The 144,179-nt window shown below is 40.6% G+C and overlaps 1 protein-coding gene and 1 non-coding gene across 2 annotated transcripts; both read right to left on the reverse strand.

The window, feature by feature from the left end:
* Window positions 1-8,096: 8,096 nt before the first annotated feature.
* kctd3 (potassium channel tetramerization domain containing 3) lies at window positions 8,097-110,021 on the reverse strand. The gene is made up of 18 exons (XM_059985847.1): window positions 109,793-110,021; window positions 73,906-73,959; window positions 60,630-60,675; window positions 50,493-50,566; window positions 47,077-47,135; window positions 40,609-40,689; window positions 37,047-37,196; window positions 34,393-34,483; window positions 31,145-31,335; window positions 24,914-25,029; window positions 17,566-17,653; window positions 16,673-16,789; window positions 16,233-16,403; window positions 15,492-15,647; window positions 14,716-14,812; window positions 14,449-14,633; window positions 13,559-13,697; window positions 8,097-10,626 (listed from the first exon to the last, which is right to left on the reverse strand). Exons 1-18 carry the CDS (start codon window positions 109,864-109,866, stop codon window positions 10,044-10,046), a joined length of 2,472 nt encoding a protein of 823 aa, XP_059841830.1. The 5' UTR covers window positions 109,867-110,021; the 3' UTR covers window positions 8,097-10,043.
* Window positions 72,640-72,766, reverse strand: LOC132403348 (U6atac minor spliceosomal RNA). Its single transcript, XR_009515254.1, has one exon. It is a non-coding gene; the product is annotated as a U6atac minor spliceosomal RNA (small nuclear RNA).
* Window positions 110,022-144,179: the final 34,158 nt, after the last annotated feature.

Here is a 144,179-nt window from a genome sequence, read left to right on the forward strand (position 1 = left end):
TCTCAAACTGAATAAGAGATTTATTTAGGTTTGGCCTCTATAAAGCCATCTCGCATGGGAAGTGGCAATTCCAGACTAAACTTGAATTGCAGAAGGCTGCACTACAGCTGAGGCAGGCCTTGAATGCTATCACCTCTTACTAAGTAAAAACCAAGTGACATGTATACCAACAAGGTTTCAATCTCAGATGAGTTCAATGCCTTTTATGCTTGCTTTGACCGACAAAACATGCAGGGATCTCCCACAGGCTCTAATGACACTCTGATTTCAGTCTCAGAGGCTAAAATGAGAGCTTCCTTCTGAAGGGTGAAGCCAAGGAAAGCATCCTGCCTACATGTGGTACCTGGCCAAGTACTGAAGACCTGTGCAAATCAACTGGCTGGAGTGCTCACTGATGTCTTTAACTTCTCACTTTGGCATTCTGAAGTGCCCACTTGCTTCAATTATTCTGGTTTCCAAGAAGAACAGTTAACCTGTGCCAATGACTACCATCCAGCAGAACCTAATCCACTTTGCTGAAGTGCTTGAAGCAATTGGTGATGAAACATAACAACTCCAACCCCAGAAGCAACTTTGATCCATTCCAATTTGCCTAGCATCTCAATAGGTCTGCAGCAGATGTCATTTCTTTGTCTCCTCACACAACCCTGGAACATCTGGACAGTGAGGATACATACATACATCAGGATGCTCTTCATTGACTACAGCTTGGCATTCAATACTACCATTCCCTCAAAATTAATCAATAAGCTCCAAGAACTAGTCCTCACTACCTCCTCGTACAACTGGATCCTTGGTTTCCTCACTTGTAGACTCCAGTCATTTTGGATTGGCAAACGATATCTCCTCCGTAATCTCCATCAGCACAGGAGCACCACAAGGCTGTGTGCTTAGCCCCCTGATCCACACACTTTACACTTATGACTGTGTGGCTAAGCACAGCTCCAATGCCAATTATGTTGGCCACATCAAGTGAGGTAATGAACCACAATATAGGAGAATGAAAATCTGGCTGAATGGTGCCACAATAACAACCCCTCATTCAAAGTCAACGAAACAAAAGAGCTGTTTATTAACTAATGGATGTAGAAACCAGATCTGCATGAGCCAGACCTCATCAAAGGATCAGAGTTGGAGAGGGTCAGCAACTTTAAATTCCTTGGTGTTATCTTTTCTGAGGATTTGTTCTGTATCCAGCATTGAGCCATTACAAAGAAGGCATGACAGTGCTTTCACTTTATAGAAGTTTCCAAAGATTCAACATGTTATCTAAAACTTTGGCAAACTTCTTTAGATGCGCAAAGAAGTAAAAATCTTTGCCGTCATTGATCAAATCTGCGAGGTGCATTGTCACAGGAAAGCAGCATCCATCATCCAGCCGTGCTCTCTCCCCTTTTCTGCCTTCAGGAAGGAGGTACAACAGTCTCAGGTTCCACACCACCAGCTTCAGGAACAGTTAACCATTGTGGTCTTGAACCAGAGGGGATAACTTCACTCACCACAACACTAATCACACAACAAACGGACTCCCTTTCAAGAACTCGACTCGTGTTCTCCATTTATTGTTTATTTATTTTTGTGTTTGCAGCTTCTTTCTCTTTTGCACATTGGTTGTCCATCTTTCTGTGTGGATTTTCATTGATATTAGCATGTTTCTTTTTATTTACTATGAATGTCAACAAGAAAATGAATTTCACAGTAGTAAATGTGCTTTGGTTCCTTAAGATTGTTATAGCTGGGGGTGGTAGTTGGGATAAGCTCCTACTATCTATTAAATTCTCCCAATGGCATGCGTCTCAAATAGCTTCTGACAATTAAGTCCAACTCCAGGCCTTCACGTGTGGGTTAGCTACTAAGACCAGTGGAATTGTTTCTACTGACAGGAGAACAGGCAAGGGCAGGTTACTGTTGCCTTAAAACCAGTCTTATTGGGGTAGATGGGGCTCATCACCTGTGATTGGCAGATCATCTAAGAGAAGGAGAACTCTGATTTTTAACCTCCATTTCCTTGTGGTTATATGCACACACGGGGAAGGCTTTAGAAGTAAACCCCGAAGGAAAAATCTTGAGCTGGAATCCTGAGGCAGTTCTATGTAGTGTTCAACACTGACTGAAGACTCTTGTGATGCCATGGGTGCCAAACTGTATTGATCTCTGCCATTCCTCTGTATGCATCAGTTGCATGGAGGAGGGTAACCTGTTACCTGGGTAACATCTTGCACTCCATATCATACTGCCTTGGTTTGTATATCACGTAGACAGCTGGGACACAACGTCCATGGTTAATGCCAACCAATGGAGGGCCTTGTATGTGCTTTGATAACAAATTTACTTTGAACCTTTCAAAGCCCAAGGAACTCTGCATTATTGTATACCGTGGGCATGAGAAGGCCTTGGCAAGTAGGGGAAAGGAAAACCCCAAGGCATTCTTCAATTATGTGAAGAACAAAAGGTTGACAGGAGTGACGATAGGACTGATTAGTGATAAAGGTGAGAAGATGTGCCTGGAGGCTGTCGAAGTGAGTGAGGTCCTCAATGAATACTTCTCTTCAGTATTCACCAATGAGAGGGAATTTGATGATGGTGAGGACAATATGAGTGAGGTTGATGTTCTGGAGCATGTTGATATTAAGGCAGAAGAGGTGTTGGAGTTGCTAAAATACATTAGGATGGAGAAGTCCCTGGGGCCTGATGGAATATTCCCCAGGCTGCTCCATGAGGCGAGGGGGGAAGAGATTGCTGAGCCTCTGGCTAGGATCTTTATGTCATCGTTGTCCACGGGAATGGTATTGGAGGATTGGAGGGAGGTGAATGTTGTCCCCTTGTTCAAAAAAGGTAATAGGGATAGTCTGGGTAATTATAGATCAGTGAGCCTTACATCTGTGGTGGGAAAGCTGTTGGAAAAGATTCTTAGAGGTAGGATCTATGGGCATCTAGAGAATCATGGTCTGATCAGGGACAGTCAGCATGGCTTTGTGAAGGGCAGATCATGTCTAACAAGCCTGAAAGAGTTCTTTGAGGAGGTGACCAGGCATGTTGATGAGGATAGTGCAGTGGATGTGATCTACATGGATTTTAGTAGGCATTTGACAAGGTACCATACAGTAGGCTTATTCAGAAAGTCAGCAGGCATGGGATGCAGGGAAGTTTGGCCAGGTGGATTCAGAATTGGGTTGCCTGCAGAAAGCAGAAGGTTGTGGTGGAGGGAGTACATTCAGATTGGAGGGTTGTGACTAATGGTGTCCCACAAGGATCGGTTCTGGGACCTCTACTTTTCGTGATTTTTATTAACGACCTGGATGTGGGGGTAGAAGGGTGGGTTGACAAGTTTGCAGACACAAAAGTTGGTGTTATGGATAGTGTTGAGGATTGTTGAAGATTGCAGAGAGACATTGATAGGATGCAGAAGTGGGCTGAGAAGTGGCGGATGGAGTTCAACCCAGAGAAGTGTGAGGTGGTACACTTTGGAAGGACAAACTCCAAGGCAGAGTACAAAGTAAATGGCAGGATACTTGGTAGTGTGGAGGAGCAGAGGGATCTGGGGGTACCTGTCCACAGATCCCTGAAAGTTGCCTCACAGGTAGATAGGGTAGTTAAGAAAGCTTATGGAGTGTTAGCTTTCATAGGTCGAGGGATAGAGTTTAAAAGTCAGGGGGTAATGATGCAGCTCTATAAAACTCTAGTTAGGCCACACTTGGAGTACTCCATCCAATTCTGGTCACCTCACTATAGGAAGGATGTGGAAGCATTGGAAAGGGTACAGAGGAGATTTACCAGGATGCTGCCTGGTTTAGTGAGTATGCATTATGATCAGAGATTAAGGGAGCTAGGGCTTTACTCTTTGGAGAGAAGGAGGATGAGAGGAGACATGATAGAGGTGTACAAGACATTAAGAGGAATAGATATAGGACAGTCAGCGCCTCTTCCCCAGGGCACCACTGCTCAATACAAGAGGGCATGGCTTTACGGTAAGGGGTGGGAAGTTCAAGGGGATATTAGAGGAAGGTTTTTTACTCAAAGTGGTTGGTGCGTGGAATGCACTGCCTGAGTCAGTGGTGGAGGCAGATACACTACTGAAATTTAAGACTACTAGACAGGTATATGGAGGAATTTAAGGTGAGGGGTTATATGGGAGGCAGGGTTTAAGGGTTGGCACAACAGTGTGGACTGAAGGGCCTGTATTGTGCTGTACTGTTCTATGTGATGCTTATTAAGATATAGACCACTGGCCTGAGAAGAGTACTGAAACCTTATTTTCAGAAAATTAATGAGTTCTTCCATGTTTGAGGTGTTTGCTTGCCTCTCACTGTATCAGCATTCAGCAGCTGAGAAAGATCTGTGAATTGAAGAGTGGAGCTGTGGAACAGACTCTGGCCCTTAAGATCTATCCCTCGATATAAATTATCTGGCTGAATCTGTCTTCTTGATGTTGAATGCACTGTGTGCATTTTAACACTGGACCAGTAATTCAAATGCCTTAACTAATATGCCAGTGATGTGGGCTACACAGGCTGAACCAGCAATTAATTGACCATGCCTAATTGCCCTTAAGAGGGTAATATCCAATCCTGAGAATTTATGACAGTTGTGGAGTTTAAACTAGATTATCAATTCTCAGTAATAGTCATATAGCAGTACAGCAGATACAGGCCTTTTGGCTCAATAACTCTATGCTGATAATCTGTCTGCCAACCTAATTCCAATATTCTGTGTTCTCCAGGCACCTTCCCTCCAGGTGATTAAATGTTCAATATACTTAATATCTTCTCCATGGAAAGTTGCCCTTAGGTCACTTTAAAATTTTTCTCTCTCACCCTAAATCTATGCTTTCTAGTTTTAGACTTCCCTGCCTTAGTGGGGAAAGATTGTTACCAGTCACTTTATCTATGTCTCTAATAACTATAAGGTTACCACCAATTCTCTTATATTCCAAGGAATAATGATAGCCTGGCCAACTTCTCCCCATAACTCTTGTCCGCTACACCTGGCAACATGCCGGAGCCATCATACATTAACTTTCATTTCTAGGGTCATTTTCGTAAACTTTCTCTGGACCCTCTGCAATGCCAGAATATCCTTCCTTAAACAAAGGCCGCAAAACTGCTCATAATACACCAAATATGGTCTGACTTGTGCTGTATAAAGCCTCAGCTTATCCTTGGTTTTATATTCTAGTCTTCTTGAAATGAATGATAACATTGTATTTGCCTTCCATGCTATGATTCAACCTACAAGTTAACTTTTAGGGAATCCTGCACTGGGATTCTATTTATGCCTCTGATTTCTGAACTCACTCCTCATGTATAAATTAGTCTATGCCTTTATTCCTTCTACCGAAGTGCCTGACCGAACACTATCATACACTGAATTCCATGTGCCACTTCTTGGCTCATTCACTTAATCTGTTCAAGTTCTTCTGCAGACTCCCAGTTTCTTCAACACTACCTGCCACTCTTTCTATCTTTGTATCATTTGCATTCTTGGCTACAAAGCCATCAATGTTGTATTGATTGATAATAATGCAAAAAGTAGCATACCAAACATGGACCGCTGTGAAACACTAACCAACCAGACAACTAAATAAAGCCCCCTTTATTCTCACTCTTTGCCTTACAGTCAGCTAGTCTCCTAACTAAAACCTTTCCTGTACTAATACAATGGGCTCTTAAGTTGATTAGCAGTCTCGTATATGGATTTTGTCAAAGGCCTTTCGAAAATCCAAGTAAACAACATCCACTTATTCTCCTTTATCTTGCCTGTTATTTCCTCAAAGAATTCCAACAGATTTACAGGCCAGTTAACTTCACTTCAGCGGTTGGCAAGATGGAGTCGATTATTAAGGATGTGGGTTCAAGGTACTTGGAGGCACACAATAAGCCAACGTTAGCATGGTTTGTTAAGATTAATAATGGGATCCATCTTGCCAACACTGAAGTGAGGTTAACTGGCCTTTAACTTCCTGCCTTTTACCTTCCACCCTTCTTAAAGTCTGGAGTAATTTGTGATTGGTATTTGTGATTTTTCCAGTCCTCCGGAACAATTCCAGTATCCAGTAATTCTTTAAAGATCATGACTAATGCCTCCACAATCACTTCAACTATCTCTTTCAGAACACTGGGTGTCATCCGTTTAATCCAAGTGACTTCAGACCTTTCAGCATCCCAACCATCTTTTTCTTGGTAGAAAGTTACTCACTTCAGATCCCTGAACCCTTTAATTTTATATGCTGCAAGAATCTCCCAGTTAAGACACAAAATACTTAATTCAGTTGCTCTCCTATTTTTTCATTCCCCATTACTCTGATGTCATTTTCCAGTGATCCAATAGCTACTTTTCCTTCTCTTTTACTCATATCTTAATTTTTTTTTGGATCCTTTCATATTATTAGCTAACTTATCTTCACATATTTCATTTTTTGGGTATATGTTTTTTATGTGTTGCCTTCTGTTGGCTTTTCAAAGCTTCTCAATCCTCTAGCTTCCAATTAACTTTACTGCTTTTGACTTCCTGTGTCAGCCTCAGTTGCCTCATCCTCCCTTTAGAATGCTTTTTTTGGGATGAATTACTCCTGTGCCCAATTACCCCCCAAAACTCCAGCTTTTGCTGTTCTGCTGCCATTCTGTCTAGTGTCCCCTTTCAGTCAACTTTAGCCAGCTCCTCTCATGCCTCTGTAATTCCCTTTACTTCACTGGAATACTGATACATCTGATTTAGCTTCTCCCTCTCAAACTGCAGGGTGACTTCCATCATATTATAATCACTGACTCCTAAGAACCCCTTTACGTTAAGCTCTCTTTAGAAATGAGCCAAAAACAGCAATGAAGTGATGGATCATAAATGGATTACAGAGGTGCTCTCAAGGCAAATTAATGTGGATAAATTCCCAGGGCATGAGAAAGTGGTAGGCTTTGGACCTTTTGGTAGGCTAGTGCAGAAATTACAGGAGCTCTAACAGAGGTAGTTGACATCTTTAGCCACAGATAAAGGATTAGAGAATTGGAGAATAGCTAATATTGTTTAGGAAAGGTCTAAGAATAAGCTGGCAAATTATAGGCCCATGAGCCTGATATTAGTAGTGGGTAAGTTATTCTCAGGGGCTGGATATATAAGTATTGCAATAGACAGGGCCTGATTAGGAATAGTCAACATTGACTGTACTCTTTTCCATAGATGCTGCCTAGCCTGCTGAGTTCCTCCAGCATTTTGTGTGTGTTGAATGAAAGGCAGTGAATGTTTTCTACATAAACTTTAGCAAAACCATTGACATGGGAGGCTGGTCAAGGTGGTTCATTTGTTTGGCATTCAGAATGAGGTAATAAATGGGTTGCAAGATCGGCTTCATGGGAGAAGCCTGAGTGGTAGTAGATGGTTGCCTTTCTGACTGGAAGTCTGTGAATAGCAGTGTGCTATTGGTGTTGGGTCCATTGTTTGTCATCTATTATCAATGATCTGGATGATAATGTAGTAAACCGGTGAGGCACTGAGGAGTGAAGTAGAACAGGGACCTGGGAATACAGGTATATAATTCCTTGAAAGTGATGTCACAGGTAGATAGGGTCATAAAGAGATCTTTTGGCATAATGGCCTTCATAAATCAAAAGTATTAAGTATAGGAATTAGGATGTTATGTTGAAATTGTACAAAATATTGATGAGGCCTAATTTGGAATATTATCTGTAGCTCTGGGGACCTACCAACGAGAAAGATAACAACAGGACTGAAAAAGTACACAAATTTACAAGATTTCTGCGACTTGAGGACCTGAATTATACGGAAAGGTTAAATAGGTTAGGACTTTACTCACTGGGGTACTTCAATCAGAAGGTGGTGCGAATGTGGAATGAGATGCCAGTGGAAATGAGTTCGACTTCAATGTTCAAGAGAAAACCACGTAAGTACGTAGATGGGAGGAGTAAGGAGGGCTATGATCCAAGTGTGACTTACCCAGATAAGATTAGGCAGAATAACAGTTCAGCTGGACTAGATAGATTGAAGAACTGGTTTCTGTTATTAAAAACCAATCTGTCTCACTAGTGTCTTTCAAAGGATCAAACTTGTATAGCTCCATATTGAGAAATGAATACAAGACACTCTAATGTTTAAGAAGCTGTGTTTTTAATTTATTATTTCCCTTACCATGGAACATAACATGGAGTGCAAAGGTTACAAAATTCTAGTCAGACAACTTTACATGTACTTATTACATTTCAGCTTGGTCTTATAATAGAAAAAAATTCAAATCCCTCCTGTTTCTGAGAGATTCTGCTAAAGTCAAAGGTCAAAAACCTGATGGTACCAATGTCAAGGAAATCTTTTATATAAAAGAAAACTTTTTTGCAGAATTAGAAATTTGTAATACATTAATTGTAATTTACTTTTATGATATTTTTCCCATTAAATTTTATTTTACTACAAATACTGAGTTGTTTGCAGTAGAGCTATCCAATCTACTTCCAAAAAACTGTTGAAATGGTTTAGGGACTGTAATGCAACAATCTGTGATACATAAATTTTAAAAGGCCTTTTGAAGTTAGAACTCATGAAATAAATCAACAAGTGTATTCATCTGAGAATTTCTTGTAACCAGCATTTTATCCGCCTCTTTGACAATGATACCATGTTGTTTTTGAGAAATGATACCTTTCCCTGTTCTTGTGACCATGTAATGTAAGCACAATGCTGATATGCCTTTAAAAATAAGACCACCGTAAGAGGAAGAATTGGTCCAAAGGATTTTGAAATGGGTCAAAATCATCGACTTTGGTAAGGTACAAACTAGAAGTTCTCAATACAAAAATTTGGTGGCTTATTGTGAACTATAGTGATGCAAGTGCTGTGTTACAACATAATAGCTCCACGACAGTTTCTTCAGGGGTTTGTACAATATTTTAAGTTTTTACATAATATGGTTTATTGTTTGACAACAGACATGTTTCACTTTAAGGATCAAATTGCTGCCTGGTGGAACTCAATCACTAAACCTCTATCACATTAAAAAGAAACTTAGAAGGCCTCATTCTGCTTTGTGCCAGTAATTTGTCCTGCCTCGTCCTTCCAAGGACTTGGAGATTGCATAGAATTTAGATAAGCAGAAGAACTGGCTTTCAATTGAACTATTGAGTACAAGGCCTTCATTACATTATGTTTTAAAAATAGACTAGCCCAATCAACTTATTTGGGAAGAGAGTAATTAAAGATTATGGCTCATTCTAATAACCTGTTCCCTTTCCCATAAATCAGAATAATGTTATTTATGTTGTCAAATGGAAGATTATTTCATTAAGATTTCAGACTGACTGGTTTCTTCATCTGCTTTCTGACTACACAACACAATGTGGTTCTTAAACTTCTACAACCACAATTTTCCTTTTGTCTTCTGGCGTTATTGCTAACTTTAGTCAGGGTGTCAAATGAAAATGTGCTCAGATGTGTCAAATTATGTAACTAGCTGTAGTACCCATGTTCCATGTAAAAATTAAATATAGTTCATAATATAAACAATGTTTTAGTAATCTTCCTTCTATGTAATATATTTTCAAAATCTGCAGCATGTTTGACGGGAAATAATCTAAAGAATGTAAATTAATGCATATATACTCACAAGCTGATATCAGCAGCACCCTTGACCTATGTTTGCTCTTGATCTTTAAAATAAATGTAATCTGAAACAACTCAGAACCAAGAATACATAGACAGGAATGGTTTTTGCATCACTTCAATATACCTTTTTAAGAGCAGACACTTGGTGCAAAAGGTTATATATAAATTAGAGCAGTTTACAATAGAACTCAGCCAACTGAAGGCCCTAACAAGTATACAACAGGCTCGGAGTTGAGGGAGGGAAATCTGTCAGTTTTTGTAACAATGCTAATGCTAGAATTTAGTGTGCACTCATACAACCATAAACAAGTAATACTGCCAAGAAATAAAATAAAATCTTTAAACTTAATAGTATTTAGTGTACAATTTTGGTGCAAGAGAATACTGTAGCAATAAATGCTCTTGTTAGTTAAAATCTAAACTTCCATTGTAGTGATGATAACTCACAAACTTTGATCCTGACACAAAGCCTCAGTTTTCTTGTGGCGTGGAGATGTGGCCACTTTTGTTGGAGACTGCGAGGCTGTGGTTTGGGGCTCACTTCCTGCTTCAGCACCAACAGAGCATGATGCTAACTGCTGGACTGCAACAGTTTTTTTTCTGCTTAAAAATCCTCCTTCAAATGTACACTTTTTCTTGTTTTCAAACTTATCAATTTCTTCATCCTGCATCTTTTTCCTGAATTCAGTCACACCTTCACCTGCTTTTGGAGTGTCTAGCATCCCATCCAGGCTCCTGCTTCCCCAAGTCTCATTCCCTTGGCTCTTTCGCTCACTAATGATATAGTCTCCAGTTCCAGGTTTCCTTAATTTTGGCTCCCCCTCCAGCTGTATCGAAGACTCACTTTCAGAACCAGTACTCCCTTTATCTAATATATTTTTATTGAATGTGAAAGGTTGGAAGTCTCGGTAGCTATGAAAGCTTTCCGTTCGCCTTGCTCTTGCTAGCAGCGGACTCTCCCTGTATGGCCTCACAGAACCATAAGTTGCTGTCTCATGAAATACCTCTGAAGTCTGGAGCTGAAGACTGAGGGATAAAAATTTCAAACAAATCAAATTACTTCACAAAAGCAAAATTACTAAGTATTTCACAAATATTACAGAATGTTACAACATCCAACAAAATACTGTTTAATTGACCGTTAAAATTCAATTTTTGCATGATTCCTCTGGTCTAACTTTGACTGCTCCAACAAAGATAAATTTAAATTTGTGAAATTCGTATGTTACCCTAAGTAAATACGGTTAAGAGAACAAAAGTAAATATGGACATGTTTATGATTGGTCCGCAATACACTGAAAACTCCAGTTGAGGTATAAAGACATCAATGTCCAAGGTTGTATTTGCTTTGAGTTTAATCTTATTCCTCCTTTTTATAGTTGGCAAAAACAAGAGCATTTCTATTTTCATCAGTGGGTTTGTGCTTTATCATGCAAAATCAATAAATACTTGGAAAATTGGACTCAAGTTAGTTTGAAGTAGAATGAGGATTGAGGTTACAGTTGGAGAACTATGTATTGTTCTGGTCCCAAGACTATAAGAAAGGTGTGATTATACAAGATGGGGTGCAGAAAAGAGTCACCAGTACAGTAGCAGGCATGCAGTGTTTCAGTTACAAGAGAGGATTGATTAGACTTGTTTGTCCTGGAGTGGCCTGACTGAAATGAATGGTGTGTGTAAGGTAGGTAGTAAGGACCATTTCTACAGCAATGCGCAACACAAGAAGGACAAAAATTTAAAGAGGTAGGAGATTGAATGGTAAACTGAGAATTTTATTTTGCACCCTGGTCGTGGTACAGACAGGTACACTCACAATATTTAAGTGAACACCTGGAATGTTGGGACTGAAAAAGCTATGAGCTACATACAAGAAGTTGGGATGATGCCAAAGGCCTCTTTCCTTGTTGTATGACTCTAGTTGAAAGACATTAGAAAATGTTCTGAAGTTGGATCTACTGAAAAGGCAAATAGCAGATGAAACAAGAAAACAATGATAGAGAGAAGGTCTTTAAGTATTCTGATGAAGGGCCTCGTTCCAAAATGTCAACTCTTTATTACTCTCTCGAGATGCTACCTGACTAGCTGTGTGTGTGGCATTTCAGTGGGGGGGGGGGGGGAGTTGAGCATGAGGTGATGTACAAAGGAAATAGATTAATTCAATCATATGACCTTTCACTTTATGAAAAAAGTGCTGTGTGTGTATATAATGCACAGCTCAGAAAATAAAAAAAAAATAGATTTGCTATTACTGTGACTCTTTGGCTTCTGTTTAAACCAGGGTTTCTCAACTGGGGTTCTGTGAGGGATCATGATTTAAAAAAAAAACATTGTTTTTTGAACTTCGCCTGACATGTGATGCTAGTGCTCGCAGTGATGGGCAGTGACCGAATAGCCCAGTTAGCAATCTCGTTCAAGGTTTTTCAGCCCAGTACTGCAGTGCACAGTTGCACCATGTTTATTTGCTTGAGTCCATTCTCAGTTTTTGATGTGAGATAGGGGAGGCCATGGATAACTGGTGAAGTGCTGTATTGGGTGGAGGGGAGGATGGTAGGCTGATGAGGAGCACTGAATGGGCTCACCCAACTTGGGTTGTGACATTAGCCCTTCCCTCTCAAATGACCTCCTCCCAACTTCTCCAAGGAAGTGAACAAACCCTACCCCACGTAGTAGAAAATTGGAGGAAAATTTTCATTCTAAAGGAATTTTTATATGCTGCGACTCAGTCGCTGGCCTGCTGCTTTGCCTTTGTTGGAAATGCTGTGAAAAGTGGAGTATGTAGGTTATTGTGGTTTTCATTTTTTTTGTGGTTTTTTTTCTTATTTGTTTATTATGCTGCTCCTTTTTAACATTTTATAAAATTGTGTCTAGGGCTGCATTTTTATTCGTATTGCTTTAGCATATGGTTTTTAGTATCTTTCCTATTCAAAATTGTCAATAAATTTTCATGTTGTAAATAGCATTAATCAAAATCAATTGACAACCTTTATTTAAATTAAATCCAATTTTGGCTCAAGCAAGTTATTTAACAGAAATTTATTATATTTGCCTTAAGAGTTTTTAAAATTTATGAGAGGGAAATAACAAGATTAATTTCTAGAAAGGTAAGTTAAGCTTAACTTATCCATTTTTTCGAGAAAGGTTGACAATTATATTTGGATTATTATATCTACAACTTATGGATCACACTAGCATGAGCTGGTTTAAACTATCAACTCCAAATGGAATTCTAAAAATCAAAGTAATTACAGATGCTAATTAATCCTAGCTGTAGAGAGAAGTAATTAACATTTCAGGTCAGTGACCCTTCAATAAATTAAGACCGTTGTCCTGAAATATTAACCATCTCTCCACAGCTACTACTTGGTGTGTATTTCCATTATTGTGTGTTATTTTATTGTTCAACAATTCAACATTAATGAAGCTGCGGTTAGGGTAGAAGTTAAATTTCATTTTTGCCTTGAAAACACATTTTCCACTGCATTAAAATTAACTCAAGATCAAAACGATTTGCAGTTTAGAGAAAAAAAATACAGGTTTAAGTGTTAGTAAGCTGATTTGGATTTCATTCAAAAAGAACTTACATTCGCCCACAGTATCCCTAACTATGACAAATTTCAATGAGTCAGGGTTATATGCAATTTATTTTTCCACCCCTGAATACTCCCCAACTCAAACTTTGTGGTGCTTCTAAAAGGTCTATGGAAAATATATAGGTAATAAGTCTAAACTCAATTATTATTATAAAGCGTATATAATGAGAAGGGGAGCAAACCATTGTACAAGAATGTTTCAAAGCCTTTAGCAGAATTGCTGCAGCAGTTTTTTTATGACCCTCAAAATTAAAATCAGAGAAAAAAAACACATTTCTAATGCTCGTTGGAAGTGTCTGTTTTCTTAGAAGAATCGGCTCCTGCTGCTAAAAGCTAGTAAATAAAATAATCTGCTTGATAACTATTACCTTGAGCTTGACTCCTGCAGTTTGGTCTGTTGTACTAGAGAGGCAGCTGGACTGATGTTGGGAGTAACACAGCGGGATGTGCTTAGATCACACTGATCCAGCAACTTCAACAACTCTTCTTCTGTGGGGCCTCCAACATCTACAATGAAGGATTGATTTTATGAATTTCACTGCAGTTATAAAAAATATATTGACTATCTATAATATTATTTAATTGTAGCCTTGCAATACAATCTGCTATGACAATTTCAGCTATACTCATGAAAAATTATAGCATTTCAGCAGCACCGATTCTGAGACCATTATTTATAGAAAATCTTGTACTGTACTGCTGCCACAAAAGATTTCTCAACATGTCTGACAATAAACCTAATTCTGATTCTAGTGACAAAATAATAATATGCTTTTTAAAATAATGGCTATTTATCTGTTACAGATTTCATTAATGGATAAATGACCTAACTACATTGTTTAAATGATAACTAGCAAGTATACAGTTCAAGAAAGTTCAACAACCTCTTGTCTCTAATACAGTATTGAACTACTATCATAAATAGCACATGGGAATTTATTTTTATCAAGCAACATCATACTCCAACTATAGAAGCTAACAAGGTTCTGCAACTTCAATGAAAGGCTTGATTTTTGAAAACAAAATAATTCAAAATCCGTTTATCAGGAATCGCTGGTTGTGATGTTAAATTTTGATGGAACTTTCCAATTCCACACTTATCCACTTTTCTCAAGAATGTTGTTTGTTGCCGGTATCTGTAAAGACTAATTTAATTGTTTAAGCAGAGGATTCTAATCTCTGCAGCCAGTATCAACAAATAAGAATTAATCTGCATTCCAAATCTGCACTGACTTTTTTGCAACAGCTTTCATCTTACCTCTCTCTTCCCCTTTGTTAACCATGTCCATGGCAGTTGTCAGGTCCCACATCTGAATACTTCCATTACCATGGCCTGTGAAGAGATACCGCCTTGGTCGAGAACCCATCCGACTAGAACCTTCACATTCTCTCACAGTAAATGCGGTTATTGTCATGCCATCCACTGCCTGGATCTCACAAATCCTGGAACCAAAATAACATTAAGATTTAAAATAGAAATCATTCTCCAAAATATAACAAGAAGTTTATTTTGCTAATGGATTACCTTTTCCCTGTGGAAGATAAACGAACAAACAGCTTATTTGTGACTGGAACAACTTTTTGAATGAAAACTTGTTGATCATCCCTCTCCCCAAAGGGTCCTAAAAACAGTAAAAAAGAATATGAAGCCAAGAAGTTTTGCTGCAATAGAAATTTAGAATTTATGTCAGCAGCCTAGAACTACCAGTGTTGAAATAAGTAGCAGTACCAGACTTCCTCCACCATGAGTTGATAATAACTCTGCTCCTTGTTCCTGAAAATCAGACCTGAGCTATGATCTGACACTTCGTAAATTTACAAACAAGAAAAAAGTACAATCGATGTTTTGGGCCAAAGGTATTTTGTGTACGTTGCTTTGTTAATTTGAATGGGAATTGCAGGACATGATCAAAATGAATTATAATATATATTTGCTACAATCCTAATAATTTTCAAATATCATCAAAGTTAATTAAAGATCTCTTGAAATATTTGTTGATGGTGAAGTTGGAAAGTGTGAACTTTAATGGCAATAGTTTGATCTAACTAGCACTTCATCTGTGCTCAACTATTCAGGAAACACCCTTCCAGTCCATCAATGCACATTTAATACAAGACAGGCTTTTGACTGTACAGGTGACAATACTAAACTAATTCTTTTAGGCTAAAGATGCAAATAACAGGCAGAGGTAGAAAAACATTGATAGAACTTGCATTTCGAAGCAACATTTAATATTTAGAGATCCTCAACAATGTTTTTATTTTAGTGTCAATGGATCTATCTCTGATCCAGATATTTACCGATATCATTACCAGCAGCATAACTCCCATGGCTCTCAGTTTCCTCCAGTGAAAGTATTTTGAATGATGCCAGTGGAGTGGACCCTGGTTGTGTGGAAATCATTCCTCTGAATCGAGTGACTGTCCAAGTCCTCACGTGGTTGTTATCAGCACATACTGCAAAACCAAGTCCATTTAATAATAAATCACTTTTACCAACAGAAGCAAAATAAAGGATGAATTAAAAGTTAAACTGCCAATGAGCACACTAAATCAAGTACAAGGTCAAAATACCTATATCCCTTCACATTAACAACTAGAGAACTGCAAATCCAATGTAGAGAATAAAATTTCTTACTAAAATTCAATTTTTCTTAAATACATTAAAGGCTTTGACATACACTATTGAAGAAGTATTTGTAATTGAGATGATCCTGTTTGATAATGGAGACATTTACATATATACTATGTTCATCAATAAAACAAAGTTGTTGAACTTTATGCTGGAGATTTGTTACATTTTATATGAATGTATACAGTTGCATTTTTAAACTGAATGCACTGTTAAAATAGGAATCAGATTTGAAAAATCAGTCTCTTTATATTTGACATTGCCAAAGGGGAGGAACTTTCTGGAGATAAAAAAAGCTGTTTTCTTAAAATAAAGGAATACTGTGTTCTGTTCTCTATCTTTAGGAAATTAATGTACAAATTATTAGAAATACAGATGTAAACCCCCTCAAATCCAAATAATAAGTTTACCTGAAACCAGATACTTTTCAGACAGCATGATTTTAGTCACTGGGCTACGATGAACTGTGAATGTCTGGAAGAGTTGGGGGCCTGACCCGACAGTTTCAGGATGCTGGACTATTACACGTACTGCTCCAGAACTAGTTCCATAAGCAATCTCAATCCAATTTCCACTGACGCCTTTAAGTAAAGTAAAATGCATATGATGACCATGTACTGGATTCAACTCACTTACATCCAAAGCGTAAGTGGAACAATATGCAGTCAGAACAATAGATTTCTCTTTTCCCTCTCTTCAATAAAAAATAATCATCTCAGGAAAGCAGATTGCTCAAGCAGCTTCTTAAAAAGAAACATATTTTTTTACCTCTCATTCTGTGAAAAATACTTGATCACATCACACTATAAACAGTAAAACACAATGGATTGGACACCCGTAACATACATACTTGTTTTGGGAGTGAGGTATACACTTAGTGCAGTTATGGCATCATTGGATGGATCGTGATAAAGTTCAGTAACTAGAAGATCATTATCCTTCATCCTCAGAGGGAATTTTTGCATATCTGCAATGTTGAGAGGAGTTAATAGCATTATTAATGAATAACAATTTAAATGAAAGGTTGGATCAATCAAGGGGTACTTTAATACTCACTGTTCTAGGCAATAGAAATGCCATATTATCCCAATCAGAGTACAAACAAAACCTGTCAGACAACCATTACAATGCTTTATCTCTAATGATCAAATCCTATGGACTTGAACCCCAAGATCCCTCTGACCCTCCACACTGCCAAGAGTCTTGTCATTAATACTATATTCTGCCATCATATTTGACCTACCAAGATGAACCACCTCACACTTATCTGGGTTGAACATCTGCCACTTCTCAGCCCAATTTTTCAACCTATCAATGCCCTGCTGTAACCACTGACAGCCCTCCACACTATCCACAACACCCCCAACCTTTGTGTTATCAGTAAATTTACTAACCCAGCCCTCCACTTCCTCATCCAGGTCATTAATAAAAATCACAAGGAGTAGGGGTCCCAGAACAGATCCCTGAGGCCCACCATTGGTCACCAAGCTCCATGCAGAATATGACCCATCTAAAACCACTCTTTGCCTTCTGTGGGCAAGCCAGTTCTGGATCCACAAAGCAATATCCCCTTAGATCCCATGCCTCCTTACTTTCTCAATAAGGATTGCATGGAGTACCTTAACAAATGCCTTAATAAAATTAATTACTCATTATTGAGAGACTGTGCTGTCATCTAATCAAGCAAGTTACCCAGCAGTGGGGTTAAGTAACAGAAGAATTTAAATACATAAGATTTCCTACCTATGTAATATATTGATCCATTATTACAGCCCAACAGAAGGAATGTTCCTGCTGTGTCACAGCTTGTGATAGGGACAACTTCCTGTACCTGCAAGTTTGAACAGTGAAGTTCAGGTGAAAATTGGATCATAATCTTTTCATCTGGCAAATTTAACTCAAACAAACAATAAATTAAAATGTTTTTGATTTATCTAGAGAAAGATAGTATACTTGGTTAGAAAAACCAACCAGAACTAAAGAAAATTAAATTTTGAAGTTACACTACCCAGTGAGCATGCTACCAAACTTCAGAACAAAATCTGTATTTTAATCATGCCGCTTCTCTGGTGGTATTTCACTAGGATACATAATACTTCACATCTGCAGAGCATATGCCTCAATCATTGTGAAAAAATTAAGACTAGCCTCTCCCACAGCATCATTGTCCTGTGGTCCACACAGTGAGCATATAGCAACTGCTCATCTGAAAACTGCATTTACCTGGCACTTAAGCATTTGACCAACTTATAATTAACTTATTATGAAACAGGTCCATGTTGCAAAGGAACCCCACTCTCCCTCTCCTTACTTCCCCACAGCCCAGTAATTTATTTTCTCTTGCATTCTCATTGTCTCTACTTTAGTTCTTTTGTCACTTGCAAAGAGCAATATTCAATAATCAATTAAATAACTAGCCTGACTTTGACTCTATGGATTTTAGCTTCTTCCCACAACACAGAAACATGAAAAATCCACAGAGACTGCATCTGAGATCATGACTGAACCTGGGTTACTGAAGCGTGAGGAAGTAGCACAAACTGCTGCATCATTCTGCCAATTTCCACCCTTTTTTTTTCTTTACCTAAAGAAAACAATCCAGTCTAATCAATCCTTTCACTTACAACTGAAACATCCCAGTAAATTCTCCAATCTTAACATTATGCTCAAATCTTCTCTGAACCTTCTCTGGTGCCATCATACCCTTCCTGTATTATATGACTCAGATTGCTAGGTGACACAAGAGGCTTCAGTTGCTAGGTGTTAGTCTAATTATTTCTATACTTCTACCATGATCTCCTTTCTCTATCACCCTGTGTACCAGCTGCAGGGTGTGTATCCATACACAAATCTCTACACTCCTCTGTAAATCACAGCGCTCATTTTTGTATTCCCTTATATTATTTGTCCTCCAAAATCCATCACTTACATCTGACTGTTTTTGTGTCCCTTCTAAACTTCTCAATCACTGCCCTTGCACTTAATTTTGTACTATTAATACGTGACATAAGTGAGTGAGAAACATGCACTAGAAGCCACACAAAACACTAAACTTCCAGTCACTGAAACAGCCCATGACTATTTCCCCTTGTGTGAAGCAATCTTATTAACTTTGGATGGAATCATTTAGCTAATTTCCTTTGAATCACTAAGGTTTTTATGATTCCGTTCTGTCTGTCATGTGATATTTTGTTAAATCAAACCTCCTGATTTCCTCAAAATTCATTTCTTCTTAACAAATTTCTGTCTGTAAAACTTATCAATCTATGATATGCTGACCAGCCCTTAAGTTACCATTTTCTTCTTTAAATTACACAATGTTGAACCCATCTACAATTTGTGGCAGGGAAAGGTAACCTGGTGTCATTCAGGGCTGAACTGAAATATATTTCTCAAATAGATTCACATTTTATTATCCTTCAAACTGATTTTTTCACTAGCCTCACAAACTTAACTTTAGATTGAGTTCCCCTTCACCAAATTCACTCTCAACTATTATCTCCTAATGTCAAATTAGACTCAGCTTGCTAATGACTGAAAACATTTCTGTCCACATTTAATTAATTAATTTAGAGATGCACATGTAAGCAGACCATCAAATCTAGACAAGCTGGGACTCTTCAAAAGTTAGCATTGCCATTCACCCCTCACATCATATATCCTGCATATTCTCTTGTGAAGCCACTGTCTAATCTGATTTACTACCTCATCTTGAAAGTCCATGTAGACATTTACTGCCCTGCTTTTATCAACTTTCCTGGTAACTTCCTCCAAGATCAGTTAGATATGGCCTACCACGCACAAAGCCATACTGACCGTCCCTAATCAGTCCCTGTCTATCCAAATACCTTAGAATACCTTCCAATAACTTACCGACTACTGATGTCAGACTCACCGGGGCGATAATTCTCTAGCTTATTCTTGGCTATCCTCACTGGCTATCCTCCAATTCTTCGGCACTCACTCGTGGACAAGGACATTTTAAATACCCCTTCTAGGACCCCTGCAATTTCTGCACTAACCTCCCACAGGATTCGAAAAAAACTCTTCGTCAGGTCCTGGGGATTTATCCTCCCTAATTTTCCTCAAGACAGCAAACACCTCCTCCTCTGTAATCTGTATATATCCTCTGTATATGTTTGCCTTACTTCTACAGATTCTGTGCCCATCTCCTGAGTAAACAGATGCAAAAAATCTATTTAAGACTTCCCCTCATCTCTTTTGGCTCCATGCATTGAACTTTCAGAAGACCAATTTTGTCTGGTTCTATTCCTTCTGCTCTTAATACATCCCTTAGGATTCGCCTTTACCTTTCTGCTAGAGCAACCCATGCCTACTATTAGCCCTCCGGATTTCTTATACTCCAGCACCTCTTTTTTCTTAGCCAGGGCCTCAATATCTCTCAAAAACCCAAGTTATCATTGCCTTTTATTTGGACAGGAACATATAAACTCTGTACTCTCAAAATTTCACTTTTGAAGGCCTTCCACTAACTAAGTACATCTTTGCCAGGAAACAACCTGTTCAAATCCACCTTTGACAAATCGTTTCTGATACCATCAAAATTGTCTTTTCTCCAATAAGACCCTCAACCAAAGGACCAGACCAATCCTTCTCCATAATTATCTTGAAAGTAATGGCATTATGACCAGCATAGAAACACAGAAAACCTACAGCACATTACAGGCCATCTGGCCCACAAAATTGTGTCGAACAAGTCCCTTTACTAGGCTTACCTATAGCCCTCTATTTTTCTAAGCTCTATGTACCTATACAAAAGTTTCTTAAAAGACCCTATCGTATCCGCCTCCATCACTGTTGCCGGCAGCCCATTCCACGCACTCACCACATTCTGAGTAAAAAACTTAAACCTGACATCTCCTCTGTACCTACTTCCCAGCACCTTAAACCTGTGTCCTCTTGTTGCAACCACTTCAGCCCTGGGGAATAGCTTCAGACTATCCACATGCCTCTCATCATCTTATACACCTCTATCAAGTCACCTCTCTTCCTCCGTCACTCCAAGGAGAAAAGGCCAAGTTCACTCAACCTATTCTCATAAGGCATGCTCCCCAATCCAGGCAACATCCTTGTAAATCTCCTCTTCACCCTTTCTATGGCTTCCACATCCTTCCTGTAGTGAGGCAACTAGAATTCTAACCAGGGTCCTATATAGCTGCAATATTACCTCTCGGCTCCTAAATTCAATTCCATGATTGATGAAGGCCAATACACTGTATGCATTCTTAACCACAGAGTCAACCTGCACAGCTGCTTTGAGAGTCCTATGGACTTGGACCCCAAGATCCCTCTGATCCTCCACACTACCAAGAGTCTTACTATTAATACTATATTCTACCATCATATTTGACCTACCAAAATGAACCACTTCACACTTACCTCAGTTGAACTCCATCTGCCACTTCTCAGCCCAGTTTTGCATCCTATCAAAGTAACCTCTGACAGCCCTCCACACTATCCACACCTCCAACCTTTGTGTCATCAGCAAACTTACTAACCCATCCCTCCACTTCCTCATCCAGATCATTTATAAAGATCAGGAACAGTAAGGGTCCCAGAACAGATCCCTGAGGCACTCTACTGGTGACCAACCTCCATGTAGAATATGATCCGTCTACAGCCACTCTTAGTCTTTTGTGGACAAGCCAGTTCTTGATCCACAAAGCAATGTCCCCTTGGATACCATGCTTCGTTACTTTCTCAGTAAACCTTGCATGGGGTACCTTATCAAATGCCTTGCAGAAATCCATATACACTACATCTACTGCTCTTCCTTCATCAATGTGTTTAGTCACATCCTCAAAAAATTCAATCAGGCTCGTAAGACATGACCTGCTCTTGACAAAGTCATGCTGACTGCTCCTAATCATATTATAACTCTCCAAATGTTCATAAATCCTGCTTCTCAGGATCTTCTCCATCAACTTACCAACCACTGAGTTAAGACTCACTGGTCTATAATTTTGTGGGCTATCTTTTCTTCCTTGCTTGAATAAAGGAACAACATCTTCAACCCTCCAATCCTCCGGAACCTCTCCAGTCCCCATTGATGATGCAAAGATCATCACCAGAGGCTTAGCAATTTCCTCCCTCACCTCCCACAGTAGCCTGGAGTACATCTCATCCAACTTGATGCTTTCCAAAAGCTCCAGCACATTCTCTTTTTTAATATCTACATACTCAAGCTTTTCAGCTTGTTGCAAGTCATCACTACAACCACCAAGATACTTTTCCATAGTGAATACTGAAGTAAAGTATTCATTAAGTACCTCTATTTCCTCCAGTTCCATACATACCTTCCCACTGTCACACTTGATAGGTCCTATTCTTTCACGTCTTATCCTGTTGATCTTCACATACTTGTAGAATGCCTTGGGGTATTCCTTAATCCTGCCTGCCAAGGCCTTCTCATGGCCCATTCTGGCTCTCCTAATTTCCTTCTTAAGCTCCTTCCTGTTAGCCTTATAATCTTCTAGATCTCTAACGTTACCTAGCTCTCTGAACCTTTTGTAAGCTTTTCTCTTCTTCTTGACTAGATTTATTAAAGCCTTTGTACACCAAGGTTCCTGTACCCTACCATAACTTCCGTCTCATTGGAATAGACCAATGCAGAACTCCAATATCCCCTGAACATTTGCCACATTTTTTCCAGACTTTTCCGAGAACATCTGTTTCCAATTTAAGCTTCCAATTTCCTGCCTGACAGCTTCATAATTCCCCTTTCTCCAATTAAATGCTTTTCTAACTTGTCTGTTCCTATCTCTCTCCAATGCTATTGTAAAGGAGATAGAATTATGATCACCATCTCCAAAATGCACTTCCACTGAGAGATCTGACACCTGACCAGGTTCATTTCCCAAAACCAAATCAAATATAGCCGCTCCTCTTGTAGGCTTATCTACACATTGTGTCAAGAAACCTTCCTGAACATACCTAACAAATTCCACCCCATTTAAACCCCTTGCTCTAGGGAGATGCCAATCGATATTTGAGAAATTAAAATCTCCCATCACAACAACTCTATTACTATTACACCTTTCCAGGATCTGTTTCCCTATCTGCTCCTTGATATCCCTATTACTATTGGGCGGCCTATAAAAAATACCCAGTAAAGTTATTGACCCCTTCCTGTTCCTAACTTCCACCCAAAGAGACTCCGTAGACAATCCCTCCATAGCGTCCATCTTTTCTGCAGCTGTGACACTATCTCTGATCAACAGTGCCACGCCCCCAACTCTTTTGCCTCCCTCCCTGTCTTTTCTGAAACATCTAAAACCCAGCACTTGAAGTAACCATTCCTGTCCGAGCCATCCAAGTCTCTGTAATGGCCACCACATCATATCTCGAAGTACTGATCCATGCTCTGAGCTCATCCACTTTGTTCACAATGCTTCTTGCGTTAAAATAGACGCATCTCAAACCTTCAGTCTGAGTGCGTCACTTGTCTATCACCTGCCTATCCTCCCTCTCGCACTGTCTACAAGCTTTCTCTATTTGTGAACCAATCTCCTCTTCCCCAGTCTCTTCAGTTCAGTTTCCACCCCCCAACAATTCTAGTTTAAACTCTCCGCAGTAGCCTTAGCAAACCTCCCCGCCAGGATAGTGGTCCCCTGGGATTCAAGTGCAACCCGTCCTTTTTGTACAGGTCACACCTGCCCCAAAAGAGGTCCCAATGATCCAGAAATCTGAATCCCTGTTCCCTACTCCAATCTTTCAGCCACGCATTTATCCTCCACCTCATTCTATTCCCATTCTCACTGTTGCGTGGCACAAGCAGTAAATCCGAGATTGCTACCTTTGTGGTCCTGCTTCTCAACTTCCTTCCTAACTCCCTGCACTCTTTTTTTCAGGACCTCTTCCCTGTTCCTACCTATGTCATTGGTACCAATATGTACCACAACCTCTGGCTGTTCTTCTTCCCACTGCAGGATATCTTACACGCGGGCTGAAACATCCTGGACCCTGGCACCTGGGAGGCAAACTACCATCTGAGTTTCTTTCCTGCGTCCACAGGATCGCCTGTCTGACCCCCTAACTATAGAATCCCCTATTACTACTGCCTTCCTCTTCCTTTCCCTACCCTTCTGAGCCACAGGGCCAGACTCTGTGCCAGAGGCACAGCCACTGTCACTTCCCCCAGGTAGGCTGTAACCCCCCCCCAGCAGTACTCAAACAGGAGCTCTTATTGTCAAGGAGTACAGCCACAGGCGTACTCTCAAGTACCTGACTATTCCCCTTTCCCCTCCTGACTGTCACCCACTCGTCTGTCTCCCATGGCCCCGGTGTGACCACCTGCCTATAACTCCTTTTTATCACCTCTTTGCTCTCCCTGACTAGGTGAAGGTCATCAATCTGCATCTCCAGTTCCCTAACTTGGTGCCTTAGAGCTGCAATGTGTTCCCTTACACAAACCTCTGTCAACTGCCCTGTCTCTTTTCCTAAAGGAAGTCTAATATCGTACTTTCTGTAGCTGGGACCTCCAACTTCCCTTAACACTTTTAACAATCTCTATTCCATCCAGCACTTTTAGAGTATGGGGGAATCCCAGTCACTATGTGGAAATTTACAGTCACCTTCCGTCACAACCTTGTGTTTCTTGCACTGGTCTGTGATCTCTCTACAAATTTGCTCCCCTAAATCCTGCTGACTATTGGGTGGTCTATAATATAATGCCATTAATGTGGTCATCTCTTTCTCATTCCACAGTTCCACCCATAAAATCTCAATAGATGAGCTCTCCAGTTTGTCCATTCTGAGCCTGCCATGACATTTTCCCTAACTAGTAATACCATCCCTGACTAGTTTGTTGGACATGACAGGAGAACTTGGCAAACATCTGACCATGTGATGTAAATTTCTGCATGAATCTCTAGAAAATGCTTTCAAAAATGTGAATGAGCCAGAAAGTGAAAACTTTTCACTCAATGCCTTGCTGCATTTAAAATACCTGAATGTCAGGAAGCCATAAAATGAACATAATTATCATATCTTACAATCCTAACTGATGATGACGGCAATAGATTGAAAATAGGAAATAAATATACAAAATTCTGTTAGAAATGCAGCTCACCTGCCAGTGTTGGGTAACTGCATTCCACACACCAACTTTCCCTGTGTGACTGGTTGCGACTAGCTGATTACCAATGAAGAAGAGTGCATCCACTGGAACTCCAAGACTAAACACACCTACAAAACAGTAAAAGCAAACATGTACATTACTACATCTCAAAACTTTATTCTGGAATTAACAGTTGTACTAATGGATCTATTTTATATTTTTATTTGATCTACTAACTGATGAGGTGAGATTATGGTTGTCTATACTAAGAACCGTTTCTCATATGCAGACCACTTCTCTTATTAACCTCCAATGCCCCGCAATCCTTTGCTTTAGCAATCATCTCACTGCTTAAATATGTAATTAATTTATGTAACAACTGTATTCAGGTTAAAACCTGAAATTTTTGATTTGGCTTGCTTCTCTACAAATATCTACTATTTTAAGATAGTTCATACCATTACTGTTCAATTGATCTACAATCATAGGAAGATGCTTCCCTAGGTGTGCAGCTATTTATACCATCTGATGTATTCAGAGCTCTAAACGGACCTGGATGTTTGCTGCTCAAGGACCAAGATAATGCATAGATACACTTCATGTTCATAACACCTAATTCCTATGAGCCACATAGTATTTTCTGCAGGTATTTAATAGCCAATGACATAAAATTTAATCCAGAGGCATTCATTGTGCTGGTCGCATTGATCAATGAAAATATAAATATAACTGTTATGTTGGGTCATTCTTTCTGCCAATGACATTTTTAAAAAAGCCTGCTAAATCATGATCTTCAAGCAAGGGACAGATTCTTTCAATGTCTCCACATGAATGTACGATCTGGCTAAGGCACTTGATAGCACCTCAAACATTTAGTGCTTTATTGTGCAAAAGTCTAGAACAGGGGTCGGCAACATTTACCACTGAAAGAGCCAATATGGACCCATTTCCCACAGAAAAGAAAACACTGGGAGCCACAAAACCCGTTTGACATTTAAAATGAAATAACACTGCATACAATGGTTTTTTTTGCCTTTATGCTATGTATAAACAAACTATAATGTGTTGCATTTATGAAATTGATGAACTCCTGCAGAGAAAATGAAATTACATTTCTGCATGCAACAAAAACATTTTGAACTCCGAAAAAAAGACGTTGGGTTGAAGGTTACTCCATAGGTAGCCTACCTTGGATCGAAGAATAAAAGAAAGCGCGCACTGACGGGTGTCAGGCATTGGCAGTGGTGATGTATATTAATAGCGATAAAAAACACGTTGTAGCGGTGTAGCGCTACACGCAGCGCTAAAATAAAGACACTGCGGTCAAAGGCATCTTTATTCGAACTAAACAGCCTTGATTTAAAGCCTCCCTCAACCCGTCCCCATGGGCGCGGATGCTCCAAAAGACACGTACTCACAAACCCCCGTAGGCTATCTCCCTCAGCCGGAACGGTGGCTAATTGTGAGCTGGTTCGGATATGCCAGGAAATGGGGTCTCCACAACGTTTTTAGATTGTACAAGATCACCATAATCTTCAAATTTCGAATTACATTTCAAAAACTAACAAACTACAGGGAGCCGCAGCACAGAGATCAAAGGGCCGCATGCGGCTCCGGAGCTGCGGGTTGCCGACCCTTGGTCTAGAACATACGTAAAACAAAAATCTATAATATGAAGATACTTTAAAAAATGAAAAGTTCCTAGGTAAAAAAAATACTATAAAGAGCAATAAACAATAAAACAAACTAAATCAAATATTTGATTTTCAAACTGCATCAATTCTCTTAGGTACACCGTTGTGTCGTTTTGTAAGAAAATCAGCTGTAGGCTGGTATCTTGGAAAACTTGCCACAGTACTTCTGTAAACTTTGTCTGCCTCGCTTGCTTCTATTACTGTCTAAGTAATCCCAGACAGCCCCTACGATGTTGAGATCATGGCTCTCTGGAGGCCATAGGATCCGAAGTCATATAAAAACTCTAGCGTGTCTAAGACTTTTGCACAATACTGCAGAAATGTATCAAGAGCAGAGACGTGATAGCAGTTACTATTACCGAAAGGTGTAATATTGGATAAAAAAAATTAAATTATCAATGGTGGCTGGTTAGATAATAAATGATCAGACACAATGGGTACATCTGCAGCGTAACCTGGGTAAACATGAAAAACACAGTGAAGAGGTTGGATTAAACCATAAATCAGGATGCAGTGAAACATGCCAGTGTATTCACTTAAGAAAGAAACATAAGAAATAGAGCAGGAGTAGGCCATCTGGCCCGTCGAGCCTGCTCCGCCATTCAATAAGATCATGCCTGATGTAATAAAATTCACTGATCTAATTATTTGCTATATTGAATAAATGCAAAAACCAGGGATCATATTCCTGCTGTTCACACAGACTGATCTCCATCCCCACCTTCTTGATAATCAGCAAAGGACAATTCTACCATTTGTACAGAATCATCATCTCCCTATACACCTGCAGTGAAACATTTTGCGAGGCTTCAGTGTCTCTGAAGTATCCTTGGGGCATTCAGTGTCCTTTTACCACTATTTATTTGCATTTCAGGTAATTCAAGGGTGTTAAAATGTAATGTCTGAGCTGTGTCTTTAACTATTCAAACTGAAATCAACCTAGTAGACTGATTTACCTAGTCCATGAACCCAGAAATTACACAATATTGGTGCAGATAACTAAAAACTACAATAATCATACTGCCCAAAGTAAACACTGCCACCTCCTGCATATCCACCCTCAGTGCCCACCATCTCAAGACTCAAAAATTAATTCAATGTTTTAGCTACAGCATAACACAACAAAATTAAAACAAGAACAAAATCTTTATCACATATAATGGGGTCTCTGGTTTTAAGATTTTTATACAATTAGCGATCAACAATATCATCTGATGATATTGAATACATTATTCAGAAACTTCTCTTATCCGCTATCAATGTTTAACACTAAGCAGTGCTTTCTGAGGAGGTGACTTAAGCTAAATCAGCAGAACTTTTAAACTTGTAAGTAGTTAATTGAGTTAAGTAGTTGGTCTATGTGTAACTGGAATTGTGGTGATGACATGGTTAGCACCAGTGCTGACCATCCATGAAAGTGGAGTGTGCTAGAAACAATGTAAATAAAGTATTAGTTATGCATTATAAAACATGAAAGAATGTCTTAGACTCCCAGCTAAACCAAGTAGCACACAAATGTAGTGGATGGTTCTGAAGTATTTTTTTCTTCTTTGTACATTCATGAAAACATTTCAACACAGGGCAATTCCTCCTTCATATTAACTATACAGTACATTGTATCTAGACCTCTATTGTGGTTTATAGTTCAGCAGATTTTCCAAACTCATACTGAAGTGTAGCACCTATTTGAAGTTTCAGATTAGGGTGTATAATTAAAAAATAAACATCAACACTTAAAAGTTTTGAAAGCCTAGATAGTGTTTCCCCTCACTTTTGTCAGTGAAAGTCAATGTCATTGTCACGGTATTTGACATTTTAGTACTTGCAACTGGAATACACCTCTTCTTAAATCCATGAAACATTTTTTCTCTATAATGTACTTCTTAAAATCATGAACCTCACTTTCAATGTGGATCAATCTCTTCTGAGTAAAACTGTGAAGATATTTTCAATATTCCTGCAGGAACATCCACCATGTTTATTTCCACTTTCAGCCTCGTGCACGTCAAGTGTCATAAATATTCATGCCAATTAAATAATGCTACAATTTGCATGAACATCTGTTATGCATATTAAGCCTCCTTTTGCCAACTATATGTTGACAACTGGTAACTTGTATTAAATTCACCTGGGGAGAGCAACCATTTCCCAAGCCCAGCAAAGGAATGACAACCTTACAGGCAGGCACAGTAATGGTGATCACTTACTTTAATTTATTTTCAAAATATGCATTAGAAGCTATTCTGAAATAAATTTGTGTTGACACCTAAATCTGCTTATTTGGTGAATTTGTCCCCAAAGAGATCTCTAATGCAGTTCATTGCAAAGAAACAATAGATGTGAAAAATGCAGAATCAGGAATTTTCAGAAACTTATTCCTCTTTCAGAATCTTAAATTTAAGACAGAAATAAATAGCTACAAAATTCACAAATGCAAAATGCAACAGACCTGGAAATATAAATTATAAACATAAAATAATAAAGCAAAGAGCTTGATTTATGTACTTGTCCTGAAGATGGTGAGTTAGCAAACTGTTTTTATAGATGGAAGCTCACTGGTTCCTGTCAAGTCAACATTTTTATCATGTGACTTTGTAGAGTTTGCAATAGTTAGTGCGTTACAATTATGCCAATACCTGATCTTATAAAATGTACAAATTACAGCACACATTATCACTGGATAGCTTTAGAACAAGCTAACCTTTCCTTCCATCCACCAGGGCTGTGGTCAATTGCTTCACTTATGCAGCTAACAGAAATATAAACTAATCTGAATCACAGAAAAAAAATCAGAGCTTAAGTCTCCAAAGCTACAGCCTCAGTAAACAATTCTCTTAGATTATCAGAACACTCCCATTCAAAAAATATTTAATTATTAGTGCACAATTATTCTTATTCTAAATATCACAAATGTGGGCACAACTCTAACAAAGCATACCTATTTGTTCTACCACAACAAAATGGCAAATGACAAACTTAATTTGCTGTATAAATTGCAACAAACTAATATGCTAAAAAGATCTATCACAATTGAAAGGCAAGTGTGGTGGTATAAAGCAGGAGGTGGTTTACAAAAAGACCATCAGACATAGGAGCAGAATTAGGCCATTCAGCATATCAAGTCTGTTCTGTCATTCCATCTTGGCTAATTATTATCCCTCTCAACCCCATTCTCCTGCCTTTCTCCCATAACCTTTGACAGTCTTATGAATCAAGACCCTATCAAGCTCCGCTTTAAATATACCCAATAACTTGACCTCCACATCTGTCGGTGGCAATGAATTCCTCAGATTCACCCACCCTCTGGCTGAAGAAATTCCTCCTCATTTCTGATCTAAATGAACATCCCTCTATTCTGAGGCTATGCCCTCTAGTCCTAGACTCACTCACGATAGGAAACATCCTTTCCACATCCACTCTACCTAGGCCTTTCAACATTTGACAAGTTTCAATGAGATTCTCCCTCGTTCTTCTAAACTCAGCAAGTAGAGCCTCATATGTTTACCCTTTTGAGTCTATCGCTATGATGGCTATTGGTTTTATTTTAAACACTGCAGTCAACAGATATCATTATTGTTCAGGCAGCCGGGTTCATGAAGATAAATATAAAATGCTAATTAGTGAAAATGTAAAAGCAGGACTCAGATATCGAGAATTTTGTACAGTAGGAGAAAGGATCAAAGAAAGACTGCCAGATATCTTTCAGAATTTAAAATTAAATTTCATATACTTGGTTTACATTCTCTTGAATTTAGAAAACTAAGTTGTTTGCTAAGTGAGGTATTTAAAGAGAGATATTCCATAAGCTATGAACAGAAAGACTTATTCCTCTTTCACTGGATCCTTAACACTTAAGTTTAAGAGACTGGCCTTTGAGAAGGGAAATTAAAATTTGCTTGCTTTGCATAAAAGGTAATGAGAACTCAGAACTCTTTTCCAAATGTATCTAAGTACTAGAAAATTAAAACTAAAATTCTCAGGTCATCTTGATCAAACTTTGTAAGGAAATATATATTCAGGGATATGCAAGTAATGCTAGTTAAATGGTGCATGTCAGTCAGTCATCTAACTGACTGGTAGACCAGATTTCATAGGATTAAAAGCCCATGTCTCATCCCTTTTCCCAGTGATCTGAGTGACAATGGAAGTACAGACAACAAAATATACAATCCACACAGTTATGGATGGAATGGAACTAGTGCAAGGAGGCTGATAAAATAACAGTGCTTCAAATGATAAAAAATGGTTAATACTCCAATAGTTGTAAGACATTTTCTCAATTCAGGCTCAGATCACCAACAAGTACATTCCACTTAATTCATGAATAATTTTAGTTATTCATAATGGACTTGCGCTATGTTCGGGATCCAGTGAATGACAATATTAATCATCTGGATCGTTCTCTCGGTACACGCCAGGATGAAAGGTGTGAAAACAGAAGGGATTCATTTGTTCATTTCTGAAAACTGAAAATCAAACGTGTAAACTGTTGCAACCCCAAACTAATGAAACCACATTATGTATTCTCTCACAGGTTTATAGCACCTACCGATTTCATTGCCACGGCCTCCATCCTGAATACTCCACAGAATTATACTGCTATCGGATGCCACCGCTACCATCTTGTCTTTATCACCAAGTGGTCCACCAACAACCTTAGCATTTACAGCAACTCGCTCTATTGTCCAGTCAAGGTAAGGGCTTGTAAATACCTGCTGCCAACCAGAAGACTCCTTAATTCTAGAAATAAATAAAAAACATTATTCAGTAAGGATTCCAACATATGTTTCCATAAACAGGGAGCTGGTGACATGGAATAATTTTTTGTCACAAAGGTCTTGGAGCAGAGTTTCCCAACCTGGGGTCCATGGCATAAAAAAGTCTGGAAACCCCTGCCTTCGAGTGATTCCATATATCAAGAAATGAATGACATAAGAAATTATGGAAACTTGCTATAGTTTCGAAAACTTAAAGTTGAACTGAAAATTTCAAAACTAAGAGATTTAATAAAACTGATGGATTACCATTGTTGCAAGTTCAAATATCAGAGAATATAAATAAAAAAAAAGAAAGTTTGAACAATTAGGGAAGTGAAATTGTGATTAAAATTGTTACATGGAATAAAAAACATTAAAGATCTATAAGCAGCAATACATTTTTGGCAAAGTAGTGACTAAATGTCTTTGCAAATATAGCCAGTTTATAGAAATTCATATGTTAAAATTCCAATAGAGCCGACTGCAGTCCCAGATCCTATATAAAGTATTGCATTGCACAACCATTAGTCTGAAGTTTCTGTCTGAAATTTTATTATGCATTACTGATCTGTTAGTAGTGACAATGGTTTTCAACACCCAACAGTGCAATCAGCTTTCATTGGGATCCAATGAAAATACATTATTGGAAACAGGCAGAAAAAGTTGTATTTATTAGCTATTCTTTCTTTTGTGGTGTATCTAAACATTGATGGTTAAATCTTTTAATTTTATTCCAGTTACCCATTACTAGATGAAGCCTGTCTCACCCATAAACTTTTTAAAACATTCCTACAAGATTTTTAATACATTTACCAAATTGCAGCAGCAATATATGAATGGCTAGAATCCCTTTAGCAAGTAGTCCATTGGCTGGAGAAAACAAACTTAAAATTTTAGACAAAAAGTATAAGAGCAATGTGAGTGAGATCTTAAATATTGGCTGTGATTTGGAATTTAGGCTGTTGGAAACAGAATTAATTAGCACATCAGTTACTACATTACATTTGTTTTTAGCCAAAAGGGACATTAAAAGAAATTTGGATAGCAAAACACAAAACAAATTTGCCAGTATGTAAGACAACAGCAGGGGAAGTGGGTTGCTCTATTAAAAGGTTGCATCAGTTTGATGGGCTGTATAACTTTCCCTGTACCTTAATTCTACCAAACATTACTTAGCCTTTGAGAAATGTCTCAGTATATCATGCAAAGAAGAATATACAATATCCTTCACATGTTCACAATATTTACAATATTGTTTTAATCCTGTATCATTACTTTGATTCAATTTCCCTGGACATCCCGCAAAATTTAATTCACTTCTGGAATCTTTAATTTACAGAAAAATAGCCACATTTTAGAAATATATGGGCTAAGGATTGTGGGTGTTGACTTTAATAGTGTAAGAGAAATTCAACTGCCAGTAGGATTAAAATAAAAGAGCCATGAAAACAACTGAAGATGAAGATAAGGTAAATAGTTTTTTTTTCTGATGGCAAGGATGTCAAAACTAGACAGCATAGGTTTAAGATGAGAAGACGGAGTTGATATCTGGGATGTGCTATTAGTGGAGATGGATAAATCAGATACAATTACTATATTTAAGAGGCATTAAGACGGACACTTAAATTGGCAAAATGATTGACACGAGAGTCCTTTGCTATGCTGTACAACTCTATTACTTCTATTTTCTACCTCAATGTATATTGTGACCAGACAGAAAGCAAAACTAAACATTTCTAAAAAAGGAAAATAGAGCATCCTAATGAATTCACTTTTTCTTTTAACACTTTATGGACTAATTCACTGTATTTTTGTTATGTCTACATATTATCCTTTTTATTTACTGGCAACCCCCAATCACTTTGAACTGAAATGTTTGCTAGATAATTTTAGAAGGCAGTTAAGGATCACAAATAACCCTACTAGACAAGAATAGCAAATCTTCTTCCCTGAAGTTTTTAATAGTAATAAAAATGGTTGTATTTAAATGCCTCGGCTGCTCCAATTGAATCTAAACTCAAAAATCATTGGACTCTGTTGGATTACGGGATATTAGCCCAGAAACATAATCATCACAATACAACACCCACTTAACATACCTGTGAATATAGATCATAAAACAGAGAACAGTACAGTACAAGCCCATTCGGTTGTGCTGATATTTTATCCAATGCCAAGATCAGTCTCACCCTTCCCTCCATTTTCCTTTCATCAATGTGCCTGTCTAAGAGTCTCTTAAATATCCTTGATGTATCTGGCTCTATTACCACTCCTAGCAGTGTGTATCATGTACTTACTATTCTCTGTTTTAACATTCAACCTTTGACATTCCAATTCTTATACTTTCCTCCAGACATCTTAGAAGTATGTAATCTCTTATTAGCCATTGCCACCTGAGGAAAAAGGCACTGGCTGTCTGCTTACCTATACCTTTTATCATCATTACACTTATACTCTGATGCTGAATTGGGAACATTACTGAAAGCAAAGTGAAAGAGGTATACATGAAGAAGCCTATGAAACACCTGGAGTTAGGGAGTGATTTTAGATTTACCAAATGTTCGTATGAGTTGCCTGCAACACTCAAGAGATGCTAGCTTAATTCTCAAAGTACTTCTGATGTGCAGAGCTTTAAGAAGGCCAAGTGCACGAGGCGCTAATTCTGGTTGGATGAAACCAGAACTGAAACTTTCAACTGTGCAGATTGCGAATGATGTAGCCTTGACTAGACCAGAGATTAAGAACAAAAATTCTTGGTACAGAATGAAATAGAGATGCCTGCTGCCTAGACCTTCAATATTGTTCCTGTGTTCTGGTGTTTATGCTGTATCATTACAATTTCATAGAGTTTTTAAATACACAAAAGATCATTTAGATTCTGCATCAAGAAACTCCAAATGCAGTCTCAACTGTTGGCCACAAGTGGACCATTTTTAAAACAGCACCATCAGGTTTACACTGAAAACAGCAAACCTTTAATGTATTTTAGTAAATTATACCTTTTATTCACAGATTGATAATTGCATTGACTTTCAATTACCTGTAACAGACTACGAAGTGTGCATAAGCTACTACAATCCAATTGTGATGACCAGCAACTATCAGAACCTTCCGGGGATCAACCACTGTGCCTGCCGAAAACAATAAACAATAGAAAGAAACATCAGAGCTTGACATCTAACATTCCCTTTCAATATCGCCTGGAGCAAGTATAATAAAATACTTCCATATTGCAATAAAAACAACTTTCAAAATTTATGGGCCATAATACAGTAGAAGGGAGAAGGGGACTGATAAGATTTTCTCTGCTTCTGTATTGTAATTAATAAGTTAACTGATTTAGTCAATTGAACATCATTATTGAAATGGCTCTATTACCACCCCCAGCACGGTTAGCCCAAGAGTGAGCAATGGGATGGCAGTGAAAATTAGCCCTTGATAAAACTGGCTCTCAAACTGAACTGCTATACTTGGTCTATCACTATTCTTCAGTATTAAAGTAAATTGCCTGGTGATTCAGAACAGTTAAATACACCCCATAGATTAGAAATAAAAGCAGGACTCAAACATTTTTTCCTCAGTTCTATCACTATATCCTTTAAATCTTTCAACATTCCAAGAAGATGAACAATATAAATTTGTACTTCAAATTTTAATTCTTTCTCAAGCTAATATAATTTCAACTAATGTTAAATTAAAAAAGAACAATACTAAAACATTAGGTTGTTATGCATAATTCATTTTGAAAACCAGCTACACATTTTTTGAGCTTTTCATGGGAAAGAACCATTGCAATAGTTGAAAAATGCACAAAAATCCTTCAAGCATTAATGGACTTTTTGATATTTCTATGTAAAATGGCCGAATTAAAAGCTCAGATTTGTAATGTTATTGTTTTTATTTATTTACTTATTGAGATACAGCACAGAATAGGCCCTTCCATGGAGCCTTTCGAGCTGCACTGGACAGCAATCCACCGATTTAAACCTAGCCTAATCAGAGGACAATTTGCAATGCCCAAATTAACCACCAAATGGTAAGTCTTTGGACTGTGCGAGGAAACCCATGCTGTCACAGAGAGAATATACAAACTCCTTACAGGTATTGGCAGGAATTGAAGTGAAGGAATTCAACTGAAGGAATTGAAATGACCTGTTCAGGTTCTACCCTAAAATTTTCATATTGTAACCTTTGGATTGGGGAAATAAGTTTCAGCCTACATATTTAAAATATAACTGTATACACTCAATGGAACTTTCCTTCAAACCAGAAATAGATTCCACGCATATTTTCATAAGCATTGAAATCTAGATATATTGAGCAATTTTTCTACTTTAACTTAATTTTCCCAAATAATTCTGCATGCTTCCATCATTTCCTTCTCACATCAATGTTGCCAGTTATAGCTTGGTCCCATACCGCTCTGTGGTGACATTACATGGTCAGTTCATGTATCTGCATGCATATTAGCCGGTGACATTGTAATACAGAATATTATCCTTTGTTTTAGCAGCAAATTTACACATTCACTTTGAATTCCTCTATCACATTGCTACCTACAGCAGAATCTTATCAATGAAGTTATTAACTACAATTCATAAACTTTGAGTTTATTTCAAAATTTCTTTGGAGAAAGTCCTCCGAAGTTACTTTTAGCTTCGTGTTAGTTCATAAGTAGGGAAATGATGTAATTCTTAATTGCTTGGTACTCAATTAAAAGATTGTATGATAATTCTGTAATTTAACATCAATAAAAAGTAAATGTAATCACAAATTGTTTCTAAATCTGAATTATTAAGTTCAAGTATATGTAATATGCTTGATTTAAAGAAAGTTAAAATAAACAAATCTAAAATTTTATTTAAGTCTAAATACATATTTTATATTATTGTATCTATAATTTAATACTAACTATATCCACAGTCTTAAGAGTTGAAAAGTATAGAAACAAATTCTGCTGCTCACAGCTATGCAGATCATTATACCAATCTATAGGAATCCCATTTTCTTGCATTAATTCCATATCCTTCTATGCCTTGTTCATTGAAATCCCTATCGAGATGCATCTTATATGTTGTTATTGTTCCAGACTCTACTATCTCCATCTGGCAGCTCATTTGGACAAACCTAACAATGTATACAGACACTGATCATCTATCTTATCAAAGCCTCTCAACTCTACATACCTCTATAATGTCATCTCTCAGTGCCCTTTGCTCCATGGAAAATACACTCACCTATCCAATCTTTCCTTATCTCAAATCCTTCAATCCAGGTCACTGGTACTGTAAAGAGTCGTGCTTACCAGTACACTACTGTGCTGATCTCTGCAGATTTACACCTGGTGCACATATTAATCAACTTATTTGGTCAAACCCCATTGCATTTCAAATCACACTAGAATAATCTAGAACCTTGATAATGTACTGAATCAACGATACGGGATAAAGTGTCCAAGTGCACATCACTATCATCTGCTCCATTCACAGTAATCTGCATCACAAAAATATAATGAGCAGATGGCTACACGAGATATATTCATGCAATTCTTTATAATTTTTATCAGTACATTTATTAATATCAAGGTTCAATTCAAAGTAAAACAAAACTGCCACTAATACTAAAAGGAGATTGGTGGAATAATGCAACTCTTATATGTTATTATGCATATAGACAAAAGAAAATCATTCTTACCCAATCTAGCAGACCCTTCAGATGAGATGACTCCAGTTGCCACAGATGGAACTGAATTTGGATGGACTACCCCTTCTGCCATGCTTGGTCCAGATTTACTGTCCTGCAAGGTTCCAGCACCCCCAATGCTTCCTTTTCTACTGGGAATAGCTAGCAGAGTTAAACATATCAATCTTTAATATTTTTAAAAGAAAAATGCAAAACCTAGAAGTATTTCTGCTTATTCATAAAATCTTTATATGCCATATGAAGTTACATTTAAAGAATCCATTTCTACAGTTTATCTCTCCTGCACCCTTAATTCATGAGAGTTATCATCTTTTTGTTAGATAGACAACGTCTCTTCCCATTTGATTTGGATCTCAGTACTGAGGTAAATTCTGTGGAAGATGGGCAACTAAATTTGAAAGAATGTACATGCATATTACTGGATTGGATCTTGGCAGTTAATTGTTATGTGGTTTTATTTTTAAATAAAGTTAGTTGACAAAATGAGGACAAATAATCATTGCCTTATTTCTTATATTCCAGACAGCAACTCAACTGTTGTTGGAAAGCATATAAAACTGCAGATACTGGAATCTAAAACAAAAATAGAAATGCTGGAAGAGTCGGCTAGTCAGATAACACCTGTGGAATGAGAAACCAATTAGCAAGGGTTGTCATTCTGGGGTCCATGACATTAAAAAAGGTTGGGAACCCCTAGTATAGAGAAAGAAAGCAAGTTGTCCAAATAGTAGAGAAAGTGGGTTAAGCACTATGTAGAACAACGGTCTTGTCTCAACAGGGTGAAATGATGGTTATTCATTGAATGGACAGTTATTGTCTTTTGCCTATGTAATGTTTTGCTCATTTTATGAAGTCTGGGTGATACCTACAGGGATACCTGAGCATACTAGAATATCCAAATTAGAGATAAAGAACAGAAGAATCACAACTAAAAATGGCCAGTCCTCACACAAAATGAATGAATACTATTAGTTATCTTTGAAGTTCAATATTTAGTGTAAAATGTATAAATTAAAAATGAGATGTTGTTCCTCCAACAAATGCTGGGCCTCATTACTGTAGTGCAGAACTCAAAACTGAATTCTCCAACTTCAAAGTTAACTTGTTCACTCTGTTTGCATCAAGGCTTGCCACCTGTACCCACAATTTCTTGCCTTTTATTTAAATCTCTTATTTGTATATTCTGAACCTGCCCAGTAGACCAAACTATATATCATCCCAACTTCACAAGATCAGCAGCACATTACACAGACATCACTGTCCATCGTTTCACCCTCTTATAAACACTTCCTTTGTTTCACCCACTGCCCTTCCCCATATTTTCTTCTTCGAAAACCAACTTCTCTTTCTCAATTTTGACGAAGGGTTTTTGACCCAAAATGTCAAATAGCTTCTCTTTCTGCAGATGCTGTTTGAAAGGCCAGTTAATTTATCTTTTTTTTCCTGTATGTTCTTTACTGTCCCTCTTTCTCCTTCTGCTAAAGCCTGAAGTGGATAATTTCAGGACCTGTTCAGGTTCTACCCTAAAAGGTTTCATATTGTAACCTTTGGATTGGGGAAGTAAGTTTCAGCCTACATATTTAAAATATAACTGTATATACTCAATGGAACTTTCTTTTAAACCAGAAATAGATTCCACACATATTTCCATAAGCATTGAAATCTAGACATATTGAGCAATTTTTCTACTTTAACTTAATTTTCCCAAATAATTCTGCATGCTTCCATCATTTCCTTCTCACATCAATGTTTCCAGTTATAGCTTGGTCTCATACCGCTCTATGGTGACATTACATGGTCAGTTCATGTATCTGCATGCATATTAACTGGTGACATTGTAATACAGAATATTATCCTTTGTTTTAGCAGCAAATTTACACATTCACTTTGAATTCCTCTATCACATTGCTACCTACAGCAGAATCTTATCAATGAAGTTATTAACTACAATTCATAAACTTTGAGTTTATTTCAAAATTTCTTTGGAGAAGGTCCTCCAAAGTTACTTTTAGCTTCGTGTTAGTTCATAAGTAGGGAAATGATGTAATTCTTAATTGCTTGGTACTCAATTAAAAGATTGTATGATAATTCTGCAATTTAGCATCAATAAAAAGTAAATGTAATCATAAATTGTTTCTAAATCTGAATTATTAAGTTCAAGTACATGTAATTTGCTTGATTTAAAGGAAGTTAAAATAAATAAATCTAAAATTCAAGTTAAGTCTGAATACATATTTTATATTATCGTATCTGATAATTTAATACTAACTATATCCACAGCCTTAAGAGTTGAAAAGTACAGAAGCAAATTCTGCTGCTCACAGCTATGCAGATCATTATACCCATCTATAGGAATCCCACTTTCTTGCATTAATTCCATATCCTTCTATGCCTTGTTCATTGAAATCCCTATCGAGATGCATCTTATATGTTGTTATTGTTCCAGACACTACTATCTCCATCTGGCAGCTCATTTGGACAAATCTAACAACGGATACAGACACTGACCATCTATCTTATCAAAGCCTCTCAACTCTACATACCTCTATAACATCACCTCTCAGTGCCCTTTGCTCCATGGAAAATACACTCACCTATCCAACCTTTCCTTATCTCAAATCCTCCAATCCAGGCAACATCTTTCTAAATCTTTTCTGCAATCATATGATTACATACATGTTATAACTTAGTGAGTAGTACTGCACAGAATATCCAAAGTATGGGCTAACTGACCTTTTCAACAATTGTAACGTGAAGTCTCAGAATCAGGTTTACTATCACAGTAAACCATATTGTGGTATTTGTTGTAATGCAACAGCAGTATATTGCAATACATAATAATAAAAAACTAAAGTATGCATATAATAAAATAAAAATCTTAACATGAAGTCTCAAAACCTCGGCTGATAAAGACAGGCACACTAAACATCTTCCACACCGCTATCAATCTGTGGTATCACTTTCAGAGAATTTTTGAACATAAATGGAGGCAATATCACTGAAGGATTTAAAAATATAACCGGGAATCAGAATTTTAATATGAAGCCACAGGCAAGACAAAATTGAGACCACAAAATTGGTCTTGTGGTTTTTAAAATAATGCACACTGGAATACCAGTTCTCAAACAGTATCACCTTCTTTGTTTGACAAGGGTGTGTTACCTAGGGCTTTTAGTCTGATTGGTGTATGAATTTTCTCTCAGGTTAATTGCAGAACATTAGTTGGGGGAAGGCAATGAGATGTAATTACATGCATATTCATCCCAAATGACAAAATGGATCCCTTCCAGGCGATGCAGAGCAAATCGCCTGTAGAGAAATTTGTAGTCTTGATATTATTTGTTCACAACAAAGCAAGTAGCAGTGTATTTAGAGAATGAACAAAAATGAAACCCAAATAAAGCTCTAATGGTAATAAAACATTAGTTGTTAGTAGGTTGCATATAGGTGACACAAAGATACAACTTTATCAACAGCTGTCGTGTCTTGTGTCAAGAAATACCAGTCACCTGTGGAAATACTCAGCTGCAGTTTAAACTAAAGTCAAAATTACCTGGAGGGGGCAGATACCCATGGAAGAGAACACTACCACATGACGATCGTTCAAGTTCTTCACATAGCAATAGGCGGCGAACTAAATAAGAATACAAAATCAAATAGAAAGAAAATGGCTTCATTTCATTACCTCTTGCAAGGTCTACTATGTCCAACTATCTGCTACACTCCCAATTGATAACAAATCTCTGACATTCTTCAATACAAAAATCTGTGGTAGATGGATCACATAAACACTAAATAACCCTCTCCAATCTCAGTAAGTCTCAAAAGGCAGAATATGGTTTTTCATTAAGTGATGATAGAAAGATGATAAAAAATTTAGAAGCAATTTTAAGTTTCTTGTGGTTCTTGTAACCACATCACCCCTTAATATGAGTAGCAGTTGCAGAATAATAATCAGCCTGAAACCTTTACATTCTGCGAAATGATCAATAACGGTTTAAAAGCCATGCTTTAATTGTTTAAAAGAAAAACACAATCTTAACATTATTAAAGTTAGTGGAAAAATTAAGGCTAAATAGTAAAACACTAACAGGTTCAAAGAAGGGGCCCAAATCCAGGTTATATTTAGATAATAAGAGAAAGTAAAGGCATTTGGAAATAAGACATCCCAAAATTATGGTTTGAGGATTGTTTTAACTTTGAAGGGTTCAGCCAAGAAAGGCATTGATTTTTGATTTCCATAAAGAACAAGCAATCCTGTAAAACAAATTGATAATAACATATTGCCACATCACACATATACATGAACAAATTTTGGGTGATTCATAGCATGTCCACTTGTCAATTAGGTTTTCATAAACTTAAACATTGAAGAATTGGTAAAGTATATTTCAATCATTTCTCAGGAGTTCGTTGGTTGAACAAAAGAGCAAGTGCACTGAACTACACTTGTGTGTACATTTGTATTCAACGAAAAAGCAATATTGTTTCTCTCCACCCCCACTCTTCACACACATTTGATTTTTGATTTGCAGCTTTAATTTTATACTTTCTACCTACCAATTTACAATGCATAGCCAGCTGAACTGAAATGAACAACAGTAATAATACCATTGAAATTTTAAAGAAGTTTGGCACAGAGACAAGAACCAGTAACGGTTCAACATATCCTTATATAAAATGAGTAATACATTTCCTGATTCTCTTCTTCTCTTGAGCTACTGCCTCATTTGCCTTCAAGATTTCTCGATTTCTAATAATATCCAACAAAGAATTCTAGGGGGACGTCACATGATGACATAGGATCGAGACGTGGAAATCCAGCTCTCCCATAAAAAATAATAAATTAGTGTTCAAGTGAAGAAAAGTTAGTAAATATTTTCTAAAAGCTACATCTAAATTACTCAGGATATTCCTTAGATATGCCTCCTAACAGACAAAGAAGAAAACTTCTACTTTGCAGACAGTACAAGCTGGGCCGGCCATCATGAAGAAGCCTCGGACAAGTGCATCTTACCTCCGGCGATATAGAACAGGAATCGGCCGCAACATCAACAGTTTCCAAGAAGGAACAACAGGAACTGCACATGCGTGCAGGAAAGGGCATGCGTAAACATGAGCAATTTGAACTACAAATCCCAGCTACGATTGGAAGCAGAAGTGAAAGTGAACCCAAAGAGGATTCAGATTCTCCGGAACAAACAGATGAAGATGAGGAGGTAAAAGAAGAACAACAGGAAAAGGTTGGAGGTGGAAGATATTCTGGAGACATAAGAAAAGCTTTGGCGCAAATAATGCACGAAATAAAAGAATTAAAAACATTAAAAATAAGATCCTGAAGGTGGCTGCCCAATGTGCCAGAAAGAGAAATGAGCCATTGATGATAGAAGGGAAAGCAGTTCTTTTCTATCCTGATATAAGTTATGACCTTTTGAAGAGAAAGAAGGAATTTAACCCAGCGAAAAAAGTTTTATGGGAAAAGGGTTATAAATTTATATTGTGCCACCTGGCAACGCTGATAATTTTTTTGGATGACAGAAAAAGATTTTTTACTGATCATCGGGATGCAGAGGCGTTTGCACAAGAACCAAATATTCACTAGACACAGTAAAGACTTAAAAATGAAAGATTAAAGATGAAGATGGGGACTCTGAAGTGAGTTGATGGACATTAAGGACAGAAGAAAATTTAAATATACTTTTAATTATATGATACAGGGGGAGAAAGGTAAAAATTTGAGAAATATTAATCGAGAGTAGTGATATTATTTTTTCTTCCCATATATACTTTTTTCATGTTACGGGGGGGCTGGGGAAACTTCGGATCGATCGCTATGGGATTCACGTGTGCAATCATGGCGTTTGCCATGATCCGCACAATGGAGGGGGGTAATGTTGTGTTTTTTTTTTCATTCACAGCATTAGCGGTGGGGGGGGGGGTTTCTTTATTATCTATTTTTCTTTTATTTTTCTTTCTTTGCCTGGATGATTGGAGGGGAGACACATAGCAACATGGAGAATTTTAAAATAATTCCCCAAGATACTATGAGAGTTGAAATATTATATATTATTATAGACTGGAGTAACCCCGTTAAAAATAATGACTAATTTACTGAATTTTTTAAGTTTTAATGTTAATGGGCTTAATGGACCGGTGAAAAGAAAAAGAACTTTAACATACATTAAGGAAATGAAAATAGATATAACTTTTATACAAGAAACACATTTAACAGAGATAGGACATCAGAAATTAAAGAGAGATTGGGTCAGAAATGGTATAGCAGCTTCACTTAATTCAAAAGCGAGGGGAGTTGCAAGTTTGATCAACAAAACTTTACCAATTAAAATACAAAATGTATTGATTCTGCGGGGAGATATGTAATTATACATTGTCAAATCTTTTCAGAACTATGGACTCTTATGAATATTTATGCACCAAATGAAAATGATGTAAAATTTATACAAGAGGCCTTTTTGAATTTGGCTGACGCATATGATAAAATATTAATAGGTGGAGACTTTAATTTTTGTCCAGACCCAGTTTTAGATAGGTCAACAAAGGTTGTTACAAAACCGAAAGTAGCAAAATTAACTTTATCATTGATGAAAGATTTAAATTTGATTAATATATGGAGAAGAATTAACCCAAGAGAAAGAGATTATTCATTTTATTCAAATAGACGTAAAACTTATTCAAGGATAAATTTTTTCCTACTATCAGCGAATATTCAAGACAATAAATAAAATTACTTATAAACCTTTAGAAATCAATGAAACTTTAAAATTTGTTTATTGTGAACTGTAACAATCAGAATCACAAAATGATATTGTTGAGATAGAAAGGTTTTTATCACAAATAACTCTCCCAAAATTGAATTCGGAAGAACAGAAGGGATTAGATGTGCCTTTTACATTAAAAGAGGTCGAAGAAGCTCTAGGATCACTTAAGAGTAATAAATCTCCAGCAGAAGATGGGTTTTCACCTGAATTTTACAAAAAGTTTAAAGATTTATTAATTCCTCCTTTTATGGAGCTAATACACCAAGCGGAAAGATCGCATAAACTTCCAGAATCTTTTTCAACAGCTATTTTAATAGTATTGCAAAAAAAAGACAGAGATCTTTTAAAGCCAACATCATATAGACCTATTTCTTTGTTGAATACGGACTATAAAATAATAGCAAAGATTTTATCTAATAGATTATCTAAATACTTACCAAAATTAATACACATGGACCAAACAGGATTTATTAAAAATAGACAATCGGCAGATAATGTAAATCAGTAATTTAGCATAATTTATTTGGCACAAAAGAGGGAAGCAATGAGTGTGGCAGTTGCTTTAGATGCAGAAAAAGCTTTTGATAGATTGGAATGGGATTTTTTATTTAAGGTATTGGAAAAATATGGATTAGGAGTATCTTTTATAAAATGGATTAAAACCTTAAATACTAACCCCAAAGCTAAAGTGGTGACAAATGGCCAAATTTCAACATCATTTCAGTTAAAAAGGTCAACTAGACAAGGTTGTCCATTATCACCTGCTTTATTTGTGTTGGCGATAGAACCATTAGCTGAATTAATTGGAACTGACTCAGATATTATGGGTTTCAGAGTTAATCAGAAGGAATATAAGATTAACTTATTTGCTGATGATATTCTGATTTATCTAACTAACCCATTGCATTCATTGCGTAAATTATCTTCTAGATTGGAAGAATATGGGAAAATATCAGGGTATAAAATAAATTGGGATAAAAGTGAAATTCTATCCGTTACTAAAGGAGATTATAGCCAATGTCGATTAATAACTCAATTTAGATGGCCGATAAATGGTATAAAGTGTTTAGGTATAAGAGTTGATAATGATATAAAGAATTTATATAAATTAAATTATTTGCCATTATTGAAAAAAATTCAAGAGGATCTTGATAAATGGATGATGTTACCAATAACATTAATAGGTAGAGTCAATGCTGTAAAAATGAATATATTGTCTAGATTACAATATTTATTTCAAACACTACCAATACAATTACCGCAGAAGTTTTTTCAAGAGTTAAATAAATGTGCGAGGAAATTCCTTTGGAAAGGTAAGATGTCAAGAATATCGTTGGAAAAATTGACATGGAAATTTGACCTAGGAGGACAAATTACCAAATTTTAAGAATTATTACAAAGCAAATCAACTTAGATTTATTGCATCTTTATTTGATGAAGATAAACCGGCATGGATTAGAATAGAATTAGATAAAATAGGAGAAAATATACCAGAAGATTTTATATATAAATGGGAATCTAAATGGATACGGGAAAAGAAAGAATCTCCTATACTAAAACATTTAATTGATTTATGTTAAGATAAATGTTGATGATGAGATAAAGAAATCTTTATTAGCAAAGAGACCTTTAATTCAAAATAAACATCCCTTTTACAATGGATAATCAACTTTTATATAACTGGTTTCACAAAGGGATTAGATATATAAGAGATTGTTTTGAAGGAGGTATATTAATGTCATTTGACCAATTAAAGAATAAATATAAAATATCAAATAACACTCTTTTCTGTTATTTCCAATTAAGGGCTTATTTAAGAGATAAACTGGGTCAAACAATGTTATTGCCAAAACCTAATGAATTTTAATTCATAAAGGAAAAATTTAAAAATTTATTTCTGATATGTATAATTTGATTCAAAAACAAGCAATTAAACAAGCACATAAGTCAAGACAAAAATGGAAAACTGATTTGAATATTAAAATTGATGAAACAAGTTGTTCAAGATTATGTCTTGACAGTATGACAAATACAATAAATGTTCGACTAAGATCAGTACAATATTACTTTTTACATCAAATATATATTACACCACAAAAAATAAATAGATTAAACTCAAATTTATCTGATCAATGTTTTCGATGTAATCAAGAAATTGGTACTTTTTTACACTACTCTACTTGGTCTTGTTTTAAAATTCAACCTTTTTGGACAAATTTAAGAGTTTTACTGGAACAAATTATTGGAATACAACTTCCACATAATCCAACATTATTTTTACTAGGCGATATTGAAGAGATAAAATTGAAATCCAAATTGAATAAATATCAGAAAGAATTCATAAAATTTGCTTTGGCAGTAGCTAAAAAGGCTATTGCAGTTACTCAGAAATCGGCTTCATACTTAAGTACAGATCGTTGGAAGAATGGATTTTTTAGCTGCATTCCACTTGAAAAAATTACTTATAATTTAAGAGATAAATATGAAATATTTCTGAAAATTTGGCGCCCTTATTTACAAAAAATAGGATTAAATATATAGGTGCTCCGAAGATAAAATTATTGGTTATCCGGGGAAAGAAATAAATATACATATTAAAGCTATTATGAACTCCGTGGAGCATGTGGGGATCTTACGAAATCTAGGCATTCTTTCTTTCTTTCTTTCTTTCTTTCTTTTTCTTTCTTTCTTTCTTTTCTCTTCTCTTTTTTTAATAGGGATATGTTAGGGGGAGGGGTTAAGGGGAGGGGGGAAGGGTTGATAATTTTGTTTCTTTCTGTAACCTATTTGAAAATTCAATAAAAAATTTAAAAAAACAAAGAATTCTAAAATTAATCATCTTCCAAGCTGTCATATTTATGTCTTGCTTTGGTAGACATTGTATGCATATCTATTAATGATTTTAATTTTCTCCATGTTTGTAGAATAGTGCATATAAAATACCAATGGAGAGGATTTACAATGAAACAGTATAATTAATGTGTTCTTATCTTTTATTGACTAAAATGCTGGGGAAATAATACACTGCAAAACTGTTATTCTCATAGGACTGAATGAGAATAATGTAGGTGCAGCATTGTGAAAGTCTGAAAACAATAAACCGATAATAAAAATATTTCAGTAATAAAACTTCCTTTTAATGTGAACACCTGTTCATGAGTAATAAGTAGCTTAAAATTAACTGCACATCTTGTAAATTATTTTTCCTCATACTTCAATAACAAAAAAATGATACATCATACCTAGAGGAGTAATTCCATAAAATTCAGCTTCATGTCTTAGAACATTGATGTTTACCCCCCTGCAAGAAAAGGGAAATGTATGAGCCACTGCTTTTAATCAGCATCTCAAAATATGGTACAATCAAAATCAAAGACAACTTAAATTATCTATTGTAATGTCTTCAGAACATCTTCAACCATTTCCATGGGAAGAAACGTGGTAGGTGTAGTAATACATTGATCCATATGAAGTTATCTATTTCAGATGAAAAAACAAAAACAAGCAGCATATGATTTCAGTTTTGTTCGACTGGAAAGCATCATTCAGAATATCAGTAACTCTTTTGCTAGATGTTGTGATATGTAGTTGTTATATAGCTAAGGTCAGCATGGGAATGCCCTTAAAAATGCTAAAACTGAACAAGAGTTAGCTCTCACAAAGTTAAATTCACAGTCCAACAACTAATAATTTCCACAGATGGATCATGTGAACAAGATCTAAAAATGATTTAAAAATGTAAGAACAGTCAGGGACTGTTCATCCATAAGAGTCTTATGAAAAGAAAGCTCACTTAGCAAGCTTCAGATGACAGAAGTGATTCCATAACTATACCAATTAAACCAAACCTGGGTCTTGGATTTAGATCTTTGATCATTCCAATTGTTTTAGTACGAAGAAAAATAGATTTAATTGAGCAATTACTCAGCAACTAACACTGGCAAATTAAATAGTACAGGGAGAAGTTTATGGGGAGAAGGCAGGAGAATGGGTTGTGAGGGATAATAAATCAGCAATGATAGAATGGCAGAGCACACTCGATGGGCCAAATAGCCAAATTCTGCTAAGTCCTATGGTTCAAACAAAATATAAAGCTATCATTTTGATTAGCTAGAAGGTCATAAGTGAGTTTATCTCACCTATACCAATCAAAACAAAAAGTACACAATATTTTAACCCCACTATTTGTTGGTCACAGCTTTGTACTTGGCTGGATAATCACCAGTTAGTAACTTAAAAACTGAGGATTCTAATGTAAGGCAAGATATCCTAGTTGTATATAATATTGGAACTTGAATTCATCTTATATTACCTAGGATTTCAAAAACTGGAAATGTGTTCACTCCCAAAATATTTTATAATTCAGGCTATGGAACAATTTACTTAAGGTACTTGGGTATGTCATGGGTAAACCTAGTTTGTATTGGGGTCCAGAGTAGACCCTATGAACTGTGCTGCTATTAAGAGAGAGAGAGGGAGGCATCCAGTGCAATGAGAGACAGAGAGATAGAAACTGCTCGAAAGATTGATGTTATGGTTTCTCTGCCAGCTTGTTTACCTTTCGCCGAGGTTACTTGCCCGCTTGTAAGGTTCCTGCAGAAAGTGGATGGAGGAGCAGGTTGATGGACAGCTGGTGTCCAACTTGTGGAGATAAAAACCAGGTCTGCTGGTACACAGACAGACACAACACAAGACACACACAGTGCGGACACTGAACGAGCTTTGTTGCACCCACAAGAAGGTGGGGTTTTGGAGGATTGATTCGGGGAATCGGTCAGTGGCTCACAGAGTGAAAAGGTGCGACCGGTGGGGAATTATTTGTGTGTCCATCCTTGCCTGGGTGATAATTCCACCACTGAAGAATGGTCGCACATTTTATGGTCATAGTCGGTGACTACTACAGGATTTTGGAAGACAACTGGAAGATCGACGGCATCAGCTCACCTCTCACCTCTCTCTCCAACGATACTCAATTAACTACCTCGAACTGAACTGAACTCTTCATCATCATAAGACTGTACCCATTTACCCTTAGGTTTGAAAGAGCCTAGTTTTGTTCCTATTTCCACATATATATGTATATATACATAATATTGCTAATTATATTATATAATTTTATATATATACACATAACATTACATAATATTTGCATTTATATTACTGTATTGCTTAGTTACTAATAAACACTATTAGTTCATAGAAATACCAGACTCCAATGTGTTTTCCATTTCTGCTGGTTCTTTAACCCAGTCATGGGGTATGTGTCAGGTATCTGTGCATAACTTGGTTTGTTTAGGATCATGCTAAAATTATAGGATGTTTGACATATTGAGCAGCATGGTGGTAGTTAGCATAACACTTTACAGTACAGATGACACAGGTTCAATTCCCACCGCTACCTATAAGAAGTTCGTCTGTTCTCCCCGTGACCATATGGGTTTCCTCCGGGTGCTTCAGTTTCCTCCCACAAAACAAAAACGTACCGAATGGTAAGTTAATTGGTCATTATAAATTGTCCTGTGATTAGGCTAAGATTAAATCAGGGGATTGCTGGTCAGTGCGCTTGAATGGCTAGAAGGGGTTATTCCACACTGTACCTCAATAAATAAATAATTATTTTCATAAACACATTGTAGAACAACTGCCATTTTACGGTCAGTGGAACAAGGAAGTTAGGATGAAACAAAATGGTGACACAATAAACTACAGATACTGGAATCTGGAGCAACAAACAAAATGGTACCACTCAGAGGGCTAACGAAGGAAATGGACAGTTTATGTGGCTACGTCCCCTCTGAAAGATTGGCGTGTAGAAAGCCAGTATAAAGAGATGGAGCAAAACTGAACGTGTGATGGGTAGATCCAGGTGAGAAGGCGTAATAGGCAGATGGAAGAGCCCACACCTGTAACACCTCTATTAAATGCACATCTCCCCAGAAGAACAGGGCTGAGAGTTTCCCTGGTCACTACCTTTCATCCACCCCAGCCTATGCATCCGCAGATCTTTGTTTGAAACTACCATCAACTACAATGCAACCCACCATCAGTCTCATGTTTCCCTCTTCACCCTTTCTGCAGGAATCACTCTCTCTGCAACTTCCTGGTCCACTCATCCATCGCCAACCGTCTCTACACCTTCTCCCTCACCAACATCCAGACCCTTAAACATCCTTTTCAGGTGAAGCAGGCATGCACATGCATCTCCTTCCCACCCTCATCTCCCATCATCCTGCATCTTTCCCATCTCCTTCAACTCTATCTGCCCATCACATATGCACTAGTTCCACCGGGCCCCCTCCTCTTGTTCTCATCTGCTCAACCTACCTCCCCTATTTTTGGTTGCATACTATCTGCAGCCCTTTTTGCCTCCACACCTTCACACCTCTGCTACTATTTCCATTCCTCCCTTCTCCATCTGCCTATCACTCCTCTTCAACTGGATCCATCTATCACTTGCAATTCGTTTTCCTTTTTAAATGAGAGCATATAAATCCTTCTGCACAGAAACAATTTTCTATGCACTCACTGGACTGACTGAATATCATTCCAAGATGTATGCTTTTGAAGGAAGGAGGAAAAATAGTGACAGCATTGCAAGTTTCTATCAATATTATATCATAACTACAGAATAATTTTGTGAAAATTAAGTTTTCCTTACCTTAAATCTAACTCTTTTGTTCTAAGAAAATTCAGAATTGGTGCAAATGCAGTGGGATCCCGGTCAATAAATATCTACATGGAATGCAATTCAATGACAAAATAAGACAATGTAAAATTTAAAGCATTAAGTTCATGTGTTTTACAATGGTTACATAAAATCCATGATAATGCAAGAGATTCAGTTCCAAAGAGCTGGTTACGTTTTGAGCATCTCTGGAAAATAAACATTGGCTAGGAACAAATCCACTGAAAATATTATTCCCATGTTACATAAAAAATGACGATTCCTTGCCAGGGAATCAGCAAAATCTAATGTTTTCACCAGACAGTTGACACCTAAGAAACAAAAACCTATCTGAGGTTCCTTTAAGAAAACCATGATCAGCCTAGCACTCAAGAAAAACAGTGTAACATAATGTGAGGGGTTGGCTTATTTGATGGCCACTGTGTCAGTCATTGATTGACCTGTTTGAAGGATGGAGCAGCTCTTTCCCATTGGTTGCCTTGCGCACCACAGCATGGGATTCCAGTTCCAGGCACCTCAGGTGTTTAAAAATAGCACATGCAAGAGCCTCAGTCTCTTTCCTTTGTCTCCAGGGACCCACTTCAGGCTGAAGTCATGACCATTAGGAAACAGCACTGCAGACACGGATGGGCACTACCGCATTTACTTAGTTAAGTACTCATTCGTAGCATACTTAGTTTTGTAGTTTTATAAATCGGGAAGATTTAATGGAGTACCCATTGAGTTAAAAGGGTTACTGAAAGTTTAGCGTTGTAGTTTTGTGTAGCTTAGATGAGCACTTGTTTAGCAAGATGCGCAGTTTAGTATTTCATTGTTTGTTTATAAATAAATAGTTAACATGCTTACTCACAATCCAGTTAGCAGGACCAGTTTCCCTTCATGTGAGAAGGTCAACTGTACATCTTTTCCCACCTCTCCCAGGGGTATGTACCCAGTCCCATATTTTGCCATGGTCTGGTAGCTAAGATTTATAGGGGATACAGGCAGACCCTAGCATCTCTGTGTCCCACTATATAGACCATGTACTATTACAGGGGCCCTCACAGGAGTAGCGAGGCAGGCACCGGATGAAATGGATACCTCCCTGATGAGTGGAGCTGGTCTATTAACCACAGTAAGAAACAGGGGCCCAGTTAGAGTGTTCTATCCCTGGGAATATCCCAGTGGTATTCTGAGCAGCAGGGAATACCTAATAAAGTCACATGTAAAATCTTGAATACTCTAGTCCCCGCCTTCAAGAAGGAGATGCAGTACTTTGTGGGGCTCCTAGGGTATTGGTGCCAACATGTTCCCCATGGGACCATGATATTATGCTCCATATACTAGGTCCCTGGCAAAAAGACCATTTTCAAAGGAATCCTGAACAGTAAGCGGCCTCAACATAATGGTGTAACCTTTGAGTTGCAGGTTTCAGCTACCCCTTGAGTAGAGCCTGTGGCAGGTGTTGAAGGGGCATCACACTCCTTTAGGGTTTTGGACGAAGATGTTCCTTGTGGTGGCAATTCAATATAGCTCCCTCAAGAGGCAGTTGTTGGCCTGGTACTGGGCCCTTCAGATCAATGAACACTCTGAGTCAGTTGTGTTGCATCTGCACCTTCCTATCATGCAGCGGGTGAAGTCCAACAACGTGACTCACAAGGAGGACTGTGCCCCATGGTCTTCAACCACTAAACTGAAATGTTATTTTGCAGATTGGGCAGAAAAAGGTACCGATAAGGTGAGCTGTCTCCATGAAAAGGCTATGTCCCTGCCTGATAATGACCTTTGCACTCATGATAAAGTCCATACAATTGACCTCTCATCCACACAGCCTTCATTTCATTATTGCTGATCCATTTTCCCTTTCAGCCCCAATCACTTACCTGCCTTCTCCCTGTATCCTTTCATGCCCTGATGAATCAAGAATCTATCAACTTCTGCCTTAAATATACCCAATGAATTGGCCTCCACAGCTGCTTATGCAACAAATTCCACAGATTCACTACTCTCCGGCTAAAGAAATTCCTCCCCACCTCCATTCTAAAAGGACACCCCTCTATAATAAGGCTCTGTCCTCTGGACTTAAACTTCCCCACCACAGGAAACATCTTCTCCACACCCACTCTATCAAGGTCTTCCAACATTCGATAGGTTTCAAAGTGATCACCCCTCATTCTTCTGAGTTCCAGCATATGACATGCCTTTCAATAAAATAGAATCACTTACGCGAACCTCTTCTGAAACCTCTCCAATGTCAGCACATTCTTTCTTAGGTAAGGGGCCCAAAACTGCTCACAATACTCCAAATGAGGCCTCACCAGTGCTTAATAATGATTCAACATTACATCTCTGCTTTTATATTCTTGTCCTCTTGAAATGAATGCTCACACTACATTTGCTTTCCTCACCACCAACTCAATCTGCAAATTAACCTTTAAGGAAGAGAACTCCCAAGTCCCTTGGCACCTCAGATTTTTGTATTTTCTCTCCATTTAGAAAATAGTCTAATCTTTTATTTCTACTACCAAAGTGCATGACCATACCCTTCCAGACACTGGATTTCATCTGCCATTTCTTTGCTCATTCTCCTAATCTGTCTAAATCCTTCTGTCATCTCTCTACTTCCTCAAAGCTACCTGCCCTTCCACCTGTCTTCGTTTTGTCTGCAAACTTGGCCACAAAATTATCAATTCCATCATCCAAATCATTGACATATAGCATATAGCATCAGGCCCGACTAGGAGCTGAGGATGCCATCGTCTACCTGCTGAACCGTGTCTACGCCCACCTGGACAAGCCAGCTAGCGCTGTGAGGGTCATGTTTTTTGACTTCTCCAGTGCATTCAACACCATCCGCCCTGCTCTGCTGGGTGAGAAGCTGACAGTGATGCAGGTGGATGCTTCCCTGATGTCATGGATTATTGATTACCTGACTGGCAGACCACAGTAGGTGCTCTTGCAACACTGTGTGTCAGAGTGGTCAGCAGCACTGGGGCTTCACAGGGGACTGTCCTGTTTCCCTTTCCCTTCACCATCTACACCTCGGACTTCAACTACTGCACAGAGTCTTGCCATCTTCAGATGTTTTCTGATGACTCTGCCATATATGGATGCATTAGCATGGGAGATGAGGCTGAGTACAGGGCTACGGTTGGAAACTTTGTCACATGGTGCGAGCAGAATCATCTGCAGCTTAATGTGAAAAAGACTAAGGAGCTGGTGGACCTGAGGAAGGCTAAGTCACAGGTGACCCCGTTTCCATCCAAGGGGTCAGTGTGGACATGGTGGAGGATTACAAATACCTGGGGATATGAATTGACAATAAACTGGACTGGTCAAAGAACACTGAGGCTGTCTACAAGAAGGGGCAGAGCCGTCTCTATTTCCTGAGGAGACTGAGGTCCTTTAACGTTTGCCGGACGATGCTAAGGATGATCTACGAGGCTGTAGTGGCCAGTGCTATCATGTTTGCTGTTGTATGCTGGGGCAGCAGGCTGAGGGTAGCAGACACCAACAGAATTAACAAACTCATTCGTAAGGCCAGTGATGTTGTGGGGGTGGAACTGGACTCTCTGACGGTGGTGTCTGAAAAGAGGATGCTGTCCAAGTTGCATGCCATCTTGGACAATGACTCCCATCCACTCCATAATGTACTGGTTAGGCACAGGAGTACATTCAGCCAGAGACTCATTCCACCGAGATGCAACACTGAGCATCATAGGAAGTCATTCCTGCCTGTGGCCATCAAACTTTACAACTCCTCCCTCGGAATGTCAGACACCCTGAGCCAAAAGGCTGGTCCTGGACTTATTTCCACTTGGCATGTTTAACTTATTATTATTGTTTAATTATTTATGGTTTTATATTGCTATATTTCTACACTATTCTTGGTTGGTGCGGCTGTAACGAAACCCAATTTCCCTCGGGATCAATAAAGTATGTCTGTCTATCTAAAAAGGAGCAGTTCCAACACAGATCCCTGTGGAACAACACTAGTCACTGGCAGCCAACCGAAAAAGGCTCCCTTTATTCTCACTTTTTGCCTCCTGCCAATCAGCCAATTCTTTATCCATGCTAGTACCTTTCCTGTAATACCTTGGGCTCTTAACTTGTTAAGCAGCCTCATGTGTAGAACCTTCTCAAAGGCCTTCTGAAAATTCAATACACAATATCAATCGACATTCTTTTGTCTATCCTGCTTGTTATTTCTGCAAAGAATTCCAAAAGATTTTTCAAGCAAGATTTTTTCTAAAAGAAACCATGCTGACTACAGCCTATTTTATCATGTGCCTCCAAGTACCGCAAAACCTCATCCGCATCAATTGACTCCAACATCTTCCAATCACTGAGGTCAGACTAACTGGCCCATAATTTCCTTTCTTCTGCCTCTCTCCCTTCTTGAAGAGTAGAATGACATTTGCAATTTTCCATTCCTCTGAAACTAATTGATTCTTCAAAGGTCATTACTAATGCTTCCACAGTCTCCTCAGCCACTTCTTTCAGAACCCTGGGGTGTATACCATCTGATCCAGGTGACTTATCTACCTTCTGCCCTTTCAGTTTCTCAAGAAACTTCTCCTTAGTAAAGGCAACTTCACACAATTCTGCACCCTGACACTCATGAACTTCCAGCATGCTATAAGACCAACTCATGGGCAGTATCCAATGGTAAGGTGGTATGGATGCCTCAGTGGCATGAGCAACACTGGGAGGGGCATTGGCGATTTCCTTGGGGGCACCCCATTGGGAACATATCTGGAGAGATGCACACCAGCGGCAGTTTACTGTCCATTATGCAGATGCCCACACTTCTTGGGACACTGAGGGGTCATACATAATGCTGCTGTGGATAGAGCAGCAGAGATCAGGATGACCATGGAGTGTTATGAGGAGGAGGACGATCGTGGTCACCTGGCAATTGGGCGCACCAGAAGCATGGGCACTTAGGGGTGGATGAGTTAAGGAAATGGGCAGAGGCTCAGGGGGTAGTGTTTTAACTTCTAATGCCTCAATGCACTGTGTAATGACTTGATCTGTATGAATACTATGCCAGACACACTTTTCACTGTACCTTAGTACATGACAATAATAAACTAATTCCAATTCCCCCTTTGCTCCATCCACCCCAACAGCCAGTATCTCCATTTGGTCAGCCACTTTAATTCCATTTCCCATTCCCATACTAACATGCCTGTTCACTGCCTCCTCTCCTGCCAAGTTGAAGCTAGACAAAGATTAGAGCAATGGCATATTATATTCCATCTTGGTCATCTCGAACCTGATGCCATCAATGTCAATTTTCTAACTTGCAGTAACTATTCCCCTCCATCTCCCCACCTTTTGTTTTCCCTTAGTTGTCTGGCCTCTTCACCCATTCGGTTTACCCTACCCTACCATCATGACCTGCACAAACATCTTCCTCCCTGATTCAGTCCTCCTTCCTTTCATTCCATGGCCTATTATCCTCTCCTAAAAAGGCTCGATCTTGTTCAGCATTCTGCCATGCTACTGGTCATCTCCCAGCTTCTCAAATCATTCCCACTCCCCCCCCCCACCCCTTCCCCACCTGATTCACCTATCACTCATCAGCTCTTGCTTCTCACCTTCCCCCCTCCCTTTTATTCTGCCTTCTACCCTCTTATTTTCTAGTTCTGATAAAGGGTCTCAGCCCAAAACAACAACTGTTCATTTCCCTTCTTAGATGCTGCCTGACCTACAGCATTTGATGTATTCCAGCATATCTGCAGGCTCTTTAGTCTCCACTTAAAACATGACATGTTTACCAGCAGATGGCATTAATAGTCACAGTATCCTGATAATTGAATTCTATTGTAATTAACAGTAAGCATCAGGGTACAATTTTCATTCAAGATAGCTGCATTAAAAATAAACCCTCAAAACTTGGGTTTTACACCACAGTCCAAGAAAAAATGTTACACTACAGACCAATAATTAATTTCCATTAATATTGTACTGTGACATTATAACCATTGCTTATCACAGTGCATTATCCACTATCTACACAACTAGATAATTAAAGTAAGACAAAATCCACTTTGGTTCAACTGATATTACTCTCAATCAAATCAGCCATTCCAAGTTTGTCCAACTTCAAAGACTGCAACATTGAAATACAGGCTGATATGGGCACAGAAGGGAATGCTATACTGTCATCCCTAGTATCATACTCAACATAAATCCTGCAATCGTCAGTTCTAAAAGCAAAGAGTCTTGTTCTTAACATAATCCTCCTGGGCAAACCTTACTTTGCACAAATGAGCTGCCACATTTCTTTACCTTACAACAACAACTAAACTGATTACTATATCACATCCTTTAATTAATACACACACACACACATTGTGTATGTGTGCATATATGTATTTGTTTCTCTCACCCCATGGGTGGGGTGTATGTTTATTTTTCCCTCAATTTTGGGTCCTCTGAGGCCCAGGAGCTTGAGGGTTCAGCGCAGTATCCTTGCGCAGTATGCACTCTTCTGGACCACGATTTCGGATGTTGTTCCTGGGATTTGTTGCAGCCACACTCCCAAACCAAGTGTCACAGTTCTAAGTGCTCATATCACCACCAGGATTAGTCAGGCTTTAACCTTCTACATCCTTTCTATCTAACCCTTCAAGCCCTGGCATTTCTCCCACTTCTCATACTCTTCTTCCAGGTGTTACTGATTTTCGGGATTGCCACACCTATTAATATTGCATTCTTCTGATCCTTGTTCAGTTTTACTACATCAGGTTGGTTGGCCAGTACCTGCTTGTCAGTCTGTATTTGGAAGTTCCACAGGATCTTAATTCTGTCATTCTCCACTACTTTCCCAGGATATTTCCCATTTGAACTTAGGAGTGTCCAATCCACACTCAGCTCAGATGTTCCTGTACACAATTCCTGCACTTGTTTGTGCCTACATATTGCACCCTGCTCCTATTTGCTGGATGGTTTCAGAGAATTTCTAGCACAGTCTGTATTTGAGTCTTGCCTGGTGTAATAGACCCCTGCTTCTATTGCGCATGCTGAGCACTTGTTCTTGTGCAGCGCCTCTACTCTGTCACTCAGCCCTGCCATTTCCAACCATCCGTAGGACTTTCTTATGTCAGCCACCTCTGATATCTGGCGATGGTGCATCCCGTGCAGTGGCTTGTCCTGCCATGGCCTCTGGTCCTCTGGCTATGCTTCACCCACTTCCATTTCCATGTCCCTTGCCTGCAGTCTGAGGTATCCTCCTAGCAAATCGTCCATTAGGGGCCATCTTCCTGACATATTCGTGGACGTTTTGCTTTTCTTCCAGGACTTACAAGCCCCGACCTCCTTTATTCCGGCAAGTGTACAGTTGGTCACATTGGAATCCTCCATGTACTTTGCCTTGAAAAAGTACAACTATACTCACATTTTACTGTCACATTTTCTAAATTTAAAATACTGTATATACAATACAGAAGGGTAGTAGAAAAGGCCAAATAACATCATGAACATCACTCACTCTGCTCATAGACTATTTGTCTCACACACATCTGGAAGGAGGCTACAAAGTATCCACACCAAGACCACCAGACTCAAAAACAGTTACTTTCCCCAAGCAGTAAGACTGATCAACACCTCCACCCACTAACCTAAACCTCCATATTCCCTACCACCACTACTTTATCATTTTCTGTCAGTCACCTTAGGTACAGACACTCATATACCTAGCATCACTTTCTGGACATGCAATCAACCTAACTACAGAAGCTATCTCAAGTACTTATATATTGTATTCTTCTTATTGTGTCCACTATCTTACTGTGTTTTCTTCGAAGTTCAAAGATTGATTTTATTGTTAAAGTATGCATGTACAATATAACTCGGATATTTGTCTACTCCAAATAGCCACTAAATACATAAAGTCCATGGGTGTTTGAAGAAAGAAATCAACCTCCCCCCTGCATGGAAAAGAAACAAAACTCACACACCCCAAAATCCCACAGCAAAAAACAAGCACAGTAACAATCACTGAGCCCCTACACCTAACGATTCCTGACCCCTTCACTCACAGAAAAGAACAGTGACTGCAGCACCAAACCCCCAATGCCACCTCTTACACACAAAAATTAACAGATCATTAATCCGCCAATCGTCCACAAGAAAGCACCAAAAAGACTGAAGGAAACCAATATACAGTCCAATAATCACATAAATCTCAGAATGTGGGAAGTATCTTTTCATCTGCATATGAAGAGAGCAGCTGCACAAACTCAGTCCTTCTATAAAGAGTGACCGCTGACCTTGGTGTCCTAATGCTGCCAACCTGGGGCCAAACACTGCCCATGGGGGTAGGAACGCCACCATTCCAACGGTTGACCATCTCTGTTGGGAGCCATTGCTGACTCCCTCTGCATTCACCTCAATGCTTCAATCTTCCTCACCACTTTGAGATGGAGTCATTCACGACACCATGCCTTGTCTCTGATTTTTCCCACAAGTCTGCTTGTGTTCTCAGACCTTCTCAGCCCCAGTCTCTGATCTCCACGAGGCAGCTCTCCGGACATAGCATGCAGCTGGATCCCTCGATCAAGATCCAAACTGTACTTCACAGGCTCCAACAGCTTCCATAAGACAAACAAGATGAAAAGAACAAGTAGAAGGTGTAGAAAAGGTGAAATAATTGGATAGATTTGCCATCTGAAAGATGTCACCTGAGGAATCGTTGTTCACTGGCACCATCTTGACCAGAAGACTTCTTTATGCTGCACCAAATCCAGAGTAACTATTATTTTGCTTGCCTACTTGTCTACTGGAAATGACATTAAAGAATCTTAAACTGAATCTTGAATTTACATTTTGCATGGATTTTCTTTTTCTCAGCTTTCAGCTAACCATTGAAGATATTTACTCCACTTCAGATGAGTTTAACACATTAATCCTAATGGAACTGAAGCACCAGAATCACTTTCTCCCTAGCTTTCTATTATCAACAAACTTACAGATAGACAACTAAGACCAATCAAATAATTGTGGTTCCTCTATGCGGGTATATCTACCAATCACAAAGAAGACCATGCTTTAATTACTTGTCAGTTCTATATTAATCACAACCTCAGAACAGAGGGCCATCCATTTAGAATGGAGATGAGGAGGGATTTGTTTTTAGCCAGAGGGTGGTGAATCTGAGGAATTTATTGCCACAGCAGCTGTGGAGGCCAAGTCAATGGATGTATTTCAGACAGAGGTTGATTGGTTCTTGATTAGTCAGGGCATGAAAGGTTACAGGGAGATGACAGGAGAATGGGGTTGAGAGGGAAATGGAATAGTCATGATCACAAGGCGGAGCAGACCTGATGGGCCAAATGGCTTAATTCTGCTCCTATGTCTTATGGTCTTATAGACAGAGCTTTCTATCATCAGGTTTAAATCACTTTTTTTCCTAGGTGGGTGAGGGGCAGAATTGGGGCCATTAGTTCATGTAACATTTTATCAACACTTGCTGAAAATCACCCAGTTTGAAACTGAAAAATCCACATTACAACAAACATTAAAAAAAAGCTAATCTTTAACCTTTACCTCAGTCCTCTTATGATACAGATCAGTCAAGTGCCTCTTCTGTAAACAGATCTGAGTAGCTTTATGCTTTCCTGTCAAGAACTGAGAATAGGCTTGTGGAGGAATTAACAGATCTTTAGTAACTACAACCTGCATTCTTTTGCTTTGATATTATTACTAAGCAAAGAATGGACAAGATGGGCATCAAAAATATTACAGGAAATAAGTTTTTACCCCATTTCATCCTTATCTGACACAATTATGATGCTGTGATATGAACAGCAAGAAGAACTTTTGGGAAACGCAGTTAGTTACTGCTCAAATATATTGAGAAAATGCCAGAGATCACTGTGCAACAATTTTAAAAATGTCCACCAGGAAGAGAAAGAACAGCTTAGGCTCACAGTACACACTTCCGCAAAAATTAATACTGTGTAGAAGCTCCTTAGTCAAAAAGTATTGTAATCCCCATGACTATATGATTTTTTAATTAGTGCAAGATAGAAATTTAACCCTTACAACATGATTCTTCATAAGAAATTTATAATTGAATTCTACTTTAAAAGAGTATTAAATACAAAATAATGGTCAGCTTACTGCTCCAGTTTCATCCCGTAGTGTTGAGATTCTCCCACTCAGTAAGCTGGAACAAGAACAGTTGACAAGAGAATTAATTTGAAGGTCAGAGTATCACAAAAGTTGAAATTGTTCAACAGTTTTGAACAGTATATACAAGTATATATCCCAGCCCTTTGGAGAATTCAAATAAATATCCTGCCAAACACTGATTTATTTTACCATGAATATTTTGAAAAAATTATTGGCAAAATTAACCTTCAAACGCCAGCAACCATTTATCTGGTTCAGGAAATTTTAGGAAGTCAAACACTGGTTAATTTTCACAATCACTTTCATATTTTGTCCAGGGACCTTAGTTGCTGAAGTTTTCAATGATTTTCTTTAATTTGCTCACAGTTGATTTAGTGACATTTATATTTAAGTATATTTATTACAATTAATTCCATCATATAGCAGTATAATCCAAATGCATGATTATTAAATAATGATTCTTACCTTACCGAAGGAGTCACATTGCACATTATATGACAATAATTAATTGCACAATATGCTTATCAAAGCCATGGATAGAGTTTTACAACAAAAATAATGACACGTTTATGAATTTGAACCTATTTATGGTTGAAAAACTGCAGTGGCTAACTGAGATGAAAGACTAGGCGAAATGTAATATTGGAAACTCCTGGGTTAATCTTATTCCCATTGCTGACTGATGAATATTTTAAAAAAGCAAGGTCTGTAGTCTGTCTACAGGATCCAAAATGTTCATTAAATAGTTTGTTAAAACTAGAATAGATATTTCATTACTTTAGCTGGTGAGTGCCTAGAAGTATAGTTACTGCAAATGGTTCTAGATGGTCAATGACAGTAAGTTTTCTAGTTACCATGAATTGGGGGCTGTACCTCTTCACTAACTCCATCAAATAAGATTCAGCTGAAAGTAAGGAATGCCTCAAAGTGATTGTTTTAACAATTACACTATCCTCACAGGATAACTTTCTGCAAGAGCAGACAAAAGTTATTTTCAATCTCTCTCTACAAAAGGGCAACAATCTATAAGTGCCCAAGAAGTGCAGGGGGAGCTGCCTCAATGATTATCGCCCAGTTCCACTCACATCTACTGTGATAAAGTGCTTTGAGAGACTGGTTGTGGCCAGAATCAAGGACCAGGACCTGCTGCAATTGTTTGAACTAGCGAGTGAGAGAGCAACATCTTGCAGGCAGAGATCCACATTAAACCTACAAGTCTCATCAGGAGTGAGTCATTGTTTAAAGTAGCAAGTGAGAATGTTATATCTTGCAAGGTGGGAGCCATTTGAAAACAGCAAGTCTCGTTGGAAGTAAGTTTTATCTGAGCCAATGAAAAAAGGGAGGTGTTGATGGAGTGACCATGGTTGGAGTGGACCAGCATTAGAGTAGTCCAGTAATAATGCAACAGGCTTGGGCAAGAACAGGCAGAGGTTCTAAGTTTTTTTTCTCTCTTTCTTTATCTATTCATACATAGCTAGTGCACTGAGAATGGATTCAGATTTAATGGTACGTTCAGATTTTGTGAGATAAGACCATAAGGTATAGGAGCAGAATTAGGTAATTTGGCCCATCAAGTTTGCTCTGCCAATTCATCATGGCTGAACCAATTTTCCTCTCAGTCCCAATCTCATGCCTTTTCCCCATATCCCTTCATGTCCTGACCAATCAAGAATCTATCAACCTCTGCCTTAAATATACATACAGACTTAGCCTCCACAGCTATATGTGGCAAAGAATTCCAGAGATTCACCACTCTCTGCAAAAGAAATTCCTCCTCATCTCCTTTTTAAAAGGAAACCTCTCTATTCTGAGGCTGTCCCCTCTGGTCACAGACCACCATAGGAAACATCCTCTCTACATCCAGTCTATCAAGGCCTTTCAACATTCGATAGTTTTCAATGAGGTCACCACTCATTCTTAATTCCAGTGAATACATGGCCAGAGCCATCAAACGCTCTTCATACGATAAGCCATTCAATCCTGGAATCATTTTCTTGAACCTCCTTTGAACCCTCTCCAGTTTCAGCACATCTGTTCTAAAACAAGGGGCCCAAAATGCTCACAATACTGCAAGTGAGGCCTCACCAGTGCTTTATAAAGTCTCAAAATTAAATCCTTGCTTTTATATTCTAATTGTCTTGAAATGAATGCTAACATTACATTTGCTGTCCTCACCACAAACTCAACCTGCAAATTAACCTTTAGGGAATCCTGCACAAAGACTCTCCAGCCCTTTTGTGCCTCAGTTTATTTTTTTTATTTTCTCTCCATTTAGAAAATAGTCCACCCTTTTATTTCTTCTAACAAAGTGCATTAACATACACTTCCCTACACTGTATTCCACCTGCCATTTCTTAATCCATTCTCCTCATCTAAATCCTTCTGTTACCTCTATTTCCTTAAAACTACTTGCCCTCCATTTATCTTCATATAGTTTGCAAACTCTGCATCAAAGCCATCAATTCCATCATCCAAATCACTGACATATAACACAAAAAAAATCAGTCCCAACACAGCCCCTGTGGAACACCACTAATCATCAGCAGCCAACCAGAAAAGGCTCCCTTTATTCCCATTCTTTGTCTCCTGCCAATCAGCCACTGCTTTATAATTGCTAGAATCTTTCCTGTGATACCATGGGCTTGTAAAGCAGCCTCATGTGTGGCACCTTGTCAAAAGCCTCTGTAAATTAACCAATTCTCCTTTGTCTATCCTGCTTGTTATTTCTTGAAAGAATTCTAATGGATTTGTCGGGTAAGATTCTTCCCTGAGGAAACCATGCTAACTGCAGCCTATTTTATCATGCGCCTCCAAGTACCCTGAGACCTCATTCTTAATAATCTATGCAAACACTGAGGTCAGGCTAACAGGCCTATTGCAACACACACAAAATGCTGACGGAACTCAGCAGGCCAGGCAGCATTTATGGAAGACAGTACAGTCGATGTTTCACCAGTCCTAATGAAGGGTCTCAGCCTGAAATATCGACTGTACTCTTTTCATAGATACAGCTTGGCCTGCAGACTTCCTTCTGCGTTTTCTATGTGTTGCTTGAATTTTCAGCGTCTGCAGATTTTCTCGTTGTAACTGGCCTATAGCTTCCTTTCTTCTGCATGTCTCCTTTCTTGAAGAGTGGAGTGACATTTGCAATTTTCCAGTCTTCCAGAATTATTCCAGTATCTAGTGATTCTTGAAAGATCATTATTAATGCCACCACGATCTCTTCAGCTATCTCTTTCAGAACCCCGGCGTGCACAACATCTGGTCCAGGTGACTTATCTACCTTCAGGCCTTTCAGCTTCCAAAGAACCTTCTTTCTAGTAATGGTAATTTCACATACTTCATGACCCCTGACACCCGGATCTTCCACCGTACTGCTAGTATCCTCCACAGTGAAGACTGACACAAAATACTTAGTCAGTTTGTCCACCATTTCCTTGTCCTCCATTACTACTTCTCCAGCATTGTTTCCAATAGATATCTACTCTTGCTTCTCTTTTACACTTCATGTATCTGAAAATCCTTTCGATATTCTCTTTAGTATTATTGGCTAGCTACCTTCGCATTCCATCTTTACCTTCTTAATGACTATTTTAGTTGCCTTCTGTTGGTTTTTAAAAGCTATCCTCTAACTTCCCAATAATTTTTGCTCTAGTATATGCTCCTTCTTTGGTTCTTACGTTAGCTTTGACTTCCCTTTTTAGTCATGATTGTGTCATCTTTCCATTAGAATACTTATTTCTCTTTGGGATGTACATATCCTGTGTCTTCCGAATTGCTTTCAGAAATTCCAGCAACTGCTGCTCTGCATTCATCCCTGCCAGTGTTCTTTTCCAATCAATTCTGGCCAGGCCCTCTCTCACATCTCTGCGATTCCTTTTACTCCACTGTAATACTGATATATCTGAGATGTGGGAAAGCTAGGAAACACTGAGTCTCCCTGGTATCTACATCAAGCTACAGCTCCTTACAGACTGAGTTCAGGAACTGGAGTTGCAGCTCAACATTAGTAAGACAAAGGAGATGGTAATGGACTTAAGGAAAACAAACCTGCACTGATCCCTGTTACTATTGATGGTGAGGACAAGGATGTGGTGAGGACCTACAAGTACCTGGGGGTGCACCTGGATGACAGACTTGAGTGGAGCACCAGCACAGAGACTGTGTAAAAGGGCCAAGGATGTCTCTGCTTCCTGAGGAAACTGAGCTCCTTTGGAGAATGTAGGCCTCTCCTTCACATGTTCTACCAGTCAGTTGTCAATAGTACAATCTTCAATGCAGGGGTGTGCTGGGGCAACATGGGTGATGCCAACAGGCTCAATAAACTGATTAGAAAAGCTGGCTCTGCTGTAGGATTCAAAGTGGACACAGCGGAAGCTGTGATAGAACAAAGAACCCGATGAAAAATCCTGGCAATTCTGGACAAGGTTTCCCACCCTCCGCATGCCACCTCGGCTGAACAGAGGAGCACTTTTAGTAATAGACTAAAATAACGGTGCTGCTCCAAATAGTGCTATATGAGGTCATTCTTACCCTTGGCCATTAAGCTCTGTAGTGAGTCAACCTATAGCCGGGGAAGTGATAACCCCTACTGTTAGACTGTCTGTGGTAACTTATTTTTTGTTTTTTCTATTTCTCTTCTATTATCTATATTTGTGCATTTGTAATGCTACAGTGACATTGTAATTCCCTTTGGAAATCTATCTATCATCCCTAAGTTACAAGATGCAGATACCTGGGTAACTGTCAAGACAGGAAAAGGGAACAGGCAGCCAGTGCAGAGTACCCCTATGGCCGTTGCCCTCAATAATAAGTACACTGCTTTGGATACTGTTGGGGGGACAACCGATCAGCAAGGAGCTACAGTGAGTAGATCTCTGGTGCTGAGGCAGTCTCTGTGGCTCAGAAGGGGGGGGGGGGGGGGGGAGAAGAGCAGTGCAGAAATGATAGGAGATTCTATACTTAGATGAGCAGACAGAAGCTTCTGTGGATGTGAAAAAGAGACCCAGATGGTATTTTTCCTCCAGGTGCCAGTTTGCATCACCATCTGGAATGGAGGGGCCACTGCAAAGGATCAAAAAAGCTACAGACAGTTGCAAACTCTGCCAGCTCCATCATGGGCACTCGCCTCCCCAGCATCAAAAACACCTTCTAAAGCCGATGCCTTGAAGAGGTGGCATCCATCATTAAGGACCCCTGACACTCCGAGGGAGGAGTTGTAAAGTTTGATGGCCACAGGCAGGAATGACTTCCTATGACGCTCAGTGTTGCATCTCGGTGGAATGAGTCTCTGGCTGAATGTACTCCTGTGCCTAACCAGTACATTATGGAGTGGATGGGAGTCATTGTCCAAGATGACATGCAACTTGGACAGCATCCTCTTTTCAGACACCACCGTCAGAGAATCCAGTTCCACCCCACAACATCACTGGCCTTACGAATGAGTTTGTTGATTCTGTTGGTGCCTGCTGCCCCAGCACACAACAGCAAACACGATAGCACTGGCCACTACAGACTCGTAGAACATCCTTAGCATCGTCCGGCAGATGTTAAAGGACCTCAGTCTCCTCAGAAAATAGAGACAGCTCTGACCCTTCTTGTAGACAGCCTCAGTGTTCTTTGACCAGTCCAGTTTATTATCAATTCAAATCCCCAGGTATCTGTAATCCTCCACCATGTCCACACTAACCCCTTGGATTAGGGGTTAGGGGTCACCGGTGCCTTAGCCCTCCTCAGGTCCACCACCAGCTCCTTAGTCTTTATATCAATCTGCCTTTTCAGCCATTAACAATTTATTTCAGCTGCAGCATCTTTAGATTCATTCAATAATTTTTGATTCCTGCCCTATCACAGACATTTCTACTGGTCTCTCCATCTCATTTGGCTGTAACTTAACATTAACATTATACATCAAAACACAATGTTAACTCCATCTCCCTCTCCACAGGTGCTTCTTAAACTGCTGAGTTCTTTGAGTATTTTGTGTTTTTAATGCAGTCAGCTTTGTCCTAGATGATAAAAAGGATCTTTGGAGCAACATGCATGCAGGCAAATGGAAAGCACTCATCATATTGCTGATGTATGCCTTGGATGTCATTATTGCCACAGAATATGCTGTGTATGACATAGCCTTGGAGCAATAAGATATATCGTAAAAAATCCAGTTAATGTCTTGGTCTGTAACTAGAAATTGATGCTGAGAGTTGGAGATTCTGTGACAGCAAAAGCATTAAATGTCAAGGGAAGGCATTTTATCTGTCATGATAGCATTTACCACTTCTCAGTGTTATTTGTCATGCAACAATCCACGTCTGAATATTATGCAGATTTTCTAAAAAAGGATGCAGAATGCCTCAATATCAGAGGGGTTGCAAACAGAATTGAAAATTAACCATTCAGTAGAGGATTGTTTAACCAACAGAGGCCCACAACTATTAACAATTTTTTTAAAATTTAGAGATACAGCGCAGAACACTTCTAGCCTAACAAGCCACAACGCCAACAACTCACCTATTTAACCCTTGCCTAATCACAGAACAATTTACAATGACCAATTAATCTACTATCAGGTACGTCTCTGGGCCGTGAGAGGAATTTGCAGCACCCGGAGGAAATACACGAGGTCACAGAGAAAAAGTACCAACTCCAAATAGACAGCACCAGAAATGAAATCTGAACTTAGATGCCCTGGGCTATAGTAGCATTGCACTAACGGCTACGCTATTGTGGTGCCCTACATTACTGATTTTGAAAAGCGGACTGAGTGTAGCCTATCTAAATTTGGTGATGACACTGAGCAGAAAAGCAAATTGTGCAGAGATTGTGAAGAGTCTTTAGAGAAGTACAGATAAATTAAGAGACTGGGCAGGGGTCTGACAGATGCAGTGCAATATTGATAAATGCAGTCATCCACTTTGGAAGGAAAAAAATGGAAGATCACATTAAATGGTGAAAGATTGGAGCATGCTGTTACACAGAAGGACCTGGGAGTGCTTGTGCATTAATTCACAAAAGGTTGGTTTGTAGCTGCAACAGGTCATCAAGAAGGCAAATTGAATGTCAGCCTTCATTGCTAGAGAGGCTAAATTCAGAAGCAGGGAAGTTATGCTGCAACTGTACAGAGTACAGTTGAGGCCACATCTGAAGTACTATGTGCCATTCTGGTCACTTTACGAGAAAAGATATACTGGTTTTTGAGGTAATGCAGAGGAGCTCCACCAGGTTGGTTCTGGAGATGATGGATCTCCAGATGATGGACATGAAGAGAGATTGATTCGCCTGGGAATTTACTCACTGAAATTCAGAAGATTGAGAGAGAATCTTATAGAAACATAAAATAGTGAAAAGATGGGCAAGATTTATGCAGAAAATTTCTTTCCACTGGCAGCTGAGAGCCATAACCTCAAGATATGGGGGAGTAGATTTAGGATGGAGGTGAGAAGGAACTGCTTTTCCCAGACAGTAATGAATCAGTGGGGCTCTCTGCCCAAGGAAGCAGTAGAGACGACCTCATTATGTATATTGACGACATAGATTTTTGAAAAGTAAAGAAATGAAGGGTTACAGAAAAAAAAGTTACGTAAGGTGGAGCTGAGTCATAGGTCAGATCAACCATGATTTTACTCCTGCTACACCTGCTACCATTTCTCATGGTCTTACAGATAAGCAACCCTTCATTTGACAATGTGGAGGGAAAGTTATTTATAAAGCATTTAAAATGCTTTATAAAGCATTAGGGCTAGGGCAACGTCATGAGGAACTCCTACAACGTCAACTGCAACCATCTTAGTTTGTGCTAGGTATGATTCAATCCCAGCTGCCCAACAAGGGTTACTGGATCCCAACACTAAGTCGATCATAATCAGAACTCAGAATCAGATGTATTATCACTAACATATAACATGAAATTTGCTGCTTTGTGACAGCAGAAGAACACAGAGACATAAAATTATTATAAATTCCGAATGTGAATAAGTTGTGCAAAATAAACAAACCTCGAGGTTGTTCATGAACCGTTCAGAAATCTAATGGCAAAGAAGCTGGTCCTAAATTTTTGAGTTTAAGTCTCGTAAGTTAATGTACCCGCCTCTATCACTTCTTCAGGTCATTCCATAAAGTGACCACTCTATGGGTGAAGTACATAAAAAAACCTCTCCCTTCTTATCTAAACCTATGTCCTCTAGTTTGATTCTCTAACCCAGGGTAAAGGACTATAATTCCAAGAAAAGGTTTTTGAACCCTTTGCAATTACCTGGTTTCCTGCAATAATTACTTATAAAATGTAGTCTGATCTTCATCTAAGTCACAATAACACACAAATGCTATCTCCCTAAACTAATAACACACAAACAATTGTACTTTTCATGTCTTTATTGAACACATTGTTTAATCATTCATATTTCAGGTATGTGAACCCTTTTATTTAATAACTGTTAGAACCTCTTTCAGCAGCAATAACCTCCACCAAACGTTTCCTGTAGCTGCTGATCTGACTTGTACAATGGCAAGAAGGAATTTCAGACCACTTTCCCATAGAAAACTGTTTCAGTTCATCAATATTTCCAGGACGCTACTGCATGAACAGCCCTCTTCAGGTCATGCCACAGCATCTCAATTGGGACTCTGACTTGGCTATTCCAAAACACAAACTTACTTCTTTTTAAACCATTCTGTTGTTGATCTACTCTTGTGTTTTCAGTCATTGTCTTGCTGCATCATCCAACTTCTATTAAGCTTCAGGCAACAAACCACTACCCTAACATTCTCCTGTAAAATGCCTTGATATAGTATTTGAATTCATTGTTCCCTCAACGATTCCAAACTGTCCTGGCCCTCAGGCAGCAAAGCAGCAAAGTTTTGCAAACTTGAAATGTGTAGCAAAGTTTTTTTGGAGAGCAGAAGTTTCCTCCATGGTGTCTTTCCATGAACACCATTCTTGTTCAATGTTTTCCTTATTGTGGACACAGATACACAATTTTTGATTAGGGCACGTGGATAACAGAGCGGCTACCTACCATCACCAGATACTACAACAATACAGAGATCGCCCAAAAACAAACCTTTACAAAGTTCTGGCTGAATTGCGCAACCTTGGTTTGCTGAGGGGAATGGGCCTATGTTCCTCAGACTCGCCTGATGCTGGCAGCCGGAGATGGAGATGTAAGCGATGTACGAGGAAGCGGAAGCGATGTGCGAGGAAGCGGAAGCGAGGCAAGCGGGCAGGGGTCCTTGCCAGGCAAAAAGCGAACCCTAGCCGGCCGGCTCTCCCGTCCATTCAGCTCTCCAATGTCCACTCCCTGGACAATAAAATGGACTACATCCGACTCCAACGAAATACTTGGCAGGAGTACAGAGTTTGCTCTGCGTATGTCTTCACAGAGACGTGGCTCACTGATGGAATTTCGGGCACTGCCATTCAACTAGACAGGCTCGCCTTGTTTCGTGCAGACAGGGATGCATCTCTCTCCGGTAAGACTCGCAGTGGTGGTGTGTGTATTTACATCAACACGGAATGGTGTAAGAACTCTGTGCTGGCTCCACAGCTCATCGCTAGTGGAGTTTGTGGCTGTTAGATGCAGACCATTTTATTTGCCATGGGAATTCACCTCTGTTCTTATATTCGGTGTCTATATCCCCCCCCCCCCCCCCCAGCACTAATACTAAGAAGACACTCTGTGAACTGTACGGGGCTATTAGCGAACTGCACAATGCACACCTTGATGGACTGTTTATTGTCACCAGTGATTTTAACCACGCGAACCTTAAGTTAGTGCTCCCCGAATTCCATCAGTATGTAGACTTTGCAACGAGAGGGGAGAATGCATTGGACCTTGCTTATACAAACATCCCTAACACATACCGGGCAGAGCCCTGCCCCCACCTCAGTTACTCAGACCACATCTCTGTTATGCTAATCCCGGCGCTCCAGACCAGTTCAGAAGCAGGTTAAAACCTGGCCAGCAGGAGCCATTTCTGCTCTTCAAGACTGCTTTGAGCACACTGACTGGCACAGGTTCAGGGAGGCTGCAACTGATGGCAACTCTACCAATTTAGAGGAGTACACAGCATCAGTGACCAGCTAGATCAGGGAGACAATGTCTCCCATCCACTCCATAAGGTACTGGTTAGGTACAGGAGTACGTTCAGCCAGAGACTCATTCCACCAAGATACAACACTGAGCATCATAGGAAGTCATTCCTGCCTGTGGCCATCAAATTTTACAACTCCTCCCTCGGAGTGTCAGACACGCTGAGCCAATAGGCTGGTCCTGGACTTATTTCCACTTGGAATAATTTACTTATTATTATTTAATTATTTATGGGTTTATACTGTTATATTTCTGTACTATTCTTGGTTGGTGCAACTGTAACGAAACCCAATTTCCCTTGGGATCAATAAAGTACGTCTGTCTGTCTGTCTGTCATTGATGATGTTACTCTGTCCAAGACCATCACTATACGCACTAACCAGAAGCCATGGATGATGGCGGAGGTGCGTGCGCTGCTGAGGACCCGCGACTCCGCCTTCAGAGCAGGCGACAAGGCAGCTCTAACAACAGCAAGGGCCAAACTGTCCCGAGCCATCAGAGGGGCAAAGCGTGCACATTCCAGCTAATCCACAGCCACTTTCAGGACAGTGGCGACACGCGGTGCATGTGGAAGGGCATCCAGGACATCACCTGACTGTGCAGGTGATGCCTCCCTCCCAGATGTGCTGAATAACTTCTACGCCCAGTCTGAGGCAGAAAGTGATGTGGCGGCGAGTAAGTCCACCCCTCCTACATATGACCAGGTGCTGTGTCTCAGGGTGGCCGATGTGAGAGAACCCTGTGCAGGGTCAACCCACAGAAGGCTGCTGGACCAGACAACATCCCTGGTAGAGTGCTCAGAGGATGTGCAGACCAGCTAGCAGATGTTCTCACTGACATCTTCAACATCTCCCTGAGCAGCGCCGCCATTCCAACATGCTTCAAGGCCACCACCATCGTCCCCGTGCCGAAGAAGTCTTCAGTGTCCTGTCTAAATGACTACCATCCTGTTGCACTTACATCCATCATCATGAAGTGTTTCGAGAGGCTCGTCATGAGGCATGTCAAGACCCTGCTGCCCCCCTCACTGGACCCCCTGCAGTTTGCGTACCGTCCCAACCGCTCAACAGATGACACCATTGCCACCACCCTCCACCTGGCCCTAACCCACCTGGCCAAAAAAGACACATACGTTCAGATGCTGTTCACAGACTTCAGTTCAGCATTCAACACAATCATCCCTCAGAAACTGATTGGAAAGCTGAGCCTACTGGGCCTGAACTTCCTGACTGGGAGACCTCAGTCAGTCCGGATTGGAAGCAGCATCTCCAACACATTCACACTGAGCGCGGGGCCCCCCAGGGCTGTGTGCTCAGTCTACTGCTGTTCACTCTGCTGACCCACGACTGTTCTGCAACACACAGCTCAAACCACATCATCAAGTTCGCCCGATGACACGACCGTGGTGGGTCTCATCAGCAAGAACAACAAGTCAGCTTACAGAGAGGAGGTGCAGTGGCTAACGGACTGGTGCAGAGCCAACAAAGTGTCTCTTAATGTAAACAAAAGAGATAGTTCTTGACTTCAGCAGGGCACAGAGCGACCACTCCCCGCTGAACATCGACGGCTCCACGGTAAAGATCATTAAGAGTACCAAATTTCTTGGTGTTCACCTGGTGCAGAATCTCACCTGGTCCCTCAACACTAGCTCCATAGCAAAGAAAGCCCAGCAGCATCTCTACTTTCTGCGGACTGAGTTAATTCCATCTCCCAACCCCCATCCTCATCACATTCTACAGGGGTTGTATTGAGAGCATCCTGAGCAGCTGCATCACTGCCTGGTTAGGAAATTGCACCATCTTGGATCGCAAGACCCTGCAGCGGATAGTGAGGTCAGCTGAGATCATCGGGGTCTCTCTTCCCGCCATCTTGGACATTTACACTACACGCTGAATTAATAAATTTTTAAATAACATTATAAGATAGATGCCACTAAGTAGATGGCAATGCCTTAACCATTTGTGTGTTGTAAGGCCACTAGGGCCCCTTCCATCCTTATCAAGGGGAGTGCTAACCTTCTCTCCTTTCATACAACACTACACGCTGAATTAGACCATTCAGCCGATCGAGTATGCTCCACCATTCCATCATGGCTGATCCCAGATCCCACTAAATCCCATACACTTGCCTTTTCACCATAACCTTTGATGCCCTGACCAATCAGGCCGCTATCGATTTTCGCTTTAAATATACTCATAATCTTGGCTTCCACAACTGTCTGTAGCAGAGCACTCCGAAGTCACACTATTTGCTAACTAAAAAGATTCCTCCTTACCTCTGTTCCAAAGGATTGCCCCTCAATTTTGAGGCTGTACCCTCTGGTTCTGGACACCCCCACCACAGGAAACATCCTCTTCACACCCACCTTATCAAGTTCTTTCAACATTTGGTAGTTTTACACAAGATCCCCCAGCATTCTTCTACATTCCAGTGAGTACAGGCCCAAAGCCGCCAAACACTTCTCACATGTTAACCCTTTCTTTCCTGGAATAATCCTCATGAACCTAGTGTCTTCACTAGGACATAAAGCATACGTCACCATACAAGACTCATTTCCTTGCAGATATTCACAGTAAAGACATACAACAGAATTAACGAAAAACTACAAACAAATAACCTGATTTATCATTGTGAACTTTAGTTTACTATTCAAATTCTCAGTATTTTAAATAATTTTAAACATTTCTTTTTTCATCAATATTACACATTTAGGCCATTTGGAATTATTCCTGATTGTTACATGAACAATGTAGCTTCTCAGAGAATAACAAAGACAAAAGGTTCTCAACATATGATTTTCATATGCTCATGGTCCACTCGACATGGTCCAGTCTCCAAGGTTCCTTTAATACATTTCAGAAGCTAATGTGTGTCAATATCCATTTCAGAGTTTGAGCAATTTTTGATTCAATCTAATCTACTGGGGATTTTGTAATATTTATCTGCATTATCTTAGATCAGTCCAAGAGGATCAAGGTTCCAAAAACAAAAGCCTAGTATTTTCTGTCTCTTCAAATATTGATAAACAAGAATGATTTCATAAAATACTTTGACAATACAGATTTCATTTCATCTGTGTTGAAGTTTTGAGGGATACCATTTCAAATTTCAAACCTATTCTACAACATTTTCAACAGATCAAATAATAGAACCAGCATTTTAAGTTCTACTCTTACCTGGAGAAAAAGGAGTCTGGAATCCACATTAGTGTTTGCCTGGAGGTACTGAACCTATAACCATAGAAACACAAGTTTTAAAATTTACTGTGACAAAGACAGTTAATTATGTATGAAACAGGAAATAGCTCCTGACACTATTTTACACAATTTTTACATAAAAACTGAAACTTCTACCAGACAAACAATTTAAATTTGAACTGTCTTGTGGACAAAGTCTTAATTTTAATGTCCCTCCTTATATCAAAGAAACTTTATGGGAAAGACTTTGGATTGTTCAGGCCTTTCACAATAATATCCTTCATTAGTATACACCTCAATGAAATAGTTATGCACTACTGAAGTTAGAATACTTTTCAGTTGTTAAAATTGTAACTGATAAGGAGATAAACAGATGATGTTTTCATAATGAAAACAGAAGCGCATGGCAGTTCAAGCAGTATCAACAAGCTCAAAGAACCTGCATCAGAATAGGAATACTGAAAAATAAACAGATGTTTTAAATTGTGGAGAATTGGAACCAGAACAGAACATACAACTGAAGGTGTTTGAAATTGTTAAATTCAAAATTAAGCTCAGTGGGTCAACAACTTATCTTAACAGAAGATGAGTTGTTGTTCCTTGAGCTTACAAATAGGTCGACATAGAAAGGTAAATGCCAAGAGGTCAATGTGATGAAGGTGTCAACGGTTATGGGGAGAAGGCAGGAGAATGGGGTTGAGAGGGATAATAAATCAGCCATAATAGGGTGGCAGAGCAGTATCCATGGCCTAATTCTGCTCCTAAATCTTAGGGCTTATTTTTAAATTCTATGCCTGACCACATGTTTTCGTTACCACCCTATCTACCCATGCTGCCAATTTAGACCAGTGGGGATGCCAAGCAGGAAGGCCTCCAGTCTCCCAGATCTTTACACCTGCAAGAAGTGTATTCAGCTGCAGCTTCTAACAGACCGCGTTAGGAAACTGGGGGTACAACTGGATGAACTCTGGGTCATTCAGGAGGTTGATTGACAGGCGATACATAGAGGTAGTTTACACTAGAGGTAACTGGGTTACCATCAGAAGGGGGAAAGGGGATAGGCAACCAGTGCAGAGTACCAATGTCGCTCTTCCCCTCAACAACACGTGAATTGCTTTGGATACTATTGGGTGGGTGGCTGGGTAGAATAACAGCCAAGATGAGCCACAGAGGTCAGGTCCCTGCCACTGAGTCTGGCTTTGTGGCTCAGAAAAGAAGGGGGAGAAGAGGTAAGCTATAGTGATAGGGGATCAAACAGGATGTTCTGTGGATTGGTTAGGGGAATAAACAGGACGTTCTGTGGATAAGAGCAAGATTCCCAGATGTTGCCTCCCGAGTGCCAGGGTTAGTGACATCTCTGATTGAATCCACAGGACTCTTACGTGGCAGAGTGAGCAGCCAGAGATAGTGATCCACACTGGTACTAATAATATGGGTAGGAAAGGTGACAAGGTCCTGCAAAGTGAGTTCAAGAAGTTGGATGCTAAGCTAGAGAACAGGATTTCCAGGGTTGTGATCCCAGTATTCTATTCATGGCAGGTGCTAGTGAAGCCAGAAATAAAAAGATCATACTGTAGCGGTGTGCTACAAGCAGCGCTAAAATTACGACACGGAGTCGGTAGCTGCAGTCGAAGGAAAAACTTTATTCGAAAACTTCAGCCTCACTTTTAAGACTCTGTCAACCGGCCCCCCATGGCGAAGAGGCTCCAAAGCTCTGTGCTCGCAAACCCCCGTAGGCTATCTAATTGTGAGTCGGTTCGGATACGCTAGGAAATGAGGCGCTACATAACCCCCCCCCCCAACCGGCGATACACCCCCCAATGTCCACAGCCTGGGCCAGAACCTGCTTGGGAGGTCGGCCTCTGCGCCGAGGCGCCGGAAACTCGGCCGGTTGCGCCAGGTCCACATGGGCCGGCTTGAGGCGGTCCACCGTGAAAACCTCCTCCTTCCCCCCAACGTCCAGCACGAACGTGGACCCGTTGTTCCGGAGCACCGTAAACGGCCCCTCGTATGGCCGCTGCAGCGGTGGCCGATGCCCGCCCCTTCGTACAAACACAAACTTACAGTTCCGTAGGTCTTTGGGTACGCAGGTCGGGTGCCGCCCATGCTGTGAAGTGGGTATGGGGGCCAGGTTACCGAGCTTCTCGCGAAGTCTGCCCAGGACTGCAGCGGGTTCTTCCTCTTGCCCCCTCGGGGCTGGTAGGAACTCCCCGGGGACGGCCAGGGGCGCGCCGTATACCAACTCGGCCGACGAGGCGTGCAGGTCGTCCTTGGGCGCTGTGCGGATGCCGAGAAGGACCCAGGGAAGCTCGTCCGCCCAGTTGGCTCCCCGCAGGCGGGCCATGAGGGCCGACTTCAGGTGACGGTGGAAACGCTCCACTAGCCCGTTCGACTGTGGGTGGTAGGCAGTGGTGTGGTGCAGCTGAGTCCCCAAAAGGCTGGCCATAGCTGACCACAGGCTGGAGGTGAACTGGGCGCCTCTGTCGGAGGTAATGTGGGCTGGTACACCAAAGCGGGATATCCAGGTGGCGAGCAGGGCTCGGGCGCAAGATTCGGAGGTGGTGTCGGTGAGCGGGACCGCCTCTGGCCATCTTGTGAACCGGTCCACAATAGTCAGGAGGTAACGCGCTCCGCGCGACACTGGCAGGGGGCCCACGATATCCACATGAATGTGGTCAAAACGCCGGTGGGCGGGATGGAACTGCTGCGGTGGGGCTTTGGTGTGCCGCTGAACCTTGGCCGTCTGGCAGTGCATGCACGTTCTGGCCCATTCACTGACCTGTTTGCGGAGACCGTGCCAAACGAACCTGCTGGAAACCAGCCGGACAGTTGTCCGGATGGAGGGATGCGCCAAGTTATGAATGGAGTCGAAAACACGTCGCCGCCAGGCTGCGGGGACGACCGGACGGGGCCGGCCGGTGGCGACGTCACAGAGTAGGGTCCTCTCACCTGGGCCCACGGGGAAGTCCTGGAGCTGCAAACCAGAGACCGCAGTCCTGTAACTCGGAATCTCCTCATCTACCTGCTGTGCCTCTGCCAGTGCCTCAAAGTCTACCCCTTGGGAAAGGGCATGAACGGTAGGGCGAGAGAGCGCATCCGCCACGACATTGTCCTTACCCGAGACGTGCCGGACATCCGTTGTGTATTCAGAGATGTAGGACAGGTGGCGTTGCTGGCGGGATGACCAGGGGTCGGATGCTTTCGTAAACGCAAAGGTAAGCGGTTTGTGGTCCGTGAACGCGGTGAAGGGCCGACCTTCTAGGAAGTACCTGAAATGCCGGATTGCCAGGTAGAGCGCCAACAGTTCCCGGTCAAAAGCACTGTATTTGAGCTCGGGTGGCCGCAGGTGTTTGCTGAAAAACGCCAGGGGTTGCCAGCGACCTGCGATGAGCTGCTCCAGCACCCCACCGACTGCCGTGTTTGATGCGTCCACTGTGAGGGCGGTAGGGGTGTCCATTCTGGGATGTACTAGCATTGCGGCGTCAGCCAAAGCTTCCTTCGTTTGAACGAAAGCGGCGGCGGACTCCTCGTCCCAGGTAATGTTCTTGCTCGGACCCGACATCAGGGCGAACAGGGGGCGCATGATCCGGGCAGCTGAAGGGAGGAAGCGGCGGTAGAAATTGACCATACCTACGAATTCCTGAAGGCCTTTGATCGTGGTGGGTCGGGGGAAGTGGCGGACCGCATCTACCTTAGCGGGCAGAGGGGTTGCCCCGTCTTTAGTAATCCTGTGGCCCAGGAAGTCAATGGTATCAAGTCCGAACTGGCATTTGGCAGGGTTGATTGTAAGACCGTACTCACTCAGTCGGGCGCAGAGTTGACGGAGGTGGGACAGATGCTCCTGACGACTGCCGCTGGCTATGAGGATGTCATCCAAATAGATGAACGCGAAGTCCAGGTCCCGTCCCACCGCGTCCATTAACCGCTGGAACGTCTGTGCGGCATTCTTCAGGCCGAACGGCATGCGGAGGAACTCGAAGAGGCCAAACGGGGTGATGAGAGCCGTTTTGGGGACGTCGTCAGGATGCATCGGGATTTGATGGTACCCTCGGACAAGGTCGACCTTGGAGAAGATCCGGGCGCCGTGCAGGTTTGCCGCAAAGTCCTGAATGTGCGGCACAGGGTAGCGGTCCGGTGTGGTAGCCTCGTTCAGCCTGCGGTAGTCGCCGCACGGTCTCCAGCCTCCCGTCGCTTTGGGCACCATGTGCAGGGGGGAAGCCCAGGGGCTGTCGGACCGCCGGATGATCCCCAATTCCTCCATTCTCTGGAACTCCTCCTTCGCCAGTCGGAGCTTGTCCGGGGGAAGCCGCCGAGCACGGGCATGGAGGGGTGGTCCCTGTGTCGGGATGTGGTGCTGTACGCCGTGCCTGGGCATGGCTGCTGTGAACTGCGGTGCCAGAACCGATGGGAACTCCGCCAGGACCCTGGTGAAATCGTTGTCGGACAGCGTGATGGAGCCGAGGTGAGGGGCTGGCAACTGGGCCGCGCCCAGGGAGAACGTCTGAAAGGTCTCGGCGTGTACCAGTCTCTTCCTGGGCAGGTCAACCAGCAGGCTGTGAGCTCGCAAAAAATCCGCACCCAGAAGCGGTTGGGCTACGGCGGCCAGTGTGAAGTCCCACGTGAACTGGCTGGGGCCGAACAGTAGCTGCACCTGACGGGTGCCATAGGTCCTTACTGTGCTGCCATTCACGGCCCTCAGGGGGGGACCCGGTGCCCTGCTGCGGGTGTCGTAACTCGTCGGAGGTAAAACGCTGATCTCAGCCCCAGTATCGACCAAAAACCGGCGTCCCGACCTTCTATCCCACACATACAGGAGGCTATCCCGATGGCCAGCCGCCGTAGCCATCAGCGGCGGCTGGCCCTGGCGTTTCCCGGGAACTTGCAGGGCGGGCGGCAACGGCGGGCTTCTGCGCCCCACCGCTGGTGGTAGAAGCACCAGTGGTCATTGGGCCGGGGGTTAGTGGGCTCTGCGGTCGGGCCTGGACTGGTTTGCTGCCGGGAGCGTGGCTGGGAGATCTGTGCGATGGACGCCCCGCTCACCTTTTTGGCGTTCCACAGCAAGTCCGCCCGGGCTGCCACCTTCCGGGGGTCACTGAAATCCGCGTCGGACAGCAGCAGGCGTATGTCCTCGGGCAGCTGCTCCAGGAATGCCTGCTCAAACATGAGGCCTGTGTGTCCCTCGGCCAGAGACAACATCTCGTTCATTAAAGCCAATGGAGGTCTGTCGCCCAAGCCATCCAGGTGCAGTAAACGGGCAGCCCGCTCGCGCCGTGAGAGTCCGAAAGTCCTGAGGAGCATGGCTTTGAATTCCGTGTACTTGCCGTCTGCCGGGGGCGACTGTACGAACTCCGCGACCTGGGCAGCTGTGTCCTGGTCGAGGGAGCCCACCACGTAGTAGTAGCGGGTGTCTTCTGAGGTGATCCGGCGAACGTGGAATTGGGCTTCGGCTTGCTGGAACCATAGGTCCGGGCGCTGTGTCCAGAAACCCGGCAGTTTCAACGAAACCGCATGAACAGAGGCGGCGTCGGTCATTTCTGGTCCAAAAATCGTTTGGACCGTCGGGGTCACCAATTGTAGCGGTGTGCTACAAGCAGCGCTAAAATTACGACACGGAGTCGGTAGCTGCAGTCGAAGGAAAAACTTTATTCGAAAACTTCAGCCTCACTTTTAAGCCTCTGTCAACCGGCCCCCCATGGCGAAGAGGCTCCAAAGCTCTGTGCTCGCAAACCCCCGTAGGCTATCTAATTGTGAGTCGGTTCGGATACGCTAGGAAATGAGGCGCTACAATACAGTTTAACACATGGCTAAGAAGATAGTGCAGGAGGAAGTGCTTCAGATCATTGGGCTCTCTTCCAGGGAAGGTGGGACCTGTACAAACAGGATGGTTTGACCTGAAATGGATGGGGACTAAAAGCCTTTTGGAAAGATTTGATACTGCTGCGGGCATTGGGGAGGGGGGGGGGGCGGATAGTGGAGTAGTTGTGGGAAAAGATGTGGTTAAGCCTACACACATAGGCAGGAATCAAAAGGTTGAGCATGGTGAGACTAATATTCTGAACTGTGTATATTTCAGTGCAAGGAGTATTATAGGAAAGGTGGATGACCTTAGGGCACAGATCAGGATGTGGAATTATAATGCTATAGCCATTAGTGAGACTTGGTTGCAGGAGGGGCAGGACTGGCAGCTCAATTTTCCAGGGTTCCATTGTTTTAGACATGGTAGAGTGGAAGGAATTAAAGGGGGAGGGGCAGCATTGCTTGTCAGAGAAAATGTCACAGCAGTGCTCGGACAAAGCAGCCTGGAGAGCACGTCTACTGAGGCTATATGGGCGGAACTACAGAAAAGAAATGGTTGACCACGTTAATGGCATTATGAGGGGGATACAGGGGTAAATGGAAGCAGGCTTTTTCCACTGAGGTTGGGTGGGACTTCATGGTTTAAGGGTGAAAGGTGAAAAGTTTAAGGGGAACATGAAGAGAAACTTCTTCACTCAGAGGGTCACTACAGCGTGGAATGAGCTGCCAGCAGAAGTGGTCCATACGAGCTCAATTTCAACATTTCAGAGAAGTTTGAATGGGTACATAGATAGTAAGGATAATGGAGGGCTATGGTCCTGGAGCAGGTCAATGGGAGTAGGCAGTTTAAATGGTTTCAGTGTGGATGAGACAGGCCAAAGGGCCCCATATGATTCTATGACATTATAGACCACCCCACAGTCTGCTATAGAATTTTGTAGAGAATTTTGTAGAGATTCCCAGAATATTGCAAGATACCCAAGGTAATGATAGCAGGTGATTTTAACTTTCCACATAGTCACTGGAACTCACATACTGTAAAAGGGCTGGATGGGATAGAGTTTGTCATAGGTGTTCAGGAAAGTTTCCTTAATCAGTACGCTGAAGCCCCAACTCAAAGAGAGTGTGATACTAGATCTCCTATTAGGAAATGAGACAGGGCAGGTGACAGAAGGTTGTATAGGGGAACACTTTTCTTTTGCATTTGTATTTATTTGAGAGACAGACACAGAGTCTACAGTCTATAGAAAGAGCTTAAAAAGACTTTGTAAAGATGCACTGCAGACAGCATTCTAATTGGTTGCACCATCAACTGGTATAGAGGGGTCACTGAACAATATCAGAAAAAAGCTGCAGAAAGTTGCCAACTCAGCCAGCTCCATCTTGGGCACTAGCCTCCCCAGCATGAGGACACACATTTCAATGTAATTTACATTGAGGCCTCCCATCCATGATCCTTTCCCTTCTCCAGCTCTGTATCACTTTCGCCAATCACCTTTCCAGCTCTTAGCTTCATCCCACCCCCTCTGGTCTTTTATCGTTTCGCATTTTTCCCTCCCCCCACTACTTTCAAATCTCTTACTATCTTTCCTTTCCATTAGTCCTGACAAAGGGTCTCGGCCCGAAACGTCGACAGTGCTTCTCCCTATAGATGCTGCCTGGCCTGCTGTGTTCCACCAGCATTTTGTGTGTGTTGTTGTTTACAGAGGAGTTGTCTGCTATCTCGTGGCAAATTAGGGCCAAGCAAGTTGTTCTCTCAAACCCTGTGGGAGGCTAGTACAGAAATTGCAGGGCCCCTAACAGAAATACTTAAAATGTCTTTAGCCACAAATGAGGTGCCGGAGGATTGGAGGACAACTAATGTTGTTTCATTCTTTAAGAAAGATTCTCAGAATATGTCAGGAAATTATAAACCAATGAGCCTGATATCAGTAGTTGGCAAGTTATTGGAAGGTATTCTAAGTGTTACGAATGTGAAGCAACTCTGAGGGGCCGAAGGGTACAAAGTCACCCCCTCCTTTTTGAGAATCGCAAGATTGCTATTAATTCAGGTCTGAGACCCAGGAAATGAGAGAGAAACATCCGGAATACACAAGGTTTGGAATGTGTCCTAACATCAGCGGAACGGAATCACTGATAACGGCCATTGTCTCTTGGAGACGGAATTGTGTATTGAGTACTGTACTATTCATTGAAACCCCTCAGGGGACAACCAGAGTGGTCTGGTTGAGGGATTGCACCATCCCAACCTGATTGACACCTGAGACCCCGTAAGTAAGGATAAAAGAGGGGTCTGGGGAACAACCCCTTTAGGCGCACCAGGAGAAACACTAGAAATCTCGAGACCGCGTTTGATAGCGAAAGCCGGTTGGGGCTCGTGTGCGTCCTCCCTTGCCTGGGGTGGCGGACTCACCACGGAAGAACGGTTTAGCTAAAGGAGAGGTCACAATTGAACGGCCACGGCAACGAGACACCTGACAGATTGAAATCATAAAGGATGGTTGGAAAAAAACCCGTAGCGGTAACTGTTCCCATCCTATCTCTCTCTCTCCAACAATTGCAACACAGCGGTCCCCAACGGCTGCAGCCTGCATGAACTGAGTGAATTTTATATTTCCATCCGACAATACATTATCCCTTAGACAACGAGAGCTTATTTCTTATTGATTATTATTATACCCGCACTTTTAGATTTAGTATTGACGACATATATTATCTGCATATTTGCATTGATATTATTTTTGAGTATTTTTACTAATAAATACTGTTAAAAATAGTATCATCAGACTTCAACGGATGTCTCTATCTTTGCTGGTAAGTGACCCAGTTACGGGGTTCGTAACAACGTGGGGCCTCGTCTCGAGACTTGATACCAAATTGGAGGGCCAGTAAATCGGGCTTTTAAGTCCAAACTTGGATCTGGTTGTACGGGTAACCAGATGGGAAACCAGCAAAGATGGACGTAGACGAATTCATAGAAAATCCGACTCTGGAGGTGCTAGAGGCTGCCACAAAGTCGGACTTGATAAATATTGCAAAAGGACTAAATCTCGCAGAGGTGAGGTTGTCAATGAAAAAGCGGGAGGTGCAGAGGGCGATAACTCAGTATTATATTGTGAAGAATGTGTTTTTGGCTGAGGTATTGGAAAATATCCCTGAAAAGGTACCAGCTAGTGGGACGGCTCAGTTAGAGTTGGAGAAATTAAGGTTGGAACATGAAATTAAGTTAAAACAGCTGGAAGCAGCTGAAAAAGAGAAGGAAAGAGCTGAAAAAGGAGAGAGCCGAAAAGGAGAGGGAGTATGAGGAGAAGGAGAAACAGAGGCAGCAGGAGTTGGACCTGGAGAAGTTCAGGCAAGAGCGAAGAGCTCAAGGGCCAGACCGAGAGGAGAGATTTAATGTTAGTAGGGAGTTTAGGTTAGTACCTCCGTTTGAGGAGACGGATGTTGATAGTTATTTCCTGCATTTTGAAAAGGTGGCAGTGAGTCAGAAGTGGCCCAGAGATCAGTGGGTGGTGTTGTTACAAAGTGTGTTAAAAGGGAAGGCACAACGGGCATATGCGGCGTTGTCCATGGAGGAGGAGTCTGAGACTTATGTGGGAGTAAAGGAGGCCATTCTTCGGGCCTATGAATTGGTACCTGAGGCCTATAGACAAAAGTTCAGAAATTTAAAGAAAGTGTGGAATCAGACGTATGCAGAGTTTGCCTATGAGAAGAGTGTGCTCTTGGATCGTTGGTGTGCAGCAGAAATGGTGGAAGAAGATTTTCGGCGTCTCAGGGAGTTAATTCTGATTGAGGAATTTAAAGGTTGCATTTCGGATGTATCTGAACGAGAAGCCAAATAAGCCCATATCCAAATTTGCTAGGTTCGCAGATGAATATGCCCTAACCCACAAGACAGTTTTCCTCGAATAAGAGTTACCAGAAAGACCGTGGGAACGGTAGAGAAAGCCGCCGGGAGCTAGTGGTAAAAATAAGGAGGAGGAAAGGCAAGACGGCAGGAGGGGTCCTGGCTTGACCTGTTTTAATTGTGGAAAGGTGGGTCATATCGCATCTAAGTGCCTTGCTCCGAGGAAGGAGACAGGAAAAGGGAAAGCAGCAGGCCCTACAGGATGTATTGTGGTGATCAGTAAATCAACAAGAAAGCCCCAAGAATACGAGAGGGGCCTGAGAAATTTATTTCAGAGGGAACCGTGTCTGTGAAAGAGGGAGACACACCAGTTCCAGTGCGAATCTGGAGAGACACTGGAGCTGAGCTGTCATTGATTCGCAGTAAGGTACTAGATTTTGGTCCCAAGACTGGAGAGGTGGCTTTGAGAGGCATAGGAAAAGGGACAGAAGCTGTGCCTTTGCATAGGATCATTATAAATTGTGAGCTGGTATCTGGACCAGTTGAAATAGGGGTGTGATCAGAATTTCCGAGAACTGACGTAGACATCCTTCTGGGTAACGATTTAGCTGTGGTGAAGTGTGGTCGGCCATGGGGCTGACGAGCCAGCCTGTAAGTGTTGAGGACCTGCCCCTAGATTCCGAGATTTATCCCGCATGCGCAACCACTCGCAGCATGTCGAGAAAGGCAGCTGAGAAAGAGGCCAGTATCGATTTGGCTGAGACGTTTTTACCGACCCTGTACCAAGAGGGGTTAGAGGGTGGTAAAACGGAGAATAGGGAGGTGAAAGAGAGTAAGGGAGAGGAGGTAGACCTGCCCTTAGCCAGGAGGAAATTTATAGAGGCACGGAGTAAAAATGAGAAACAGATAAGGCTGTTAGAAGATCCAGGGTTGGACATGGATGATGTGTCTGGCTTGACAGAACTGTTTGAAGAAGTTGAAAATTTTAAAGGTGTTCCCGATAATGAAATGAGGGCAGTCCTAGATGAAAAGGATGCCATTACCTTGAAGAAGTCTGCTGGGTTGGCAGATGAGGTTGTTTCAGCCTGCAGGGTTGAGTTTACTCCGGAAGGGAGTTGCCCAAAGAGTAACTGGGAGGATCAGGGGAACTTAGAATTTGAAAAGGGTACGGGTATTGAAAGCCTGGAAGGGGCAGATGTCCCGTTTGAGTGTGTTCAAGATGTGGATGCACATGGTAATGGAACTCAGAAAAAGTCTGAGGTATTTGATTCAGTTGAAAAGGAATGCAGTCCTTGTGGGTCAGATGGACTTGGTTCAGTGAAGAAAGGGTTAACCGTGGTACTAGTGGGAAGTGAGAATTCCCAGTTGTTTGTGTTCGAAGGTGTGTTAAAAGTTAGTGAAGAGATAAAAGGTGGTGAGGTGAATATTATTATTGATGGAAAAGGGTAGTTCCTAGATTGAATGAAGAAAATTTAAAGTCTGGATTGGTGTCAGAAGCAGTAACCAGGCTGAAGGGACAATGGCTTGTTAACATGGTGACTGCAAATCAATTACAGGTTGATTTGGAATGTAAAGGTGCCCCACACGCTATTGTTATTCAACAGTGTGCTGTGAAGAGGCAGAATTTGAAATGCTGTTTGGACAAAGAGGGATCGCTTGCAGATTTTAAACTGAAAACCAATAGAACGAAGGGTCCTGAAGATAAAACTAACGACTTACTTAAAAATAAAGAATTGTGTGGAAATTCAGCCAATGGGCTACGTTTGGAAAACATTGTTGATAAAATAACTCCTATGAAAGAAGCATGCAAAAGCCTATTCCACACTGGTGCGCAAGCTAACCACGTGGGAGTTAACTGGAAAAGGGGCGAGGGTTGACAGGATGCCACTTTAAATAACAGGATCCAGTTTTAAGGGATTTCGACAAAGCATGTAACTAATAAAGACAACACCATGGAAGATTGACTGTTAAGTTTTAAAGTAAAATAAAGATAAGTATTTGCATGAACTTTTGTAGTATACACGTAAGCTCAGATCACAACTCTTTAGCTTTGTTTTGCTGAAGAAAAGGAATAAAAATAGGTGGTTATTAAATTGGAGTCTGATGCTACAAGAATTTATTAAGGTACAAGATACTAAGATATTAAAGGAAGTGACAATGTAATCGCTAACTGTTTAGATGCTGAATTGAATGTATAACTGTATTAATCTGTAGTGAAAAAAAAACTCTCTTGTATTGTGTTAGATTCTGAAATCCTGTAAGACTCTGTATTAATTAATTTTTACCTGTGGCAAAAATCCTAGAAGGAAGGGGATGTTACGAATGTGAAGGAACTCTGAGGGGCCGAAGGGTACACAGTCGCCCCCTCCTTTTTGAGAATCGCAAAATCACTATTATTTCAGGTCTGAGACCCAGGAAATGAGAGAAGACATCCGGAATACACAAGGTTTGGAATGTGTCCTAACATCAGCGGAACGGAACCACTGATAACCACTATTGTCTCGTGGAGACGGAACTGTGTATTGAGTACTGTACTATTCATTGAAACCCCTCAGGGGACAACCAGAGTGGTCTGGTTGAGGGATTGCATCATCCCAACCTGATTGATATCTGAGACCCCGTGAGTAAGGATAAAAGAGGGGTCTGGGGAACAACCGCTTTAGACGCACCAGGAGAAACACTAGAAATCTCGAGACAGCGTTTGATAGCGAAAGCCGGTGGGGGCTCGTGTGCATCCTCCCTTGCCTGGGGTGGCGGGCTCACCACGGAAGAACGGTTTAACTGAAGGAGAGGTCACAATTGAACGGCCACGGCAATGAGACACCTGACGGATCGAAATCATAAAGGAAGGTTGGAAAAAAACCCGTAGTGGTAACTGTTCCCATCCTATCTCTCTCTCTCTCTCTCTCTCTCTCTCTCTCTCTCTCTCTAACAATTGCAACACAGCGGTCCCCAATGGCTGCAGCCTGCATGAACTGAGTGAACTTTATATTTCCATCGGACAATACATTAACCCCTAGACAACGACAGAGCTTATTTCTTATTATTATTATACCCACACTTTTAGATTTAGTATTGACGACGTATATTATCTGTATATTTGCATTGATATTATTTCTGTGTATTTTTACTAATAAACACGTTAAAAATAGTATCATCAGACTTCAACAGACGTCTCTATCTTTGCTGGTAAGTGACCCAGTTACGGGGTTCGTAACATAAGGGACCAGATATTTGAATATTTGGATAAACAGGGAATGATTAGGGTTAGTTAATATGGCTTTATAAGAGAAAGGTCATGACTAACCAATCTTATTGAGATTTTCGACGAAGTTACCAGGCAAGGCTGTGGATGTTGTCTACATGAACTTTAGCAAGACCCTTGACAAGGTCCCACATGGGAGGTTGGTCATGAAGGTTTAGCTATTTGGCATTGCAGATGAGGTAGTACACTGGATTAGACATTGGCTTTGTGGGAGAAGCCAGAGTGGTTTTAGATGGTTGCCTCTTGACTGGAGGCCTGTGAATAGAAGTGTGCAGCAGGGATTGGTGCTGGTTCTGTTGCTGTTTGTCATCTAAATCAATGATCTGGATGATAATGTGGTAAACTGGATGAGCAAATTTGCATAGGACACTAAGATCGGGGGTGTAGTGGACACTGAGGAAGGTTATCAAAGCTTGCAGTTGGATCTGAACCAGATAGAAAAATGGGGTGAAAGATGGCAGATGCAATTTAATGCAGACAAGTGTGAGATGTTTCACATTGAGAAGACAACCAGTCAGGCATACATGGTGAGCAGCAGGGCACTGAGGAGTGTGGTAGAACAGAGGAGTCCAGGAATACAGATCCATAATTCTTTGACAGTGAAATCACAGGTAAATAGTGTCACACAGTTATTTTGGCATAGGACTTAGTATGTAATGTTGAAGTATAAAACGTTGGTGAGGCTTAATTTGGAGTATTGTGTGCAGTTTTGGTCACCTACCTGCAGAAAAGATGTCAATAAGACTGAAAAAGTGCAGAAAATTTTACAAGAACTAGAGGACCTAAGTTATAAGTAAATGTGGTATAGGCTAGGACTTATACCCTAAAGCACAGGAGAATGAGGAGAAATTTGATAGAGATATATAAAATTATGAGGGATACAGACATGGTGATGCAAACAGGCTTTTTTTTCCACTGAGGCTGGGTGAAACTAGAACTGGAAGTCATGGGTTAAGGGTGAAAGATGAAATGTTTAAGGGAATATGAGGGGGAATTTCTTCACTCAGAGGGTGGTGAGTGCAGAATGAGCTGCAATCAGAAGTGGTGGATGGTGGTTTTATTTCAACATTTAAGAGAAATTTGAATAGCTACATGGATGGGAGGGATATACAGGCCTATGGTCCAAGCACAGGTTGATGGGATTAGGCAGTTTAAAGGTTCAGCAGGAACTAGAAGAGGTAAACGGGCCTGTTTCTGCACTCTATAACATCAAAGACCCTCTATTTATTTGCATTCATTAGCACTCTATCATTTTCTGCAAATGTTCTACTCTTATCTGACTTCCTAAAAGCATCACCTCATGTTTGTCAGCATTTAATTCCATCTGCCTACATTCTGCCCAATTTTCCATTTGACATACAGAACTGTAATAGTCTTAGCCACATACATCTCACTGGGTGTTTTAGGCTTTTGCATAATACTAAAATAAACTAATTTTATAATATACATGAGTGATCATCAATCTGAATCTGACATGCGTCTCTATTGTGGACTGAGTGTGAGAAGGGTCAGGGAGAGGAGAATCATGGTTGGCAAAAGGAGTGGGGGAAGGGAGGGAGTGGGAAGCACTGCAGAGACATTCTGTAATGATCAATAACCCTGTTGTTTGAAATCAAATGATGTGCATGGTATCTCAGGGCTGGGTGTGTCTACACACATGCCACACCCTGCCCTCAGCATCCTTTCTCTGCCACGTGTCCCACACCCCTCCCACAGTGCTCCACCCTCGCCATTCTCAACACCCTTTGCTCCCGCCAGATTTATAAACTCACTCTCCGCTCCACATCCTTTCTTAGATAAGGAGCCAAAAACTGCTCATAATTCTCCAAGTAAGGCCTCACCAGTACTTTATAAAGGCTCAACATTACATCCTTACTTTTATATCCTAGTCCACTTGAAGTGAATATGAACATCACATTTGCCTTCGTCACCACTGACTCAATCTGCAAATTAACCTTTAGAGAATTCTGCACAAGAACTCCCAAGTCCCTTTGCACCTCAGATTTTTAAACTTTTCTCTCCATTAAGAAGGAAACTCTTTTACTGGTTGATAAAATTAAAGAGATTGACAAGAAATATTCGACTGCTCCTAGTAAGGAGCTTTGCTTTACAAAGGGTTGAACTTCAAATGGAACATAGTTTATTACTTACATCTTCGACTGAAAATCAATTAATGAAAACCAGATCTGATTTTTCTATATATAGTGATAAATCGGGTAAACTGTTAGCTAATCAATTGAAGAATGCTTTGGTTAAACACCAAATTATTAAGATTCGTCAGCAGAATGGTGATTTGACAGTTAACCATGATGAGATAAACAAATCTTTTCAAGATTTTTATACCTCCCTGTATCATTCTGAATTCCCTCATGATTATAATATCATGTATGATTTTCTTGGGAAATTGAATTTTCCAAAATTATCATCAGATAATCTTTCAATATTAGAAACTCCTATTGCAGATGCAGAAATTAAGGGGTTATTTCCTCTATGAATTCTGGGAAAGCACCAGGTCCAGATGGGTATACAGTAGAATTTTTTAAATGTTTTTCCTCTACTCTTTCTCCTTGGTTATGCAGGGTTTTTTTGAAGAAGCAATTAGATTGGGTACTCTGCCACAATCTTTTTATAGAGCTTCCATTTCTTTAATATTGAAGAAAGATAAAGACCCTACTGACTGTGCATCCTATAGACCAATATCCTTATTGAATGTAGATTCCAAGATCTTTTCCAAGTTACTAGCATCCAGGCTGGAGAAGGTATTACCTCGAATTATCTCGGAAGATCAAACTAGTTTTATTAAAAATCGTTATTCTTTTTTCAGGAGATTATTGAATATTGTTTATACTCCTTCACATAGCACCTCAGAATGTGTCATCTCATTAGATGCGGAGAGGGCATTTGATAGAGTTGAATGGCCATACTTACTTACTGTGCTTGAGAAGTTTAATTTTAGTCCAACATTCATTTCCTGGATTAAGCTGATATATCATACTCCAGTAGCCTCGGTTTTTACTAACAATCAAAGATCTCCCTTTTTTCGTTTATTTTGGGGTACTAGACAAGGCTGTCCTCTTAGTCCATTATTATTTGATATTGCTTTAGAACCCTTGGCAATTGCTATTAGAGAATCACCGAACATTTTTGGCATTACTCGTGGGACGGATATACATAAGTTATCATTATATGCAGATGACTTATTATTATTTATTTCTGATCCTGAGAAATCCATTCCTGCAGCTACATCATTGTTGGCTCAATTTAGTAATTTTTCCGGGTATAAATTAAATCTTAATAAGAGTGAATTGTTTCCTTTAAATAGACAGGTTCCAATTTATGGAAATTTACCTTTTAAATTAGTTAAGGACTCTTTTATATACTTAGGAATTAAAATCACAAAAAATTATAAGGACTTATTTAAGGTTAATTTTTTACCCTTAATTGATCAGATTAAATGTTTGTTCACTAAATGGTCAGCATTATTTTTATCTCTGATAGGTCAGATTAATGCTATTAAGATGATTATTTTACCCAAGTTTTTATATATATTTCAAGCGGTACCAATTTTTATTCTGAAATCTTTTTTTGCTAATGTTGATTCAAAAATTTCCTCATATATATGGCAGAATAAAAATCCTAGATTAGGCAAAAAATATTTACTGAAGGCAAAGAAGGAAGGTGGATTGGCATTGCCTAATTTTAGATTTTATTATTGGGCAGTTAATATCCAATATTTGATATGTTGGTTAAAGGATTGGGATTTATCTTTTAGCCCCCATTGGGTGAACCTGGAAATTAAATCTGTACAAGGATTTTCATTGGGTTCTATTTTATGGTCTTCTCTTCCCTTTGCTCTTTCTAAATTGCAGAAACGAATTGACAATCCGATAGTTAAACATACTTTACGTATATGGTTTCAATATCAGACATTTTTTGGGTTGACTCAGTTTGTTTTAAATATTCCTATTGTATCCAATTTATCCTATTATAGACCAAGCTTATTCAGCTTGGAAGACTAAAGGATTACTACGATTTTCTGATTTATTTTTGGATAATTGTTTTATGTCTTTTGAACAATTATCTAATAAATATAATTTGCCTAGATTTCATTTTTTTTTAAGAGATTTACAGATTAGGAACTTCTTAAATACTGTACTTCCTACCTTTCCAAATCTTGAGTCTTCAGGTATTTTGGAGAATTTGTTAGAACTAAATCCTTCTCAGAAAGGGGTAATATCAAAACTCTGTAATATAATTATGAAGATACGTTCAGAGCCCTTCTATAAGATTAAAAATGATTGAGAAAGAGAACTTAACCTTACTATCCCTATTGAGAATTGGGATAAAATTCTTCAATTAGTCAATTTATCATCTATATGTGCTAAACATTCATTAATACAGTTTAAAGTTGTGCAGAGAGCTCATATGTCCAAGGATAAATTGGCTCATTTTTATTCCTATATAAATCCTATTTGTGACAGATGTCATTCTGAGATAGCTTCTTTAACTCATATGTTTTGGTCTTGTCCGCTTTTGAAAAAATATTGGGAAGACATTTTTGTTATTATTTCCACGGTATTGAACATTGATTTACAACCTCATCCTATTACTGCAATTTTTGGTTTACCAATGATGGACTCAGTCCATTTATCTTCTTCTGCTTGTCGAATGATTGCATTTCTTACATTAATGGCTAGAAGATCTATTTTGTTGAATTGGAAAGAAATTAATCCTACTGTATTTCATTGGTTTTCTCAAACTATGTTATGTCTAAATTTAGAAAAAATTAGAAGTGTTGAATTTGACCCTTCTATTAAATTTAAAAAGATATGGAGACCATTTACTCAATATTTTCATATGATGTAATGTGACCCTGTTCCAAGCCTATTTGTTTTTCCAGTTTTGATTTTACATATGTTGAGGGGATCGGAGTTGACGACACTGATGATTTTGTATTTTTGTTAGATATTATAAACAGCCCATTTTTTTCCCTTTTTTTTCTTTTTTTTTCCTTATTAGTTATTAGGTTGTTAGATTAGTTTTTCTAGCATAATTTTTTTTCTTTTTCTCTTTTTTTAATATATATTATGATATACCTAGTTTTGCTTTACTTGTATCATTCATGATTTGGGAAGACTCATTTATATTGTAACTATTGCTTATGTATCCTTTCATGTTCAGTTTAAATTTGTATGTTTGTAATCCCTTTATCTATGTATTAATCTTATTATGTTGATATTAATAATAATAATAAAACGATTGGAAACGAAAATAATTTACGTTTCATTTCTTCTATCAAAATACATGACCATACACTTCCCAACTGTATTCCATTTGCCACTTCTTTGTCCATTCTCCTAACCTGTCTAAGCCTCCTCTACTCCTCAAAACTACCTGCGCTTCCAGCTATCTTTGTATCATCCACAAAATTGCCACAATGCCATCAATTCTGTCATCCAAGTTAGTGACATGTAAAGGAAAAAGAAGTGGTCCCAACACAGACCCCTGTGGAACACCACTAGTCAACGGATGCCAACCATAAAGGGCTCCCTTCATTCCCACTCTTTGCCTCCTGCTAATCAGCCACTGCTTTATTCATTTATCCATGCTAGTATCTTTTCTGTAATACCATGGGTTCTTACCTTGTCAAACAGCCTCATATGTGGCACCTTGTCAAAGAGCTTTTGAAAATCCAAGTACACAACATCCACCAATTCTCCTTTGTCTATCCTTCTAGTTATTTCTTCAAAGAATTCCAATAGATTTGTCAGGCAAGATTTTCCCTTAAGAAAGCCATGGTGACTATGGCCTATTTTATCATGTGCCCTCACCTCCCCCTAATTTCCCTTCTTCTACTTCTCTCCCTTCATGAAGAGTGGAGTGATATTTGCAATTTTTCATGTCTCCAGAACCATGTCAGAATCAACTGATTCTTGAAAGATCATTACAATGCTTCCACAATTTGTTCAGCCACCTCTTTCAGAACCCTGTGGTGAACACCATTCGGTCCAGGTGACTTTTCTACCTTCAGGCCTTTCAGCTTCCCAAGGACCTTCTCCCCAGTAATTACAACTTCACACACTTCTGATCCCTGACACTCTGGAGCTTCCACCATACTGTTAGTGTCTTCCGCAATGAAGATGGATGAAAAATACTTATTCAGTTCCTCCGTGATTTCCTTGTCCCCCATTACTACCTCACCATCCCCATTACTACCTTTCCAGTTGTCTAATATCCACTCTTACCGCTCTTTTACACTTTATGTATCGGAATAAACTTCTGGTATCCTCCTTAGTATTACTGGCCAGCTTACCTTCGTATTCCACCTTTTCTGTTGTAATTACTTTTTTTAGTTGCCTTCTGTTGGCACTTAAAAGCTTCTCAATCTTCAAATTTCCTACTTTTTTTTGCTCTATTATATGCTCTCTCTCTGACCTTTAGCTGTCTTTGACTTCTCTCATTAGCCACAGTTGTGTCACCTTGCCTTTAGAATATTTCTTTCTCTTTGTTATGTTTATATACTATGCCTTATGAATTGCTTCCAGAAATTTCAGCCATTACTGCTCTGCCATCATCCCTGCCAGTGTTCTTTTCCAATCAATTCTGGCCAGATCCTCTCTCATGCCTCTGTAATTCCCTTTACTGTAATACTGATATAGCTGACTTTAACTTCTCCTTCTCAAATTGCAGGGTGAATTCTATCATATTATAATCACCTCTTTCCCCTTAAAGTTCCTTTACCTTAAGCTCTCTAATCAACTCCGGTTCATTGCACAACACCCAATCTAGAATAGATGATGCCCTGATGACCTCAACTATGAGCTGCTCTAAAAAGCTATCTCATAGGCATTCTAGAAATAACACCACTTGAGATCCAGGGCCAACCTGATTTCCCCAATTTACCTGCATAGTGAAATCCAACATGACTGTTGTAACGCTACCCTTTTGGCAAGCATTTTCTATCTCCCACTGTAGTTTGTAGATGACATCCTTACAACTGTTTGGAGGTCTGTCTATAACTCCCATCAGGGTCTTCTTACACTTGTAGTTCCTTAGCTGTACCCACAACAACTCAACACCTTCTTACCCTATGTCAGCTTTTTCTAATGATTTGATTTCACTTTTAAACAAATAGAGCTGCGCCACCCATTCTGCCTGCCTGTCATTTCAGTACAATGTATATCCTTAGCGATAAGTTCCCAGCTATAATCCTGTTTCAACCAACATTCAGTGATGCCCCCACATCATACATGCTAATCTATAACTGTGCTACAAGTTCATGTACATTATTCCATACACTGTGCAAATTCAAATATGACACCTTTAGGCTTGTATTCACCCCTTTTAATGTTGTCCAATGTTTACATTGCAACTTATCCAGCTGACTGCAATTTTGCCCTATGATCATAAGAAATAGGAGCAACAGTAGGCTCATCTCCACCTATCTGCCTTTTCTCCATAACCCTTAATTCTATCCAACCTTGCCTTAAATATATTTATTGAGATTTACTGAGGTAGCCTCCATTTCTTCATTGGGCAAAGGATTCCACAGATTCACCTCTCTCTGGGAAAAGCAGTTCCTCCCCATCTCCATCCTAAATCAACTCCCCTGAATCTTGAGGCTATATCCCCTCTCCTTGATAGCTGTCTCACTACAAACTGCCTCTGTTTGTAAACCAACTACTTCATCCTCAGCACTTTCACTCAAGTTCCCATTCCCCTGCCAAATTAGTTTAAACCCTCTTGAACCACTCTAGCAAACCTACCCGCAAGGATATGGTTCCTCTTGGGTTCAGGTGCAACCCGTCCCTTTTGTACAAGTCGTACCTTCCCCAGAAGATATCCCAATGATCTATAAATCTGAACCTGCACCAGTTCCTCAGCCATGCATTCACCTGCCAAATCATCCTATTCTTACCTTCATTGGTGCATGGCACAGGGATCAATCCAGAGATTACTATCGTGGAGGTCCTGTTTTTCAGCTTTCTACCTCGCTCCCTAAAATCTCTTTTCAGGATTTCCTCACCTTTTCTGCCTATGTCACTAGTACCAGTATGTACCAAGACTTCAGGATGCTTCCCCTCCCCCAGTAGAATGCTATGGACCCAATCCGAGACATCCCTGACCATTGCACTTGGAAGGCAACATACTATCCCAGTGTCTCTATCTCGCCGACAGAATCTTGACTCTGTTCCTCTGACTATGGAATATCCTATCACCACTGCATTCCTCTTATCACTACTAATTTTGGATACAAATCATAATCTTTTGTTTTGACTTTCAGGCCTTTGCATTAATTGATAACTTGAGGCTTTAGATTTTAATTGCATTTGGTTTCCAGGTACTTCGCAAGAGTGGAATCCAATACAGTGCCTATAAAAAAGTATTCACTCCCCCCACCAGAAGTTTCCATGTTTTATTGTTTCACGACAATGAAACAGTGAATTTAATTTGACATTTTTTGACACTGATCGATAGAGAAAAAGACTCTTTCAAGTCAAAGTTAAAACAGATCTCTACAAAATGATCTAAATTAAATACAAATATAAAACTTAAAATAAATAATTGCATAAGTATTCACCCCCTTCAAGTCAGTGTTTAGTAGTTGCACCTTTGGCAGCAAATACAGCCTTGAGTCTGTCTGGATAAGTTGCCATCAGCTTTGCACATCTGGACATTGCAATTTTCCCCCATTCTTCATTCTTCTTTACAAAACTGCTCAAGCTCTGTCAGATTGCATGGGAATTGTGAATGAACAGCCCTTTACAAATCCAGCCACAAACTTGGCCACTGCACGACATTAATTTTGTTGTTTTTGAGCCACTCCCATTATTCTTGGGCTTTATGTTTGAGGTCATTGTCTTGCTAGAAAACAAATCCTCTCCAACGTCGCATTCTCTTGCAGACTGCATCAGGTTTTCCTCCAGGATTTCACTGTACTTGGCCGCATTCATTTTACCCTCCACCTGAACAAGCCTTCTGGGGCCTGCTGCAGTAAAGCACCCCAACAACATGAGGCAGCCACCACCATGCTTCACGGTAAGGATAGTATGTTATTGATGATATGCATTGTTTGGCTTCGCCAAATACAGGTGTTCCCCGCCGCCCCCCCCCCCCCCCACACAAAGGTAGAGTGTTTCTATGAAACCATTCTTAAGCCAAAATGGTGTAAAGAACCATTAATTTATATGGGAAATATTTTTGTAAAAGCAAAAATCCTCCTTGTAATGTGAAAACAGGTTAATAATGTAGGTCTTTTGTAAAAGCAAAGCGGCGTAAAGCAAACATTCGTAAAGTGGGGGACACCTGTATAGCATTTAGACTTCAGAAAGTTCAACTCTGGTTTGATCAGACCTTCAAACCTTCTTCTAGCTGACTTCAGTCTCCAACATGGCCTCTGGCAAACTCTATCCAAGTCTTCATGCAAGTTTTCTCAACAATGACTTTCTCTTTGCCACTTTCCCGTGAAGCTGCGACTGGTTGAGCACTCAGGCAGCAGTTGCTATATGCGCAGTTTCTCCCATCTCAGCCATTAAAGCTTGTAACTCCTCCAGAGTTGTCATAGGTCTGTTGGTGTCCCCCTGCATGGTCACTCAGTTTTTGAGGACAACCTGTTCTATGCAGATTTACAGCTGTGCAATATTCTTCCCATTTCCTGATGACTGACTTAACTGTACTCTAAGGGGTATTCAGTGACTTGGAAATTCCTGTGTATCCATCTCCGGACTTGTGCTTTTCAATAAACTTTTTGCAGAGAAAAGGGGGAGGAGCACCGGGGGATGTGAAAAGGTGAGAGGGGAAATGGAAATAGGGAATGGTGAAGGAAGGGAGGCATTACTGGAAGTTTAAGAAACTGATGTTCATGTCATCAGGTGGAAGGCTACCCAGACAGAATATAAGGTGTTGCTCCTCCAATGTGTGACCTCATCACAGCAGTAGAGGAGGCCATGGACTGACATGTCAGAATGGGAATAGGAGTGGAATTAAAATGGGTGGCTACTGGGAGATCCCACTTCTTCTGGAGGACAGAGCGTAAGTGCTCACTGAAGCCATCTCCCATTCTGCAGTGGGTCTCACCAATATACAAGAGGTCAGACTGTGAGCACCAGATACAGCTGATGACCCCAAAAGACTCACAGGTGAAGTGTCAACAAACCCCAAAGGACTGTTTAAGGCCCTGAATGGTAGTGAGGGAAGAGGTACAGCACTTATTCCACTTGCAAGGTTAAGTGACAGGAGGGAGATCAGTGAAGAAGGATGAACGGACAAGGGAGTCACTGAGAAAGTGATCCCGGTGGAAAGCAGAAAAATGGGACGGGGGGGGATGGAAAGTTGTGCTTGGTGGTGGGATCCTGTTGCAGATAGCAGAAGATAGAGAATTATGTGTTGGATGCGGAGGCTGGTGGGGTGGTAGGTGAGGACAAGAGAACCCTATGACTGGTGGGGTTGGGGGAGTAAAGAGTGAGAGCAGTTGAGCACGAAATGGAAGAGATACATTGAGGGTAGCATTGATGGTGGAGGAAGGGAAGTCCCTTTCTTTGAAAAAAGAGAACATCCCCTTAGTTCTCAAATGATGCACCTCATTCTGAGAGCAGATGCAGCAGAAACAGAAAAATTGAGAGAAGGGGGATGGCGTTTTCCTTCCCTTCTTTACCATACCCATTTCCCACTCTCACCTTATCACCTCCCTCTGGTGTTCCTCCGCCTTTTCTTTCTTCCATGGCCTTCTGTCGTCTCCTACCAGATTCCTCCTTCTCCAGCCCTGTATCTTTCACCAATCAACTTCCCAGTTCTTTGCTTCACCCCTCCCCCTGCCAGTTTCACCTATCAACTTGTGTTTCTCCCTCACCTCCCCCACCTTCTAAATCTGACTCCTCGTTTTTTTCTCCAATCTTGACGAAGGGTCTGAGCCCGAAACATCAACCATACTCTTTTCCATAAGTGTCGCCTGGCCTTCTGAGCTCCTCCAGCATTTTAGACCATAAGATATAAAAGCAGAATCAGGCCATTTGGCCCATCAAGTCTGCTCTGCCATTCAATCATGGTTGATTCTTCCCCACCTCAGCCCCACTTTTGTGTGTGTTGTCTGCTTTCACTTTGACGCAAAAGTATTTTTTTAATCTGTTGATCGGTGTCATTAAATCTACTGTGATTCAATGTTGTAAAACAATATGAAAACTTCCAAGGGGGTGGACACTTCTTATAGGTACTGTGTAGCTCAGCAACTACTTGCAGCTTTAATTCTAATGTGACTGCATGATGGCATAAAGGTGAGCAATTACTGGAAAAACAAGGTTAAATTTGTAACTGAGCTGTATATCAGTTTACTATTTTGTCTCTTCCAACAAAAATATTCCTGGAAAGAAGAAGCCAAGTTATTAAAACAGGATAAAAGTACAGGACTTTTCAGGTTATAAATGATGGAATTTAAGGAGATCTAACTTTATAAACTCTTCCATATATTTTTCAAATAATTTTTCAACCTACCAATAACAGTAATAAAAGATTTAACTGTATTCATTAGTAACTAGATACAGTACATATTCCATTAGTTTAATTATGGGTAGTGTTCCAAGTGATTATTGAGTGAAATGAAAAAGTTATAGCAAGTCACAAACATGAGAATACTGCAGATACTGGAAATCCAAGCAACACACACAAAATACTGGAGGAGGAACTTAGCAGAACCAGGCAGTACATGGATGCTGTAAACAGTCAAAGTTTTCAGTCAGTAGCCTACCAGTCTACTAACTGACACCTTTGGGTGTTGAAACAAATCAGAGCACCTGAAGGAAACCACTTGTTTGTGTGGTGCAGGGAGAACTTGCAAATTCCACACAGACAGCAACTAAAGAAAGGATCAAATCCAGGTTACTGGAGCTGTGCAAGACCAACTTCAATTTCTATACTACAGTGCAGCCCAATTAATTATTTGAATTCAAGTTCCCTTATTAAAAGAAGTGATCAGAACTCGGATTGCTAGATCAACAATCCAAAATGCTGAACTATTTTTAAGTAACGTAATCATGCTAACAAACCCTGAAGGATTCTTTATAAACAACTTTTTTTTCTTTCCCTTTTCCCCTCCCAGAGAATTTTTAACTTCAGCTGGGGAAGTGCCACCAAACAGAGACGCAAGATACTGCAGTGTTGGAATATGAAGCAACTCAGTCTGCTGGAGGAACTCAGCATGTTTTACAACATTTGCTGAAGGAAAAATGAATTGATGATGCAAGTTTTCAAACTGAAACATCAATAATTTCCCTATGATATCACCCATCCTCCAAGAATGTTGCTCAACTGCTGAGTTGCCCCAGCAGATAGTTTGAGATGGTATTAAGTTGGATTTGCCAGCAACACTAGTTTTGCTAACAGTTTTATATTGCAATAAATACCCCACCTCCTAAAAATGTTTGCTCATGCGAAATTGACGCAGGATGCTAATTTTCCTCTAGGAAGTCTGGACAAGGCAAATCAAGAATCTCCACAACTACTACAACTTCTTAAAAGGATTTATAAGTGAGGTGATCAACTAGTGTCCCCTGATGACTAGGGGGAAGTGCAGCTAAATTCTTTAAGTAAGGACTCAACTCCTACTGGTGTCTATCAAGCCCTCAAGATTCAGCCAAATTTGGCCTGTTCAAGAAGGACCATCATGGACCTTGACTATTCTCTGATTGGTATTATCTGCAATTCCAAAAACATCACTTTTTAAAGCACCAATGTCTTGTAAGATTTTTGAATCTCCATAAATACTTCAAGCTATGCACCAGGGTTTCCCAACCTTTGTTACGCCATGGACTAATGCCATTAGGCAAAGGGTCTGTAGATCCCAGGTTGGGAACCACTGCTTTGGAGGGTCTCAACACAAAACACTGACTATCTCTTTGCCTTCAGCTTTTGTTTTGTCCTAGATTTTATTCTTGAAGACAAACATGCATGCAAGAACTAGACAGATTCTCAGCTGTGACTGAGTGATCTTGAGAATGGACAAGGAGAAATTATGCTTATCTTCCTGACTGGGGTGAGAGTAAACTTCTGGCCTTATGAGATTAAAGTGCATAGCCAGTTCTCTGAACAAAAATATTCAACATTTATGTAGAAGTACAAAAATTATATAACTATCTGGCTGACAGATTTTCTTTTTATATATAAAATGCAAGATTTCCAATTATAACAGTCACTATTTGCTGTAACTACATCTTTTCTTAAGTGTAAACTGGTTTCAGTAGAAGGGACATTTTCTCCTAATCCCATAAGAAAATACTGAACCTTCTAAGTTTACAAAATTATGCACTGATATTTCTCCGAGTACTAAACTACAGTCTTCAAATGGGTGAAAATAAATTAGACTTCTTAGGCAATTACCTCCCTCCTACAGAGACTAAACAATGATGTTTTTACATTCTCACATCTACGAAACAGCGAGAGCTCATATCCAGAACAACCATTTTTTTCGAGGAAATAGAACTATCAATTGACTACAAGGTGCTGTTACAGCAATCTTTTCAGAACTAGCTGTACCATTTAACAAAAGATTTCTTTCCACAATTAAGATATGGGTTATAAGTCTATATTTTGAAACAATTTAGCTCAGTTTATTATATTTTAAATGTTATATTCTATCATGAATTTAAAATACATTTTCAAAATGTATCAAAAAAATCTTCTGAACACCACAGAAAGGAACAAAATGTAAACAGGGACCTTACAGTAATTATTGCTTCAAGCTTTTCCAACATTCCAGCACATTATGCATTAATTTGCAGCACTACACAATTCATTCTACTCAGGACAGTTCAATTTCTGCTCAGTAATGTTGACTGGTTACTAAAGCCTGCTTTATAATGATCATATAGCTGCTACAATGAGAAACCTTTTAATGTTTTCTGAAATATTCCACTAAAGCCAATTTTGTTTTGGTTATGTTCGATGTGAGAGAACCTAGCATTAGACTAGACCTCGACCAATTTGAAATGTCCAGAACAATCACTTTACGAGTGAAGATGGCATTGCTAACAAATCCGTAAAGTTCTTTCTGCTTTTACCCCAACATAGCTCAACAATGTCACGAATATGGAGGATTTATTCAACTACACTTGCTGCTGTATCAATAACATTTCCCTTTTTTACACATCGAAATATCCTCTAGCTTCCAAATAAAGAGAACATTCGTGTTTAATTAATGACAGCTGTACCCCACTGGCCTAGACCCATGATCAGCTGGACTAAGACTGCCAAACTCGTTTCACATCGAACTTAAACCCTGCTGACCCAGAAGACTGTGAGCTCATTAGTCTGGCCTGCCTTTAAAATGAGTACAGGGTGAAATCTTCCTGTCTCAATTACTGCATAAACCAGCTCTGGGAAACAATTGCTTTGTTCAATATGTAATCACCAGTATTTTAATATCCCTGTACATCCACTCATAACAGGACTCTCCATGTGTGGATTCTGAGAAGATTATTACCAATTGCAAATAACCTGATAAAATCCATGCACTTTAGACTCCTGTAGCACAACAAAAAACTATGTACAATAACCATTAGTACTAGCAATTGCTCATGCATCCAGTAAATACAAATGGCTCTGATACACAAGAGGGTCATCAAGGGATAGAGAAAGCAGAACAGTGAATCAAGGGAATTGTTTATTGTAATCTCCCGGTTTTACTATCAACCAGTTCACAATTTTGTTTATCTTCAATTGCAAGAAACTTTAGTTAGAAAGCAAAACAGCTTGGAAAATTGACAATACCCAACCAGTGACCACTTTTGATACTTACTCTCCAACAGCTTGATGCTGCTTTTAAATATGACCATCTGCAATATTTGTAGAAAGACCGAAAACTCTCTGGTCCTAGACTCACCCACTATAGGAAACATGCCCTCTAATTTGGCCTTTCAATATTTGATGTGTTTTTAAATGAAATTCCCCCTCATTCTTCTACCTGCAAGTACAGGCCAAGGTCCATCAAACAAACCCCATTCACTAACCTTTTCATTCCCAGGATCATTCTCATGAATCTCCTCTCGACCCTGTCCAATGTCGGCACATCTTTTCTTAGATAAGGGGCCCAAAGCTGCTCACAATACTCCGTGCAATCTGACCAATGCCTTATAAAGCCTCAAACTTGTTTTTATATTCTAGTCCTCTCGAAATGAATGCTAACGTTACATTTACCTTCCTTACAACCAACTAAACCTGCAAGTTAACCTTTAGAGAATCCTGCACTAGGCCTCCCAAGTCTTTTTACATCGCTGATTTTTGAATTTTCTCCACATTTAGAAAACAGACAATGCCTTTATTCCTTCTCCCAAAGTGCATGACCATAAACTTTCCTACACTATATTGCATCTACCACTTTGCCCATTTCCTCAATCTGTCCAAGTCCTTCTACAGACTCCCTGGTTCGTCAACAATACCTGGCCCTCTACTTATCATCATCTCAGCTGCAAACCGGGTGACAAAGCAATCAATTCCATCATCCAAATCGCTGGCATATAACATGAAAAGAAGCAGTCCCAATACTGATCCCTGCTGAACACCACTTTTTGGCAGTGTTATGATCCCAGCCCCCCTCCTTTGTGAGAATCGCAAGAGCACCCATTGGGGGGGGGTGGTCAGTAGACCCAGGAAGTGAGAGAGAGAGAAAACGTGAAAAACTGCACGTCCCACTAGGGATACAGAATAAGATGCCAGCAACTATTGTCTCATGGAGACCACGTGAAAAGCCCTCGGGCAAGGTGGGCTGGTTGAGAGAGAGATTGCATCATCCCAACCTGATTGACACCTGCGACCCGGTGAGGAAGTATAAAGGAGAGTCTCAGGGGGACAGCCCCTTAGACGCACCCAGAAGACACGAGAGAGTGGTCCCGCAGCAGCGGGAAGCCATTCTGAAGGAAGCCACGTGCGTTAGATTCCGGGATTGGAATCTGTGGCTGGAATCACAGAAAACCGCTTTAACTAACATCGGGGAGAGGAGACCAATGCTCCCCCGATTTCACGGAAGATTCATCGAGACTCGGCAAGTTCTTTCTCTTCTCCCCCCAATCTCTCTCTCTCGGTCGCCCCACGTGAAACCCAGCGATTTTCAAAGGGCTGAGGCCGGCAGCCTTCTGAGTGACTTTTATATTTCCAACGGACAATCTGTTAACCACTAGACATCAGCAGAGCTCACTTCTTAATGATGATGATTAATATACCCGCGCTTTAGATTGAGTGTTGACAATGTGCACTATCTGAATGTATGTATTAACCCTACTTTTGTGTCCCTTTACGAATAAAATGTTTGAAAATAGTGACAACAGACTTCAACAGACCTCTCTAACTTTGCTGGTAAGTTATCCAGTTACGGGATACGTAACAACTTGGGTTTCTCGTCTCGGGATTTGACACCAAATTGGGAGGCCAGTGAATCGGGCTTGTAGTCCAAAAACTTGAATCTGGTTACGTGGGTAGCCAGACGGGAAACCAGCAAAGATGGACGTGGGGGAATTTATGGAAAACCCGACGGTGGGGGCGCTAGAGGCGGCCACCAAATCAGACTTGTTAAATTTAGCGAAGGGGTTGAACCTCACAGAAGTGAGGTCGTCCGTGAAAAAGCGGGAGGTACGAAGGGCCATAACCCAGTATTACATTGGGAAGAAGGTGTTTGCAGCTGAGGTATTGGGAGATATCCCTGAAGAGATACCATCAAGTGGGACGGTTCAGTTAGAGGTGGAGAAATTGAAGTTGGAACAGGAAATTAAGCTAAAAGAGCTGGAAGCGGCTAAGAGAGAGAGAGAAAGGCAAAGGCAGCATGAAATTTACCTAAAGAAGCTAGAAGCAGAAGAGAAAGAGAGGGAACGGGCCGAGAAAGAGAGGGAACGGGCCGAGAAAGAGAAGGAACGGGCCGAGAAAGAGAAACAGAGGCAACATGACCGGGAAATTGAGAAGATGAAGAACGAACGAAGAGATCAAGGGTTAGACCAAGCAGAGCGGTTTAATGTTAGTAGGGAGTTGAGATTGGTGCCCCCGTTCGAGGAGACAGATGTCGATAGCTATTTCTTGCCTTTTGAAAAGGTGGCAGTAAATCAGAAGTGGCCAAAAGAGCAGTGGGTGGCGCTGTTACAAAGTGTGTTAAAGGGGAAGGCCCAACGAGCATATGCGGCTTTGTCCCTGGGAGAGGGAGAAGTGGAGAATTATGATGAGGTAAAAAAGGTAATTCTCCGGACTTACGAATTGGTACCTGAGGCCTATAGACAAAAGTTTAGAAATTTAAGAAAAGGGTGGAATCAAACGTATACCAAGCTAGCCCATGAGAAGGGGGTGCTCTTGGACCGTTGGTGCACCGCGGAAAGAGTGGGCGAGGATTATGGGCGTCTCAGGGAGTTGTTTTTGATTGAGGAATTTAAAAGTTGTGTTCCGGAGGAGATCCGGGTGTACTTGAATGAGAAGCCGGATAAGTCCATTTCAGAATTTGCCAGGTTGGCAGACGAATATGCCCTAACCCACAAGACAAAGACTCCCTCGAATAAAGGTCCCCAGAGAGACCGTGGGAACGATCGAGAAAGTCCAACGAGTGAGGCCGAGGTTCCACCGGGAGCTAGCGGTAAGGTTGAGGGGGAAAGGCAAGACGGCCAGAGGGCTCCGGGTTTGACCTGTTTTAATTGTGGAAAGCATCTCGATGCTTTGCTCCAAGGAAGGAGATAGGAAGAGGGAAAACCACCGTCCCTATCGGGTGTGCCGTGGTAATCAGCAGATCGACCAGAGAGCCGAAGGTAGACAGAGTACGAGAGGGCTCTGGGAGTTGTCTGTCACACGGAACCGTGTCTGTGACGGAGGGAGACACCCCAGTTTCCGTACGAATCTGGAGGGATACGGGCTCTGAATTATCCCTGGTTAGCCGTAAGGTACTAGAATTTGGTCGGGAAACGGGCATGGTAAAGGTGGAAGGAATAAATAAACGGATAGAAATGGTGCCCTTATATAAGGTGATTCTGGATTGTGAGCTGGTGCATGGACCAGTTGAAATAGGGGTGCCCTCAGAATTCCCGAGAGCTGACGTGGACATCCTGCTGGGAAATGACTTAGCGGGGGTAAGGTTAGGTCAGCCATGCTGCCGACCTGCCGACCAGAGAGTGTAGTGGCCCCGTCCCTAGCGCCCAAGGACCATCTCGCCGGCGCGGTCACTCGCAGCCTGTCGAGAAAGAGAGCTGTGAACGAGAGCAGTTTAAATCTGGCCAGTTTTGATTTGGCCGAGACGTCTTTGCCGACCTTGTGCCACAAGGGTTCCGAGGGTGGTAAGACGAAGAGTAGTAATGTGAAAGGGGGTAAGGGAGAGGAGATAGATCTGCCTTTAGTTAAGAGAAAGGTCCTAAAGGTAGGAAATAAAGAAGAGAAACAGATAAAGCTGTTAAAAGGTCCAGAGTTGGACATGGATGATCTGTCTGGTTTGGCAGAATTGTTTGAAGAACTTGAGAGTTCTAAAGGTGTTACCGATAACGAGAGGAGGGCAGTCCTAGATGGAAAGGATACCCTTGCCTCGAAGGAGTCTGCGGAAAAGACCGAGGAGGTTGTTTCAGCTCACAGGGTTGCGCCTTCCCCGGGTGGGAGCTGCCCAGAGAGTAACTGGGAGGATCGGGGGAGGTTAGAATTTGAAAAAGGTACAGGTGTTGAAAGCCTGGAAGAGGCCAATGTCCCGTTTGAGTGTGTCCGAGATGGAGATGCCCGAGGGGCTGAACCTAGTAACGAAGCTCAGAAGAAGTCTGAGGTATCTGACCCAGTGGAACGGGGCGGGCGTCCTTGTGGGTCAGATGGCCTCGGTTCAGTGGGAAAAGGGTTAACCTTGGTAACCGGGGAAAGTGTGAGCTCCCCGGCGTCTGTACTCGAAGGAGTGTTCAAAGTTAATGCAGAATTTAAGAATGGGGGGGTGAGGATTGTTGGCGAAGGAAACGAAAAGTCTGCAGTTTCAAAATCGAAGGAAGAAATCTTAAACCTGGCAGATCGCTCACAGAGTGAGCCGGGGAATAGCGGGGCCCCCCACTCTATTGTTATGCTGGGATGGGGTGTGAAGAGGCCGCCTTCGACAGGCTACTTGAGTGAAGAGTTCGAATCAAACACCAATAGCCTGAAGGGGACTGATAAAAGGGCCAGTCCCCTGGGTAAAATCAAAGAGTTGGGTGGAAATGGTCTAAGTCTGGGGCCTGGTGTTGCTAAAATAACCCCAATGAGCGGGGCGGACGGGAGTTCACCACGCAAAACTACTCAAGTTCCCCACGGGGGGGCTCGCCGGAAAAGAGGAGACGGTTAATGGAGATGCCATTGTTAGACAGCCAGGCAGGTGGAACAGGTCTGCGCCAAAGCCTGTGAATAATAAAGACAGCCCTTTGGAGACCTGCTGGTTAAGTTAAACGACTGGAACGATTAGTATTCGCGTAAACTTTTGTAAATGTACCTAAGCTAAGGTCACACCTCCTTAGTTTTGTTGCTTAGAAAAAAAAATTAAATAGGTGGTTATTGAATTGAAGTCTGATGTACAGTTCGCAATGTTAAGATATGAGAGAAAGGGACACTGTAATCGTTAACTATTTAGATACTGACTTGAATGTATAACGGTAGTATTTTGTGAAAAGAAAAACTTGTGTACTGTGTTAGATCCAAAACTCTGGTAAGACTGTGGACCACTTTGTTTTAACTGCTGGTAAAACGTCTTTTAAGAGGGGAGGTGTTATGATCCCAGCCCCCTCCTTTGTGAGAATCGCAAGAGCACCCGTTTGGGGGGGGGGGGGGGGGGTCAGAAGACCCAGGAAGTGAGAGAGAGAGAAAACGTGAAAAACTGCACGTCCCACCAAGGATACAGAATAAGACAGAATAAGATGCCAGCAACTATTGTCTCATGGAGACCACGTGAAAAGCCCTCGGGCAAGGTGGGCTGGTTGAGAGAGAGATTGCATCATCCCAACCTGATTGACACCTGCGACCCGGTGAGGAAGTATAAAGGAGAGTCTCAGGGGGACAGCCCCTTAGACGCACCCAGAAGACACGAGAGAGTGGTCCCGCAGCAGCGGGAAGCCATTCTGAAGGAAGCCACGTGCGTTAGATTCCGGGATTGGAATCTGTGGCTGGAATCACAGAAAACCGCTTTAACTAACATCGGGGAGAGGAGACCAACGCTCCCCCGATTTCACGGAAGATTCATCGAGACTCGGCAAGTTCTTTCTCTTCTCCCCCCAATCTCTCTCTCTCGGTCGCCCCACGTGAAACCCAGCGATTTTCAAAGGGCTGAGGCCGGCAGCCTTCTGAGTGACTTTTATATTTCCAACGGACAATCTGTTAACCACTAGACATCAGCAGAGCTCACTTCTTAATGATGATGATTAATATACCCGCGCTTTAGATTGAGTGTTGACAATGTGCACTATCTGAATGTATGTATTAACCCTACTTTTGTGTCCCTTTACGAATAAAACGTTTGAAAATAGTGACAACAGATTTCAACAGACCTCGCTATCTTTGCTGTTAAGTTATCCAGTTACGGGATACGTAACAGCAGTCAACCAGAACAGACCCCTTTATTCCGACTCTGCCTCCTGTCAGTCAGCCAATGTTCTACCACGCTAATACTTTCCTATAAGACTCTTATTTTGTTAAGCAGCCTCACGTGCAGCACCTTGTCAAAGGCCTTCTGAAAATCCATGTAAACAACATCCTCTGACTCTCCTTTGTCTATCCTGCTTGTTATTTCCTCAAAGAATTCCAACAGTTTTATCAGGCAAGATTTCCCCTTAAGGAAACCATGCTGACTTTGGCCTTTTTTATCATATATCATATGCCAAGTATCCTGAAACCTCATCCTAAATAATGGACTCCAACATCTTCCCAACCATTGAAGTCAAGCTAACTTGCCTATAACAGTAACTTCCTCTCTTCTGCTTCCACCCCTACTTCAAAGTGGACTGATGTTTGAAATTTTTCAGTCCTCCGGAACCATTCCAGAATCTTGTGATTCTTGAAAAATCATTATAAATAACTCCACAATCTTTTCAGCAACCTCTTTCAGAACCCTGGGTTGTAGTCCATCTGTTCCAGGTGACTTATCCACCTTAAGATTTTTCATCTTCCCAAGCAGCTTCTCCTTAGTAATACCAACTACACTTACCTCTGTCCCCTTATCTTACACTCTTGAATTTTTGGCATACTGTTGGTGCCTTCCACAGTCAAAACTGATGCAAAAATACTTACTAAGTTCATATGCTATTTCTTTGTCCCTCATTACTACCTCTCCAGCAACATTTTGCAGTGGTCCAATATCCACTCTCACCTCACTTTTTCTTTTTATATATCTGAAAAAAAACCCTCATTTACCTTCATACTTCATCATTCTTCTCCTTATAGATGTTTTAGTTGCCTTCTGTTTGTTTTTAAAAGTTTCTCAATCTTCTAACTTCTAGCAATTTTTGCTATATTATATGCTCTCCCTTTTGATTATATGATTTCTTTCACTTCCCTTGTCAGCCACAGTTGACTCATCCTTTAAGAATATTTCTTCAACTTTAGGGTGTTTCTATCTTGCAACTTCTGAAATGCACCCAGAAATTCTAGCCATTGCTAGTATTCCCTTCCAATCAACTTTGACAAGCTCCTCTCTCGTGCTTCTATAATTCACTTTACTCCACTGTAATGGTGATACATCTGACTTTGGCCTCTCCCTTTCTTGCTGCAGGGTGAATTCTATCATACTACAATCACTGCCTCCGAAGGATTCCTTTAGTTTCGGTTCCCTCATAAAATCTAGGGACACAACACCTAATCCCAAGTTGCCTTTCCCTTCATGGGCTCAAACACAAGCTGCTCTAAAAAGCCATCTGGTAGGTATTCTACAAATTCCAACTTTTGGGAGCCAGCACCAATCTGATTTTCCCAATCTACCTGCATATTGAAATCCCAATCACTATTATAACATTGCTCTTTTTACATGTAATTTCTATCTCCCATTGTAATTTGTAGCCCACATCCTGGCTACTGTTCAGAGGCCTGTCAGGGTACTTTTACCCCTGCAGTTTTGTAACTTTACCTAATTCTACACCTTCCAATACTATGTCATTTCTTTCTAAGGATTTGATTTCATTTTTCAAGAAGGTTCTTTATTTCTCTAAAAGAGTCCAGTTTGGTTTGTTATAATCATTCCCTATAGTCATGTACTGTTAAAAATCGATTACAATGTATTTTTACACCCTTCTAAACCAAATGAAAGGAAGCAATATGGAGAAACAGCAGGAATAAAGACACATGGCAGGCTATGATTTAAATGGAAGAACTGACTTAATGTCAAGTCACATTATTTGTTTTAAATGCCCCATGAAGGATATTCAAATTATTTTACATCTATTTTAATGTGGGAAATGTGCGTGCAACAAGCTCCTGCAAATAAAATGATCAAAGCCTGAAGATATTTTTCAATAATGTTGGATAGGCGATAAATAATGACCAGGAAATATCTTTCTTCAAAAGAATTCTATGCAAGTGTACTTTTACTTACAGCTGAGAAAACAAAGCGTCAAAAGGCTGCTGATACTGCACAGTACTTCTTCTGTTAGGCTAGAGTTTGGGAGCAAACTCGAAAGAATTCTATGCAAGTGTACTTTTACATACACCTGAGAAAACAAAGCGTCAAAAGGCTGCTGATACTGCACAGTACTTCTTATGTTAGGCTAGAGTTTGGGAGCAAACTCTGGGGCGGAATGTCAAGAACGAAAGAGCCAAGCACTGTGTCACAGCTGACATCGTCTGTTGAGGGTCCCCGGGGAGATTACAGTGTTATCGAGCTAATTGAGAGATTCGAGGGTAGGGAGGATCCCACCCGTTAGTTATACAGATTCTCGTCCCCGGCCCAAATTCCAGCCAACCCCTCCCCACCCGTAGCGACGCGTTCCTCCGTTCCACTCGCCTGGTGCCAGGCCGGCCCCCCACCTTACCTGGTGCCGCCCACGTTCAGCTGGATGATCTCGCCAGCCGCTGCCGCCGCGAGGTTGCTACAGTTCCCTGCCATTCTCGCCCCCACGCCACTCAGCTGAGCCCAGGCTCGGTGAGCGGAGCTGCTGCTCTACATCACGATCTCCCCCGCAGGCATCTCACAGAGGCCCGGGCCCAGCTGCAGGCGCTCGGCCGCACCCCCACGCCCGCCCGTTCGCCGGGCGCAGTCGCGTCACAGCGCCCCGGCCGCTCGAGCAGACACACTGCACCTCAGCTGGTCGCCCACCAGCCTTCGCTTCCCTTCCCATTTGAAACTTCAGCAGACGTCTGTATTTTCACAAGCACAAGAGGATGCTCTATATTTCTGTATCTGCGTTGCTTCATGACCATCGTTTTAATCCCAGTCTATATTATTTGTATGGGACTTTTTCTCCTGATTGAAAATATACCAACATTTATGTTTGTAAAGTAATGGAGAGTAAAATTGCTGTGTAATAACGACATCATCGCGATATTGCAGCGTGAAAGTAGTTGTAAATTTGTCAAGTATAACTTTTAATACATTGGTTTACCAGATACTGATAACATGGGCAATGACCTTCAATTCAGTAAGAGTGTAAAATTCTGACATTGTCCTGTGTACTGTAGCGTAACAGTAATTGTAAATATATCAGGTATAACTTTTAATGTTTTGCCAGACATTACTGAATATGGGTGTAAATTGCTATGTAATAGTAAAACTAAAGAACTAATTACAGTACTGATTTCATGAAGGGAAAGGAGAGCAATTATCCCTGGGGGATCAGCAGTTTTTAATTCCTGAGCATTAACAGATCAGATGACCCGTCCTGGACTCAGTCCATAGATGCATAGTCCAAGGAAGGTGCATCAGTTTAACTTTTTTCGGAGACGAAGAAGGTTTGGAACGCTACTGAACACCAACTAACTTCTACAGGTGCACTGTTAAAATTATCCTGCTTGGTTGCATCATGGGCTGTGATGGCAATTCTAAAGAACAGGAAAATAAGAAGCAGCAGTGAATTGTGAACTCAGCCCAACACGTCACAGCACATCTCTCCCCACCATGGGAAGTACCTATGTGAGATGCTGCCTGCAAAGATTGCCACCATCCGGGCCATGCCATCTTCTTGCGGCTGCCATTAGGCAGCTGGTAGAGTAACCTGAAATCCCACACCACCGGGTTCAAGGACAGGTGCTTCCCTTCCACCATTTGGCTTTTGAACCAGCCTACACAACCACAAATGCGATCACTAACTCAGTATAGCAATCATGACCACTTTGCCCTAGATGGATTTTCTTGTGTTATAATTGTATTCTTTCTTGTTAAAATTGTTTTTAATCTATGCTTATGGTTTTGTCTAATGAATGGTGCATATCTGATGCTCTGCGCCTATGACAATGCTACAAATAAGTTTTTTTATTGCAGTGTATATGTGTACTTGGACAGCTGGCAATACATTTGACTTTGACACTGTCCTGATGCTGTACTGTGAATGTAATTTTAAACATAGCAGTCATAACTTTTAATGTGTTGTTGTACCAAACATGAGCATCTTTTGATCATTAACTTTCAATAAATAAAGTCTGACATTTTCCCAATACCACTGTGTGAATATAATTGTAAATATATAAGGTATAATTTTAACATTGTTGCACCAGAGGCAACCATCTGTTGAATATTAACTTTCAATACAATAGTCTTCATTGGTAAATGCACCGCTTTCATATAAAAGCTCACAACAGTGTGGAAGGACCTCACCAGCTAATACTACTCACCCATTCATCAGTACCCTGTGCCCCATCTGTGTAAGAGTTGATGGTTCCCAAATTGGCCTCCATTGCAACTCACATAGCCAGAGTGGAATCAATGCATCCTTTTTCCTCACATACTGCCTAGGAAGTAAAAGAAAGACTATTCTCAGTATGCAGAACACTGAAGAGTTCACAGATAAGGAGTTCAGGAAGTGGCTAGCTAAGGAAGTTACAAGGCAGTGATCAAGTGCAAAGACAAGTGCAAGTATGTGTTCTGAAAAGACGGATGATGGAAAAGTTGAAAAATAAATTTATTATCCAAGTACATATATGTAACCATATACTACCTTGTGATTTATTTTCTTGCATGCAATTACAGAAAAAAACAAGGGCTGACAGTCAGCATTATCATAGCTGACATATCACATTAGTGAGATATGTAAATATCAGCTAGATCAGCCATCTGTCCTTTTATCTAGAATGACTGGAAGTATTTCTCAGGGTACAATTATCATGGAGATAACTGAAGAGCACACAGAAACACAGCAAAGGAGCATATGCAAAAAGAGGAAGATTAGGTTGTGGTTTGGCTGGAGACATTACTATTAGAATGTATGAACTGAGGGAACATATGAACTAATTGAGCCTGCTCCACTGTTTAAAAAGATCATAGTTGATGTTTCACAATCATATCTACCTGCAAAAGCTGTTGAGGTCTACTAGTGCCATAAGTTACAGATGAAGATCACATACAAAGATGTTGCAAAAATCTAATGGGATATATTAATCCAGTGGAGTCAAATGTTTCTAGAGTTGCAAGTTTAGAGCATCAATCAAGATCAGGACAGCAAATATGAGATCCGTCACAAAGATACAATTTCCAAATCTTCATAAATTGAATATTGTGGAACGTTTAATGTGTGGTGAATGGCAAATGAAAGAATTCCGATGAAACCGTTTGATATACCAGATAATGGTAAAGGAAGTGGACAGTACTGATTAAACATATGAGGCAATTTTATTCAGGAAGTGGACAGTACTGATTAAACATATGAGGCAATTTTATTCAGGACATGGTTCTACAATACAAGCAGAAAACAAATCCCTTCAGAAATTGTAATGGTGGCCAAGACTATGAAGCTAGCAAGTGGGTTCAGGAAGATCATATGTTTGTTTCTCTATGGGTTAGCTTGGCACAATGGCACAGATAGGAGAGCTGATCCCTCACAGCTGTGGGAGTGTGAGCTTGGTTTCCTCCTACATCTCAAAAATGTCAGGGCAGGAAGGTTAATTTGCCACTATAAATTGCCTTAGTGTAGGCGGATGTCAGAATCAAGGGGAGATGATAGGAATGTGGGGAAGACAAATTAGGAGGGAAATTAGTGGAGAATGGGTTTGCTTCTTGCACCAGCATAGACTCGATGGGCTGAACAGCATCCTTCTAGGTCATAGAAATATGGGTAAACAAATGAAGATGTTGCATTCTGATGATGGTGATGAAGCAAAGCATATGTTGGCAATTTCTGATGCTCTCATGAAGGCTGCTAAAAGTTTCGGGAAAAGGCCCAAAATGCAAAGTAACATACTAACCAGAGAATTAGGCCAGCAGGAGATGTCCCAAAGTGAATGATAGTCCATTACAACAACTGAAGGTAAAACTTAGAGAGTAGCTTTGCACTTTATTTTTCAGAGCAATGGGAATCTTTGCAATCCTTGATAGCAAGAGATTCAAAGTTTATAATCTGTTCAGACAGTATTACACAGCCAGTTCACTGGAGTTTTGAGACAACTATTCCTCAAATCCACAGGCAATGAGATGAAAGGCATTGATTGGAAGCAGTAGCAAAGCAATTCAATTTTTGGCACAGGTAATGAGACACGGAAGATGAAACTGCATAAGTTCTGAAGAGGAGCTCTGTGCCTACAAATAATTCTATTGTTGACATAATTTCAAAACAAGCAGATATGGAGCTGGGTGTTTTAAGATGGTCTTACATCCAAATGTAGAGGCAAATTGAAACACTGAAGAATCTGTGAAGGCTGTTGTAATTGCTATGAATTTATTAATGTCAGCCTAGGGCTCAGGAGAGCTTGAGATTGATGAGATGGGCTGAAAATACCAATGGGGATGATCCAGAAAGGGCAAGTCAGAGGAATTAATTTTCTGACTTTTGAAGTAAGAAAGACAAAATATTTTTTGTGTTAGGAAAGAATTAAAATTTCACATAACATAAAAGCAGAAGGACAATTATGGAGAGCTTTAATAAGCTACCAAAGTAGAAATTCTTGTGATTGTACAATGTATAATGGATCCATGAATTCAAGGTATAACTTCAGTAGTGATTGATGACCTTTAGGAAAGCCTTTGACCATATATGTGTGGAGATTTATTTAAACTGATGCAGAAGATTAACATTTCTCCAAAACCCCTTGGCATGATGAAATCTTTCCATATTAAAATGAAAAGTACTATTTAGTCTTGGAGCTTTTCAGATTATATGGCAGGGTCAAGCATTTGGGATCTTTTAAGCCCTCCTGCTCACACATGACTCTATGATGGCCTCAGAAGGATCGTATCTCCATGCAAGGTCAAATAAAAAATTATTCAAATTCTCCTGGCTCAGAGTAAAAACTTAAGTGCATATTTTTCTTCCAATGAGTTAATGCTGACAGACAAAATATTCCCATGTGTGGCAGGAATTTCAGTTTACCATTAATTAGTACAAGATCGGTGTAACGATGTGCAAGATGTTGTTGAACTCCTCCAGCAACACAGGTTATCACTATGTTTACTGTATATACCTACAATCCACCATGACTGAGAATCTTACACTGAATAGAAATGCCCAGAGCTCAATAATGATTACTGCCAGCATCACAACCAGACATCATTCAGATTCTCCCGCTCTTCAGCTTGTCACAGCCCTCCCCTTTTCACTGCTCCACACCCTCCCCATCTTACCCTGCAACAAAAAAAAACTTCATTTCCAACTTTTTGTAGGTTATCCGAAAGATAATGAACCTGAAACCTTGACTTGTTTTCTTTCTGCATGACTTGCTATGTATATCCGGAATTTTCGGCTTATATATAATGCTACTGCAGAAAAATCATATTCTCCAGATTCTAATTCATTTATCACAAAAAAACATTCGGTGAAATACATTGCTTGTGTTAACAACCAACAAAACGTTCTGGGAGCAGCCTGCAAGTACCTCCATACCTCCTGGCACCAATGCAACATGCCTACAATATTCAGCAGAATAACAGTAATGTTCAGAAAAACAAGTGCCATTCCTCCCTCCCATTAATACACACACACAGTCATCTAACCTCAGAATAGGCTGGCCCTCCAGCCCCTATTGGACTCACAGTTGTCGTCCAATGGATTTGCAACTTAGAGCTTTGACAATTGGTCCTCAATTATAGGGCATTTCCTGTCAGATACTTTGGATTGCATACAGGAGAGAGTGTTCAAAAGAAGTAAGTGGGGGCAGCTGGGGCATTCTGTGCACCACTGTTCCCGAGGAGATGTTGGATAGCAGAGACAGAGAGAGAGCTCAAAAGAAGTGAGCACGGAAAGTTGGGATATTCTGCATGTCACAGTTCCCGAGGAGATGATGGATTGTGTATTCGGCAAGGGCCGATAAAAAAAAAGTTAGGCCATTGTGGGAGTGGGCCAGTGTCAAAGTGGGGAGCTCAGACTTTGACTCATATGTGCTTCGCTGTGGAAAGATGAAGGCTGTAGGTAGTTTTTTTTGTTTAATTTCCTTCTCTGTTTTTTATTGCACAGTTATAGCAGTGCAGATGCCAGACAGGATAGTAGAATATTCTTCTTGTGGGATGTGGGAAGGCAGGGAGACCTCCGGTGTCCTTAATGACTACACCAACAAGAAGAGCACCCAGACCATGTTAAGGAATTGTACCCGGAACTGGAGGAATTCCAGATCACTCAGGAGGCTGAGGGGTTCATCAAAAGGACATACAGGGAGGTAATTACACCCAAGGTGCAGGACATAGATAACTGGGTGACCGTCGGGAGAGGGGAAGGATGCCCCTGCGGCCATTCCCCTCAACAACAGGTACACTAGTATACGTCATCCAGTTTAGGGATGACCTAGCAGAGGAAAGCCACAGAGTCCATGTCTCTAGCACTGGGTCTGGCTCTGTGACTCAGAAGGGGCAGGGGGAGAAGAGGAATGCAGTCGTTACAGGGGATTCCATAGTTAGAGGAGCAGACAGGAGATTCTGTAGATGTGAAAGAGACACCCAGATAGTATGTTGCCACCCAGATGTCGGATCAAGTCTACAGCATTCTAAAGACGGAGAATGAGCAGCCAGAAGCCGTGCTACAAATTGGTACCAGCAACATAGGTAGGAAAAGGGAGGGGTTCATGACAAGAGAATACAGGAATTGGTGCAGGAGGTAGGGTTTCATATTTCTGGATCATCAGGGTCTCTTCTAGTGAATATGTGACCTGTACAAAAAGGATAGGTTACGCCTGAACCCAAGTGGGGGGTGGTGAGCAATATCCTTGTGGGAAGGTTTACTAGAGCTGTTGGAGAGGGTTTAAACTAATTTCATATGGGATGGGAATCGGAGTGATAGGGCTGAAGATGTAAAGGGCGTTGAATACAGGACTGAAAGTTTTATACAGTTTTTAAATATGTGCAGTATCGGGAATAATGTAGATGATTGAAAGGACATGCAGGTAGGCAGAAGGGGTGGTGCGGCTCTGCTGGTAAGAAACAAAATCAAATCCTTCGAAAGAGGTGACATAGGTTCGGAAGATGTCAAATCCTTTCTGGTAGAGGTAAGAAACTGCAAGGGTAAAAAGACCCTGATGGGAGTTATATACAGGCCCTTGAACAGTAAAACAGTTTGGGGGAGTGTACAAACTTTAAAAATGGGAGATAGAAGAGGAATTCAAAAAAAACAATGTTAAGGTAGTCATGAGAGAATTCAATATTCAGGTATATTAGGTTGGTGCTGGATCCCAAGGGAAGCCATTGCTAGAATGCCTTTTCGATAGCTTTTTAGAACAACCTGGGGTTGAGCCCATTAGGGAAATGCCACTTCTGAATTGGGTGTTCTGGAATGAACCACATTTCATTAGGGAGCTTAAGGCAAAGGAACCCTCTGGATCCAGCGATCATAAGGAGATAATGTCAGATGTAGCAGCATTACAGTGAAATAAAGGAAATTACAGAGGCATGGGAGAGGAGCTGGCCAAAGTTGATTGGAAGGGGACACCAGTAAAGATGGTATCAGAACAGCAATGGCTAGGGTTTCTAGGAGCAACTTGGAAATCACAGGCTATGGAAGATGAAGAAATATTCCAAAGGGAGGATGAGGCAACTATGGCTGACAAGGGATGTCAAAGACAACATGAAATCAAATAAGAGGGCTTGTAATACAGCAAAAATTAATGGGGAGTTAAAAGATTTGGAAACTTTAAAAAAGGCAACTAAGAAATTTATAAGGAGAGAAAAGATGAAATACAAAGGTAAACTAGCCAATAATATAAAAGAGGATACCAAATATTTTTTGAGATATTTAACAAGTAAGAGTGAGGCATAAGTGGATATTAGACTGCTGGAAAATGACACTGGAGAGGTAGTAATGGGGGACAAAGAAACGGTGGATGAACTTAGTAAGTATTTTGCATCAGTCTTCACTGTGGAAGACACTAGCAGTATGCTAAAGTTTTGAAAGTGTCAAGGGGCAGAAGTGAGTGTAGTTGCTATTGCTCTGGAGAAAGTGCTTGTGAAGCTGGAAGGTCTGAAGACCTATAGGTCACCTGGACCAAGTAGACCCAGGGTTCTTAAAGCGGTAGATGAAGTGATTGTGGAGGCATTAGTAATCATCTGTCAGGAATCTCCAGATTCTGGAAAGGTTCCAGAGCACTGGAAAATTGAAAATATCACTCCACTCTCTAAGAAGGAATGGAGGCAGAAAAAGGAAAACTATTGCCTGCTTAACCTTACTTCAGTGGTTGAGAGAAGTTGGAGTCCATTATTAAGGACGAGGCTTCAGGGTACTTGAAGGCATATGATTAAGTAGGCCAAATTCAGCATGGTTTCCTTAAGGGGAAATCGTGCCTGACAGATCTGTTGGAATCCATTGAGGAAATAACAAGCAGGATAGACAAGGGAGTCCAAGTGGATGCTATATAGTTGGAATTTCAGGAGGCGTTTGAGCCCGTGGTATTACAAACAAGATATTAGTATAGATGGAAAATTGGCTGTCTGGCAGGAAACAAAGTGTGAGAATAAAGGGGGCCTTTTCTGGTTGGCTGCCGGTGACTAGTGGTGTTCAGGAGGGGTTGTTATTGGGACCACTTCTCTTCATGTCACAAGCCAATGATTTGGATGATTGAACTGATAGCCTCATCACCTGGTTTGCAGACAATACAAAGTTGGGTGGAGAGGCAGGCAGGGTTTTTTTTGTATAGGATATGATGGATAAGCAGGAATAGGGCACTAGGATGGCCAAAGAAGGAAGGATAAAGTGTAGATTAGGGTGTGTGGGTGAATGGGTAACAGATTTATAATGTAAGTCTATCGTCTGATCCACACCCCGGAGCAGAAAGTGGCGGTAATGCACCACAAAGCTGGGTGCCAACCATTGTAAAACAAGAAGAAGAAGAAGAAGAAGAAGCGAGGCAGGCTGTGTTAAGGAAGCAAGGAGTCTGTCGAAGAATTTAGACAGATTTGGAGAATGTGCAAAGACATGGCAGATGGAATATAGTGTAGGAAAGCATGTGATCATGCACTTTATAGGAGAATGAATAAAGGCATAGAATATTTTTTAAACAGACAGAAAATTTTAAAAAAATCAGAGTTGCCAAGGGATTTGCGAGTTGTGTAGGATTCCATAAAGGTTAACTTGCAGATTGAGTTGCTGGTAAGGAAGGTAAATGCTATATTAGCATTCATTTCAAGAGGATTAGAATATAAAAGCAAGGCTTTATAAGGCATTGGTCAGACTGCACTTGTAGCATTGTGAGCAGTTTTGGACTCATTATCTAAGCGTAATGCACTCGTTAAGATTTCTACTGCTATGCTGTGAGGTATTTTATTTTAGCAGTTTTCTGTATAAGTAGAGTGTCTTGCTGGTAAGAGTGTTTTGGTTTTGGCTAAAGATAAGGAGCCATGTTGCCCAACTTATAAATGTTGTGTCAGCCAATCAGGAGTGGGATGGCATCGAATATTCTCATGAGCTGGGTGGGAAGAGTTTTCTTGTGAAGGACAATAGTCTGGTTTGGGGTCTTTTTCAGGAGTGTGGGGAGAAAAGCACCAGGGAAGATGCCTGGTGGGGAGACCCTATTGCAAGGGGTGCTTCGTGAGGTGGAGAGTTCCAAGAAGGGAAGTTCTACCTATGGTTGGTGAGAAGAATTCAGCACTGAAAGTAAAGCTATTACCAGCTACTACAGAAATGAGCTCTAAAGTTTAGGTGCACATTTAGACTGGTTTAACTGTAATGGGCCCTTTTACTTTTTTTTCTTTTTCTGTTAACTGTTTGATCAAGTTGAAAATTGGTTAATATACTTTCTTTATAATGTTATGATGGTGAACGATCTGTCATTTTCTGGGTTACCAATAACTGTGTATGGACAGTATTTACACAACATTTGCTCAAATCAAGGTTAATTTAATTGAACCATCCTGATGTTTCTGTTTGGTTGAACCCCAAATCATGGCTACCCTAGACATATATTGCTTATGAAAGGAAGCCTTGTCCATGCTGTGACATGTGGCTACTAGCAGAGTTAGCTAACCAGCTGAGTTCATTCTTTGGGGCACTCCTCTGTTTTTGTGGATGTCTATGAAGGAAAAGAATTTCAGGATGTGTATTGTACACATTTCTCCGGCATTAAACGCACCTATTGAACCTGTTGAGGTTGGTGTACGAGCCTCATTGAGAGTGCTGCATAAGAACAGATGTGCTGGCATTAGAGAGGCTCCAGGGAATGTTCATGAGAATAAGTTGGTAATGTAAGTGTTAACATGCGATTTGCTGTTGATAGCTCTGGGCCTGTATTCGCTGGAATTTAGAAGAATGAGGGGGGATCCCATTGAAACATTTAATATTAAAAGGCCTGTAGATTGGATGTTGAGAGGATGTTGGAGAGCCTAGGACCAGAGGGCACAGCCTCCGGATAGAGGAATGCCCTTTCAAAACAGAGATGTGGAGAAACTTCTTTAGCCAAAGGGTGGTGGATTTGTGGAAATTGTTGACATACAGCTGTGGAGGCCAGGTCGTTGGGTGTACTTAAGACAGAGATTGATAGGTTCTTGATTGGACATGGCACCAAAGGTTACGGACAGAAGGCAGGAGAATGGGAGTGAGAGGGATAATAAATTAGCCATGATGCAATGGCAGAGTAGACTAGATGGGCTTAATGGCATAATTCTGCTCTTACACCTTGTGATCTTATAGAATTCCAGACTTCCCATCGACCTTTGGGCTTTGATCTTTGATATCGATCCCACCACTCACTGATAGTGCACACGTTACTGCCATTTTCCTTATTTTACACTTGTATCCATGCTTAAATAATACATTTTATTTGTTACAAAGTAATTTAGGACAACATAAGTCAATGAAAATGTAATTGCCTTTCAGGTTTGTACTTCTTTTTGTTAATGTAAAGCCCAGGAACTTAATAGCCAAACAACAACCCACCACAGAATTTTCTTGAAAATATTATCATGTGCATTGCACTTTGATGCTTCAAAGATCTTAGGATTCCATGAAATCAATAGTTTGACATTGCAAGCATCAAAGGTAGTGCTATCAAATCCAGAATTTCAAAGCCATGTCATGTCATATCTAAAATCAGTAAAGCAAAATGTTATATTCTTCGTAGCTGTCAGATATATAAACTGGTATAGAAAAGAAATAACAATTTTTCAATTAACTGTTGCCAGCTGAATACATAAAAAACTGATGCAACTTTTAAACACTTTTTTATATAGTTAAACTCAGATTAAGTTACAGTTATTGTTCACAGACATACACAGGATAATTTGTTATAATCTATATACAATATGGAGCACTAATATATCCATTAGACTTTTGCCACTGGGAGACACTTCAATTTTGTGCCTGACCAAAACTTGACTATGTGAAATGATAAAATATTTTAAAAAATGCAGGTGCTAGAAATCTAACAGAAAAACAGAAAATTCAGGAAATATGCATCAGGTCAGGCCATATCTGTAGCAAGGGAGACACAATAAATTACCAAAGGGTCTATGGCCTGAATTCTTTCTCTTTTCACAGGTGTGGCCTGTTTCCAAGGTTTTCTGATTTCATTTGTGAGATGCTAAGGCCTAAAAATCTTTTAAATTTGGGATTAATGATCTGGGTAAACAAGAATTTTGTCCCCCAATTTTAGCCCAAAGCTTTAAACTGGTATACATTGATCCTTGAGCCATCCACTGATGGAAAGAGTTTCCCTCTAATAATACCATCTTAATGCTGGCAAAGGGATTAGTGTAGATGGCAAAAATGTTGGCATGAACATGGTGGGCTGAAGAGCCTCTTTCTTTGCTGTACAACTGTGACCTAGCCATGATCTTGCAATCTTCTGTCAAGTCTCTTCTCAATTTTCTCCTTTGTCAACCTCTAGGTGAATCTCTCAAATATGGAATCTTTCCATTGAGTTTTTTCTCTATGCCCTTTAGGACTTTTTCATCACCCTCAAAGTAAGGCACAAAGAAATATACAACTTCAGCTGTGATTTTACCCACATTTGGCACAGGCTCAACACAGCTAATGCAATGTTTTCAAATATCCAGAAGATGGTGCTCACTGATCAACTGCATACTCTGTGAGATAATTGCAGGACCCTGCTGAAATTATTGCAAGTTAATTAATAATGTTTTCACATTACAATACATTTACAAGGAATACAAAGAAGACTGTGATTTTGATCCAATGTCTCTATTACTTGTACCTTTTTTTGTTTCAGTAACAACAGAAGTGATCAAATGATATTTTAAAACAAACTTTAGGCCTACTACCTTCCTGTACTCATAAACAGGAAGCTGTTCCTCTTGTGTGTTGAATTGTATCTTAGTGCTAAGCTTAATTGCCAATGGCCTGAAATAATAAATTATGGTTGAGTGCCATTACTGATAACAGTCACCAAGTTAATTCAACTATGTCAATACAAAGTATGCTATGATACAGCTTAAACCATTTAGAAATCCAATATCATCTGAATCACAGATGTGGTATTTTCTGATGAAGGGTTTTGGCCCAAAACATTGTCACTACCTCCTCCCATAGATGCTGTCTGGCCTGCTGAGTTCTGCCAGCATTTTGTGTTTTTATTTTTTGTGGTATTTTCATGTGCATTTTGGAATCCAATTGTAAAAGCATTTTGCTGCACAGTAGAGTTTTCATCAGGCAACATAGTCATAGAGGCATAGAAACAGGTCCTTCAGCCCTTCTAAGCCAAGCTGAAACAGTTAATCTGTCTACTCCCATTGACCTGCACCAGGATCATAGCCCTCCATAGCCCTACTATCCATGTCCCTATGCAAACTTCTCTTAAATGTTGAAATCGAGCTTGCATGCACTGCTTTTGCTAGCAGCTTCTTCCACACTCTCACGACCCTCTGAGAGAAAAAGTTACCTCTCATGTCCCCCTTAAACGTTTTCACCTTCACCCTTAAACCATGACCTCTTGTTATAGTCCCACTCAATTTCAATGGAAGAAGCCTGCTTGCATTTACCCTGTCTATATCCTTCATAATTTTGTATATCTCTATCAAATCAATCTTGTAATTTTCAAGGAATGAAGTCCTAACTTATTCAGTATTTCCTTTTAACTCAGATCCTCCAATCCCAGCAGCATGTTTGGTTGTGCAAATACAGCATGTTCGCTTGATTCAAATTGTCCTTTTCAATTGCAAAGCATGAGAAATAAGGTAGAAATCAGTTCATTTTAACCAATGCGCTTATGATACATTCACACTTTTCCATCTGTTTCACAACTTGTTTGTACATTTTGCTGAAAGTGGCTCCTGTATTCTCAACTGACAGCATACTTACAAACATGTGAATGTATGAATTGGGAGCAGGAGGAGATCATTTGACTTCTTACCCCTGATATGCCATTTAATAAGATCATGATTAACCTGATCATACTACCTTCTCTTCATTCCCAACTACCATTTGTATCCTTCTACTCTATTCCTTATTGAGTATTTATCCACCTCTACCTCAAAAATAATTAAGGAAATTGTATCCGACATCCCCTGAAGAAAAAAAATCCATCCCTCTGGAAGAGAAAAAGTTAATTTTATATGGATGACAGCTTTTTTTAAAAATACTGATATCTAGGTCTAGATTCACCAAACTGCACCCTGCTAAGATCAAACAGGATTTTATACATTCCAGTCTAATCCTGTCCCAATCTTCTGAACTCTGGCAGATGGAAGCATAGGTCAATTGACTACTCTTCTTAAAACAAAAGTTCAAAGTAAATTTATTATCAAAGTACATAAAGTATATGTCATCACCTTATACAACACAGAGATTCATTTTCTTGTGGGCATACTCAATAAATCCATAATAGAATAATAACCATCATAGGATCAATGAAAGAGTGCACCAACTTGGGTTTTCATCCATTGCGCAAAAGGCAACAAACTGTTCAAATACTTGTAATACCCTGGTTAAAAACATGTTTTATTGTGTTATTACAGTTCTGCTGTCGGGTATTTTATTTTTTGCAGCTTTTCCGTAAAACGTACTATTTTGTTTTCTGTTAAGATAATGAGTTATTTGACTCGCTTGGGAATGTTGTATTAGAAATCAGGCTTCTCTTGATAACATTCTGGCTAATGGGATGCCATGGAATATTCGAGAGAGATTGGTGGCATTAACATTTCTAAGAGAACAGGGGTTTGTTTTGTCTCTTTGGCTAAGGTTGGGAGAGGAATGATGTGTGGAGAGGAGTACAATGGAATACACTCATGGAACCCTGTCCGTGGGACAGATGCCATTGTAAGAAATTCTTTGTGCAGACAAACGGTTCCATGGTGGAAGTACCAATACTTCTGAGTTAGTCAGTTAGCTTCAGGGAAAGTTCAAATTGCGGCTGGTTCTTTTTAAGTAGAAATTGGGTTCAGCATCATGAGTAATTAAAGCGAAGCATATAACTACACAGAAATGAGCTTCAATGTTTATGTGCGCATTATAGACTGGTTTAAGCATAATGGGTCCCTTTTCTGTTAACTGTTTGTTACAATTGAAATATTTGTAAATATACATCCACTTTAAGTTTATGCTGGTGTAAGTCCTATTATTTCCTGGCAAATGATAACTTTTGCAGGGGGCAGTATTTATATAGCATTCGCCATAATTTTCGTTGTCTTAACAGAACAATCCATCTTTCCTGTTTGTGTTGAACCTGAATCATACTGGTCCTAGATATGCGTTGTTTATTGGAAATGGCCGTTTCTCTGTTACCTATGCATTGCTGAGTCACACAACTGTTAGTCAAAGATAACTAACAAGCCTAATTAGTTATTAGCAGCTGTGAAAGGGTTGCATACAAAAAGAAAGAAATAATAATAATAATAAAATATAAATAATAACCAATATCAGGAACATGAGATGAAGAGTCCTTGAAAGTGAGTCCATAGGTTGTGGAAACATTTCAATTAGACAGACAGACAGACAGACAGACAGACATACTTTATTGATCCAGAGGGAAATTGGGTTTTGTTACAGTTGCACCAACCAAGAATAGAGTAGAAATATAGCAAAATAAAACCAAAAATAATTAAATAATAATAAGTAAATTATGCCAAGTGGAAATAAGTCCAGGACCAGCCTATTGGCTCAGGGTGTCTGACACTCCGAGGGAGGAGTTGTAAAGTTTGATGGCCACAGGCAGGAATGACTTCCTATGATGCTCAGTGTTGCATCTCGAAGCAAGTTCAAGAGCCAGATGGTTGAAGGGTAATAAATGTTCTTGAATCTGGTGGTGTGGGTCTTGAGGCTCCTGTACTTTCTTCCTGATGGCAACAGTGAGAAGAGTGTTCCTGGGTGGTGGGGTCCCTGACGATGGATGCTGTTTTCCTGTGACAACACTTCGTGTAGAGGTGCTCAATGGTGGTGAGGGATTAACCCATGATGGACTGAACTGTGACCATCACTTTTTGTGGAATTTTCTGTTCACGGGCATTGGTGTTTCCATACCAGACTCTGACACAGCCAGTCAACATCAATATAAGTTAGTCAAAGTTTTAGATGCCATGCCAAATCTTCACAAGCTTCTAAGGAAGTAGAGGCACTGCTGTGCTTTCTTTGCAATTGCACGTATATGCTGGATCCAGGACAGGTCCTCTGAAATAATTACACTGAGGAATTTAAAGTTGCTGACCCTCTCCACCACTGATCCTCTGATGAGGACTGACTCATGGACCTCTGCTTTCCTCCACCTGAAGTCAATCATCAGCTCCTTGTTCTTGCTGACATTAAGAGGCTGTTGCTGTGGCCAGATTTTCATTCTTCCTCCTATAAGCTGATTTATCTACACATTTGTTTTGGCCTATGACAATGGTGTCATCAGTAAACTTGAATATGGCATTGGAGCTGTGCCTAGCCACACAGTCGTAGTTGTAAAGTGAGTAGACAGGTGCCTAAGCACAGAACCTTGTGGTACACTTGTGCTGATGGAGATTATGAAGGAGATGTTGTTGCCAATCTGAAATGACTGGGATCTGCAAGTCAGGAAATGGAGGAACTAATTACATAAGGAGGTATTGATGCCACGGTCCTGAAGACTATTGATTGGCATTGTATGCTGGGCTGTAGTTGATAAAGAGCATCTTAATGTATGCACCTTTCCTGGCCAGATATTCTAGGGTTAAATGACGTGCCAATGAGATGGCATCTGCTGTGAACCTGCTGCTCCGGTAGGCAAATTAGAGTGGATCCAAGCAGCTTCTCGGACAGGAGTTGATAAGTTGCATCACCAACCACTCAAAGCACTTCATCATTGTGGATGTAAGTGCTACTGCATGATAATCAGTGAGGCAGGTTACCATGTTCTTCTTAGACACTGGTATAAGTGAAGCCTGCTTGAAGCAAGTGGGTACTTCAGACTGCCGAAGCAAGAGGTTAAAGATCTCAGAGAACACTCCAGCCAGTTGGTCAGCACAGGTGTTTATTATTTGCCAGATACCCTGTCTGAGATGAATGCATAGAAGGCATTGAGCTCCTCTGAAATGAAAGCCCTGTTGTCCTCTCTGTCACTTGACTAAGAGGTGGTACATAAGAGGTTCAATTGCCGTCACAACCTTCAAGCATCCTTCAATGCTCCAAGTTTGGTCTGGAATTGCCACTTCGTCTGTGAGATGGCTTTCCAGAGATCACACCTAGACCACTTGTAACTTCTTTAGTCACTGGACTTGAATGCCTCTGACCTGGCTCTCAGCAGATTGTGGATCTCATGGTTCAACCATGGCTTCTGGTTGGGGAAGACTCTGAATGATTAGTGGGGACAGACTCAGCTACAGCTGTTTTAATAAAGACTGTCACAACCATGGTAGATTCATTCAGATCCACAAATAAGTACTTAAACATGACCCAGTCCACCAACTTAAAGTAATCTCGTAGGCACACCTCTGCCTCCCATGCACCTCTTTGTTGTCCTTATCTCTGGAGCTTTGCTCTTTAGCCTCTTCCCTTGTGCAGGTAGCAGAAGGACAGCGAAGTGATCAGATACACTGACATACGCTCTGGGCATGGAATGCCAGACATTCCTTATCTTAGTATAACAGTGGTCTGTGTTTTGGGATGTCTCTTGTTACAGGTTATATGCTGATGGTAATTGGGCAGGGTTTTCTTCAAACAAGCCTGGTTGAAGTCCCCAAATATAATTTGAAATGTGTCGGGATGGACTGATTCTTGTTTGGAGATGACATCATGCAATATCTCAAATGCATGAACATAGTCAGTTGGTAGTATGTAGACTGCTGTCAGGACTTATGGAGGAGAACACCCTAGGGAAATAGAATGGATGGCATTTGTCCGTTAGGTGTTCAAAGTTGGTGGAACACATTCGGCAAAACCGCCACATCAGAGCACTGCCAAGAGTTTATTATGAAACACACTCTACCATCTTTCATCTTTCCTGAATCATTGGTCCAGTCGATCCAGTGAATTGAAAAGCCTTTGGGTCTGATTACCATGCCCGACATTCTGGGAGTAAGCCATGTCTTGATTAAACTTAGAGCACAACAATCTCTCATTTCCTTCTAATACAGAAATCTTGCCCTCAGGACCTCAACTTCGTTCTCCAGTGACTGCACATTTGCTAACAAAGGTGGCACAGGGTGGCTCCTCCATTGAGATCATTAAGAGCACCAAATTTCTTAGTGTCCACCTGGCGGAGAATCTCACCTGGTCCCTCAATACCAGCTCCATAGCAAAAAGCCCAGCAGCACTCTACTTTCTGCGAAGGCTGAGAGAAGTCCATCTCCCACCCCCCATCCTCATCACATTCTACATGGGTTGTATTGAGAGCATCCTGAGCAGCTGCATCACGGCCTGGTTCGGAAATTGCACCATCTCGGATCGCAAGACCCTGCAGCAGATAATGAGGTCAGCTGAGATCTCTCTGGGGTCTCTCCTCCCGCCATTACGGACATTTACACCACACACTGCACCTGCAAAGCTAACAGTTTTGTGAAGGATCCCATGCATCCCTCATACAAACTCTTCTCCCTCCTGCCATCTGGCGAAAGGTAAAAAAGTATTTGGGTTCTCACGACCAGACTGTACACCAGTTTCTTCCCCCAAGCCATCAGATTCCTCAACACTCAGAGTCTAGACTGACATCTACATCATATATTATTATATTGAAATTTGTCCTCTGCTGTGCCTATTGCCTTGTTTATTAATTATTGTACTGCCTTGTACTGTTTTGTGCACTTTATGCAGTCCTGTGCAGGTCTGTAGTCTAGTGAAGTTTTTATGTTGTTTTACATAGTCTAGGGTAGCCTTGTGCTGTCTCACATAGTCTAGAGTAGTTTTGTGTAACTGGGGTGTTAACCAGTCAGTCCTACGAACATCTATCCAAGCACTATGTTTCTCAGTCGCAGAAGTGCTCCAACAAACATCATCAATACACAGCTCCATACTTCCATGAGAATAATCTCACAAACCCTAAGATCCACACCTGTCCAATGGCTCCCTACAATGAGCGGAACAGAAAGGCAGCTTCAACAAAATTCTACAAGCAGATCCACAATACCCAACAACATTCTGGTTTGTAAGCTCACTGAAAATGCTTCTCCAACTTCCCGACTCAAATCCTGAAAACCTTTCTGTAACTTGAGAAAACATCAACTCCTATGACAAACACACTGAGTGCTGCCAGTACTGGCACACCAACATGCCCCTGGTGGAGATCTGATCAACAATCCCACTCACTCCTCCCAGGCTTTACTACAGCTACCAGAAGAAAACTAGACACCTGCAAGTAGACCCAGAAGCAGCGCAAATACTACACCAGAGGAGTGCCGATAAACCCCAACTTGCCCCTGTGATGCCCCAGCCCAAGACTTCCTCCACCTGGTCCAAGCATGACCTATCATCAAGATCTGAGAAACAAAAAAAAAACCAAAAAAAGTAAAATAAGATGTTCCTAGCTACTTACTAACCACGATAGTCTACATCTTGGTTCCTCAAAACTCCAATAATTCCACCTGTGTTAATACCCTGAACAGCACTATCAAATTTGATTACTGTTTTTCAATTTAAGTCCAATCCTAAGTGTAGCAGTGTACTAGTTTCATGTGTCTTTTCCTTCAGAATTATTTTACCTTTTACCTGCCTTGATCCAGAATTTTCCAATGTTGAACATTTCTATAAGCCTTGGTAAAATACTGGACTATCAGTTGTTTTACCATCTAAGTTATACTGTTACTTCTTTTTTCACTCAGCCATAAGGAAAACTATTAATACTTTAGACTAATTTAAATATATTTTTCTTTACTCCCACGCTTGAAGATAATTTGCCAAGAAGATACAAATCCTCAATTTTCTGGCTCACATTTCACAAATGAAAGCACAATATGTGAAAAAATTCTCATTGTCTACTATTTTATAATTCGCTGCATGTGTAGAAATTATCCTTTCCATTCTCTGCCAATTTTACGCATTCGGAACTGATGGCTTCTAAATCAAGTTTCCGAGAAATATTATTTTTTTCTAAAATAGATACAATAAGCTCAGACTATGAAATGTCTGAATTTAAGAATATACCCTAACATATTTCTAATCTCATCTTTGAAAGGCTGCTCCTTGTCTTACAGATCTTATAATGATTTGTTGCAGCGGTTATAAAAACAACCAATCATTTGTATGACCATAGAAAGCTATATTGCAGCAGAAACTCGAGGCTGCTATTCTCAAATCATAGGACTCAATTTTATAGGAACCACTTCAAACGTCATTAATATATTCTGTTTAAAAGTTCTCTGTGAATGTTGGCATTTTCATTAAATTTTTAACACAGAATACATCAAGCTTCAGAAAAGTAAAGGCAACGAAAAACGCAATTGAACTCAACCAGTTATGTTTAACAGATTTTTTAACTGAATTTGCATTTCATGAATCAACTGTAAAAGCATCTATTCAAAAGATACAGATACCCAATAGATTGAAAGAGGAACTGATTGTGTAAGGAGACTAACTTCAATTACTTTGGTCGATTCAGGAATAAATTAACATTTTCTTTCCGTTAATCTATAGTTTTGTGATCAGTCTATTTTAATTACATGTGAAACTGTTGTTAGGTGAGTGTGGCCAGTTGTGAAATAAACTTTAGGTGAAGGAATCTCTAAGAGATGACATCGGATTAGAAGGCATAGAACCTTTGTAGTTAGAGCTAAGAAACTGCCAGGGTACAGGCCTCTGAACAGTAGCCAGGATGTGGAGTACAAATTACAATGGGAGATAGAAAAGGAATGTGGGAAGGGCAATATTACGATGGTGATGGGAGGTAGATGTGGAGGTAGATTGGGAAATCGGATTAGTGCTGGATCGCAAGAGATGGAACTTGTGCAATGCCTATGAACTGTTTTTTTAGAGCAGCTTGTGGCTGAGCCAACTAGGAGAAAGGCAATTCTGGATTGGGTGTTGTGTAATGAGATAGAACTCATCAGATAAAGGAACTCTCGGGGGGAGTGAACAATATCTGATAGAATTCACCCTGCAATTTGAGAGGAAAAAAGCTGAAGTCAGATGTATCAGTATTACAGTGGAATAAAGGGTGTTACAGAGGCATGAAAAAGGAATGAGCCAATTTAGTTGGAATGGGACCCTAATGGGGATGACTGCAGAACAACGATATCTGGAGCTTCTGGGAGTAATTCAGAAGGTGCAGGATAGATACATCCCAAAGATGATGAAGTATTCAAAGAATTCAAAGTATATTTATGATCAAAGTATATACACAGCCTATGATTCTGAGATGTGTCTTCCCACGGACAGCCATGAAACAAAGAACCATGGAACCTGTTCAAAGAGAAAAAAAATCAACCACCCCCCCCCCCCACTTACAAAAAAAATACACAAATGGCAGCAAAAAAATTGAGCAAAATATAGTGCCAAGTATAGGAGTTAGGATATCACTTTGCAGCAAAAAAATAACTTTGGCCTGGCCGCAATTGGAGTATATCGTCTGGCTCAGGTTACCACATTACTGGAAATATGCAGGAGCAATAGAAAGGATGCAGAAGCAATTCATCAGGCGGTTGCCTGGAATTGACAGCTTTACGTACAAAGAGAGATTGGATTGGCTGGCTTTATTCACACTAGATAGGAGAGGACAGTGAAAGGAGCTACAGGGAGGTAGTCGCCCATTAGTTGCAGGAGGCAGATAAATGGGTGACTGTCAGAAGAGGGAAAATAAATGGGCAGCTAGAACAGGGTACCGTCTTTTGCCGTTTCCCTCAATTATCAGCATACTGCATTGGATACTATTGAGGGGGGAGCCACAGCAAACTGGTCTCTGCCATTCAGATTGGTGCTATAACTCAGAAGGCAAGGGGGCAAAAAAAAAAACTGGAGTAGTGAGAGGGGATTCCATAGTTAGAGTAGCAGACATGACATTCTGCAGATGTAATGAAAACACATGGATGGTATGTTGCTTCCCAGGTGCCAGGGAATGGGACGTCTCAAATTGGGTCCACGACATTCTAAAGGGGGGCAGGTGAACATGCAGAAGTCTTGGTATATATTGGCACCAATGGCATAAAGAGGAAAGGGGAGGAAGCCCTGAAGAGAAAATTTAGGGAGGTAGGTCGAAAGCTGGAAAGCAGATCCTCAAGGGTAGTAGTCTCTGGATTGCCGCCTGTGCCACAGGCCAGTGAGGGTAAGAATAGGATGATTTGGCAGATGGCTGAGGTATAGGGGGGGAAGGACATCAGATCTGTGGATCACTGGAAAATCTTCTGGGGAAGGTACGACCTGTATGTAGGCTTGGAGCATCGAACAACTTCTACGCTCGTTTCAAGGCGGAAAATGACGTGGTGGCGAGGAAGACCACTCCTCCTCCCAATGACCAGGTGCTGTGTCTTACTGTGGCCGACAAGAGGAAAATTCTATGCAGGGTCAACCCACAGAAGGCTGCTGGACCAGACAATATTCCTGGCAGAGTGCTCAGAGGATGTGCAGGCCAGCTAGCAGATGTTCTCACTGACATCTTCAACATCTCCCTGAGCAGCGCCACCGTTCCAACGTGCTTCAAAGCCACCACCATCGTCCCCGTGCCGAAGAAGTCTTCAGTGTCCTGTCTCAATTACCACCATCCCGTTGCTCTCACATCCATCATCATGAAGTGATGTGAGAGGCTCATCATGAGGCACATCAAGACCTGCTGCCCCCTCACTGGACCCCCTGCAGTTCACGTATACTCCCAATTGCTCATCAGACAACGCCGTCGCCACCACCCTCCACCTGGCCCTAACCCACCTGGACAAAAAAGACACATACGTTCAGATGCTGTTCATAGACTTCAGTTCAGCATTCAAGACAATCATTCCTCAGAAACTGATTGGAAAGCTGAAACTGCTGGGCCTGAACACCTCCCTCTGCAACTGGATCCTGGACTTCCTGACTGGGAGACCTCAGTCAGTCTGGATCGGGAGCAGCATCTCCAACACCATCACACTGAGCATGGGGGGCCCCCAGGGCTGTGTGCTCAGCCCACTGCTGTTCACTCTGCTGACCCATGACTGTGCAGCAATACACAGCTCAAACCACATCATAAAGTTCGCTGACGACATGACCGTGGTGGGTCTCATCAGCAAGAACGACGAGTCAGCATACAGAGAGGAGGTGCAGTGCCTAACCGGTGCAGAGGCAACAACCTGTCTCTGAATATGAGCAAAACAAAAGAGATGGTTGTTGACTTCAGGAGAGCATGGAGCAACCACTCCCCGCTGAACATTGACGGCTCCTTTGTTGAGATCATTAAGAGCACCAAATTTCTTGGTGTTCACCTGGCAGAGAATCTCACCTGGTCTCTCAACACCAGCTCTATCGCAATGGAAGCCCAGCAGCATCTCTACATTCTGCGAAGGCTGAAATCTCCCACCCCCCATCCTCACCACATTCTACAGAGGATGTATGGAGAGCATCCTGAGCAGCTGCAACACTGCCTGGTTCAGAAATTGCACCATCCTGGATTGCAAAACCCTGCAATGGATAGTGAGGTCAACTGAGAAGATCATCAGGGTCTCTCTTCTCGCTATTATAGACATTTGCACTGCATGCTGCACCCGCAAAGCTAACAGTATTGTGAAGGACCCCACACACCCCTCACACAAACTCTTCTCCCTCCTGCCATTTGGCAAAAGATACTGAAGCATTTGGGCTCTCATGACCAGACTGTGCAACAGTTTCTTGACCCAAGCTATCAGACACCTCAACGCTCAGTCTAGATTGACATCTACATCATATATTATTATATTGTAATTTTTCCTCTACTTTGCCTATTGTCTTGTTTATTAATTATTGTACTGTCCTGCACTGTTTTGTGCACTTTATGCAGGTCTGTAGTCTAGTGTAGTTTTTATGTTGTTTTATGTAGTCTAATGTAGCCTTGTGCTGTCTCACATAGTCTAGTGTAGTTTTGTGTTGTTTCATGTAGCACCAGGATCCTGGAGGAATGTTGCTTCATTTTTACTGTGTACTGTACCAGCAGTTTACAGTCAAAATGACAATAAACTTGACTTGATTATACCTGAACCTGAGAGAGACCAATATCCTTGCAGACAAGTTCACTAGAACTGTTGGAGAGGGTTTAAATTAATTTGGCAGGGGAATGGGAAATTGTGTGATAGAGCTGCGGATGGGGTAGTTGAGATACAAGCAGCGACAGTGTGTAGTGAGAATCAAGGAAGGACCAGCAGTTGATAGGACAAAATTGCAGTCAGTGGGTTGAGCTACAGTGTAACAGGAAACAAAAATCAAAAAGGGTGATGAATACAGGACTGAAGCTGTTATATCGAAGATACTAGTAGTTTATCAGAAATGTCAGAGTATCAGGGATCAGAATTGAGTGTTGTTTCCATTACTAAGGAGAAGATGCTTGGGAAGAAGAAAGATCAGAAGGTAGATAAATCACCTGGAGCAGATGGACTACACCCCAGGGTTCTGAAAGAAATAGCTGAAGAGATTGTGGAGGCATTAGTATGATCTTTCAAGAATCATGAGATTCTGATTGGCAAATTGCAAATGTCACTCCACTCTTCAAGAATGGAGGGAGGCAGAAGGAAGGAAATTATAGAGAGTTAGTCTGACTTCAGTGAAATGGTTGGCATGGATGTGGTGAGAAGATTTGGAATCCATTATTAAGGATGAGTTTTCAGGATACATGGAGACATATAATAGCACAAAGCATGGTTTCCTAAGGGGGATATCTTGCATGGCAAATCTGTAGGAATTCTTTGAGGAAATAATAGGCAAAGTAGACAAAACGTAGTTTGGATGACAGAATTGGTGCCTTTGTGGTCATGTTTGCAGACAATATGAAGATAGATGAAGGGAAAGTAGTCTTCCAGAAAATGGAAGAAGTGGCAGACTTTTCTAAACAGGGAGAAAGCTCAAAATCAGAGATGCAACGGTACTTAGAAGTCCTTGTGCAGGATTCCCTGAAGGTTAACTTACAGGTTAAGTCAGTGGTAAGGAAGGCAAATGCAATGTTAGCATTCATTTGGAGAGGATTGAGATATAAGAGCAAGGATGTAATGCTGACACTTTATAAGGCAATGGTCTGACTGCACTTGCAGTATTGTGAGCTGTTTTGGGCCTCTTATCTGAGAAACGATGGGCTGGCATTGGAGAAATTCTAGAAGAGGTTCAAAACAATGATAGGGTATGAGAAGCTTTTGATAGCTCTGGGCTTATACTTGCTGGAGTTTAGAAGAATGAGGGGCTGATCTCACTGAAACCTTTTGAATATTGAAAGGTCTGGATAAAGTGGATGTAGGGAGGATGTTTCCCATAGTGGGTGAGTCTAGGACCACAGGGCGCAGCCTCAGAGGGATGTCCATTTATAATAGAAGTGAGGAGGAATTTCTTTAGCCAGAGGGTAGTGAATCAGCCACAAGCAGCTGTGGAGGCCAACTAATTGAGTATATTTAAAGTGGAAGTTGATAGGCTCTTGATTAGGTAGGGCATTAAAAGTTCTGGGGAGAAGCTAGGAGAATATTGTTGAGATGGATAATAAATCAGCCATCGTGGAATGGTGGAGCAAACTCGATGGGCTCAATGGTCTAATTATCCTCTAATGTCTTATGGTCTTACATTGTACGGACGCAGTATATAGGATTAAGGTAAATAAACTTGTAGCACAGTTAGAGTTTGGCAGTTATGACATCGTGGGCATCACTGAGTCATGGCTGAAAGACAATTAGAGCTGGGAACTTAACATCCAAGGATACACATTTTCATACATATCATATCAGAAGACATATAAACATTGTGGGTAGAGTTAAGAATTTGCAAGCATAAAAATACCCTGATGGGAGTTATATACAAGCCTCTGAACAGTAGCCAGGATGTGGAATACAAATTACAATGGGAGGTAGAAAAGGCATGTCAAAAGGACAATGCTACAATAGTCATGGGTGATTTTGATATGCAGGTGGATTGGGAAAATCAGGTTGGTACTGATTTTAGATCCCGAGAGAGAGAATTTGTAGAATGCCTATGAGATGGCTTTTTAGAGCAGCTTATCCCACCAGGGGATTAGCTATTATAGATTGGATGTTGTGCAATGAATTCGATTTGATTAGGGAGCTTAAAGTAAAGCAACACTTGGGAGGCAGTGATCATAATATGAATAGAATACATGCTGCAATTTGAAAAGGAGAAGTTAAAGTCAAATGTATCAGCATTACAGTGGAGTAAAGGGAATTACAGTGGCATGAGAGAGTTGCTGGTCAAAGTTGATTGGAAGGGGACACTAGCAGAGCAGCAATGACTGGAGTTTCTGGGAGCAATTTGGAAGGCACAGGATAAAAGAAGTGTTTTAAATGCAGGATGATGCAATCATGGATGACAAAGGAAATCAAAGCCAAAATAAAAGGAAAAGAGAGGGCATATAATAGAACAAAAATTAAGGGGAAGTTAGCGGACTGGGAAGCTTTTAAAAACCAACAGAAGGCAACTTAAGAAAAGCCTATAAAGACAGGAAATATGAATGTAAGCTAGCCAATAACATCAAAGGGGAAACCTAAGTCTTTTTCCAGATACAGGGGTAAGAGAGATGCAGAAGTAGATAACCAAATGCCGCAAAATGACACTGGAGAGATTGTAATGGGGCATAAGGAAATGATGGACAAACTGATTAAGTATTTTGCATGTCTTCACTGTGGGAGACACAAGTAGTATGCTGGATGTTCAGGAGTGTCATGGAGCAGAAATGAGTGTAGTTGCTATCACTAGGGTGAAGGTGCTTGGGAAGCTGAAAGGCCTGAAGGTAGATGAGTCACCTGGACCAGATGGATTGCTCTCCAGGGTTCTGAAAGAGATTTCTGAAGAGATTGTGGAGGCACTAGGAATGATCTTTCAAGAATCTATAGATCTTGGCATAATTTCAGAGGAATAGAAAATTACAAATATCACTCCACTAATCAAGCAAAAGAAATGTTATTATAGGCCAGTTAGCCTGACCTCAGTGGTCAGGAATATATTAGAGTGAATTATTAAAGATGAGGCTTTCAGGTACTTGGAAGCACATGATAAAATAGAACACACTCAACATAGTTTCCTAAAGGGAAAATCTTGCCTGCCAAATCCACTAGATTTCTTTGAGAAAATAACAAGTAGGATAGACAAAGGAGAATTGGTGGATATTGTGTACTTGGATTTTCAGAAGGCCTTTTACATGAGACTACTTAGCAAGATAAGAGCCCATGATATTACCGGAAAGATACTAGCATGGATAGAACAGTGGCTGATTGGCAGGAAGCAAAGCATGGTAGTAAAGGGAGCCTTTTCTGGTTGACTGACTGTGACTAGTAGTGTTCCACAGGGGTCTGTGTTGGGACCACTTCTTTTTAGTTTGTATGTCAATGATTTGGATGAAAAATCGATGGCATTGTAGCCACATTTGCAGACGATACAAAGATAGGTGGAGGGGCTGTTAGTGTTGAGGTGGCAGGGAGGCTGCAGCAGGACTTAGATTAGGAGACTGGGCAAAGATGTGACAGATGGAATACTGTGTTAGGAAGGGTATGGTCATGCACTTTGATAGAAGTAATAAAAGAGGAGACTATATTCTAAACAGGCAGACAATTCATAAATCTGAGGTGCAAAGGGAATTGGGAGACCTTGTGCAGGATAACTTGCAGATTGAGTCAGTGGTGAGGAAGGCAAATGACATGTTAGCATTCACTCCCAGAGGACTAGAATATAAACCTAAGGATGTAATGCTAAGGCTTTAAAAGGGACTGGTGGGCCTCACTTGGAGTACTGTGAGTTGTTTTAGGCTCCTTATCTAAGAAAAGATATACTGCCTTTGAACTTGAAAGTGAGTCTGTGGGTCATAGAATCAGTTCAGAGTAATGCTCAGAATGTTGTTAAGATCTGAAATTCAATACAGTAGAGAAAAATAGAAATTAACAGCATTGACCTGCTGTGCCACAGAGCCATCTCCTATGCCATAGTACTAGCTCTATCATTATGATGGAGATTCACTTTCCAGGGTCCAAGAGGCCCAATGATAAACTCAGCTTTCTAGCACAGTGGCATGACCTTTTCAAATGCTTTGAGTTATTGGTGCTAAAACTAAACTTTTAACAAGTATTCTAAGATCAACTTTTTGTTCTGAACAAGAGCCAGTTATTAATGTGAATAGTAAGCAATAATAAGTTTGAAGTCGGATGCACAGCTTTGCAAACAGCATTACAGAATACAGGCTGTTAGCCTGTATTCTGCTAGCCTTAGCAGGTGGCCGCCTGCTAAGAGATCTGCTTTGCTAAGTGAAGTGACGAAGAAACCTCCTGTGGGATTATGTCACTTAACACCGTGATGGATATTCACTTTTCAGCCAGAAGGCCTTTTTCTTAATTGTTTGCTAATCTCAGTTTTCTAAACACAGCTTCTGCTTGTAAAATCAAAAGCAGATGCAAGTAAACTTCCATCTAACACTTTGTTTAACTTTCGTTTGTAAACAGGATCCAGTCTTCAGTTCTTAAAATGTAAATGGTTTGAAGTTAAAACAAAGTATAGTTCTTAAAGCAGCTTAACAGATGACTTATCTGTAAAGGCAGTTGCTATGTCACTATACCTGATTTATTACTACTTGAGATGCAGTATAAGACAATGGGTTGTTAATTTTGTCTTGTTTCAAACAGGCAGGCTGATTCTTAAGTTCCTTAGTTCAAGGAAGCTTGCCGAACAGAAGAATAATATCATTTAGCATATCAATAACTGATGAGTTTAGAAGTTTATATGTACTCAAAGATGTTATCCTTTCATATTAATTGGGAACTGTGAACATTGAGATAAGCTCTTTGTCTCCAAAAGATGCTTTGAGACTATTTGTCCTAGAAGGGTATCTGAGGAAATATCATAGACATGTGAAGTCACCCAAGTGAGGGGAAAAGAGTATAAATGTTGAGAGCATTTCAGGCTTATTAGGAATGGAGTTAAGAACATCAAGAAGAAATGTGGAAGAAACACAGGGTGAACTAGAATCCATTCCTCCAGCTTCATTTTGTGTTTTTATCTATAAGGCGAAGCACTGTCGATGTTGCTTCTCCTTATAGATACTGCCTGGCCTGCTGTGTTCCACCAGCATTTTGTGTGTGTGGCTAAATTAGTGTATACAAAGTGGAAAGTAATTGTTTCAATGAGACAGGCAGATTATTTCTGATCACTCAGTTTAGTTTCCTTTTTTAAGTGATGGCCACACATACAGAGGATATCCAAGAAAATCTGAGACTAGGAATTGGGACAGGACTTTCTGAAAACCGAAGAAAATCAATGGTCTCCCTTTATATTTATGGTTTTTTTTAGCTTTCATGACTGTCACAAAATAAATCCATGATGGGTGCTGCCTTGGAAGTGAGCCTTAACAAAATGACAATCTCCATAAGACTTAAGAGCAGAATCAGACCATTCGGCCTACTGAATCTGCTCCACCATTCTATCATGGCTGATTAATTATCCCTCTCAACCCCAACACCCTATCTTCCCCCATAAATTTTGAATCTCTGACTAATCAAGAACCTATTGACTTCCACTTTAAATATCCTCAATTACTTGGTCTCCACAGATTCTTTGCCATCAACAGGCTGTAAAAAGACATCCTTGAATTCTGAGGTTGTGCTCTTTGGTCCTAGACTCTCCCACAATAGGAAACATTCTCTCCACATCCACCCTGTCTAGGCATTTCAATGTTCAATAGGTTTCAATGAGATCCTTGTTCTTCTACACTCCTATTAGTTTAGGCCCACAGTCATTAAGTGCACACATTAAGCCTTTCATTCCTTGAATCTTTCTCAGAAACCTGTTTTGTACCATCTCCAATATCAGTACATCCTTTCTCAGATAAGGGGCCCAAAATTGTTCACAATACTCTAAGTGCTGTCTGACCAATGCCTTATAAAACCTGAGTATTAAATCCTTGCATTTGTATTCTAGACCTCTTGAAATGAATGCTAACACTGCATTGACTCAGAAACCATCTGCCAATTGATTTAATCAATTCCCCTTTTTTTAAAATCCCAAGTCCCTGGTTGCTAGGAAGAATACCAATATGAAAACCAAGAGCATTAAGAGTACAATTGTTGTGTAGACTACTTTTTTTCTGCTGTTATTTTTTTTCAAGGTGATAGGTACCTAACACTGTAAGCACATTTGTAGAAAGATTGTGTAACTCTGCTGACAGAAAAGTCGTTGCAAAAATTGTAAAACATATCCAAAACAAAAAATTACATTCTAAGATATTCTGAATTTGCCTGAAGCCTTCCCAAGTTAGATTTATTGTAAAAGGAAAGTCATCCACTGCTTTCCTAAATCCTCGGAGGTCCATTATGCAGCTTGGAGTGCAGTCATTTAATACATCATTCATCCTACTTTGTGATGTAATGAGGAGATGTATGCCCTCATTATTGTGTGAGAAATCAGTCTCGATATTGTGTGTTGATTAAATACCACCAAGATATAATCTGATGAATTGTTTGGATTGAGCTCTTGCCAGAAATTTATTGATCTGGTCATCTTTTCCAACAGAATACAAGATTTAACACTGTAGAATGTCAAGTTCAGGGTCAAACTTATTGTTGTTTAACTGTACACATGAACTGCCAAATTAAACAATGTTCCTCCAGACCAAGGTGCACAACACAGTACATATAACTCAAAACACATAAGTATTTATGTATTACCATACATAAATTAACATCATATAATAACGTGCATTTGCAACACAAGCTAAAAAGTAAACAGTATACTACTACTAGCACTTCACACATGATGAGACAATCAGCTGTCTCACGTCCTGGGGGATGAAGTTGTTTCCCATGCTAACATTCATTGTCTTAGTGCTGTGGTATTGCCTGCCTAATAAGACTATACGACGTAGGATCAGAATTAGGCCATTCAGCCTATCAGGTCTGTTCTACCATTCCATCATGGCTGATCTATTACTCTCTCTCAACCTCGCTCTCTTGCCTTCTCCCCATAACCTTTCAAACTAATCAAGACCCTATCAATCTCCACCTTAAATACACCCAATGACCTGGGATCCGCAGTGAACTATGGCAACAAATTCCACAGATTCACTACCCTCTGGCTAAAGAAATTCCTCCTCCTCTCCATTCTAAATGAATGTCCCTCTATTCTGAGGCTGTGCTGCCTGGTCCCAGATTTCACCACTATCCCCTCCGCATCTGCTCTATCTGGTAGTCTGGGACCTAAGTGAAAACAATAACTACCAATAACAACTAAAAAGGAAATGTAATTTAGAATACTGAATTCTAAGTTCAATTCAATTAAAAAAAGCACATATAGGGAAAGAATTGTTTCTGGGAATTGTAGAGTATTAGAGTAAAATGATGATTTCTGGTTAAAATCTCCACCCATCTAAACCTGAAGGAGTGGAGAACGAAAGAGCTTGCCCCATGTTTTTAAATTTGTCCTTTTACTTTTATGTGTAGAAGCAGAAATATGGTGATTTCTTGCTTTAATTCATGTTTAATTTTCTTGGGTCGTCATGAAGGACTGGTGACAAGTGTTTTAACTAGTTCCATTAATCCTGATTAGTAGAAAATAAATAACTGCCAAATTTAAGACAGACTTTAATATCTTAGGTGGTACTTGTGTCTAGGTCTGAAATACAGTAGCAGATGTCCTGTAATGGAAAAATCGCAGAGTTAAAAGTGATTTTGTTGATCCTGCACAAATTGATACTTGGTTCCTTTTAGTAATCACCAATACAACAGGAGATGAATGTTTTTCAAACAGATGAAATATTAATCAATTTTTAGCAAAATCAACAGCTAAGTATCTTGAAAATAGGAGAATGCTCTTGTAAGGATGTGACTGTTGTCTGTTAAACTGTCAATATACATTGAATAATCACATGAATTGCTGCAGCTCTATACTGCAAACCCAGTGATTATCCCAGAATAGAAATACTTTTGTACACACAAAATGATAGCCCATAGAAAATTGTTGTTATTTCTTTTCAAGCCTTGGGCAGAATTTTTACAGTTTCTTTAGCACTCATCTGTTTTTTTATGAGGTTAAATTGCTAGCTCAACACTCAACCCAGCACGGGAGAGAGAGGGAGCAGCTGGATTTGAACCCAGGACCATTTGCCTCAAAATCCAGTGCTGATGCCACTACACCAATAGCCAACTAATCCATAGATTATGCATTATTTACCAACCTAAACTGGTAGCTGAAAGTGCACATAAGCCATCTAATGATATTACATTTATTAAAGAGGTCTCTATAGACCTGCATTCCCAGGGTAAATGAAGGCATGAGAAGTTTAGAGATCAATAGATCTTCGACTTTACCTGCAGTCCTCCAAGAGGACCATAACCTTATCATAGTTTGGAGGCCTGTGTGCCTCAATGACCTGGAGAACTATGTTGGCTGAAGTCAAGGCTTTATGCTTTGACTCTTGGTATGGACATCCGTGCCAACAGGTCAAAGAATAGAAGCCAGACGAAGAGCGGTCAACGGGTCCTGCAGGTTCTGGGATTCAGCTCAGGACTAACAACACTGTTTGGTCAAAAAAGCTATTATAGAACCAGCAATGAAGAATCCTTCTATTTCTGACTGGCCAAGGACAGACAGAGATGGAGGAACTTCATTGTTACCCTAAATAGGAGTGGTGTAATGGGCAGTAAGCGAGTAAGTTTACAATAACAGATACACATTTTTATACATTATTTTGGCTTCCACATTTGTCTTTCTTCACATACTTTGTATGAACCCCAAATTGTCCCTCTGGAAAATCACTCTGAATTCTGATAATTCAAAGAACTGCATCTGTAATTTTTGGAAAGTTATTTATTATAATGACCACAAAAGGACACAAAAAACAAAGTATTTTTATATCAAACTGAAGTAAAAATCTGGAGCAAAACAATACAGATGCTGGAAAGAGAAACATAGAGACATAGAAAACATACAGCACAACACAGGCCCTTCAGACTACAAAGCTGTGCCGAACATGTCCCTACCTTATAACTACCTAGGCTTTACCCATAGTCCTCTATTTTTCTAAGCTCCATGTACCCATCCAGGAGTCTCTTAAAAGACCCTATCGTATCTGCCTCTACCACCTTCGCCGGGAGCCCATTCCACACACTCGCCACTCTCTGCGTAAAAAAACTTACCCCTGACATCTCCTCTGTACCAAGCACCTTAAAACTATGCCCTCTCGTGCTAGCCCTTTCAGTCCTTGAGAAAATCTTTAAGGAAAAGTTGAAGATGCTAGCAGCAATCAGCAGGTTGTGCAGCGCCCATAACAAGGGAAACAGACAACATTTTTGGGTCAAAGAACCTACATTATGACTGGAAAGTGTGACAAAAACTGTTAAATTGCAGAGAAGAGAAGCTGTAAAGAAAAGAGTGAATATATATGTAAGTGTGTCAAGCCACGTTGTCAAGGTAACGGTTACTTTAAAAACTGGCAGTTGGAACAAAGTGATGCAGGAATATTTTTGAAAGGTAAGCTGAAGCAGAAAGGTATTACCACATCACTGAAGAAATATAAGCAATTTACCTGAAGTTGTTAAACTCCATATCAAGTCTTACTATTTGGAATGTGTGGGAGTAGATCAGAAAATTAAAGTGACAAATGACCTGAAGTTCAAAATCATTCAAGCCTTTGAATGGAGATGATCTGCAAAGCAATCAACTAAACTGTATTTTGTTCTCTTTTGTAGAGGAGACCATATTGAATGAAATTCCTGATGTGAAAGAAATGCAAATGGCTGGCTTCTCCACCTAGAGTGGCTGTTTGGGTCCCTGGAAGGTGGAAAGTGAATAGATTAAAGTTAAGGGTTGCATCTCCTATAGCTGCATGGGGAAGTACCTAAGAGGATGAGGGGTCAGTGAAGATGGAAGAGTAGACCAGGGAATTGAGGAGGGTATAGCTCTCTTGGAGTTCTGAAAAAAAAGAGGAGTGAAAAATGTGCCTAGTGGTGCAATCCTGTTGGCAGTGAGTGACACAAATTAAGGACGATGATCCATGGAGTGTGAAAACTGGTGGGGTGGAAGGCAAGAACAAGGGTATCCCTGTCATTGTTTTCACTGGTGCAGAGGTGAAAGTAGAAGTGCAAGGAAATAGAAGAGACATGGTTGAGAACCCTGTGCACTAGGTAGTGGGATAGGCTCTCTTAAGAAAAAGGAAAATGTCATGAAAGTACAGGCGGGTTGAAGGTCTCTTTATCAGAACAGATAAAATAGAGACAGAGAAACTAGTGGAACAGAATTCCATTCTCTTTCCATGCCAACAGAATTATCAACCTGACTTCCTGAATTTTGTTCCAAATGTCATTTTTTTTTCAAAATGACATGAAACATGTATGTCTTCTCACTTTCCCATTTCTTTAACACAGTCCTTGAGCTGAAACATCAAGCATGCTTCTTGTTCCATAAATGCTGCTTGGTCTGCAATTATCCATTGGCTGACAGAATTGATTTCACCAATGGCCAAGTGCCTGGCTGAAGTATTAAAAATGGTAACAGAGCTGATAAATGATCTCGTACTAATGCTGGCCAGCAGAAATTTGAATGCAGGATCTCAAGCTGAAACATTGACCATCCCTTTCCACCCTACGGATGCTGCTTGAAATCTGAGTTCTTCTTGCAGTTTGCACATTCTGGTATCTGAGGTCTCTTGTGTCTCCTTGGGGATAATAATATTCACTTGAATACCTGGAGTACTTAACAAAGTTAATTCATTATTTGTTAAACATTTCACTTTCAGGAGCACGATACACATGAATGTTACACATCTTGCTCAGTGGTTTGTTAGCTGTGTTACATATTACCCATTTGATAACAAAAGCACTGTTGATTAGAGTAATTTTAGAAGCCAAATACCTAACTGATTTGTACACAACAAGTAAGATATTAATCCAGAACTCCCTGGAAGGCATTCAATAGTTAATGAAAATAATTTTTAAGAGCAATAAAATACAAACAGCTATAAGCAGAAGTGTGATATAATGGGCTTCCCTAAGACCATATGGAAGTTGCAGTAAGACAACATAAGCACACATGTAAATTTTGTTTGATGGATTTTCCTCCAGATTTGATGATGAAAAAGAAAACTGGTGGACTGTTTTAGTACATCTGTGATGTGTGCATATCATATAACAGCTGAGGCATCACAGCTACATTCCCTGCTCAAGCAGCCTTAACAAAAGCTTGCATCCTTGCAACCCAGTGCACTGAACCTTGTAGTGACATGACAGTTGATAATTATGGAAAGTGTGTGTATTTCTCACGTTTTCAGAACTTCAATAAAGCACAGTGAATTAACTATGAACCTTTTCCTGCTTTTAAATTACTTATTGCAATTTGTGTTATAAACTAT

This window comes from Hypanus sabinus, chromosome 12, assembly GCF_030144855.1.
Source record: "Hypanus sabinus isolate sHypSab1 chromosome 12, sHypSab1.hap1, whole genome shotgun sequence".
In the NCBI taxonomy this organism is placed as follows: domain Eukaryota; kingdom Metazoa; phylum Chordata; class Chondrichthyes; order Myliobatiformes; family Dasyatidae; genus Hypanus; species Hypanus sabinus.

Coding starts and splice junctions, on each gene's coding strand:
- kctd3 (XM_059985847.1), bottom strand. CDS start 109,866: ATGGCAGGGAACTGTAGCAACCTCGCGGCGGCAGCGGCTGGCGAGATC. Junction 17,654..24,913: donor CAGTTACCCAACACTGGCAG/GTGAGCTGCATT, acceptor TCAAACTTGCAG/GTACAGGAAGTTGTCCCTAT. Junction 16,404..16,672: donor ATACCTCACTCCCAAAACAA/GTATGTATGTTA, acceptor CTTTACTTAAAG/GCGTCAGTGGAAATTGGATT.